This window comes from Microcebus murinus, chromosome 15 (assembly GCF_040939455.1).
Source record: "Microcebus murinus isolate Inina chromosome 15, M.murinus_Inina_mat1.0, whole genome shotgun sequence".
NCBI lineage: Eukaryota > Metazoa > Chordata > Mammalia > Primates > Cheirogaleidae > Microcebus > Microcebus murinus.
Window position 1 is genome coordinate 37311084 of NC_134118.1, and position 144179 is coordinate 37455262.

General features: G+C 42.2%; 1 protein-coding gene across 1 annotated transcript; it reads left to right on the top strand.

Annotated features, from left to right (window-relative positions):
- Window positions 1-38346: 38346 nt before the first annotated feature.
- Window positions 38347-109799, top strand: LOC142876351 (glutamyl-tRNA(Gln) amidotransferase subunit B, mitochondrial). The gene is made up of 13 exons (XM_076010584.1): window positions 38347-38546; window positions 40420-40570; window positions 67570-67683; window positions 70042-70240; window positions 70696-70818; window positions 78138-78251; window positions 79844-79928; window positions 80643-80687; window positions 83065-83254; window positions 94258-94391; window positions 100863-100941; window positions 107827-107961; window positions 109363-109799. The coding sequence occupies exons 1-13, from the start codon at window positions 38371-38373 to the stop codon at window positions 109510-109512; spliced, it is 1695 nt and encodes a 564-aa protein (XP_075866699.1). The 5' UTR covers window positions 38347-38370; the 3' UTR covers window positions 109513-109799.
- Window positions 109800-144179: the final 34380 nt, after the last annotated feature.

Genomic DNA, 144179 nt, shown 5'->3' on the forward strand with positions numbered 1-144179 from the left:
TGTACCTCAAAACAATGACTTGTGAGTATAAATGAGTAGGCAAATCCTCTAGCCAGTGTGACTCTCACAAGTGACCAACAGAAATGAAGAGAGGTGGCTGGGAAGAACCACCTTGTAACATCGTGCCACTAAAAACAAACACTATTTTTGAATGTTCCCCATTAATCCTCAAGATAACTTTAGGAGGTAGATTTTGTCATCCCCATTATTCAGAAGTGAACATTAGGCTTTGATTAAATAATGTGCCACTAGCAAGTGGCACAACTAAGATTCCAACCCAGTTTTGCTTGAATCTGAAACCAGAATTCTTTTCCTAAACTGTCGTTAACAATCTTTGCCAGGCTAGCCATGGTTTGCCAATCCTTCCTGTATGTTAAACAATACCTTGGCAACTTTTCTGGGTCAAGTTTTTGAAAAAATGAGTTTTATATTTTTAGTCACCTTTTCCTGATTGTGAAAGTAGTAATTCTCATTGAAAATTGGAAATATTAAGACAAAATTTAAAATTGCTCATATAAGCACTCAGAGAGGACCTCTCTCAGCATTTTGGTATATGTCCTTGTAATCTCTTTTCCATACATATATCGTATATATTTTACAAAACTTAGATTAAAATCACTATCTCTTAAAACCTAGCTTTCTAAACCACCAATATCTTGTGAGCATTTTACCATGTCATTAAATATTCTCCAAAGATAAGAATTTTAATGGCTAACTTTTAGTTTCCTGGTTTATAAATATTATAGCTATTTGCTAATTATCTGTTGTCATCATGTGGATTATTCCTGTTATTTTGTCATTAAAAGTGCTCTGGTGAACATTATTATATGTCCTTATATGTAACTCTCTGTGAGCATCTCTGATTAATACTTTAGGATAAATTCCTAGACGTAGAATTGCTGAGTCAAAGGATATGCACATTTTTAAGACTTTTGATGCACATTTTTAAGACTTTTGCCAAATTTCCCTCCAAATATGTTGTACCTATTTCCACTTATCCCAGAGTCCTTTGTTTTTAACATAAAATGACTTCCTACTATAGCTTGCTCCAGATGTGTATGTGCATGTGTGTGCATATGTTAATAAAACACACACAGGGTCCTTTCCATGATAAGTACAAGCAGAGCTTAGTCTCTGATTAGTATCTATAATTGGTAAATAGAGAAACTCCTTAGATTTAAAATCTTTATTCCAAAAGAACAACTACGTTTCTCAAAAAGGCTTGCCAGCCTGAGAGCGGAGTAACCATTGTTTTTCAGTCATGTAGAACCAGACATATGACTACCTATATTGCTTAAATGACAGTTTTATGTGCACTCCTCAAAGTATATTCAGATTGTGAGGAACTCGTGTACACTAACCCAGAGAGAAGGCCAGCAAGCAGTGCATGCTACTTCAACAAAGGAGGGGTGCGTAGAAGAGGTGTCATTTTATCTGACTCTAAAGAACTAGAGAGAGCCAGAGTCCTGGAATGCAAATAGAAGGCTGCATCACTCTCCTGTGTGTGTAGGCAAAGAGATATACTACCTACCTGCTGTGATCCAAAGTGTCCCCCAAGCAGACTCATTCCCCCAAATGTCACCCCATATGCACCAGCCTTTTTGTGTGTGCCCTACCTTGGCCTTCGAGCTGAAAGGTCCCTGTGAAGATGCAAATAAATAAGCCGGAAGGGTTAATACCTGCCATCATCAGCAACTTCAACAACTTAACTCAAATGAGCTTATCAAATCGCTGGTGTCACCCACAGAGGCCCCAAGGAAATTAGACCAGACTACATGATATTGCTCACGGGCCAAAGTCAGGGTAGCGTGGCAAAGAAGTGTCCTGAATGACTGGGGACAGAAGGACAGCTCTGGCAACAGAGGGACAACTTAGGGTGTTTTTGAGGACCCTGAGGTGAGAGGCTTCAAGGGAAGTGTTCAGTGGGGTTCAGGCAATTAATTGGATTTGTTGGACTGAAACCTTGAGTTCTGCTTCCCGCTGGTCTCTCCACGGCACCGGTTTGTAGCTTCTACTTCCTGCCAACAACAGAACTCCCAGCAAACAAATTACTCCAGGTGGCCACGCCTCGTACCTCTCCTCCACAGGTGTGTATTGGTAAGAATCTGAGGTGGACCCTGCACAGACCCGGTCACGGCCATCAACGAGGCACTGGCTGTATCAATGGCAATGCTGAGGAGATTTCTCTCTGCTCAAGTAAGGCCCTGAATATAATAGCCTCTTAACTGGCACATTGTTATCAGTATTATTATGGCTTTCTCTTCATGCCTGTCACTGGATTATGGTAATTTTTTTAGTCATGGGTTTTAATCGGAGTTGAAGTCTCTGAGTTGCTGACAGCTGGGGAGAGCTGTAAATGCTCTAAGATTGACTTCCCACTGTCACCAAATCATAACACAAGCGGAAAGCTAGAGGTTCTCTCAAGCCTCCTCCGGCCAATTAAAAACGAAGCAACTTTCTAAACAGCAGGCTCCTTTTCCAGGCTCCCCACAAATGGGGAGGGAAGCAGAGGGCACCTACTTCTGCCCCTGTCCTTCCCCCAAGGTTCAAAGAGAGGAATAGTGATCCTGGCAAAGGCAGTACAAGAAGCAGATATTGCAATTTAGCTAATGGTATCTACAGGAAGCTAGAAATCATTCCTTTGACACGTTGGGGCACTGAAACAGCATCAGGCCTTGCTGAGTTCTCCTGACCTTGCAGCAGCTCGTCACAGACATTGTCTATGGTCACTCATTTGAATAACCACAACAGACCCGGGAAAATGAGTCATGTGAGCTCGCCTCTGTGGAGGTTGTGAGGCAGAGGCAGCAGCTCCTCTGGTCTCACCTTTTGACCGCCGTGTGTCATGCGAGTTCCAACCTGACCAAAAGGGACCCCAGCTATGAGGCATCTAGGATGAGGCAGACAGAGATCATTAAATCTCTTTCCTGTCCGCATGGAGAAGCCACAGGAAACCACAGTACCAACCTTGGACAGATCCCAGCTATTTCTGCATTTTGCCTTCAGGGTGTTTCTACTTCCTCCATTTGCAACCCTTTCACCTTCCTAGCACCATCATCCTTGGAAGCCCATGACCAGACCATTCTGGTGTCTAACTCAGGTTAGTCCTTTGCAGCCATCCAACCCCTCTTTTGCCTGAGGTCCTGTTCTCAAGTAACTATCACTATAAGAGTTGGCCTGAATGTATCAGTCAGGATAGACAAGGTCATGCCATGATGATAAACAATCCTAAAATTTCAGTAGCCAAAACAAGGGCTTCTCACTCATGCTGTACACCCAACCCAGCCAAGGGGCTCTGAGTTACTCAGTGACCCAGGCTACCATTTGTGACTCAGGCCACCATCTTAGAAGTCGCAGTCATCATCCACAAGGGAAAAAAGAGCACTAGAGTCTTGTTCTGGCAACTAAATGCCCTGGCTTAGAAATTATATCCACTCTCAAGTCATTGGCCAGAATTAGTCACATGGCCTCATGCAACCAAAAAGGAGCCAGGAAGTACCATCTTTTTTTGTGCATCGGAAGGGACAGAGCCAGAAATACTTGGTGAATTGCATATATGACTGACACAATAATTAATTATTTTGCACTAAGGAAAAAAACACAAAGATTTTCAGAGTAAAGAATGACTCCTCCCCACCCCTACATGGTATGTTCTAGTACAGTGGAGCTTACTTATTAAGCTCAGTTCTTTAGCACCAAGCAGGGATGGCTGGATAATGGAGAAAGAGAAAACCTCTTCCCAGTTCAGACCCTATATTTGCTTTATTTGCTCACATTTCTCAAAATGGTTTGCCGGAATCCAAAATTATATAAATAGGTGCTGGAGATGGAAAGAATGGAAAGAAGAATGTGTCCAAAGAATATGCTAAACCATTTAAGCTTGGTGGGGAGAAGGGAGGTGCAATGGAAGGAGAAAGAATTGGAAGCCCAGACAGGAATCTGAAAGGGACAATGAGATGATAAAAACAAAGACACACAATGATAATTTTTGCTGCTGGCTGCTAGCTTTCTCAAAGCCTGAAAATGAAAAAAGCCTGTATGATTATTGCATCAGGATAAACACAACAGTTAAGACTTGGAACAGAGTCTGAAGGAAAGAGACATCTGAGATCATGGTGGAGAAATAGTGGATGCGAAGAGGTGATGGTGTGTGAAAGGATGGAGACGTTTGCTGGTTTTGGATCCAGGAGAACTGCTGAGCTTTATCAGGAACACCTTGCAGTGGCAGCAAGAAGTTGCATTTCAGAAAACAGAATTGGCAGCAAAATCACATTCTTGTGCCCTAGAAAATGCTATAGATGTGCCCAGGGCAAAACCTAGCAAAGGAAGATGCAAACCCTAAATATGACCAATGGTGTAGTGTTGAGTGCCCATCGTCAGAGCCAAGGCAGGAAGGAGGAGGAATCTCAAAGCTCTTTGTGCATCTTGTAGCAGTTCCAGGGAAATGGGCCTATGAGGTGAACCACACGCAATCTGTCAGCAAATTCTGTTGGCTCTACCTTCAACATAAAACCAAAAGTAGAATCCATCTTAACACCTCCACCTGCCGCCTTCCTCCAAGCCACTAAGATCTCTTGCCTGGATTTTTATAGTAGCCTCCCGACTGCTCTTCTTAAACCCTTGCCTTCTAATTTTCTATGAAGTAGCCAGAATGATCCTCTTGAAATGTAACCATTTATCTGCTTGAAACTCTTCTCTGACTTCCCATTCCTCTCAGGGGACCCCAAGGCCTGCCCTTAACCTAGGAAGCCCTATAGGATCCAGCCCTGAAATCCTCTGAGACGTCCCCTTCTCTTTCACTCACCTGCTGCTCCCTCTGCCAAGCCTGCTGTCCCAGGACCTTTGCCCAGGCTGTCTCCTGAGCCTGGAGAGTCTGACCCCTAAGATCTGCACAAGGACTGTGCCCAGGCCTCCTTGGGCTCTCCACTCAAATTCCGTTTTATCAGTGAAGTCTTTCTGATCCATTCTATTTCAAAGAACAATACTTACCCCCAACCCCAAAGGCCCTACCCATCCTAAACTATCTTTCCTAAACTGATTTTGTGTGAACTGAGTTGTCACATGTAACATATTTTATGTTCTATATATCTGGTTGTAATATAAGTAAGCTCTAAAGGGCAGAAAGGGTTTTTGTCTGATTTGTTCACAGCTGGAACCCCAGCATCTAGAACAGGACCTGCCAACAGCATGAACTCAATACATATGTGTTGACTTAATACATTGAAGTTTACCCCAACCCTCCCGCTACATGGATCAAGTGTCAAAGAAATATTCAAGGAATGAGGCATGTGTTTTTCTTGAAATACCCCATGAGGACTCGGGGCTTCATCCTCCTCCTCCTCCTACCTGACATCAACTGCCATGGATACAGGCTTCTTAAAGGGGTCAAGGATGTGGCAGATGCTTTATATTAGCTTTTATGTCCTCCATAAAATTAACAACAAGCAGACCTTGAGTAACAAAGCTATAATTCTGTCTTGCAATTCTGATCCAATACAAACTGTAAGAGCTTGGCTCTTGAGGCTAAAAGCTGTTTCCAGAACATTCAATGCAATTGCACCTCTGTAATTCATTTACTATTATTCATCTTATATATGTTTATAGATAGAATGAAAAAAAAAATCACACAGCCAGCAGAACCAAAGAAGAAGAGATACCTAGCGGTTTCCATTTTTAAATTACAATCACTATGTAAGAGACAATATGTTGCCACACTACAGCACTTCTAGGCTAAATAAGAAATACACTTGACAGCAAGGTAAACTTAATACAATAGCTTTTTTAAAAAATGAATATTACCTTGATCTGTCTTTAGGGGCGTTATTTTCAATAACAATATCAATCCTGAAAGAAAAGAGAATAATCATGCATGTTTAACCGATAGGACTGACATATGTAAATAAGACCAGAAGAAGTCTTGGATAATACCCTTGAGAAGCCTCTAATGCTACCGTCCACCGCAGCTATTCTCAGCTATATGTCCCAAAACAATCCAATAAGCTTTTATCATTTATGTCAAAGTTTCTAATGAAATAAACCTCATGAAAAATAAACAAATATACAGATGCACTTGGAGAGATCTGGCATCAAATCTCCCTTTTATGTTTCTTTATTCCATTTCATATTTAAATAAATTAGGGTATTCAAAAGTGATTTGTTAGAAAGCTTCGAGGGGGAAATAGCATTTCCTTGCACCAGACGTAACCTAGATAATGACAAGACGCATATGCTTTCCTCAACCAACAAGCTACAATGTCACTTGAGAGGGAACATCAAGGACCTAGAAGATTCTCTCATTGGATTTCTATCCACAGGATACTTGGCTGTCGCGTACAGCCTATTTCATATCATAGGCAGCTGAACAGCCTCTGGATAGTGTGTGTAAGTTTTTACAAATGTTTTTCTTGTTGCAATCAGGCATGACCAAACAAATACCATGTTTCAAATAAGACCCACCCATAAAATAAGCCCTAGCAGGATTTCTAAGCATTTGTGCAATATAAGCCCTACCTGAAAATAAGACCTAGTGATGGGCGTGGCTACGCAGCGCATCTGCACAACCCATGCATTTCCTTGCGGAGCGGTAAAGAAGACGAGCAGCCCTTGTCATCTGCCCCATCGTGACAGCTACTATCCCAGAGGTGACCGGAAAGGTGCGGGCAGCCCCACCAACGAGGTCAGCTCCCCCTGTCAGGTCCCGGCCATCCTGTGCGTGCTGCAAGCTGAGGCTTTGAGGGGAAAATAACACATCCCCTGAAAATAAGCCCTAGGATGTCTTCTTGAGGAAAAATAAATATAAGACCTTGTCTTATTTTCAGGGAAACATGGTACATAAAATATAAGAAAACTTCCCACAAGATTTCTAAAAACAATAAGCAAATTCAATTGAGAAATACTTTTTGAGCACCTACTAAGTGTAAAGCACCATTCTAGGTACTGAGGAGACCATTGTGAACAATGCAGTTTAAAAATCCTTGGCATGGACAGTAAGCAAAATAAGTAAATTTCATATTTCCCAAGTAACAACTGCCATGTGCTATAGAGAAAACTCAAATGGAGAAATGTCTGAGAAGGTGGGTCAGGGTGCAATTCTAAAGAGAATCAGAGGAGACCTCTCTGGCAAGGAGATGTTTAAACCAAGACTTGATGGGTGCCAATATCTAGGAGAAGAACTTTCCAAGCCAAGAGAACTGCAAGTGCAAAGGTCCTGAGGTAGAAGCACGCCTGACACGCAACTGGGCACAGAGCAAGTGAGGGGGAGCAGTGGATAAGGCCAGAGAGGTTATGGGGTCACAGCCTACACTGGCTCTGGCTCTGCTCTCAGTGAGGGGGTGCTATGGAGAGGGCACAGGTGACATGACATGACCAATGTTTTCAAAGCATCACTGGCTGCTTTGTCAGGAAGAGCTGGGCTGGGGTGAGAGGCAAAAGGAGAAGCAGGAAGTCTAGTTGGAAGGCTCTAGCGCCAGTGCCGGCAGGGGAAGATGGCCACCACCCTCAGACCAAGGTGGTAGCCTGGGTGAGGATGGTACGGCATGGTCAGATTCTGGATATGTTTGGTAGATATATAAAATAGGATGGGGACTATAGGATGGTGACACTTCTGAAGATTCTTATGGCCACTGTAAGCATGCATGGTCCTCTCCCAAATAGGACCTAGGCAGTGTTATTTACATCACCTACCCACCAAAACTTCACTGGCATCAATGGAAATCATGAAGGATAGTTTAGAAATGTGGATTGTTTGGGAAGACTAAGAACCCACATTAGACTGAAAGGGTTCCTGAGTCGACGGAAGGTGTAATGTGTCTGCTGCTCTATCTGTGCACGCCGGTAGGGAGGGTGCTCCCCGTCTCTCCTCTAATCACCTTTCTTCTTGCTGGATGTACCACCATGCCAGGAGCTGTGAGCAGAAGAGCCATGGAGTACGATTCCCTGGCTGGTTGGGGAGGCCTATGAAATTGCCTCCTCCTCTCTTCTTCTGATCTTCCTCCTCTCTGTCCTCCTCCTCCTCCTCCTCCTCTTCCACCACCACCAGGTTTCCCTGGGGGCCTTCAAGGCACCAAGGACAAAGAGATGCTGACTCATGCTCCTGACAGTGGTGACCTCCGTGGAGGCTGTGCTTGTGCGTTTGTTTTCCTGTCTTCTTGTCTGCTGCCTGATGCCCCTCTTCTTGTCTGTGTCCCTCTCACAAGTGGTGTGGCCCTGCCTTAGACTTCCCTGCATTCCTTCTGTTGGCCTTTATTTAAGGTAAAGCCCCAAAGCAAACAGTACCTGCAAACTTCAAAGTCATCAACCCAAGACTATTGACAGTGTGACCTTCCGTGGGGCCTTTAATATAGATGCTCAAAATGCCACGGGCCCACTCCTCCCAGGAAGGAAGGAGAGAGAAGCAAAACAAGCCACTGTGAGCAGCTGTGCTCCATCTTCCAGGTCGCTTGGACCTTTTAATGAATGAACTCTCCCATCACCAGAGACTCGCAGAAGGTCCTTATTATTTTGGCTCCTGATGCTTCGAAAATGCAGCAAAGATTTTATACTGGAGATCGTGTGGGCCAAGGAAACCTGGGTTTTATTGTCTCCTTAGTTTATAAACCGTGTCTTTGAAGCATATGCTGTGGCAGATGGTAGGTGATACCGTGGTGTGTTTAGTTAGATGGGATCCTTGCTAAAGCTCACCTGCCCAATATGTGTTCTCTAGGGACCAGGACAGAATGGTCCCTGAGCTAAGAAATCCGTCAAAACGGAGAAGACATTTTAAATGGTAAATAACAGTAATGGGTCTGCACTGGGTGTGTGCTAATAAAAATGCAAGAGCTTCTCCACCCAGAGTGGAAAAAACCAAGCTAAACCCGGCATCAGTGATTCTTCCAGAAAGGCTGTCATTGTGATCTGCGATGTACTATCAAGATGAAATTGGAACCAAGTGTACTTTATTCAGGACATCTTTGAGATAAAAAAATATAATGCTCCTTTTCTATCTTTGTGACATTGTTCGCAAAGATGTGATTTGGCTGTTAAAACCACTTGCACTGTATCTCAAGGCTAAGACTGACAATTCAAATAAAAGCCTCTCTCTCTCTCTTTGGTTCGTTATCTGAACCACAGCTAGCTGTCATGGCCATCTACACACCAGGGCACTGGGAAGGGGGAGAGGCATCTTACTGGCCTGCTCTCCCATCCCATCTGACTCCATGCCTCTGATCTCCATTTAATTCAATTTTCTGGAAAATTTCTGTTTTGTTTTGTTTAATGACCTCAAACCAGGTACAATGTTAAATGGCAAACAGTGATGTTTCATTTTTAATAATTTCATTTTATGTACCTTGTAGAAAATTTAGAATACATATTGGTACCAAAAAGAAAACAGGACTCCACTATTTTAGATTAGCCCTGTGAATATTTTAATGTATTTCTTTCTGATCTTTTTTCTGTACATATGTGTGCATGGTGTTTAATTTTGTTCTTTAAAAAGGGGATGGGGGAGTTTGAATGAACAATTTTGTGAATTCCTCATTAACAATTTATGACACACATTTTCCAACAACATTTAATTCTCAACAGATGTGGGCACGCTACTTTTTGCCATCCTCATTAATCTGCAAAGAATACCATTCCAGATGAGTATCTCTGAATTGTCATAAATCACTTTAGAGTCTTCATTAAAAGAAATGTCTCTATGAAATGTCTCTTCCTAAAAATGCAATGTCACAAATGCAGAATCTTACTTAAAATACTCAAACTCACTGGCCCTTCCGACTCTAACTCCAGCAAGCACCATATTCTCATTTTCTCAGTCTCTAGTTCCCCCCAAACGTGAGTCTGCCTGGTATGTAGGGCAATCATGGCCCGCAGAGGGTCCCCTCAAGGTGTCCTACCTCTTACCCCTTCTCCCCCAAGAGTGCCTCTGGCTTTCTGCAAAGTATGTCATTCCTACAACTAAATCCAAAAGAACTTTTGCCCTATTAAAAAAAAGAAGGCCACCTTCCAGATATATTTGTACATTTCGCTAGGTTATTGAATTGGTATTAAAATGTGTTGAAAGTTCGTTAAAGGATTATGGTGCTAAGAGGGTAGGAAAAGAAGAGCAGGTTAAAGCTGAGCAAGAAACACTATAAAGTTACTTGTTAGGACGTGGACTTGGCAAACAGCTATTAGGTCAGCCCCAATGTTTGATATTCATTGGATTGTGACATTGTCTTTTTTCATTAATAATACTATGGCATCCTCCCATGAAGGCACCCTCAGGGAACACTGTACTAGTTTGAAGAGAAGCAGTTTGGCCTCCTTGAAAACAATTTTACTCGTGGAACAAGAAGATGGTGTGCAGTGCACTCATTTGTCTTTCATCTCCTGAGCTGCCTGACATAAGATTCAAGCCACCTGGAGCATGGGGCACGCGACGTAGAGTGGTTAGGACCAGCCAAGGGCTGCCATGGGAGCTGCAGGTGTCTGAGACCAAGTTTCTTGTTGAAATTGTAGGCAGAGGGGTACTGGCCATTTTTTGCACAGTCAGCATAGACATCTGTTTCCAATTGCATACACATTTTTTTAATGTTTTAATAGGTAGAGGTAGAGAAATCAAGGTATCCACATTGGCAGGAGATGAAGAAACCTTTTGTATTAAGCTGTTTCCTTCTCTTTTTCTGGGTTGTGGAAGGGGAGGAGGAATAGAGGTGTTCAAACTGCATTGTGACATTTAGAAAAGTTCTGGCTAAGGTACGGCTCAATGATTGCTAATAGAAGAAGCTGCATGTGTTAAAATCTGTACTAGTTTTCTCATTTAAGGGCAATCAGGAGCTTTCTATGGCTATTCCACCTCTACCCCTGATTGTTTCCTACATTGATTTCATCATTGTCAGCTATTTATAATAACTACTGCCATCCAGTAGGTGAATCCCAGGCTTCTAAGCAATAAGAGTTAATGTATTACATTAGGACAGGCATCCTGAAGTAAACTCATTGATTGTGTAGTTAAAAATCCACAAGCACTAGTGGCAATCTCTTAGCCAATCAATTACATTTTGTTATTCTAGTTTTCATGCTAAAACTAATGGACAATCCAAGTAAAAACTGTCAATATGAGTGAGAGGAAAAAAAGCTAGAAAACAAAGCTCTCAAATATAAAAATATTGGGCTCATGGCCCAGCACAAAAAGGAGAGAAAATAAAACAAAATTTCATTTTTACAGAACAGGTCAGGATCAAGGGCACTTCCATTAAAAATAATATTCTATAAGGGAGGAAATAAGCTAGTTGTTCCCAGGAAATGTTGCAAGAGCTAGGAAAAAACTCACAGGTTTTGACATCTTCACTGGGTAACAAATTCTGACTGCCAAGGAAATACATCCACAAATGCCTAACCTAGAAATGAAGAAAAGGGAAATCTAGATGAGATTTATCTCCAGAGAGAAACCTGAACAGTTCTTGGAAACTGAGAAGGGGCAAGATGGTTGGGAAACTTAAGTAGAGAAGGAACTCTTCAGGTGAATCACAACCATTTAATGGTGTGACAACAGAAGAACTATACGAAATGGTTAAGCTCACAAGACAGAAATCCCAGCCAAGGCATGTCATCAACGGTGTTTAAAGGACAATTCATTGAAAGGAATTGCCCGAGACAATAATGCAAGTACGTCTGCCATCACCTGAGGCGGAAGACAGATTTTAAACTATGGAATGGGACAGTCATTTTCATTTCATAAAGCCTGCACATCTGAAATATTGGGCTCCATAAATTGATATTTTTCTGCAGTTTTAAAGGGGTAATTTATTTGAACCATTTGGAAATCTAGAATAAGCTTGCAAGATAAAAATGCATCAAAAGTGTTCAGATTAATTGAATAAATCAATTTGATAAGTAGTCAAACAATCAAACAATACTAGTTTTTTTTTCAGGAAATATAAATTGCTTCTCAGTTAATAAATTTGAGATTAAATGTGGTCAATTTTCAATTATCAGTCCTAATGAAGAAAAGGTGAGAATAAGAAACAAGATCCACAGAGAACCTGGAAACCTTGCTTCCATTTCAATCTTTTCATATTCCTACATTTTAATCCTTTTATTAAACTAATTTGAGTTTTAAAAGTCTCTCTGTTTCCTTTTTAGTCAATAAACATTTATCATCAGCAAAATGCATAGCATAAATTAGAATTAATAAAATGAAAAAAAGGCCTTAGTAAATAAGGGCATCTTTATCTCAATTCTTCTCTAAAATAGAGTTTTCACTAGCTTTCATTCTTAATCCTGATCTATGCATGAAGAAGAAAATAGCAGCTGAGGGAAAATGGAGATAGAACAGAAACTAGGCAAAAAGCAAAAGGAAAATACATAGAAAATTAAGAAAAAAATAGAAAAGTGGAGTATAATGCATTTATGAACAGCATTAAAGTTAGCCCCAATTTTTTCTAGTAGGTAAAAAGCTATAAAAAATGGATTTATACATGTGAATGTTATGATTGACAAGCCGGAGGTTAACATGGTGAAGATAGACGAATGAGACAGAAATGATGTCCATTCCAGTAGACAGCCAGGAAGAAAAGGTCACTAGAGAGATCACTAAGCAGGAGAATCTGATCCACATTTATTATAAAGGTAACCAGACAAGAAAGGCTAGGACTACTGCTGATCAATTATTGGACCAAGAATGAAATGAAGGTGGAAATCAAAAAAATCTTTGAACTGAACAACAAAGGTATTGCAAGCTTTCAAACTCTTTGGGACACAGAAAAAGCATTACTTACAGGAAAATTCATAGCCTTAAATGCCTATAACAAAAAGACAGAAAGATCACAAATTGATAACCTACTGTCACACCTTAAGAAACTAGGAAAGGAAGAACAAACCAAACCCAAAGCCATCAGAAGAAAAGAAATAACAAAGATCAGAGCAGAATTAAATGAATTGGAGAACAACAACAACAAAAAAATACAAAGGATTAATGAAACAAAAAGTTGGTTCTTTAAAAAGATAAGCAAAATCGACAGACTTTGCTAGCTTAACCAAAAACAGAAGAGAAAGCACTCAAATCAGTTCAATAAGAGAAGAAAAAGATGACATTACAACTGATACTGCAGAAATACAAAACATCATCCATGAATACTATGTAAATCTCTAAGTGCATAAATTAGAGGAAATGGACAAGTTTTTGGAAACACACAACCTGCCAAGATTCAACCAGTAAGATATAGAAGTTCTGAACAGACCAATAATAATCAGTGAGATTGAATCAGTAATAAAAAACCTCCCAACCAAAAAAAGCCCCGGACCAGATGGATTTATAGCCAAATTCTGTCAGACCTACAAAGAAGACCTGGTGTCCATAATACAAAAATTATTCCATAATATTGAGAAGGAGGGAATCCTCCCCAACTTATTCTATGAAACCAGCATCACCTTGATACAAAAGCCAGGAAAGGACACAACAAAAAAAGAAAACTACAGACCAATATCTCTTATGAATATAGATGCGAAAATCCTCAATAAAATACTAGCAAACCAAATTCAATGGCATATCAAAAAAATAATCCACCAGGACCAAGTGGGCTTCATTCCAGGGATGGAAGGATGGCTCAACATATGTAAATCAATAAATGTGATTCACCACATAAACAGAAACAAAGACCATATGAGCATCTCACTAGATGCAAAAAAAAGCATTCGACAAAATCAGCATGCTTTCATGATAAAAATCCTCAATGAACTAGGCATAGAAGGAATATGTCTCAGAATTATAAAAGCCATATATGACAAACCCATAACCAACATCATACTGAATGAGGAAAAGTAGAAAGCATACTCCCTAAGAGCTGGAATGCTCACTGTTGCTACTCCTATTCAACATAGTTAGTGCTGGAAGTCCTAGCCAGGACAATCAGGCAAGAGAAGAATATTAAGGGTATCCAAAATTAGGAAAGAAGACATTGAACTATCACTCTTTGCTGATGATATGATCTTGTATCTAGAAAAACCCAAAGGTTCCACTAAGATTGTCCTGGAATTGATACATAAATTCAGCAAAGTCTCAGGATACAATATCAATGTACATAAATCAGCAGCATTTCTATATACTAATAAAAGTCAATCCAAAAGTCAAATCAAAGGCTCAATACCATTCACAATAGCTACAAAAAATAAAAATAAAATAAAATACCTATGAATATACTTAACCAAGGAGGTGAAAGATCTCTACAAGGAGAACTACAAAACTCTGAGGAAAGAAATCACAGAGAATACAAACAAATGGAAAAACATATCATGCTCATGGATAGGTAGAGTCAACATTGATAAAATGCTTATGCTATCCAAAGTGATTTACAAATTCAACACAATCCCCATGAAGTTACCAAAGTCATACTTCACAGATCTAGAAAACAATTCAATGCTTCATTTGGAGCCAGAAGAGAGCCCCAATAGCCAAAGAAGTCTTAAGCAAAAAGAAAAAAACTAGAGCCATTGTATTACCAGACTTCAAGCTATACTACACGGCTATAGTAACCAGAGCAGCATGGTATTGGTGCAAAAATAGAGACATAGACCAATGAACAGAGCAGAGAACCCAGACATGAAACCATCCACCTACAACCAAATGATTTTTCACAAAGTAGACAACACCATAAAGGGGAAAAGAAGCCCTATTCAATAACTGGTGCTGGGAAAATTGGATAGCCACATGCAGAAGAATAAAACAGGACCCACTCAGAAAAATTAATTCAAGACAGATAAAAGACTTAGATCTAAGCATGAAACCATAAGAATTCTAGAGGAAAATGTAGGAAAAAGTCTTCTAGCTAACAGCATAGGCAAATAATTTATGAAAAAGACCCATTGGCAACCATGGCAACAACAAAAATTAATAAATGAGATTTGATTAAACTAAAAATCTGTGCACAGCTAAGGAAACAATCAGCAAAGCAAATAGACTACCTACAGAATGGGAGAAAATATTCTCAAGCTACACATCCAATAAAAGGCTTATAACCAGAATTTACAAAGAATGTAAGCAAATCAGTAAGAATAAAGCATAACAAAGTTTTACATGACACAGGAGACTTCAGAAACAAAAACCCAAAGTCCCAGGGAAAACTGTTTATTTCTATGTGAAGCCTGATGAAAGAAGTGGAGAGTTGTAGAGAAACATGATTGGATAAAAGGGGGTAGAGCTAATGGCAATAAACTGGGGGAAACTCAGCAAGGCCCATTTGTTCAGATTCCTTTCCGTGTCTCTGTAAGACATGGCTTCACCCCTGGGTATGGGACAGGACACCTCATCTGCTACATAAGGACCAGTGAGGGGAAGGGAGGTCAGAGACCTTTTTAGGTTTCATGGCTTGCTTTTAGAGAGAGGGACACTAGTTTCTATGATCTGCTTAGGGGAAGAAAGGGGGGGTGAGAGACAGGAGGATGGAAGACAGTCAGAGAAACTTCCTTGCTTCTGAGGCCTTCCTGTCTTCTTCAGCTCAAAAATACTCAGCATGCCAAGGCACCATACTTTGGGACATTGTGTTCTGTGCCCCAACAATAGTATCACAAGAGATTCTATTTTTTCCTCCTCCTTCCTCCAGGTTCCACCATGAAAATGACAGGTATTTAGAACATAAAACAATCACTAGATAAGGATCTGAGAGTGTCACAAGCTTTACCCAAGACTAAATCACTAAGAAGATGCTTGTTGATCTGAAATAACTAGGAAAAACTTTAGACTAAAATTAAGTGGTTGACTAGTCAAGGCAGTGGAATGTGGTCCAGAAGAAAACAAGGTGGGCTTTTGGGGCCCTTCCTGCACATTTTTTCCACGTTCAAGGCTGTTTTGATGGGTTAGAAAGCCCTGTGTAAACCCCCACCCAGTTACTCTTGCTATCTCATCACCCAGTTGATTTCTTCTTTGGCCCTTGTCACTGAGTAACTTGTAATTACTTAGTATATTAGAAGTGATATTTTGAAAACGACTTAATCATCCTTTCCTGTTTGTTTTTGTACTAGTAGGTCCAAGGTATCCTTCTGCCTTGGAAGAGATTGGAATTTATTGTAAAAGTAACAAAGAAAAAGAACCAGGGTATTCACTTCTGACATGCAAAATAGGATTATGCAGCAAAACAACAGCTTTACAAGGCAGTCATTTGTATTGGGAGGATTTTCTGAATTCCTCTGATAGCCAATTTATTGGGGCCAATAATGGAGCTCTTCTGTTGTGGTAAGAAGCTACCTTTTCCCCCTAGACAGGAAAGCCAGGGAGGCTTGTTGCTCAATAAAAGGAGGATATAATGCAGGGGAAGTTAAACAAACAAACAAACAAAACAAAAGCCTGGAGAAGAGTGAGAGAATAGGGAGGGAGAAGAGTTAAAGAGAGAGAGTGGGTTGACCAGCTTTGGACCAGAGAAGGGAAGTTGCTGTAAATAAATGAGGATAGTGAGAGCAATGCCAAGGGCACGTGTGGGCACTTGCACCCACCCTCTGCTTAGGACTCTGTAAGACACCACCCAGTTCAGGTCTTGGCTTCTTCAAATTGATCTTGTGTTGCCACCAGGCAGAGAAGGCTCTGAGCTGTAGCTTTTCTGAGCCACTCTCAATTCCCATCTAACATGAATTCTAAGTTAAGTGCAAAGAGACTTGACCTTTTGGTTAGCCTGTGCAGCCTTTCTCTGGATACACGTACCATTTCTGTCAGGTTTATAGAAATACTGAAACTAGTTTTAAGAAGTGAAACTATACTGTTTGTATCCACTGTAGTCAGCACTCCAAAGGATAATGAATTCTAGACACCCCAGCAGGAGTCTGGGTCCCTTGTTCTACCAAGTGCCAGCATTTTCCCCACCTGGCAATTATGAATATGTATAGTTTGCTTACTCATTAATCAGTCATTATTTATTGAGCACTGTGATGTACCAGGTGCTGGGATATATATAGTTGATAGAGAACTGTCCTCAAAGAACTCACAATGCAGTGGAAAATAGTGACAATGTAAACAAAAATTATAATACAGCTGTGGGTTGAATTGTGTCCCCAAAATGATGGATTGAAGTTCTAACCCCAGTACCTGTGAATGTGACCTTGTTAGGAGACAGAGTCTTTGTAGATGTAATCAAGTTAAGATAAGGTCATAGTGGATTAAAATGGGGCCCTGTCACCACTCAGCTAGGTTCTTTTGCTCACCGCACAGAAGGAAAGCCAATACATTGAGATAGCAGAGGTTGCAGGGGAGAAAGAGTTTAATTATTGCAGGGTAGTCAAACAAGGAGACAGGAGAAATTCCTCAAATCTGTTTCCTGGAGAATTTGGAGACTAGGGTTTTTTAAGAATAGTTTGGTGGGCGGGGGCTAAGGAATTGGTACTGCTGATTGGTTGAACTGGGGAGTAAAATTGTAGGGGTGTAGAAATTGCCTTCTTGCACTGAGTCACTCCCTGGGTGAGGGTGACAAGACCAGTTGAATTGGTTCCTCAGTGTGAGACACTGGTCTAGTTGGGTCAATTGGTCCGCCGGAATTCAGGATCTGGAAGGTATCTCAAAGACCAGCCTTAGGTTTCACAATGGTGATGTTATCTATCTATAAGAGCAATTAAGAAAGCTATGGATGTTATGACCATCAGTTATGTGACTCCTGAGTAGTAAGCAATTATAAAAAAGCAAGCTAGGGAACAATGTCTGGTAATTTTTTTTTTAACTATTCCTATACCTTTGCAGAGCTCAGGCCCCTACCACAGTTTCCACCTGTAGCCCTTCATTAATTTTATAAAGGATAATTTCAGTCCTGATCCAATATGACTGGTGTCTTTATGAGAAGAGGATCAGAGACACAGACACAAACAGGGAAGGGTGCCATGTGAAGACATAGGTAGAGCGGAGAGCCAAGGAATGCCAAGGATTGCCGGCAACGACGGGAAGCTAGGAGACAGACAAGGAATAGCTTCTCCCTGAGAACCTCCAGTAGGAACCAACCATGCCAACACCTTAATGTGTTTACTTGTAGCCTCCAGAACTATGCAAGAATAAGTTTCAGTTGTCTTAAGTTACTCAGTGTATGACCATTTTTTATGGTAACCCTACGAAACTAATACATGTACGATGTGAGGAATATTTCAAAGGGTATTCGTACAGGACCAGAAAGCACATGGGGAGCAAAGGCCCTCACCTAGAAGGTGGGATGCTCTCCATCTCTCTGGAGTGGCGCAGAAGTGGCTGAAGGGAGCAGCTGCATGGACGGCGGTAGCTCAGTCAGAACATGCAGGAGACCTAGAAAAGACCCTTCTCCATACTCAGAAACTGTACTTAGTGGCTCCACGAGAGAACCAAGCATGTCATGAACCAAGACGGAACTCAGCCATAAGGTACTAGACAAGAAGTTCTCCAACTGTACAGATAAAGGAGATGAGGGATCAATGACAAAGCTTGGAAACAGGAGATGGAACAATGTTCCTCCAAGAATGTGTGTGTCGCTTTTAGGGTCTTAAGTAAAGAAGCCCAAGGAAATGAGGCACTGGGGAGCAATGTAAACTCATAATCAAGATGCAGCACAGCCAGCCACTGGTGCTCTGCAGAACAAAGGGGATGAAATGTTGCTCAATCGGTTTTCCAAAGAGATATTATCATCTTTATTATTATTACTTTCACCAAGTTGACACTTTATCTACCAAGCTGATATTTCAAGAAAGGCTTTCTTAGTTGAAATGGATTCCTATCTTTTTCTACCAGGTTCCAGAAATAAATGCATACCCCAGAGAATGTGTATTTAGAATTCCAATGGATTTTTCTATGTAAAATCTACTCTGCCATCTTTTAAAACAAATGAGTTCAGTTGCACAAATACATTCACGCCAGACCATTTTGAAAAGAAATACACTTCCAGCTCCATAGATCATATTCGAGGGTTTTTTTTTTTCCCTCCAATATTGGATGTCATTGTAAATCACAGAAAAAGTAAGGGTGAGAAAGCTTGAGCAATCATTTCACATTTCAGGAAATGTCATTTTTTTCCTAATTCCAGTTTAATTGAAATTATTTAGCAAGGTAAATATATTTACTTTGCAGGAAAATGTTTTAAGACACAGGTAGGAGGAAACACATACTTTTTTTTTAATAAGGCCATTGAGCAGTGTCTTTTGTAAGTCTTCTGGAAAAAAACCAATTAACTCTTAAATTTTCAGAGACTGATGATGTACGTATGTCTTCTCTCCTACTATTGACCAAACTAAGTCAGAGAGATAAGGTGGCTGGATCAGGAGCTTAAGGGACTTCTCAGTCCTTGCCTTTGGTATATTTGCATTTTAAACTTTATCTTTATTAAAGGGATTTCCTTCAGAAGGAGCTATTTTACGTGCCATGGCCTAAAACCTGAGCACCCAGTAAGCAGCATTCTCCTCCTCTTCTGGGAAAGGCCGGTTCTGCAAAGGGAGGGATAAGTGATGTTGGAGAAAAAGAAGCAAAGCAGAAAATCTGCATGTAATTAAGGACCCCCAAGTCCAAATGGCTGGTTTTGATTAACACACACCCTTTTCCTAATGCTAATTCATTTGTTCATTTATTGAAATTTAAAATTGCACCCTGTGCCCTCCAGCCTCAGCAAACAAAGACATAATTTAAAATACCAAGACACAAATGTGCTATTTGTTCCTGTGTAAAAGACCCATTATTACAGTGACTTATTTTTTTCTTTTCGTCAGGAAACCAGCTCTTTTCAAGTTAGTTGCCATGTTGTCAATTATTACCATCATTAATAATGATAATGATAATCATTGAGAACTAGCAATGTGCTGAGGGATGAATGGAGCACTGAGCTAGGCATGGTCCCAATCCAGTGACACAATGGTGATTTTGTTTCACCCCAGATTTCACAAAGTGGGGATGGCAGATACCAGGAAAGTCCTTACCAATTATTCTACTTCGTCTTTTTCATTTCAAAGCTCCCTTTTTGCAATTCCTTGTGTATATGGCGGGTGTGAATTCACAGTCAGCCTCTTATGCAAGACCTGGCACGCGGGCACCCCAACCCTTGCAGTCCTTCAGGCTGGCACTAATTGCCACATTCCCCCCAGCTGAGAGGGACTGGATGTAAGTGCCACTGGATGCACTATTAATGGAATCTGTTATCAAGTCACAAGACAAGATGCCAGTCTGGCACTATTCTGCGAACTGGAAATGCATGGGGGAAACACAGACACCCTGTCTGACGATGAATAGCTAAGCTGTGAAAGCAATTGATTGACTGGGCACCTACTAGAAATTAGCCTGTCAAAAATGGCTGTACTGTACGAGGGAGCATCCAGTGTGTGTGTGTGTGTGTGTGTGTGTCTGTCTGTCTGTCTGTCTGTTTGTCTATCTATCTGCATGCATGTGCTTCCTTCAGCTTCATAGATGCATGTGCAAGAGTAATATATAAGGAGAGTAAATAATAACTGAAATTCTTGGGCAGTATCTTGCTTGGATTAATGTGTTCCTATAACATTATGCACATAAATCTAAGTGAAACATTAGGGGCAAGAGTAGAAATTGTATAATAGCTCTTTTCTGAGAAGTAATCTCTTTGGAATAATTTATTCTCACTATTTCCATGGATGCCTAGAATAAAATATGTAATTTATTTTTATCATTTTATGAAATTTGACTTAATACAAACTTAAAGTTACACCCCTATCCACCCAATGTCAATACATTTCATTCCAGGATTTTGAAGCTTAAACATGAGGAATGTGGTTATGGAAGAAAAGTAGTAGCCCTTCTTCTTTTTCTTCTGCCCTCTCCTTGGCTCAGGCATCTATAGAATAGACATCAGGGAAAAAAGCAAGCAGTGCTAGTGGATGGGGAGCACTGGTGGGGTGACGCTGCTTCTGTTCCATGGCTTCATTTGCTATTTGGCCATTTCCTGGTCTCCTACAGACTACTATTAATCACTAATCACAGGGGATCAGAAACTCCCACCACCACCATAGGAACCCATAAAATGTAAGTGTTTCTGAAAGCCATTGGTTGAGATTATTTAATAAGAAGGAAGGTGAGTACTCATCTTAATGAGTACTTAATTAGCCTTAATTCCTACCCAGCCAATTTCCACCAGTACGTTCAGTTCTCAGAACCTCTCTCTTCAGAGGCAGCGGGGAGAGACACAGAAACACTACACATACACACAAATATTATATGTAGATACAGAACACATGCCTACTTGCTAAAGATCAACTTCTGCCCTTGGAGAAACATACATTATTCTGAGATCTAAATACCACCTTTGCTTTTGTATACTTATCTCAGTGGGAGTTATCTATGTGTATCAAAGGGTGAAATTTGGTCTAGGCTAATTAAGTTTGTTTTCCTTTTATCATTTAGACATGCAGGGCAGTATTAACAAAATGTGTTTATCATGCTTTAAGAAAGAATTTTTCTTACGTACACTTACTTGTTAAAAGCGCCGTGGGTACCCTAGAGCAAGGACTTAGTTGTCAATAGCTCTCAATTTTTTCCTCTTTGGGAGTTACAGACCTGTATAGGATTATTTCTGACACAGATGTTTTCCTTCAATTTTTAGAAGAGAGAAAGAGTGGAAGGAGTATTGAGCTTTTTTTATTCAAATGACCTGAGATTTGTCCCTTTAAACTTCCAATTACAGGGCACAGATTTGCTATGAACCTTCTGTAAACCTATCAGTTAAAAGCCTGTGCAGTTTTATGGCATGTCACTTCAACCACTGATTAGCAAATTGCAGGCCAAGTTAAAACACTTCAGCCACGCTGCTGCTTGTCTCGTTCCAGAGGACTAGATCATTACAGTTTAGTGATTTAGATAAATCCTTGTGGTCTATCTTTCTTCCTTCTGTAGAGATCTGTAGCACAGGGAACGTGCTCAGAGCCAAATTATACACTACATTTTCCTTATAAGAAAATGTCAACAATTTTTGATAGAATCTATGGGAGGGTTTTTTGCACTCACTATCTGAAATTACCTTGTTCCTTTACTCACTCTGGGTTATCTCTCCTCTAAAATGTGAGCTCCATGAGCTCACAGACCTCATCTGTCTGGAGCACTGCTATATCTCCACATTATAGCTTGGAGCGCAACAAATATTTGTCGAGTGATAAATTCATTCATTCATCCATTCCTTAGATATTACACACAACAAAAATAAGTCCCTACCTTTCAGAGGTTCGCAGTTCTTTAGAGGAGACACAAACACTAAACTACTACGATGCAAATGCTATGAGCTGAGGGGAGCGAACACTACATATTACCTTTAAAACTATAAGCTAGATATTGTCTTTCTATAGCATATATATGATATGCTATCAACACAGACATATTCACTATATTACCTCCTCCCCCACTGATTAGTTGTTCATTCAACAAATATTCACTGAGCACTTGGGTAACACTACCATTCCTATCATTGGGAACCATGCAAGAATGTGGAGCTGGCAGTCCCAGTGCAGAGGCAGCTTAGAGTCCAAGGCAAGCCAGGTAAAGTTGGGGCTGCTGAGTAGCTTAGGAGGATTCTACAGTTAATGTAATCATTGGTCAGGGTAGGCAGCTAGGATTGGGACATCTAAAGTCAGGAGGGCAACATTCAATATGTTCTATGAGTTCTCAAAGTTTTGCAACAAATGGAAAGGCCATGGTGTCTAAAGCTATTTGGGGATGCCCATGAAGTCTGGAAGGCTGATTAGGAGATAATTCATCCTTTGTTGTTTTTCAATTTAGGGCTTTCTTTCGCAAGATCAGAATCAGAACTTGGCCCAGAGCACTGACATCAGAATGTCTTCAAATGTTCTCACTCCCTGGCTTAAGGATCTATGAGATCAGGGACACAGAACTAGAGGCCTTTAGATAATGAGCCACCTGTTGTCAGAACAAGTAATCTCTATTTATTTATTATGTGAAAAATTGCTTTAGCACATGCTGTGGTCTGACTGTGTGTGTCCTCCTAAAATTTATATGTTGAAACCTGACCGCCAAGTTGATGGTATTAAGATGTGGGGTCTTTGGGAGGTCATTAGGTCATGAGGGCTCTGACCTCATGAATGGGATTAGTGCCCTTACAAAAGAGGCCTGAGGGAACTTGTTCATCCCTCCTGCCATGTGAGAACACATAGAAGGGACTATCTAAGAGAAACAGTTTGTTACCAGACACTGAATCTGCTGGTGCCTTGTCCTTGGACTACCCAGCCTCCAGAATGGTGAGCAATAAATCTTTGTGTATCAATTGCCCAGTCTAGGATATTTTGTTATAGCAACCCCAACAGACTAAGATACCACACAAATTATCCTGCAACTTTATTTGGACTCTGAGTGACTCAATGCATAGTTGAAATAATTGCCTTGTTGTTTAGTACATAATAACAATAATAATAGCTAATATTTACTGAGTGTTGATTATGTGTCAAGGCTCCATTCTAGACATTTTCCATTGACTAACATATTTAATATTTACAACCACCCTATGAGGTGGCTGCAGTTACTATCCCATCTGTCGGATGAGGAAATAGGCCCAGAGAGGTTGAACCATTTGCCCCTAAATCACACAACTCATAAATATATTCAACTGGGCATTACAGGGAACTCCTTCCTGCCTGTTCTCTTTTTGGAGCTCCTATTATTTGGATACTGAGGCTCCTAGACTTATCTTCTCTCTCAAAATCTTTATTATTATGGGTTCATGCTCCATTTTCTGTCTCTTTTACATGATTTCAAAAAGTAGTGGTAAATACATGTGTGCGATTCTCTTTATTTAACTGGAATCCTCCGTTCTCTTTTCAGATTATCTTTCTTGCAGATAAAGAAAGATTATCTTTCTTGCAGGGTGAGACAGAACCCAGACAGCCTACTCCAGAGCCCGTGAACCTGATCACTGATAGTTGCTACTATTTGTTGAATGCCAGCTATGTGTCAGGGGGCTTTACATTTGTTTTTAATTCTGTAAGTCTGTTTCTTATGGCAACACTGTAAGGTAGGTCTCATTTTTCACATTTTTGCAGATAAGGACACTTACTGATAGTCCAAGAAGTCCTGAAATCAGGGTATGAATCCTGTCTGTCTGTCTCAAAGGCCTCTGCTTCATCCACTGTCCATAGCATCCTCTACGATCTTCCTTTCCACTGATCCTCCTTCCACTATCTTACCTGAGTCTTGCTTTATTTTGTTTTTGTTGGTCAAAAAAAGAAAAAAGAAAAAGCAACAATGAAATAAAAATAAAAAGAGCCAGCAACAACAAGTGCTGACAGAGCATTCATCAGAAGTTTCTATGTTCCTTCCTGAGAATTATAATCATTCACATTCATGTGCCACTACACATCTTTCCAATAGTGTTCATTCACACACCCTCATTTATTCATCACACTCTGAGCTATAAAAGGTGGATATTATGGCCCCTCATTTCTGAAATGTGTAAACCTTACAACAGAGTAGGTGAATAACATGCCCCGTGGGCTTGCACCTGGTCCTGCTCTACTTTCATTTACTTGTCTTTGTTTCTTCTACTTTGTGTAAACATCCTGAAGAAAAGTGTGATTGGTGGGAGAATCAGACCAACATAAGAAAATCTGGCATTCATCTCAGAGACATCATTTGGGTTTCTACAGTAGCTTCTTTACCTGCAAGAAAGATAATCTGAAAAGAGAACGGAGGATTCCAGTTAAATACAGAGAACTGCACACATGTATTTACCACTACTTTTTGAAATCATGTAAAAGAGACAGAAAATGGAGCATGAACCCATAATAATAAAGATTTTGAGAGAGAAGATCAGTCTAGGAGCTTCGGTATCCAAATAATAGGAGCTCCAAAAAGAGAACAGGCAGGAAGGCGTTCCTTGGAATGCCCAGCTGAATATATTTAAAAAGATCCACCTGAAGAGACATTGTTATGAAATTTCAGAACACTAGAAATAAAGAGAAGATCCGAAAAACATCCAGAGAGAGAGAGAGAGAGAGAGAGAAAAGACACCCACGTGACATAAAAGGACTGGGAAGCAGGATGGCATAGCACTTGGAACAAAGCCTTAAAAAGTCTAGGAAAAAACATATATTCTTAAAGTCTACGGGAAATTATTTCCAATCTAGAATTCTAAACTCATCTAAACTATCAATCAAGTATGAGTCAAGATGTTTTCAGATATACACTTCAAAAATTGTTACCACCAAAGAGCCCTTTCTCAGGAAGATACTGGAGAATGTGCCTTAAACAAAGCAAGAAAATAATCCAGGAGAGAAGACATAAGATGGGAACAAGGAAGTAGAAGACCCAACACATGCAAAGAGGGAAGGGAAGGCCTGGGGTGGAGGTGATAGGACTGCTCAGAAAGAAGTTGTACTTCAGAACCAGGGAGCAACCAGCCTAGATTGGAACTACAGGAAAAAGCATGCCTCTAAAACAAAGATAACATTGATAGACAAAAATATGTTTGAAGCAATATACACTTGAATGAAAAGCTCAGGGATAAATTAGAGACATATACAGCTGAGCAGATAGAATAATAATTCAGTGACTTTTTAAAAGAAATTTAAAGGCCATGTAATTATAATATGCTATATGATTCAGCTTTGAATAATATTAACATGGTCATAACAATATAAGCATTGAGGAAACACAATTATGACATAATTATATTGCAAGAACCAGTGGAGGGAAGTGGGAGTGGTTTGGGCATAAGTATACAAGGGAGGCAAAATCCTCATTTTATCATATTTAAAATAAGGAAATAATGAATTAGCAGCACAATATTGGTGCTGTCTCAATATGAAAATAAATCCCGCGAGTAACAGTAAAAAGAGTTGAAAATAGTCTCTAGGGAGTGAGAATCAGAGTGAGAAGGAAGATGGTTCAGGAGTTCTTCAAAGAACTATACCTAGCATTCTTACCTTTGACCTTGGTAGGAACATCCCAATTTTACTGAGAACAGGAGTATGCCCAGATTAAAAGCCCAGCTTCTCAGTCACTCTTGCAGCTGGATGTGGCAATGTGACATCATTCTGGCCAGTGAGATGTGAGCAGAAGTTATAGGATACATATGTTTCTTTGTCCTTCCTTTTTTTCTTCCTGCTTCCTGCAATGCAAACATGAGTGGCTGGAGCTTATTGTGACTAAGGACAGACAAGCAGGAAGGTAGAAAGAAGGAGACTTTTATCCCATCACCCTAAAAATGGGAGAGTGAAACGTGAGGAATAAGATGGTCATAATAAGTCTGCTTCTGATCCAGAAAATTCATGTTTGCTCTCAGGACAAAATAAGTAGCTATATATACTAAAAAACTTTAAATCATACTATACACACCCACCCTCCCATCCTGGGTAACTCCATCACTACTGTGGTCTTGAGCGCCACTTATCTCCCGATGACCCCCAAATTTATATTTGCAGTCCAGACTTCTTGATTTTCAGACTGGTATTTTCCACTATCCCTGCGCACATCTGCTTAAATGTCTCACTGACACTTCACACTCGATGCGCCCCAAATTACGCTAGTATCCTCCCTCACACTCCTGCTTATTTTTCTACGGAGGCATCATCTCCACTCAGTCACCCATGCTAGAAACCCTGTGATCACCAAACACATGTGACAGTGCAGGCAAGTAATCAGATATGATTTCAATGTTTGTAGCTGGAAGGACTGAAAGAGTGAGATTGTCACGAACAGAAGAAAAATCAGCCCAAGGCAGGAACATTACGTTCGGGAGGGAAGATGCTGCGATTGTGGACGTGTCAGTTTCCAGGTGCTGGCAGGGCATCCAGGTGGAGATTTCTAGCAGTCAGTTGGAAATGCCACTGTACATGACAGATCGCTGGTCTTGGTTACAGGAATGAAAGCTCGAGAGCTTTTCTGAAAAGTTTAAACTGTGGTTTGACAGGAATCACACTGTTTCTAAGAGTGAAAACACTTAGAAGCACTCGGCTGTGGAGGACAGACCATAGGGAGGAAGAGAAAGAGGCCCACTGAGAGGACGGAGGAGTGGCATTTGGAGCCTGTTTTCCTGGCCAGTTAAGAGACAGAAGCACAAGGCACTACTAGAGGGTTCTTGGATAGATGAATTCTTTCTTCTTCGTTGCCTGGCAAAATCTCTTCCTTCTGTTTTCTGTTCCTTCTTTTGCTCCTTAGTTTTTCTTTTCTCTTCCATGGAGGAAGGCAGTGTGAAGGACAAGGGCCTGGCTGTAGGCTTTTCACTCCACTACATTAGGAAGGCAGACAGCAAGTGGCAGGCTAGCAGGAAAGATCTCCAGGCCCTGTCTGCCCTTTTATGATTTGTGCACTAATGCCATGAAGTCGACAGCCTGCCTGGGAGGGGCTGAAGGGCTGTGTGTTCTGCATGTCTGGAATTTATTCCTTTGGCTCTGTAAGATGTGACACTGCATAATGGCCCTGAAGAAGTCGTTTTGATTCTGTGTCTGTCTTGGCAAAAGTTCCAGAAAGACACATGGACGTAATCTTCCGGACATTTGTGGAAGAGCCTTCCCTTGGGGACTGTCCTTGCAGCTTTGCTCTCACTCCCAGGCCCGTGGCTCTCACCTTTGCTTCGTCCTGTTTTTACTTAGCAGATAAAGGGCTAAATGGTTTTCAACCGAATGAACTAAAAATATTAATGTAAGAGGAAGTCATCATTATGACACATATCAATTTCTCACCTCTCAGGCAATGCACGGAAACAGGTCTCTGGATATTAACCTAGCTAGGATTAGAGAAAAATACATCTGGATAGCTTTAGATACACGCTGGGAAAACACGAGTTTTCACCCTGCTAGGATACAGCATCTTCATCTATAAATTGACAGACAGGTGACACTTAAAAAAAAAAAAAACTTCGTAGGAACAATGACTTGCTTATGTATTATCCTGTAACAAGCTGCTCTGCATTTGTGACCCTAAATTTCAGATGTATTTGAATATTTGAGGAATTATTCATTTCTAATTGGAACAGATTTCAATCTATACACATTTTTATTTTAAAAAACTTGAGATAACACAATAAACCCAGCTAAGTTTCCCCTAAGTTTCTGTGTATGAGGTGGGAAGTAATCATTTGTTAAATTTCAGCTTCATCTAAAGCCTTCATTTTACCCTGATCCTTGTTTCTTTCCTTGAAGAGTCTAATAGGGTGATAGGAAAAAAATCACAAAATGCCAAAGCCGTGATCCTATTCCATGGAAATTCACTGTGCCGTGCCCTTGAAGTCGCCCTGGAAAACTAGCTCCCTGAAGAATGCCAGTCAAGAGGTTTGCCCAGGGCCAATCTTTCCTCATTTGCCAGTGTTTTGTAAATCCTCTTTGAGAAAAATCCATGGGAGTTGTGCTTTTGGGAAAAGGAGAAAGAGACCAAAACTGTCCAGATGGAGGTTCCCTGGGGTATGAGGTCTTCTTTGCCTAGACCTCAAGTGCTTTTCCCCTAAGGAAGCCCTCAGAATCATCTTGCAGTTCGAATGCTGAAAAAATTGCTTTGGCTGATGATCAGCCTTAGAGGGACAGGTTGTTTTGTTTTGTTTTGTTCTGATCTCAGTGATCATGACACTATCAAGGTCTAAGCAAATTACTCTCTGTAAACCTTGGCTGAGAAAGATGAGTAATCAAGCACTTTTCTGCATTTTTACACATGTATGGTTATGGATTAAGTCTGGCTTACAGAATCTGGTTATAGACTCAGACAATTATAGGAATGGAAAATGCTCAAGAGGTCACCTGTTCTGGCCTCCAGAGCCTCAAAGCTAGTAGGCAGTAAGTTGCAGGTCAGCAGGAAGACTAGCAAGCTGTCAGTATGTTGGGTGATATTTAGGGCATGTACCAAATCCCCCTGCACATATCTTAGGTAGGATGAAAGGATGTGTGTTCAGCACATTAACAGCTTTCTTCACACAGCTGGAAACAAGATTGCTAATTGATCCTTAGTCTTACCCAATTGTGACCTTTTTTATTCCGCTTAGTTCCTGTACAAATAATCAAATAAACCAGAAAAGAACTCTGATTGGTCTTACCTGCGTTAGATATTCCCTTCCCCCAGAACCCAATAAACCATGGCTGGGTGGTGGTGGGGCAGCACAGTAGGGCACACAGCCTGTGCAGTTGCACAGGAACCTGTGCTTAGGAGGGTCTCATGTTTGGCTTAATGTGCTGTAGCCATCTAGAAATTCTTAATGATTTTTGAACATGTGATTTAAATTGGCATTGAACTCCAAAAATTAAGTAGCCATCCCTGGCATGGAGTATTAGCTTAATCTGGCAATCCCTAGCATGGCCATGTGGATGGGGATTGGTGGGAATAAGAAAGTAGTTCCCAGGAGCAGTGGGTAAATGGTGGCCAGTACAGCTAGCATGGTTCTAAGTACTGAAAGGACACCGAAACACAAAAGGTATGATTCTTGTCCTCAAAAAAATCTCACAGTATAAGAGGACAAATTTTCTTTATGAAAGATTGTTTCTCCAATCCCCACATATCCAAATGAATATATTCATCTCGAGTATGAATGGGAACCTCCAACTGTGGTAAGAAAGTAATAAATAGGAAAAAATATATATAGGGAGAATGTCCATCTTTGCTTTAAACATCACAAAGACTAGTTTTATAAAGTATAAGCTAGTCTATGATTACAGATAGAACTAAGTATCTCTGGTACAGCAAGAGTGACACCATTCTAGTACCAGGACGTACTTGTATGAACTGTTACAAATATTCTTTTTACCAAGGTCCATAAAGAATAGGATAATGTAAGCCTTGGAACAGTGTCTGTAGCCTTGTAAGGACTCAATGAATAGATAGAATATAAATAGGAGAAGGAAGATGAGTGAAAAAGAAACAGAAGAAATGGTAGGGAAGGAAGGAGAAAAAGGAAGGAGAAAAGTGGACCATGTAAGTTTGTCAAGGTACAGGCAGGTTGTCCAGGAAGATGGTGGGTAGAAACTATAAAATAAAAGGTAAGCCATATTTAGAGTAATAAATTTTATGAAATGTTAATTGGGTTTACTCTCAGAACTCCCCTTTTCATTGTTATGTTTAATACCAAACACTAAAAAATTAATCAGAAAATTCCATCTGGCCAAGAATTTCAATTTATGAAATTTCTTTTGCTTCAGAAGATTAAAAGCAATCCTCAGAGTGAATTGAGTATTTTCAAGACGGCCCCAAACAGCCCCGAACAAAGACTCTAGAGTATCATTTTCTTTTATATTGAAACATCTTTGAGTCACTGGCGATCTATAAATAAACTTACATTTTATAGAAATCCCTCTACAAAATTAGTACCATGCTGGAAGTCAACACACAAGACTATTTTTAAATGTGTTTTGATTTAAAAAAAAATTAATTATAGGCCCTAAACAGCACAGGAGTTATAACTTGGCTTACTACAAGTTTTATGATGCTTAACAACTATTTAAAACAATTTTTCTACATCCATGCTTTATTTTAAGCACAATTTAAGTACAAGTAAAATCTTTAATATTAATTGAAGATTTTGTTGATTATGGCTGCCTTGTGCTATAGTGGGGAAAATGAAATCAATAACATTCTAAAATCAGTAATCAATTTTGTTTGTCTTAAAATATATATATATTATATGTTATATAATATATATATTCGTTGCTCCTATTTTTAGATTTCTTGGGTTTCCCTAGTTGTAATTTAAGAAGTTATCTCACATCAGAAGGAATCTTGGAAACAAAAGCCTCCCCTTAAAAGCATATACAAGAGAAAAGTAAGAGAAATTTGGGGGCAATGTTTTCTTGACAGAAAGGTATGAGCCATAGTAAGTCTATAAAATAGTAACATTATGAATACTGAAAACTTTGGACTGAGGCATATTTGTTCAGTTGAATTTGTTAGTTGATTTATATCAAGGGATAACAGAGAAGAGTTCTTGACATAGATCAGACTTCTGTGAAACCACATGCTTGAGAAGAATTATGGTCTTTACCTTATTTAAAAAGGCATAGATAGTATAATACAGAAGTTGTAGCATTTGAAAACTTTAGGCCTCAGAAAGTAAATGTTAACTGCTGTTTCAAGAGTATATGGTTTAGAAGTACAGGAAGCGAGGAAGTGATTCAAAGAAATTTATTTCTACCTACATTTTAACTGACAAGGATTAAATGCCTAGGTCCTATCAGGTTTTTGCTCTAGACAAAAACAATCTTTGGCTGCTTTTCTCCTAAGAATTCCTTTGGAGAGGAGCAGACACTAGCTGTAGTAACCAGAGACAAAACAAGACCTCAGATTCATGACTCTTAAAATAGAAACTAATTGCTTTTCCATAATTTGGCCTGTCTTGCCACATTATATTTCAGACAGAGTGAAAATTACCACTTACAAGCTTGCTGTTTCTTGACAATTGAAAATGAATAACAGCATTTTTTTTTTTAAAGAAGAAAGAGTAAACATAACATTTGATTCAATGGTGCCATAGAAATCCAACCCAAAACACATACTCAATTTTATTTTTCAACTTCATGGATGACTTCTATTAACCAAAACAATGAGAAACATAGTTCCTTTGATCCACTGCACAATGGAACCAACGCAAAAAGGTATTATCACTTTGAAATAAGTGATACCTTAGATCTCTGTTAGGTGAAGAGAACACGAGGGCATAAGGATAAGCCTGTTAGAAGTTTCTAGAAAGAGATAATAAACAATGTAGGTCAATAGCAAAATACTCTTTGTCTTCCTTGGGGAAGTGAGCTACTGTTCTAATAAGGAGAATTGCTATAAGAGGGATGGTTACTCAGCAGCTAATGTCCTCTGGTCATAGATTCCAAGAGGCCTCAGGCACCTAAAGGCTTCAGGCACTAAACTAGTGGCTGGCCTAGAGAAATAAGCAAGGCAAATATTTTCTTTCCTAAACTGAAGATTCTTCACTTTGACATTTACTAAGGACACTAAACTCTGAGAGATTGTGAAATGTCAAACTGACCCTCATAAACTATGAGAACATTTCATGAGATTGTGTGAGTTTCAGTGTGGTAAGTAGAAGATAATGTATTTATTTAATAAATCTATATAAAATGTTAAAAATCATGGGCCCTGAATCACTGCAAAATGTTTCCCAAAGATACCATACCAATCAATATACTATGGCAGCCGAAATAAAGATAAGAGCTTTAGCGAATGAACACAGAGTATTAGGCTAGATGGGCTCTCGTTTGCTAGAGTGGCATTTTATATATTCTTACTTTCTTTTGCCTTTTGAAAAACACGGTATCCAGTCCCATTCTTAACGCCATTTATTTTCATTTTTACTGTATGTGAGGGGGTGAAAAATGCCTCTTAGTGGCCAAGCTGGTCTAAGTGTGGAATCCACATCAACTTGAAATCACTGTTGGGCCAAGTCATCAAATCTCATTGTTGAGTTAGAATCTAAAGTCAGACTCCAAGAAGACATGAATAATGTCTGCAAAGGTCTTTCCCTCTCTAATTGGTATTCATGAATCCCTGGGAATTTTTTCCTGGCGCGCTCTCTCTCTCTCTTTCTCTCTGTCTTTTTCACTTTTATCTCAGTGGTTGTTTCATTTGATTGCTGCTTGATTTTAATTCGATCAGGCACCTCTTCATGGAGCACTAAATTTCCTCTTCAATGGCTATACATTAAACTGTGGTGAGCCCTGAAAGCTCTGCCACCAACAAGATTTCAGTCTTTACTGCTTTGTACAGCCCATTCATTCTTGGTTCAAGGACAGCCTAGATACAGAGATACCAATTCAGATACACACAGATAATGACTCTGATTACCCAGCAGGATGTGTAAGATAGTCCTTTCTGTTCTCTTCCATACCACCCTAGTGGACTCTGATACATTTTCCTCCAATTACCAAGTAAGAGTTCATTCACTGAGAGAAAGTTCTCATCAAAGTCTATGTGTCATAGTGATGTAGCTCTTTAACACCATACTTTTCTCCTCAACATCTTCAGCCTTAAAATCAGGAGGCTTAAAAAAATCATTAGGGTCTGGGAGCAGTGGCTCACGCCTGTAATCCTAGCACTCTGGGAGGCCGAGGCGGGCGGATTGCTCGAGGTCAGGAGTTCAAAACCAGCCTGAGCAAGAGCGAGACCCCGTCTCTACTATAAATAGAAAGAAATTAATTGGCCGACTAATATATAGAGAAAAAATTAGCCGTGCAGGGTGGCACATGCCTGTAGTCCCAGCTACTTGGGAGGCTGAGGCAGAAGGATCACTTGAGCCCAGGAGTTTGAGGTTGCTGTGAGCTAGGCTGACACCACGGCACTCACTCTAGCCTGGGCAACAAAGCAAGACTCTGTCTCAAAAAAAACCCAAAAATCATCAGGCTTAAAATCATGTTTTTATTTGACATATAAAAACATAATCTGTTTTGCAACCTAAAAGCTCCTGATTATTATTGGTGCATTATACTGAATCAAGATACTGCTTAGAAGTGTGTGTGTGTGTGTGTGTGTGTGTGTGTGTGTGTGTGTGTGAGCTCTGTAACTTGGAAGGCTAAATACCCAATCTCAAAGCACAAAAGCAAGAACTTCTTAGTGCATAGTGGGGATCTGACCACATGCAAAACAGAGTTTACAAGAACACAGAGTTTAACCTGTTTTACCATCCATTACTTACAATTCAGGAGTATCTTCTTTCAGGCAAGTGGTGAATCAAAGAGATGTGTGGAGGTGGAGCTTCTTTCTTATACATAATTTCTATTGGCTCCCAGGGATTAGCCAGATTTCTAGAACAGAACATGCCTGGGGAAACTGCAAACCATACCCTGAGACCAGATAAAAGAGGGAAGACTGTGGAGAGATTACAGTTTATGGGCCAGGCCTAATAGCAGCAATGTGCTGGCTTCATCGTCCCCACATGGCACTTCATCTCTACAAAGACATTGGACAGGGTGCTCTATTTCCTTGCATTGGAAAGCAAAAAGGAGTTATAGATTTGTTTAGCTCAAAGCAATCTTCTAGAGAAAGCAATCGTTCCCTCCACATCAGTATTTTATCAGAATCAAGACTTTACTGGTAAAATAAAAGGAAATGAATCCTGTTCTCCCAATTGCTCAGTGTACATGTATTCCCAGTCTTTCTTTTCCCCCTAATGATACCTAACTGGATCTTAAAATGTGGTTTTTCTAAGAAGTAACTTGTGTTTTCAGAATGCTTTTTCAAAAATGGGACCTCCTCTAGTTCCAACGTTCTTCCTACATGAAAATAATGTTGTCAATTTTTGTCATACGTACATCACCTTAAGTGGGTTTTTTGTTGTTGTTTTTTTTTTTTAGAGAATTTATACTGATCTAACCACCTTCCCTCTGTACCCACATGGCATAAAATTTCAAAATAGCAGGCTGAGTTCTATAGCCACAGAACAGATAGAAACCCACAGCCAACAAAGAGGTCAAACTCATAACTGTGCTAAGAAATACTAAGATAACCATCCACATCCAGTTCTGTTAGACTACAGGGGGTATTTTTACTAGCCTGCCAATTGTTTTTAAAGCATTGCCTTTGTTTCCACAGGACAAAAAGTTAATTAAAGAATAAGTTAGTTGACACAATTTTAAGAATCAAAAATGTATACAGATAGATTTTGAGATATATTGCCATGATAGTGGAAACTATATCCTTTTAATTTTACTTGAAATTTTAATGTTTCTATTAGAATTGTTTACTTCATTTTAAAAAATGGAAACTTAGAACCACTTGTATTATTCCTCACATTGTGCCCACATTATAAATTCTATAAATCCTATAAACACCATGTTTTCATATTATTTCCCCCATCACAAACTAGTGAAAGGTAATGATTACAATTAAACACAACTTGGATTTGAGGAAACAAAATATTTTTGTGTTCAGAAATCATTCTGTTTTTATACCATGTTACCACCCAACCAAGTTTATTGCCTGCCATTCAGGAGGAAGCCAATATGCTGAGACAGCAGGGGTTATAGCAGAGAAAGAGTTTAATATTGTAGGCGCCATGCAATGAGATGGGAGAAATTTCTCAAATCCATCTCCTCAAGAATTTGGGGGCCAAGGTGTTAAAAGGTAGCTTGGTGGGCAAAGGGTTAGGGAATTGGGTCTGCTGATTGGCTGTGGATGAACTCATAGGGTCAGGAAGCAGAAATAATCTTCTTGCGTTGAGTCAGTTCCCAGGTCAGAAGACCAGTTAAGTTGGTTCCTCAGTAAGGGCCACTGGTCTGGTTGGGTCAGCTGGTCCACCAGAATGCAGAGACTGGAAGATATCTCAAAGACCAGTCTTACGTTTCACATGGGTGATGATATCTATGGGAGCAATGAAGAAAGCTAAGAATCTTTCTGACCATCAGTTATGTGACTCCTGAGGAGTAAGCAATTATAGGAAAGCAAGCTAGGGAATAATGGCTGGCTTTATATATACATTTTTTATTATTTTTTTTAACTATACCTATATCTTTGCAGAGTTCAGGCCCCTACTACAGTTCCCACCTTATGGCCCTCTATTAATATTACAAAGGGTGGTTTCAGATACCTGGGAATTTTGAGTCAAATATAGAGATGAGTCAGTTCATTCCAACTCTCACATTCAAAGGCCTATTGAAGAATACTAAAGAAAACCAAGTGTCATTTTGCACATACTTTCTAACAATTGCCACTTATAAGTAAAAACTCAAAATTCTGCTCCTGCTTACATGTCTTTTAAAAACCTTGTTCTAAATCTATTTGTACTATGTCAATTATGTGGATAAAATAATAGCTCTCCCTAAGATGATGGGAGATTAGAGATTCTCCCTAAGATGATGTTGTTTTTTCTAGAAACTGTCCTGCTACCTGTGAGCTTCTTGAAAATGAAAATCTCTGTGTCTTCCAGATGACAGCCACCTTGTCAGTGGAACCAAAATAGCTCTCTCAGCTAGAGAGCTGTCTGTCAGTAAGAGTTCTGACAGATATCATATTTGGCATGCAGGAAGAAGGCAAGAAATGGTCCCACAGAGTGAGTTTTGCTGGGAGCACCTGACTAGCTAAGGAGCAAGGCAGGAAGAGTGCTTGGAAAATAGTGCCCTCCTAGACAACAGACCAAGCACAAGGAAACCAACAGGAATTTCTGGAAATGACAGATAGTCTGAGGGGAGAGGGGATCCAGAGAGATGGTTGACAAGTCCCTATTTTCACCATTAGCTCTTGTGGTTTTTTGAAAGGGCAATGATTCAACGCAAGATGTACCAGACTGGAAAGTTTCCATTTGTGACAGGAAGCAAATATACTTACATGCAAAGGATTTTTATCTCCCTCTAGTGGTGGGGTGAGGGCCTTTGATGGGATAGCCTCTCACTGCATAATATATTTCATAAACAAAGATGAATTTCCATTATAGTGCATTTTGCCCATAAAATTAGGATTTCCACTAGGTGTGCTGCTCTCCCTTATCCAACCCTACACTTGAGAGAGTGAATTGCTTAAGTATTGTATGTCTCACCACTAATAAGTGGTAAGAGAGCAAGAGTCTCCCTCTTTTTGGCTAGAGATTCAAGATTCCTCTTTCCTCCATAGTCCTAACAAAGATGAAACCATGCTTTGCTCAGAGGCAACTCTTCAGACCTCTAGTCTGGGCCAGAAAAACCTGAGGAGCTAAATGAGAAAGAGAAAGCAAGCTTATCAAGAGTGAAGGTGGAAAATATGGAAACTCTAAGGAGAAACACTAGTAAAGGATCTAAAGAGTGAACCAAACCTGATTGATATAAAGGGCAATAATTAGAGATAGATTTTGGAGCAAGTCTCCACCTCTACCTTCCATCACTGTCATTTCTGTCATTTTCATTCTTGGTTGTGTGAAAACACTTCTGGTGTAGCAGTTTGGATCAGCAATAGTGGGTAAAAAAGTAGAGAAGATAGACCAAGTAAATGATGACAATTTTGAAGATAGAGTAACTGAAAATTTTTCCATATAAAGGGATTATATTGCATAATAATATAGTGTGCAAGAATTAATGGAAATAGAGCAAACCTTATAGCCATCTAATCAATAGGTTATTGACCAATAACTGAAAACATATCAGTGTGAAGTATGCAGAGTATGCAGCTTTTCCCCTGCTCTATACTCAGAGTCAGGCATCAAGATCCCCACATGACTTCTCCTTTTGCGTGTCTCCAAAGCAACCAAACTCATAAATTGTCCCTGCAAAGCTGTTCCTTTTCTGGTTTTCTTATCTCAGCGAATAACTTCATCAGCCAAACAGTTGTTCAAGCCAGAAATCTAGAAGTTACTAGACAGACAAACACCCCAGTCTTCCGCCATCCTATCCAATAAATCACTCGGTCCTCCAATATCACCTCCTAAATCTATCTCAAATAGATCAATTTCTCTTTGCCTTCACCACCATCTTAATTCATCATCTCTCTCCTAATAGATTACTACTCCAAAGGGCATCCACTCTATCGTTTGTCAAATGCATTCTCCACACTGGACTACTTCATTCAATAAATATATTTGCAAGACCTACTTTGTACTCTGGACAAATACTGTAGTGCATAAGACAGACAAGGAGCTTGTGGAGACAGAAGATAAGTCTTATAATAGTCATGAGCACTACGTGGAGAATTAAGATAGGGTGATAAAACAGAGAATGGCTGAATGGTTATTCTAGACTACATGTTCAAATACAAGAAATCAGTAGGAGTTTTAACAAAGGTTATGAGTTTTGGCGCTGGAAAATGAAAGAAGTCCGCTGGGATGATGGTATCTGCCATCAAGGTCTTCCTAGCATATAATGAGAGTGTTTCAGATACCAGCCAAGAACAAAAGAGAATAAATGAAAATGCATATGAATATTCAATGTAGATCTGTTTGTTTTTTTTTTCCAGGCATCTCTGCTTAAATACAGTTCTTATTATCTACATGTAAGTATCTTGTTCTTGTTAACTTCTTTTCTGTATGTCTCGTTTCTCTAGAATGTAACCTCCATGAACATAAGGGGCGATAACTGTGTTGGTCTCTGCAGTATCTCCAGGGCCTAAGAACTGTACCTGGCATGCCGGAGGCACACAACTAAGTACCTGTTGCATTTATGCACATATTGCTGTGCGAAGTGGAAGAGTAGACAGAGAAAATAACTTGAGTGGGTTTGGGGGTTTAGGAAGTCTTCGCGGAGATGTCAAGGTCATTTACTTCAGCTCGAAAGGTTAACCGAGCTATAAAATTCAGGCCAGGCTTCTCAGCTTCGGATCTGTCACAGCCACGAACCTTTCCTACTCCCCGCTAGGAGGAGTCACACCTCCCGACCCAGAAACCCTCCCACCTTCTCCTCTACTCCTCCTTCCCTCCCCTCCCCGCGAGGGTTCCGGCAACCTTTGAGTCGCATTGCTCTCCGGGAATAGTAGTCTTCCGGTCGGAGCCCATAGAGTTTTTACACATTTTTCAGAACTACGCTTCCCAGGGAGCTTCGCGGCAGAGGGTGGCTGAGTCACCTGACCATGATTCTGGCGGTGCAATGGCGGCGCCCGTGCTACGCTGGGGCTGTTCTGGAACATGTTCGGCTTTAGCCTGGGTTTACGGCGTTTCTCGCCGTCGAAGAGGGGCTCCGACTGGGTCCACATCTAACTGGATTAGGGGGCAGAGTTCATTGGCTCAACAGCCCCTCCACACGGCCCGGAAGCCGAGGAAAGGGTATACTATTTCACACCATTTCTGCCTACTCAAGTGTGAGGTGGAACTGTGGGACTGGGGAGATGATGGCCATTACAGCCTAGTTTTAGATGTGGTGGACGGGAGGGTGTGGGTTATAACCTGGAGTCCTGAAACCTAAATGAAAACACAAAACAGGCCCTCTAGCCCCACCAACACATATAAACTACTGTCTTAAAATAGACATATTGGGGGAACTCGCGAGTGTAAAATAGCAAGCGTTTTCTCAAATCGAAGGCTGCATAGACAGAAGTGGATTCAGTCACCTTACTAATAGCATCAGCAGTAGGGGTGGCGACCCCAGGAGCAGGACTGTATTTAGCTGACATTTATTTAGCTCTACTATGGGCCTGCATTGTTCTAAAGGTAAAAAAGGAGCTTTTACCTACAAGTTCTGGGTAGTGGTGGCTTAATGTCATTAGTTAGGAAACACCAGCTATCTGTGGAGGCGTTTTATGTTGAACATGTGTGTCTAGACCTAGGAGGATACAGCCAATAGAAGAAATATCCCCTCTGGTTATATAGTTTTGCTTATTTTTCTAGCTATTCCCTGAACAGCTGTTTATGCTTCACTATATAAGATTTAAATTGTTTCTTCTTAAATACAGAAACATAAGACATGTTTCTAATTTTTTTTTAATTCTTTGAGATAGATTGGCATTATTTTTGCTTCTCGGGCGAACAGAGGGAAAATGTCCAGATGCATTCACTTTGTATTACTTTCATAAGTTAGATCATCTCCCTGTGAATGGAAAGTATATTTTTCTCTCATGTAATGGAACTGCAAAAACACTGAATAATGCTTTGGTGAATGCAGAACTTATGTTGACTTGTTAGTTTAATGCCTCTCTCTTAGGGGCTGTGTTTCCAAGCTTTACAAGGAAGGAATTGATCTTCTTGCAATACTTTAGTTATAGAATTTTGTGTGTTGAAATGATTGAAACAAAACAAAACGAAGTAAACAAGAATCTATGTAATGACAGAGACTGCTTGGGAGAAGATCAGGGTAGGAACATAAATTAGTTTCATATGGAATAAGAACACTTATAAGAACCTGGAGAGACCTGTGTATAGACCTAACAGAGTAGGAATGGTTGGATATTAGAGATTATTATAGCATTTAACAACTGTTTAGATTTGATAGCAATGAAGCATAAACAAGCAAAGTAACCTGAAATTAGATCACTGGAATTGGAAGTGATTTTGGGGACCAAAAATAAATGTCACATGTGATGATTTAATGTTTTCCTTTGCACACAATTTTCAGGACTGTCATTTAGTAGTAGTCTATTAATTCTGTTCCACCTTTGTCATTATACTTGCAAACCATTGTTAATGAAATTAATTCATGGTTGAGAATTTCCTATTATAATAGTGAGATGTAGAACTGTTTATTTGCCATTATTTCTCTATTAGTAGAATCCTGCCATTTATGTCCATTTTAAATAATGTGTGAAAGATCAGATTTCTTCATTACTGAGTGCTTGTGAAGTACAGTTAATTTTAAAAATGCTGCTTGTCATTGAAGTTAGCCAAGCAGTTATCACCTGATATCCATTTCTAAATTGTATTAAGACGATACATTCTTCCTTTCTATCACCTTTCTCTTTGTATGGTGAATGTCCTAGTGCCATGCTATAAGTGAATTTGAGTTTGCCAATCTCATTTTAGGTGTTCATTATGAATTTTTTATTTAGTCACCAATAAAGTATTGACACATTTTTACATGTAAAGATATCAAATTTTAATAAGTTAAAAACAAAATAGCATGTTAATGTTTGTGGTTTAAGCTCACAGAAATTCATGCATGGTAACTGACATAACTACTACTTAACCATTATCCTTTTCTCTTTAGTGAACACGAATGGGCTGCTGTTGTAGGTTTGGAAATTCATGCTCAGATTTCCTCCAACTCTAAACTCTTCTCTGGATCTCAAGTCTGCTTTGCAGCACCTCCAAATTCTTTGGTTTCTTTTTTTGATGCTTCTCTGCCTGGAACTTTGCCGGTAAGGTTTTTATTGAATTCTATTTCCATTAGAAAATGTTTATCTTATATTGAACATAGAAAATTATTTCCTTGTTTTAATATCTTGACATAACTCTTAGGAAATACTTATTTAGGGCACTTTGAATGAAATGGAATGTACTAAATATTTTCTAATTCTGTTCCTAAGTCTGAACATATTCATATGTGTATTTACTCATTTCACAAATGTTTATGAATGCCTACTGAATACCAGATACTGTGTTATGAACTGGCTCATAAAGATAAGCAGAGAACAGTAATGTTGAGGAGTTCAAAGACTAATGGGGAGATGTGTCTTATAAACAAATAGCGTACAATGTGATTCCTCCTGTGAAGGTTGCAGAGAATGGTTTTGGAAGCCAGAGGAGGGGCACCTAATTCAGTAAAAGGAAAGACTGTTGTGAAAAATTGGGGTAAGGGTATGTTTCGTTAAGGAAGGGTTGCTGGAAGAGGTGGTGTCTGAGCTATTTGAGAACCCAAGTAGGAGTTAGTTAGGCAGATAAACAAAGGAGGAGGAGTCTAGACAGACAAAGGAAAAGCATATATCACGATATTACAGCATAAGGCAAATAATGATTGTGGTTATTGCAAATTAAGAAATGATCAATAATGGAGAAAAGAGTGAACCACAAGATGCAGTGGGTTAACTACTGTACTCATTTAACTTCTCTTTTTACTTGAGCCCAAGGAATGACTGGGGCCCAGTATACCTATCAGCAAGATTTTTAACACATATTTTATATAATTGGCTGAATTTTGAAGAAAAGGTTGGAAGGAGCAGTGTAAATATTTGAGCTAATAAATAGCTTATGGTCTGTTCAGGACCTATAGTATCAACTGGGTATAGGATTTCCTGCCCTCTTTAGAGGGAATGTGTACACATGGTGGTGATTGGGGCATGGGGTGATTGTTATGTGTGAATTCCATACTCTCAAACACTTAAACACAGGTGAAAACTGGTTGAACTGAGTATTGGAAGGCTTGCAGGTGCAGAGGTATATAATTTTTTTAGTCACTGCCCAGAGTAGATGATTATGGGCAGTGTCTCCAATGTGCCTCCCTTACCCAGGGCTTTGGTTGTATTGAGACAGCATCTCTGTCTTGGGACTTTTTCTTTACTTGCGCTTTTTTGTCATGGAGGACTCCTATCCCTGCAAACCATATCCAAAGTCACCTTTGATTTGCTGTTGGGTCTCTCTGGAGAAAGACAGGTATAGAAATCTCTCTTTCTCTCTCGAATATTAGAGTGAGTATCTTTCTATGGAGAAATGTATTGTTTGAGAAGAGACAATTTTTCATTTATAAACATGAGTTCTTTTTTGGACAGAGACTCATATAATAGAAATAAAATAATATCTATTCAGACAGATAAAATGGAAAGCAATTTATCACAACACCTACGTTTTTTTTTTCCTGAGTTCAAAACATTTTCCCCCCATATTTTGGTTAATTATCAAGAGAGTAGGCATAATCTCTAAGTTCTTCCTAGGTTTTTCCAGCTGAGAATGTGATATCTAGTAGGGTACTTATTATAGTTAGCATTTAGAAACAGATCCATTTGCAGATAGGCACGTTTTCTATAAATAGACTCTTCAGTTGTGCCTAAATGTGGTCAGATATTAGAAACAATTCAAAATAACTAAAATGCCAATGTGCTTTAAAAGACTTCTTGTCATACACCAAAGAAGAAGATGCTCGTCCAGTGATAAGCACACCAATCAAACCAAAAAGTGAGGTGTTTTCAATACGCATTGAGAGCTTGGTTTACATTACTTAAATGGCAGACTGAGGCTAGAAAGATAGTTTTGCATGAGCTAGGATTTCTTTTTCCCTCTTCAAAGCCTACAGGACTCATGGTTTGAGGAGCCTGAATGGGTTATTCTCTCAACCGAGCTGATCTACCTCTTTTTCAGAAATGTTTCTGTCTTTAAAGGACCTCTGAATATATGAGCAAAATTATACCAAAACTCCTAGAATAAAACATTGTCACTCAAAACATTTCAAAATCCTGTGATTTACCCCCAAATAGATTTAAAGTGTGCTAGAACATTTGGACAGTTGTCCTTCCCTAAGTGCTGTGGAGATGGTATAATGATGCTTCAGTAGCCTGACTCTGCATCTGGTAGCTACTTTTCACAAACCAAGAGTTTGTGAGTATGTTTCTGCTTCTGAGGATTTGAGTAGAACATTATGTTTTTGTTTTGATCAGTTAAGCCAAGAAGTATGTGTGATTCATGATGATGCTTGATGCTCTCTCTGCCCAAGGCTCACACTGGTCCCTTCTCTCCTGCTGCTTCTCCTCCCTCTAACTGGCTGACTGCTCTGTCTCTCATGGCTGTTTTCCTCCACTCAGCTCTGTAATGTTAGTTTCCCATGTGCCATGCCTTGGTTCTCACTTCTCCTGTTCCCTGTGTTCCCTTGAGTAATCTTTTCACCCTCAAATAAAGCTCCTCTCTCTCTTCTAGGTAACAAATCTCTATTACTAGCGCCGTACTATACACTTCTATCTGAATGATTCATCTACATCTTAAATTCAGCAGTTACAGTATTGGACCTATTATCTTTTCTCCCCAAAATTTCACTGTCTCCTTACAAAAGAACAAACCAACAAGAGGAAAAAATAATCTACTCAGAAATGGATGTTAAGGGGAGAAAAATGTGTGTGTGTAAGATACACACATGTATATCAAAGAAGGAGCAAATATCAGTGGGAGAAAGATGATTTATTCAATTGATGGTTTTGGAAAAATTGGTTAGCTATTTGGAGAAAAAAATATATTTATAGCTCATTTCATATAGCAAAATAAAATTCAAATATGTGTACAATAAAAGGTAAATGTAAAATTAAACCTTAAAAAATACAGAAGAATATTTGTCCTTGGGATGCAGAGAAACTCTGTAAGCTTAAAAACATGGGAAAAAATTCATCAGGCAAAGTGATGGAGATTTGAGTATTTTGTTCATCCAACAAATATTTGATAGTGGAAATACAGGATGCTTGAGGAACAGATAGGAGAGCGTTCAACACAGATATAAAGAATTTGCTAAGTTGGCCAAGTAAAAAATGGATAGAATGTACAAAGACCAGGAGAAAAACAAGAAATATGTTCCATGTGTCATAGCATAGAACTTGAATATGGACATTGCAAGAGGTGAGGCTAGAGCAGGAAACATAGTATGTACCATATAAGTCCTGCTAAGGAGTGGAGATCCCACTTTCAAAGAGTTAAGAAGACAGAAGGAGAGTACAGAGTTAGAGACTCCAAGGAGGAGAGAGTTTTGAGAAAGAGAAGGAGGGTGTTTTGAGGACGAGGGAGCACAAGAAAGTTATATGCTACTGAAAGGTCAAGTGAGGTGAGGACTAGGTAGTGTCCATTGGACTTATTGACAAAGATACCCTTTGCCAGGACAGTTTCATTGGGCTGATGGGCATAGAAGGTAGGTGGCAATAGATTGAGAAATGTGGGAGACATGGAGGAAGAAGTGAGAGAGTATGAGCAACTGTCTCAAGAAATGTGACTTTGAAGGACAAGAGAATACAGCAGGTGAAAGGAGATGTGGAATCAAGGGGGAAAATGTATTGGTCATGTTTGTCTTAATATTGGAGAGACCTGAGAATGTTTAAATGCTGATGAGTTATAGTCTCCAATAATGTACATTTAAAATTTTGTTTCAGAGGATAGATCTCATGTTAAGTGTTCTTTCTGCAATAAAATAAATTAAAAGAAAAATGCTGATGAGAAGGAGCTAATGAAGAAGGGAGAGGCTTTTGATTCATATAGCAGACCAAACACATGCATTTTAATCCATCTCTCTCCCCATCCCAAAGAAACCCCTCTGAAATGATAGTGAAAGAATTTAAAAGTTATAAGCCCACAAAAGAATGAGAGAGGAGACAAGAACATGGGAAAGATAGTAGGTGGAGGAGACCCTGACTTAGCAGAGCACCTAAGTGCCTGCAGAAAGAGACACCAGGAGAATGAAGATGATGTGCCCTACACAACCTCAGAAACACACAGGATGTGGGAATGTCGGGTACTGTGGAAGGCAGGCTGAGGTGAAAAGAAAGGGACTGAGACAGAGTGTGAATACACAGCACGTAGACCTGACGTCCTCTCCCTGGCCCTGTGCAGCTGCCCCACACCCACAGGAATTTGTAGTCTTTGGAGAAATTTGGCTGGTGACACATTCCTCCTAGGGACACCCAGCAGAGCAAAAGGCACTGATGAGGTGTCAGACAGTGTCTGCACTGAACTCCAGGACCTGCCCAGTCATTTTCCATGCCTGGTTTCAGGAACTCAGGTGACCAGGTATGTCCATCTGTCCTCTTCTCCTCCTCTCCCAATCAAGAATCTGCAGGAACTTCTTTGGAAATTATATGTCCCTAGTGGGAAGAACTTCAGATATTGACATTTGGGGATCTCTCAATGAAAAAAGCTACCTGGTTACCTAATCTTGCTGGAGTGAAGGCCACTGATCAACAAGCCCTAGGCATTTACATAGAACTTTACTCAGCATTTTAGTACCTCACTTTAAAATAGAAATAGACAGCCAAAAATCACCAGACATCTGAGGAACTTCTCCAGCATTGTGGACAGAGCCCAAAATAAAAAAGAAAGTTAAAGGAAATAGGAGGCAATATATAATGCACAGAGTAAAAAAATACTTACAAAATTAAAAGCTTTTATAAATATCCTCATAGAGATAAGAGAAGGTAGCTGCATCCTTGAAAACAACATAATACTACTTTTAAAAACCAAGCAGTCAGAATGAAAATGAGCTCATAGAAATTAGCGTTATGGTGGATCTCCCCTACTTGCCCCTCCCCACAAGAAATCTCAGGAGAATTAGAGGAGAAAGTCAAGAAATCTTCCAGGCAGCAAAACAAATGTGCAATGAACTGGACAATAGAAGTAAAAAAATAAGAAAGAGGATCAATGCAGGAAGTTCATCATATGATCAGTAAGATTTTCATAAAGAGAGAAGAGAGAAAACAGACAAAAGGAAACTATTAAGATACACAGATTAATTTCCTAGAATTGAAGGACATTATATCTCCAAATGGAAAGGGCCTGCCAATTAGCCAGCACTAGGAATAAAAATAGTCTCACATGCAGGCATGTCATGAAATTTATGAACAAGCAGGGATAAAGATAAGATTCTAAAGCTTCTAGAGAAGAAAAAAATGTCAGGTCACATGCAAAGGACAGGGAGTCAAAGAGATCAGACTTCTTAGCAGCAGTGCTTAAAGCTAGATGAGAATGAAACAGTGTCTTAAAAAATCATTCTAATCTAGAATTCTGTACGTAGCACTGTCAATCAAATGTGACAGTAGAACAATGATATTTTTGGACAGGCAGACTCAAAAAATTTGCTTTTCATTATCCCAAGAACCTACTGGAGTGTGGAGTTTTTCCAGGTTTCCGGGTTTGCAATAGGCCGAGAGGCCTGCTGGGAGAGGAGAAAGGATGGCTCCAGAATACAGGATTCTAGAAACAGATGAAGAGTTGGGAATAGCAGGTATCTAACGTTTTCTGGAAAAGAGATTTCCATATAATCTGAAGTCTTTTTTTTTCCTTTATTTTATTTTTTCTATTTTTAGTTGGCCAATTAACTTTTTTTCATTTTTAGTAGAGATGGGGTCTCGCTCTTGCTCAGGCTGTTCTCGAACTCCTAAGCTCAAACGATCCACCCGCCTCCGCCTCCCAGAGTGCTAGGATTACAGGCATGAGCCACCACACCCGGCCAATCTGAAGTCTTTGAGAAGAATGAACAATAAGTAACCGAAAAATGAAGCAAATGAAAAAAATGCAAGATATCAATTCCAGGAAAAACAAATGTTTATGAAAGGAAATGTAATCATAGTATACTTGATAGCTTAGGAGAGAAATATATTTAAGTAATAATAATAGAAGTGCCAACTACTGAGTTAACAAAAACTGTGATATTACTTGGATATTGGGAAACTAAAAACCTAAATTATCTATCATAATTGAAAATCATATTCTAAATTGACAAGGCAAGAAAAAGTAACATAAGTACATGCTTGAGGAACATTTTTGGCCACTGATTAGAGGAGGCCTCTTTCTCCTTTTTAGGCCTTAAGCTAATACATTGGTTTTATTTTGTTTTGTTTTACTGGAGGAAGGGTAGGAGATGGGTTGTTACTGGGTTTTGTTTTGTTTTAATTAGGCAGTGAGTAAAAGATTTAGAGCTCCTAAGAGACAGATTATTAGTCAAAAGGGGTTTTTAACAAGGTTTGCTTTTATTTTATGTATAAGATAATATCAAGCTACACTAAGAACAGCATCCTTTGTTTTTATTAGTAGGGATAATCAGATGTTATCTGTACTGGTTTCTTAGTATTCTGTAGTGAAATTTTTTCTTTTTTGTTCTCAAAGTCCAAATAATGAAGCTTCCACCACCTGCCCCATCCTTGCAACTTTCAACCTTACCCTGATTTTAGAAAGAATAGACTCATCTGCATTCTAGATTCATCCATACTCAAGCTCATGCATGTGTTGGGTGACTCTGCTTCCCTGAGGATGTAGTGACCTACCATCCTTTCTTCTACCTGACTTTATGGACTTTAATGTTGCCCAGCTAATCATGGAAGGGCACTTAGGGCATATTTTATTTTTGAATAGAAATAAAGTAGCAAGCATGGGTCAACTATTATGATAGAGTAAGATATAAACATATTACAAAAAGTCTCATTATTCTCACACTGTACAACTTATGTCATTTATCTCTTGGGAATGAAATGGACCAAGTCTTATGGCTCCAAGTTCTGAAAACAAGTACAGAGTGTTATTGTGACAGTTTGTCAAGTCTGTATTTTTCCTAGATTAAGGAAGGCTTGTCACATGGAAAATGGCCAACAGCCTTGGCCAGCAGGTGATGGATTTTCCAAAGGTCCCCTGGTACAGCATATTATATAAAAATAGGAAGATAAACATCAGGGAAGACAGCACAAAGATCTGAAGGTGGCTGCTGCCCTGGAACAGGACTGGACGTGGGAAGGGGTGGGAGGGGAGCTGCTGCTTTGCTGCTTTTCTAATACATGCCTATAATATTTTGTTAAAAATTAAAAGTTAGGCTTAAAGAAATAAATATATTAGGGAGAGAGTATTACTGATAGAGTAAGGTCTCTGAGAAAGCAAAAGATGTCTGTTGAGAGCACATGGAGAAAAATCTCCCTCCCGCTGTAACCCGAAGGGAAGAGGTGTCCCTCCTCCCCGGGGTGCGGGTGAGTTTTGAGGTTTTATCATGGAAGGTTGAGGAAGCTCCTGTCTGATTTCCTTTTCTAGCAAACATTATTGCTCACATCTCACTGTCCTTTTTGGTGCTGTTGCCTTCCTGTGTTAGTGTGTTTTACATTCTGGGTCTGTGGATGATGCACTCCCTTAGTTTGTGTGTGCCTCCAACTGTTTCTGTTTCTCCCTCACTGGAGTGATAGTGTAGAATTCTAAGTTGACATTTATTTCCCCTCAGCACTTTGAAGACATCATTTCATTGTCCTTAGGCATCTATTATGGCTGATGAGAAGACTGCATCCTTTGCAGGTAATCTGTTTTCTCTCTCTGATAGCTTTCTCCAGGATGTGTCCAGGTATAGATTTGTTTTTATTCATTCTGCTCAGTACTCAGTGTGATTTTTAACTTAAGGGCCGTACCCTGGATGATGGAGGCATCTCTATGGGATGAATTCTTGGTGGCCTCTCCCAGGGCCCATTGGGCTTTACTGATTGAACCAGTTTCTATGTTAATTACTCAGTCCCCAGCTGCCACATAACTTAGATAGCGCCAATGTCAAGTCCCACACCGAAGCCAGGTACAGGGTTGTGGCTCTGATTTCTCAAGACTCTTTTTCACCAGTGGCCTGAGGCATCTTCCATATCCACTTCTCCAGTTGGTGGCAGATTTTCTAACTGGACCAGGATTTTTTGGCTCACAGCTCATGCAAGGAGCCATTCTAGCTCCCTCCCCATATAAGCTCACAGCCTTGACTTCTGCTCCTGAGGAGCTTTAAATCAGTGACATGTGGTGTCTCTTTAGTGCATTTAACAATAATGACAGTAGTAAAATCAGCTCACGCCAGCCATTGTTCTAGGTGCTTTTTGTGTGTCCGCTTATTTTAACCTCATGACAACTCTGTGAGGCAGTTGCTATCATTGTCACAATTAGAAAGTAAGTGGAGAGGCCAGATTCAGACCCAGTAGTGTGTCTTCAGAGCTCAGGCTGTTAACCCCTTTGATGTCCTCTCTGTTCTGGTTACCCCTGAGTGTCACATGGCAGTAGCTTCCTAGCACTGCTGTAGCCCCATGGGCTTTTTTTTCTTGCTTTGAGCTTGGCCCTGTGTGCACGTGCCTGCGTGTATCTATAAATGCATATGCACATGTAAATGCATGTGTATAGAAACAGAAGACTTTGTTTCCATACCCTGTCTGCACCTCCCTTCCCCAGCATGTCTGCACCACGTCTGCCTCTGCTTAGGCTGCTGCCTTGACCAGTGGTTACACAGCTCCCTCCTCATTCTGCTTAGTGACACTTCTTCTGAATAGTTTTAGGACCACAAGTATTTTATCTTCTTCTTTTACCTTAGTTTTAGGATTTCATGGAATCCCATCATAAATCTTCAGACTGAAAAGGTCATTCAGCTCATTTTGCTGCTTACAGGCAGGATTACAGCTACACTAAGAACAGCATCCTTTGTTTTTATTAGCAGGGATGCAGCCACGCTCATTATTTTGATCTAGTAAAACCTGTTACTGTGGTGCAAGATCGTCCTTAATTTATTAAGTCATTTTTCGCCTATAGAACAGGATCCTAGGGTTGTTTGCCTGAAGTTAGTTATTTCCTATTGATCGATGTCATTCTGTTTCTCTGCTTGTAATACTTTGTATATGGATGTGAGATGGGAAGAAAAATAGGAAAGAAAATAATTTTTTTGATAAAATGTCATAGGATTTATAAGTCTGTGTGTTTCATAATTGGCCAAATGTTTCTAGTAATGGTGAGGTTTCAGCAAAGCATCAAGTTTGTTTGGAATCTATGCATGTGCAGGCCTGTGTGTTCACACACACACAAACTCACACAGGCATTCACTCTTTGTGACTGGAAATAAATGCTTGCCCCCTCCTGGTGTTAGTTCCTGTGCAAGAGAAAGGGGACAGAGGACATTTGCCTCTGTTGTTGCTGTCTGGTAGGAATGCTCAGTGTGGCCCAGTAGATAACATCTCCTGATAATCAGGCTGCACTGCAATTAGATTAATAAGAAACGAGTGACTCTGCTCATGTTTTCTTCTTATCTGTATGTAACACAGAACTCCCTAGCAACTGTGAATGCCTCTTGTTTCTAGAACTGGTGAGATTATAGAAGCTGTTGTTCACACATGTACGCAAGAACATTCTCTTCTTTTCTCAGGATCAGCCTGTCTAAAAAAAGTATTTGGGGCTTTCCATATCAAAGGTGTTTAGAATTGGCCCTGGCAGCTATGGAATGAAAACTGGAACGTTGTTTACCACATTTTACAAAACTTTTTTTTTTAATTCACAACGGTATGCACTATTATTAGGAAGAAGAAGGGGAACAAAGATGGGAATAAATAGGATATGAATAAATATGATGTGATGCCTGCCCTCTGGGAACTAACAAGCAGTGCAGTTTCTGTGCTGTGGTGGAGATGCAGTCTTGAACACATGGATACAGATTGCACCAGAAGGGGTCTTGCCTCCCTGAAGAAATGATAATGTGAATGCTTTTGTAAAGTACTTTGGGATTAATTTATTTTTTAAATTTCTTATGACAGATTTATTTAAAGCTAGATAAATCTGCAGTATTGTAGCTCTCCGAATACAGCAGATATTGGTAATAACTTTTGTTCTGAAGGACCTAATAGGCTTAGAAATACTTGTCTAGAGAGCATCAGACTGAAATGCTTTCCTGACCCTTAATTCTAAACATAATTATAAAGCTGCCTTTAACTCAAAACATAAAAATGAAATTCAAGAAAACGTCATTAGAGGGAAGCGTTTAAATGCATGCATTTATAATCAGATCTATATTCATCCCTCTGTCCATTCACACTTAGATGATGTTTAGTTGACTAAGAAGACAAAATGCGACAGTTTTCTATTAATTTTTTTTCCATTTCAATGATTTGCTTTAATGTAATCTGCAGGATTTATAATTACATTGTGTTCTCAGACTTTATTCTTGCCTGTCACTCTCCTAGTCACTTTTATAGTTTTCCTTCTTTGTTCTTCAAAGAGTGGGGTCTTCCAGGGATGAGGTGTTTTTCCCTGTGACCCTTGCCCCTCTAAAAGAGGTGTGCCTGTGAGCTCATACCCACAAACGTGGAAAGGTTCCTTTTCAGCTCCTAGACTCTCCTGATGGTCCAAACTTGCCTTATAATGTTAACAGGACACGTCCTGGAAACTCAGATGGCTCATGACGACTATGGGAGTTCACGTTCAGCAGGCAGCATGGTTGCACCTCCCTTCTTCGTGTGGGAAGCATTTGATTCCTTCCCTGCCATGAGTCTTTTTATAACTTTCAGTGGATTCGTAAAAGCCTCTCTTTTTACAACCATTTTCACGTCCCCCATCTTTCTGCCAGTTTTGCATGAAATCTAATTGCATTAATAATAATGCTTCTGCTTTCTGTCAATATCTGTTGGTTTCATCCAGTTGACTGACTATTTTTTAATGCATGTTGTTTATAGGGATTTCTGTGTTTTATTAAGATTGTAAAAAGCAGTTCATGGATCTTTCTTGGGCCACTTGCCAGTATCTTGCATAGAACGTGTGGATAACACACTTAAAAATATTTCACCATATACGTGTATGTGCTGCGCATATCAAGGAATCTATATGCAAGAATTTTCTAGGTGTCTAAAATCCTTTTGATGTTTTTTAACCTCTTTATGGGGATCTTTTTTTCTGGCTTTTGAATAGAGTATGTTGAACATAAAGTAACCTTTTCTTGTTTATTCAGGGTTATCAGCAATATCAGTTGTTGCTCAGTATTATAATAGGGCCTTCAAGGGCTATGGAGGTGTGTAAAGCTATCTGATCCTGCAGTAAATGGTTAAACATAGCCATTGTTTTTAGGTTTCATATTACAGTCTTTTTATTTAATGCTTGCTTTTACAGACATCTACTCCTCACCCTCTTTTTTAAGCTACTGTTAGTATATTTGACTCTAGGAACCCCTTCTTGCTCATTTTCCATTTCTCAATTATTATTTCTGATCTGCTCTAGCCCAGAAAGTCAGATTATCACATTTGTTAATATAAATAAGAGCAAAGCTCTGAGTAGAGAGCTGTCCTACAAAATAAAATACATGGATGGTATAAAAGCTATTTAGCATCTCAAAGCTATAAACCATATGAGACTAGAGTAGAAAGAGATCCTGAAAATCACTCAATTCAGTTCTTTAATTTAGAGATGAGAGAACTGCTGTTGTGACTTGCCCATGGTCACAGAATTTCTTAATGTCCTACTCAGAGCGCAAGTTTCTCACTTCCAATTTAATGATCAACTTCCAGTCTGTGTTACTATAGTTAGAGTTGCTAGAAGTCTGATTTATGTAGGTGGCTATTCTTTTGCAGGTAGTATGTCTGTGAGTATATATCTCAAAACATTAATGCCATCAACAGATGTGTATGCAATATGTTTATAGATGTATGCCCACATGCTTATATACATACAGAGGCATTGACTTCACAGAATTGATGACAATTGTATGCACTATGTAGTATGATATTCTCTAGGCATGAGATCTGAACCTAGTGAGACAGAAAAGAGGAAAACAGTGCTAAGTCAGAAGAAGAAATGGTTAAAAGAGATCTAACTTAATTAGCCACCAATTCAGTACCCCATGCACTGGACTTCTCCAGACCCACCATTAAGAGAATAGCCCTGACTATGGGGAGCTCTAAACTGTACATATCCCCAGGCAAATAGTGGTCACAAGGGAAAATTCTTTTAGGATCTTTTCTCCATGCTTCATTCTGGGTAATTTTCTTACATTCTCTTCTGGGTCACTAATTCTCCCTTTACTGTATCTGCTGTTTAACATATCCATTGAGTTTTTTATTTCACTGAGAGTGTCTTTCATATATAGAAATTCTATTTTTGTCTGTTAAATCTCTCTTGTCTTTTTAAAAGTATCTTGTTCCTTTTTCATGTATTCAGTTCTTTATTTCTTTAATAATTTTGTCTACTTATTGTATAGTCTATGTTCAGTAATTCTATTACCTAAAGTTCTTGGGTAATCTTATTCAGCTTTTTGTGTGTCTGAAGATTCTGGCTAATGATTTTCTTGTATGTTTTGTAATTTTGGATCATAAAGTCATGTTTGACAGAGCTTCATTAGTGAGAATCTTGTTGAGAGAGAGTCCCTCCAGAGAGCTTTTGCACTGGCTTTTGCCTGATGCCCTAGGCCTAAGCCAGAGCCATTTTCTTGTTTATCTCTTAGCTTAAGGGTTCCTGGATCACAGAAGTAGTAAATTTGATCCCAAACCTGTCTGAGAGCAGACTATCAATTCTAGGGCAGACTCTCCCCACCCCCACCCAACCTATAGTCTGGGTTGAAACTTTACTATGGTTGAAACCTTACAGGGGGGACCAGAGAGCGTGACCATATAGCTGGGACTGTGGCCAAGGCTGTGAATATAGGTGACTCAGAGACTCAGAATGGGATAGGAAAGGCATCTTTAAAGCACTCTCTGACTTTCCCTCTGTCACCAAGATAGCCCTCCCTTCTCCTTGGGGTTCTTCTGTGTGGTTTTGTGTGTACTGCTGTTCTTCATGCTGTTGACACTGAGATTGGTGTGCATCCCAGCTCATCTGTCCTTTTGTGACAGACATGGATCAAGGGGCTGAGCTCCTTCCGAATTCCCCCAGATGTACAAGGACACACTCACTCACCTATTGCCTTTAAAGATTATCATTTTTTTTAAAAGCCTTATTCTTAATAAATCATTCCGTTGACCTTTGTGTAGAAACAATGATGCCATCTCATTCCTCTCAAGGAACAACACGAGCAATATGGTAGAATTGGGAGGAGCAGCCAGCTCTAATGGGAGGAATTAGTGAGGAGGAAATGGGGAGTTCGTTTTCCCCTCCACCCTAGCCTTGGGGAACCTGGGGACTTCATCTGGTCTTCTCCCCAGGCGAATCTCCTAGGTCTGCAGAGCATCTCTCAGACATAGTGATGTTTCTTAGGAACTTTGTGGTCCTTTCTTAGTAATGGGATGTCTCCAGGCAGCGTGTTCATCTCCCCAGAGCTGCATTCCTGAACAAAAAGCCTTCAGTGTTGTGTTTGGGAAGGGCTGTACTCCCCTTCCACATCCCTTTATTGGTTTGACTTTGCCTCAAAAATATGCACTTGGATGAGAAATTGGATACAATAAGAAGCCTTCATTAGGGGAGCTAGTGCTATCCTTAGAACTCTTAACTGTTCAAAGTGAATTTTATGTACTACTATACCAAAATATCTGTGATACAGTAACACTCCCTTATCTGAGGTTTTACCTTCTATGGTTTCAGTTACCCACTGTACAGTACGGTAATATATTTTGAGAGAGAAAGACCATATTCACATAACTTATATAGTATATTATTACAATTGTTCTATTTATTATTGGTTATTATTGTTACTCTCTTATTTTGCCTAATTCATAAAGTAAACTGTCATAAATGTATATGTATAGGAAAAAACAGTATGTATAGGGTTTGGTACTGTGCATGGTTTCAGGCATCCACCATGTGTCTTGGAACACATCCTCCATGGGTAAAGGGGGATTACTATACTAGAAAGGGAGGTGGGAATGTGTAGAAAATAAAATATAAACGCGCATTACCAAAGACACCTGGGAGTACAAAAGCTGAGGGGCCTTTTGGTGTTATAAATATGTAGTAGTTAAAAAAAAAAACTAATAGTGTTCCGTGACACTATTTTTGTCTCTGCCATTCGGGTAGCTCCTACAGGTTTTGTTCTGGTGATTTATATTAGAGGGCTATGATAAAAACGCAGCCTGAAATCATGCAGCTGGGTCGCATTCATTTTTCTTCCATGGACGGTTCCAGAACTTAAAAAAATTACAGCTGACCTGGAAAAGCTCTTCCCTCACAAGAAATGCATGTCTGGCCATGGAAGCTGCCCTGTTGAGTTTTTTCTGCTCTATGGCATCATTGGTGATGTTGTGGGGATTTCTAGATGGGTGTTACGAGTATAGTTGTGCACTGTGTAACGTTTTGGTGACAATGGACTGCAAATACAGTGGTGGCCCCATAAGATTCTAATGGAGCTGAAAAATTCTTGTGACCCATTGACATCGTAGACATCATGTCATCATAGCACAGCACATTACCTTTCCTATGTTTAGATACACAATACCTACCACTGTGTTCCACTTGCCTGCGGTATTCAGTACAGTAGCATGCTGTACAGGTTTGTAGCCTAGAAGCAATAGGCTACACCATAGGGCCCAGGTGTGTAGTAGGCCATACCTTGTAGGTTTGTGTAAGTACCCTCTGTGACATTCACACAATGGCAAAATGGCCTAACGACACATTTCTGAGAATATATGCCTATCATTAGGTGACGCATGACTATATTAGAAAAGAGTTTCCAGGAAGATATTCTGCAGTTTTAGGGGGTCAATAAAAATAATAACTCCCTTCCCCTCTTGAGTCAGAACCAATTGAAATCAGAATAGAAGTCAGACAGATGGCAATGAACATACCAGCTTTATTACTGATAATATCAAGTTGAAAAATGCTACTTGATATGTAGCCAAATGGCTTTTAGTACTTTCTGCCTACATTGAACTCAGCTCTCCAAAACTGCAGGCTTTCCACTTGTAGGAGAAGAGCCTGCTTCTGCAGAAAGCTTATCATGTGGCCAAAGAAGACCAGACTGTCGCATCTTTGCAGGCATGCTGATCAGAAAGAGCTCATGTGGGCTTTGTGCCAACGATTTATGCTGGAAACTTCTAATAGAAATGCTCAGCCACAAGGGGCCAACCCACGTGTGCTTGGTTCCTTTTCCCAAATTGCTTGTCAGAAAAGTCATTCCTTTTGGGGGGACAAGAAAATATGGAGTAGAAAGCAAAGTCCCGTCCCATGGAAGCGTGGAGGCAAGGGCATGAACATTGCCTGAATTCTGCCCTCAAAAGCGTGAAGCCAGTTTTACATCCTGTTTGGGAGTAGATGTGAAACGCTCTTTCCGGTTGGGTCCTGTGGAATTCTTTGTCCACACCACAAGTATATGCACTTGTCATCTGAGGCCATTGGGATGGGCCTTTCTTACTTGGTCATTTTTATATGTGTTTTCAGCTTCACATTTAGTATTGAAGGGGTAGGAGGAGAGTTGGCTATCTTCTACACTGTAGCATCTTGGGGAATTTTTTTCCTTAGCTCCTTTTAAAATCTTGGCAAAGTTAGGAAGTCATTTTGCCATTGGCATCCCAGAGATGACAAGTGTAGACTTGGTGATTCTGGCATAGTTAGGTGATCAGGCTGGGCTTCTCTGAAGAGCATTCTGTTCCTCATGGCACAGGGTTCTTGCTAGTGAGCCTGTGTGTTTCCTAGCCTTCCTCCACTGGGTGCATCATTAGAATAAGGACTGGAGCTGGGGCAGGGACAATAAGTGGGAATCAAAATACATTAGTGTTCCCAGGAGCCTTAAAATATTCTATTCCAAATTTTGATTCATGAATCTCCTTTCACAAGTTTAGAAGCAAGTGAAGCATAATCAATCAAGGGTCTTTGTCATGCTCTGCAGCTTTCTTAGGAGATGCAGACAGGCAATAATATGTGAATGTCAATAGTGTTTTGAATCTCCAGTGATATTTGCCAACTCATAGGCCACCCTGGTGAGCAAGGCCATAGGCTCCAACCCCAGTTGATAGGAGAGGAAACTGATGGCCTTATTAACCTCTCCAAGGACACAGGGAGGTCAGGAGCCCAGCTAAAAATAGAAGTGAGAATTGTCTCATTCCCATTCTTAGCATAAAGCACCAGACTAAGATCTCTTCTGCTGTATTTGCTAATTGTTCATGTCTGACAAAACTTAGCAGGGAATTTTTCTTTTATAGCTGGTTGTAAACATTTAAGATGCCTGTAGTCACTCATAACCTTTGTGTACTTAACTAGCTAGCTATCTTATTTATTTCTTATTCTCTTCCATTTTTACATCTATGCAGAGAAGTTATATATGAAAGCACTTCATATATATGAAAGCACTTCATAAACTCTCAAGTGGCACATAAATTTTATTTGGTATTATTATAATACTCATGTTTTTAACTTTGCATCATTAAAATGTAAGCACAGATACTTCCGTTTCATAGTGGTCAGTAGAATTGGGCTGGGGGGTTGTGGGTAAACATGTAACACTTTCCTGAAATAACTTAAGATGGCATGTATTCATGATAGCACGAGTAAAAATTAATAAGAAGTTTTCAGTCTTAGATGTCTCCCACAGAAGCACAAATTGAGAAATGCATGTGTACATTTACATAGTGAGGCAACAGAAAGGAAGCATTAATAGAAAATAAGATACACATACAACTTTGTGGGAAGCTAAAAGTGTTTTCAACCAGAAAAGATATAATTGGGGAAAATTATTTTCTTACCAGGTAAAAGAACAAATTTTCCTTTCATATTCTTGGAGATATAGATATATATATGTATATGTATGTGTGTGTGTATATATATATATAGTGTCTATTGCAGAATTTATATGCTTCTATATAGATATTGCAGAATTCCCTATTAACAGATTTTGCTTGCACCATACTTCATTACATATACAATGGCTTTACTCTGTCACATAACTTAATTGGATCCATGGCATAGGAAAGTTTAGACGGATTTAATATACAAAGTTTTCTCTCTACAACTGATTTTCAGCAACAGTAAATGGAAGCTTCAGGTACAGGTGTGGTTTTCAGGTTAGCATCAGCTTAAATAGCTCCTGTCCCCTTTAGCCTCTCCACCCCCTCCCCATCTCTTCATAGTTAATATATTCCTTGAGTTTTGTGTGGGAGGCTTGTAGCATCTCACCCAGGTAGGAGAATTAGCTAAGCCTTCCCCCTTCCCCACATTTTTTATTTTGAAAAATTCTAACTTACAGAAAAGCTGAAAGAATAACACAAGAATATCCATCCTGCATCTAGATTATTTTTTTTCTTCTTTGGATGAGCCAGTTGAGAGTAAGTTGCAAACAGCATGGTACTTCATCTCTAAATATTTCAGCATCTATCTCCTAAGAACAAAAACATTCTCTTACATGATCACGGTATAATTATCACACTCAGGAAAACTAACATTGATACAATACTGTTATCTAAGGCAACAGTTCGTATACACATTTCCACAGTTGTCTCAGTATTATTATCCTTTATTTTCCTCCAATCCAACATAATTAAAGATTACACATTGCATGGAACTGTCATGCCACTTTCTTTTTTTTTTCTTTTTCCTTCCCTTCCCTCCCCTTCTTCCTTCCCTTCCCTCCCCTCCCTTCCTTCTTTCCCTCCCTCCCTTCCTTCCCTCCCTTTCTTTCCTTTCTTTCATGATACTGACATTTTTGAAATGTCCAGGCCAATTATTTTATCTTACTATCCACTTTTGAAGCAAACATATTGAAGGAAATAGGGGATTTGTACTATGAAAATTTGGCCTTTCTTTCTTTTTCCTTTTAACCTCCATGATTTCATGGCTTAGCAGGAAGCCTCTAACAAGATGCTATATTCCTGTTGGATGCATAAAATTAAAGATAGCTTTTTCTACCTAAAAATCTATGTCCTGATAGACTGTTCCAAAGACTCATTTCTCAGGACATTCATGGGACTGATGGACATAGCAGGTGCATTTTTGACAGAATGGCATGTGTCTCTAGGAATTTGTTTGTGATATTCGCAGGCCTTGTTCCACCCTGTCCTGTATTCACACCAATGGCAAGTACTTGGTTGCATTTCTTTACTTAGAGTTTGGTTGACTCAAGCTAGTTGTTTTGTTTTACAGCAATAGTCAAATCTTTCAATTTAATACTCATCTTTCACATAGAGAAGAAAGTACATCTCACTCTGATCATTAGAGCTTTTCAGTCTTGAAATTGTTTTTAATCACTGATTACTCTTGAGGTTTCAGTGATGTGAAATAGTTTGCTATTCCATCAAATCTCTCCAGATGTAGAGTCTCATGAGTAAATTTTAGGACAGGTCAGAAAAGATTTGTCAGTTTCAGTATGGGAGCAAATCTCAAATGAATGGGTTTGTATGTTTTATACCCTTTTCAGTATTTTTCTCCTGAATGTGACCTTGTTTGAAAACTGTTTTAATATTAATATACTTTTTTTTTTAAGTTATAAGCAGGAGGAAGACAAATATTCAGAGTTACAGTAGGGAAACTCTTTCTTCATTAAAGATCTTTTCTTTAAAAAGAACAATGTTTTTTTTTTTTTTTTTTTTTTTTTTTGAGACAGAGTCTCACTTTTGTTGCCCAGGCTAGAGTGAGTGCCGTGGCGTCAGCCTAGCTCACAGCAACCTCAAACTCCTGGGCTCAAGCAATCCTCCTGCCTCAGCCTCCCGAGTAGCTGGGACTACAGGCATGCACCACCATGCCCGGCTATTTTTTTGCATATATACCTTTAGTTGGTCAATTAATTTCTTTCTCTTTTTAGTAGAGACGGGGTCTCGCTCAGGCTGGTTTCGAACTCCCGACCTTGAACAATCCGCCCGCCTCGGCCTCCCAGAGTGCTAGGATTACAGGCGTGAGCCACCGCGCCTGGCCAGAACAATGTTTTTGATTGTTTGTTTGGTTTTGTTTTTCACTGGATTCCTATGTCCACTCCATGGCTTTATGCATCTTTTCTTCTTCAACTGTCACTGAATTTTAAAAGTAGCTACTACCTTGGAAGACAGAAAGTGACAGACATGTGGCAGGTGACAGTGAGATGGGTGTAAAAATTGGCTCAATTAACTGGTTTATAACTGCAGCTTGTTAGAAACTAGTTTCCCTTGTGAATGGGACCTTTTTCCAGCCACAAGCAAGCATACAGTGTTATCCAGGGAAATTTTACTTCACTATAAAACAGAAAATGAAGTAATATAAACTTCCTGAGACATTAAGAAATATGATCTCTGTTCCACTGGAGATAACACAGTAATTACCACAAAAGGTGTCGGTTATCGTTTAAGGGGGAAATATTATGTTGACATAATACATAACTTCAGCATCTGTTGTGCCTTACTATAGATTATAAATCCAGACTAATGGATCTGTGGAGCTGTATAGCCCTTTTCTCATTAGATTCCATTGCTTGCTAGAAAAGTTTACATGTGAAAGATTCGATTGAGATGGACACTTTACATTTAATAACACTTCCATTCTGAAACTAGAATCACTAAATGTCTACCATGTGTGAAGTTTTTTTAATTCAGGGAACAATCCTGTAAAATAACTATGCTTCCCTTAACAGATAAGAGAACAAAGGCCTAGAGAGGTTAGATAATTTGTACAAGATCACACAGCTGATAAATGGTAGGAGCGAGATTCAGATTCAGGTCTTTCTGACTCAGGTTTGCCCTAGTGCATCAATTAATAAAAGTCTTCTCAGGGATCAAGTGAATCACCAGTTAGTAACGCCAGATTACTAACTGTTGGGAATGTAGGAAAGAAGAATGTAGACCAGTAAACCTGTACATTGAATCTTGTCTTTTACTGACTGCCAACTGCTCTTCTAACCTCCCTAACTGGCTAACTATGAGACTCCACAGATGAATGCTATAGTGGTTAGGCCATTGACCCCAAACCCAAAGTGAAACCCAAGCCAGCCAGGCTGAATCATGGGAGAACTCTTTGTACCTAGGTTAGAGGTGGGCCTAGGGCTGACATAGGCCAAAGGCTTTTTTGTCCTGTCCTACCCCAGAGGTAAATATCAGATCTTAGTATTCCAGTGGTCCGTGGAAAAGCAAGATAGATTGCTACCATGCCAAAAGCCAAGCTGGTATAAGCTGCCCATCTCATGGTGACTGTGGGCCACCTGAGCTTGCCAGGTAGGGAGGAGGATGGAATCCCAGATGAAAAAAAAAAAAAAATGGGGCTTCTGACACTTTGGACCAAGTAAATGTTCCTGCCCTTAACCCTGACCACTCCTGGGTGTTGGAATTTCCCATAAGAGCTGGGAGTAGAGGCTTTGGAGCTAAGGACAGCTGAACCTGCCGGACCACACCTCTCTTCTTTGGAACAGGAGTTGCTTCCCATTCAATAGATGTTTGATCCCCCCCACCTTTGTGAAAAAGGGATTTAAACAAAAGATGGAATGTAGCATTCACTTTCTCCTTTTCCCTAGGCAATCCCCATGTTTAAGCATAGAGAACATATATGTGTGGGTCTATCCATATAAATATTAATATCTGCATAAAATGAGTACCTTCTGATGGTAAAATTCCACTTTACAAAACTATCTTAACTGACCAGCTTCAGCAAGCTTAATTATTATAGCACAAGAGGTTTTGTATTTGCTTTGTATGATGATAACAGGGCTGAATGGTGGGAAGGGGTGTGGGGTGAGGAAATGGGGAACACTTTTCTCCCCTGTAAGGACAACTTACTCTGTGTGGCAACTTTTGCTTTGAATATGAATAAAAGGGAGTTCATGCTTTGAGACTAATTTATGGTTAGCAGTAAGATAAAAGCCCGTTTTACTGCCTTCTTTTTACTTAATAAATCTTAATTGCTTTCTCTCCATAAATTAAACCATTTACCATGCTATATCCTAATTATCAGATTTGTCATATATAGCATCAGTTTCACAGAGTAATTGCCACTTGGACTGTTGGGGAAACATCACCTAGTCTTTGTTTTAATGCTCCAGAGGAATCGTCAGCCATGTCACCTCAATTTTTCAAGGAAGTCCTGATACTCTGCACTAACTTCAGGTACTATAGCATTATGGACTCACCAGCTGAGGGCAGAGTAGAAAGGGGAGAGAAATGGTATGAAATGCAGACTATTTTGAAAGATACTCATTTTTATTCCTTTGAAGTACATCACAAGATATTTCCCAGTATAGATCCCAGAGACTGGTTTTCATGAATAGATTTATTTGTAATTAGCAGAATTTCACTTGAAAGTGCTAAAATCCTAGAGAATATTTTATGGCCTTAAGTAGGTTATGTAATCTTCTTTAGTCTGTTAATTTGCTTAGCAAATCCTTTCCTAGTATTTAATGTAGCTTTAGAGTTCAGTTCAACCCAGGTTGAGTTATCACAAATGTTCCTTATAAATTAGAAGCATTTCATAATCCTCAGTGCCCAGTATGTAAAAAAGGACTCCACAAAATTTTCAGTTTTATGTTGATTAGACAGACTTGAGAATGGCATCGTTTTGTTGATTAGCTATTTATTTATCAAAAGACAAAGTGACAGAAGCGAACACAAGAACATATGTATTTGTGGTGCCAGTCCAACAGACTTGGGTCCCAGTGCCCTGGGGCAGCTGGCTTCTGGCTGGGTTAGGCCAACCAGAGATGCTGATGAAAGCCTAGAGGTGACAGGAAAGGAGCGACAGGGTATTTCTCCTTCCTCTCTGCCTCCAGCAACGTCTCTGGCAGTGCCAGGATCTTATCCAGCGCTCCAGCTTCTAGGAACTGGGTCCACCTTGTTTCCACCATCCTTTGATGGCCTCACACCATGACTCCAGGCACACAGCTTCTGTCCTGTCCCTCATAAGAGTGGCTTCCTGCTGTTGAAAGACTCTTGAGTTGCCTCACTGTGTCCTCCTTGATGTCTCTGCGTTAAATTTGTTCTATTTCACTTACATACCAAGAGTGGTTTCCTTTTATGACTGATACATTTTTTAGAACAATTTTGCTTTTATTTCATAGCTTATAGTCTTTTTGATATTGATAAGGGAAATGTTAACTTACTCATTATCTCAGTTAATGTTTAATCAGCATGGTATTACATTTAGGTGATGCAGCAAAACAGAGTAAGGCAGAATGACTTGACTGCCCTGCAGGAGCTCAGTGTGGTGGTGGGACAGTACTCTCCCTGAGTGCCAGGGGAGCCAAGAGGAAAGAACACCTTGATGGGCGTACTGGGGAGACAGACTTCATAAAATGGGTGACATCTGAGAGCCATGCCAGATGCCAAGATCTTACTCAGGCAGACGAGGAGGAAGGACACTACCAGCAGAAGCAACAGTTTGTACAAAAACCTGGCTCGAATTTGGCCACGTGGGTGTGTTGGTTAGGGGTGGTGGAGGGAAGAGGAAGCTGGAAAGGCCATCGAGCTGGATCACAAAGGCATTGAAGACTCTACCAAGCACTTGGACTTTATCCTGTTGGTGATGGGGGCAGTGAAGAAGGGTTTTAAGCAGAGGAATTCCATGAACAGACTTACCTTTTAGAAAGGTCACTCTTGAAGGGTTCTGGAAGAGAGACTAGACGGGAGGCTAGAAATAGAGGCAGAGAAGCCTTCTGGCCAGGGGGTTAGTTGCAGAAGGCCTGGCTGGAGGGGTGCCATTTAAATAGAGTCCTGAATTAATCCAGAGGATATGGGTAGGAAGGAAAAGAAATCAAGTTATATTAAGAAAGTAGAATGTGTAGAACCTGGCAATTGTGTTTTTAATGTGTTGGGAGTTATCATTAAATGATGGTCTATTGTGCTCAGAGATCAGGGAATGCTTGTTTGGTTAGGCTAAATAAATCTCAAAACTTGAAGACTTTCTCAAATTGAGGTCACAATGTCTCCTTGAAGGTCTCATGCACATTTCTGGGTTGTTTATGCTGCCTTATGCACTGTATGTATTTTAGATTCCAAACCAGCTATGGCTGTTGCACTGCTACTCATGCTTTACAAATAAGCCAGACAAGTGACTCTTTTTAAAAACCACTCACTACTCCCCCCTCCACCACTCCTAAGATCCTTTTCCTGGCAGTGATCTGCCTAGTCTCTCTACTAGTTACGCAGTTTCTCTGCCATCCACTGTGTAGTCATCTCATCTTCTACCCTACATATCACAACTTTCTTCTTGTTGAATATAAGAATCAACTTCTTATTTGATAAATCATTTTATGGGTTAATTGATTGTATCTAAGAGTTTCCGAAGTCCAGCAATAGGACGTCTTCTGCTAATTGAGAAAAATCTATAGGCCCACACGTTACCCAGCCCTCACATGCCAGAGACTGAGTATTGAGTGTTCACAAACTTAAAAGAACACAGTGTTTGCCCTCTGGGAGCTCATCATCTGGAAACAAACCTCTAGACATAGAAACTGGCAAGAAAAAAATAAAACATTAGAACCAGTATCTGCCTTCAGTTATTTGCAGTGGGATTTGGGTTGAGGTGCTGCTCTGGAGTTACGGCTTGACGTTAGTAGTCTCGATAGCTAACACTATCACACTTTATTCTTTGAAGATTTAAGATAAAGCATAGTAGTTGAGAGCCTGCATTCTGGGGTATGATTTTCTGGCTCTGCCACTTACATGTGTCACCTTGGCCAAATAGCTTCATCTCTCTGGTTCCCTTCGTTATCTGTAAGATGAGGATAATAGTATCTACCCTAGGACTGCTAAGAGGATTGACGAGTGTATGTGACGTGCCTAGCTCGCCTTCTGACGCAGTGCCAGTGCACAATAAATTCTCACTGTTGACCATTCCTGAAGCCAGAGGGAAGCCTCCAAAGGCTCGGCTGAGACAGACGTGCTATGTGGGTGCCAAGGACTGTTGCTTTCCTTCCACATGACAGCTGTTAAAGCTGACCCAGAGAGCCTTTGTAGTCACTTAAGTTAATTACAACGGAAATTCTGGGACATGCTTTCTTCAGGACGAGGTAGTCTTCTGAGTTTTCAAGTTATCTACGTTTGATCACATCACACATGCTCAGTTGTCACTTCAGCACACTTTCAGAAACAAGTTGGAAGGCCAGCATTTGGCAGGTAGTGCCATAGAGGAGACCCAGGCATCATGGCTTCTCTGAAACCTTCCCCCACTACCCATCATCTCTTTCCTCCTTTGAGTTTAACACACATTAATTAAGCAGGACTATTGTTCAGGTTCTTTATTAGCCTCCAGGGATACAGGGATGAACAGACAGTTCCCATCCACATGAATTTTACAATTGCATGGAAATATATGTGAACAAATTCAATCCAATATGATACAAGCCCAAATGTAAGGGTGTAGAAGGTCAGAAGAGGTACACAAAAAGGATAATAAGGAAGGCTTCACAGAGGTGGCCACATCTCACTGCAGTTTTGAAGGGATTAAGAATAGGGAGAGTCAGAAGGTCAGCATGGTTGTGCAGGAGAGCTGGACCATAGGTGCATGGGGATGTTGTAGGAGATGAAATTGATGTAAGCAGGAGCTAGATCCTGTAAGAGCTTGGCCTTTATCATGGAAACATTGGGGGCCATTGTAGGACTTTAGGCAACAAAATGTCACAAGATTTGCATTTTTACAGGATCACCCTAGTATGGAAGACAAACTTGGAAAGGATGTTGGAGATGCTGGCAGGTTCATGTCACCACTGCAGATTAGTTGAGGGCAGGGACAGAGTCCTATTTATTTCTGTATCCCTAGGTTTAGTATATCATAGACATTAAGAAATGTTTTGAAAGGGAAACGGCCCAAGCTGAATTTTCCAGTTCTGCATCCTATCCTCAGAACATGCTGACCGGGACCTCCATCTGTCACAAGCAGCTTGACTAAGATCCTAATAAATTCTTTTTTCTTGGCATTCTTTTAACTGGCACTCTCTGTTTACTAGCCCCTCTGTGCAACTGTAGTGTGTGATGATTGATGCTTATAATTCTGACCCTGAAGTACTTCATGCCTTCTAAATCATCAAAAAAAGATTAAAGTATTCGGTATCGCAGTAATGTTTGTGTGTTTTACTGCATTCTTATCCTCTGGGTACTGATGGTTTATCAAGTGCCTGAGCACTTGTGTGCACACAGGCACAGCAAGAGTCTGTGGTCACCCGCAGCTCTCCTGCCCTCACGGTACAGGCACAGGGAAGTTATGCATCCTCAAAAACAGGATAACCTGGGTTCTCTTCGTGCCTAGGAGGAGGCAGGTTGGCCCCAAAGGCCCAGACTGGACCAAAATGAGAACAAAAACCATGGCTAGCGGAGGGAGTGAGAAAAGCAGAGGGAGAAAGCAGAACCATGCAGACAGGCTGAGCCCGTACTGCAGCCCAGCCCCAGGAGGAGCAAAGCTCAGGGCCAGGATTCCAGCTTCACATTCTGTGTGCCTTGACCCAAGTCACTGGGCTTGGATTTGGCAGGATTCTCCACCAGCTATATTTGTATTGCAGTAACAACTGTTCAGTAAGATGCCAAACATTAGCAAGTGAAAACATCAATAATTAGAGCATCCTGTTCCCCTCACACGTCTTTTCTTGAAAACCTTTATTGCTGCAGAACTGACAACATTATTAGGCGCAAAATGAAGAACTCCAAATAGAAACCGAGATGGCTCCATCTTGTAACCTGAGTTACAAGGAAGAGGGATGTGATAGGAGGGAGATTTGTTTGGGTTTTCTTTCAGGGGTTGTATATGTCAGTAAATAGAGATGTCCCTTACATTTTGTCACACAAATTTGTTCTTAAAATCTGTGTGTTTGGTCAGTACTCATCATCCTAGCCCAGAGAGCTAGTCCCTGAACCACAGAAATTCTATTTGCCACCCTCTGGGCAGGGGTACATGTGGGCTCTGCATCTGGCTTTACCACTTGCCAACTCTGTGGATTTGGGCAAGTCTCTCAGTCTCTTTAGGTCTTAATTTTTGTTTTCTGTTTTCTTTTTTGTTAACCTGACATTGGAATAATTCAGATTCCTTCTTTACATGATTGCCTGCTGCGAGGCTGAAATAAAATGGTGGACGTGAAAATGCTTAACTAGAAAGCCTTATCTGTATAAGTAATAGTATACTAAATACACCAAAGAATATAAATATTCTAATAAAATATATCTCCTCAGCAAACACAACATCCTCAAAAAATTCCCCAAAATAGAGTAGGGAAATGAACCACTGAGCCCTGCTGTTGGGCAGGTGTTCTAGCTATTGCGTTATCCACTCTGCAAGGTAGATATCAAATCCCTATTTCAGACAGGAAGAAGCTGAGGCTCCTAGTCACGCATATAGCAGAGGTGGGATTTGGTCCTGACTTGAGATCTTATGCTTTCTCCTGTACCATGTTACCTCTAGTTGTCTATGAGGTTTCAAACTCCCATAGTTCTTAAAAGCCATTCACGTCCTTTGGGGCTGGGAAGTTTGCTAGCCTTTTCTTAGTCCTTTACTCTGGCAAGTGGGTCAGGGTGGGGTCCGGAAGGAGCCCAAGTTCTGGACGCCCCTGGAGAGGCCAGCAGCATGGGACGGTCTGTGTGTGGAGTCGACATTGAGTCCGGGCCCCACTTCTAGGGAGCTGGCCAGGTGTGGACTGAAAGCTGGGAGACAGCTATGCCACATGTCCCAGCCCTTTAGGAAATGGCTGCAGCCCTGTCGTTTTCAGACATTCATTCTTTTTCTGTTAGAGTGAAGCAACCCCTCCTCAAGACTCCCCTCTCAGGAATCGGTGCCTCTCATATATCCTGACCAGCTCCTTGTGCTGTTTGAGATTAGGTTTATTCCGTGTAGTAACCATTCTACTAAGCTTTTCTGTGACTCTTCCTATTAACTTTGATGCCAGATATTGGAGGAGAGGGTCCCTTGTATGGCAGTTCATTAAGTGCCCAGTGGGACCCAGTGCTTGCTGCAGGCATTTTCTTTTTTATGGCATGTCCTTGATTCACAGACAGACAGAGTCTGCTTGTGAGCTGGAGCTGCCCACCCAGAGAAGCGGAGATAATGCCTGATGAAGGGCCAAATTGAATATTCAGTGAGGATGTCTGTGTGGGAGAAGCATTTGTTCAGCCTGCGGTTCTGAGAGGAACTGTGTGCCGTGTTCCCATAGGTTCTCAACAGGAGGTGTGTAGAAGCGGCTGTGATGACAGGCCTGGCTCTGAACTGCCACATAAACAAGAAGTCCTTGTTTGACAGGAAGCACTACTTCTATGCAGACCTCCCTGTAAGTATGCTTTGTGATCCACCCTGGTAAGTTCTCGGAGCTGGGCCAGCCATGCTGTGGGGGGTTGAGGCGGGGAAGCGGGGCTGTGCCCCTGGTGTTTCCCGTCAGCACTGTGTCCGTCTCAGCAGGGAGCGCTGCCTGGCCTTGATGAAGGCAGGTGCCCCCCAATGTTCACTAGATTGGATGCAATTGTCCTGATTGCTGACTCCTTGCTTAGCCTCATGCTTCTGGTGGCTGGCTCATAATTGCACAGGGAGTAGAAGCCAGTGTTCTCAGGCTCGGGCTAGCCGTGGTATTTGCTGCTAATTGCCTGTTAGCACAAAAGCTAGCTCTGTGGCCAATGCAACGGTAAATGCATACTGTAGCTCTGTAGGCATGGTGAGAGTTCTTGCTTTTAAGTTGAAGTTCCCATCATAGGGCTGTCTCCATTGGAGACATTTCTGTCGTCTCACAAGGAACAATTAAGTGGACAACAGTAAGCAGAAACATGAACTGGAAACCTGGACTAACAATAGTAATTGAACAGTGGACTCAATCTTTACCTACTTTTTTCTTAAAATTAAAAAGTTTCTTTGGGTCAGGCTAGTATGGATGAGACCCAATTTTTCATACTTTTGAACTGGAACAAAACTGAAATGTTGACTGGGTTTCCCAAAATAATGTTGTGTTTAATCTGAGCCTCTAGTGTGTGACTCTCCTTTAGGTTTAAAGGAACAATAGTGAGAATATTGTTTCACCTCATTCCTCTTGAACCGAAGATTGGGGTTGAGCTGTTTTTTAGTGGGTGAAGGCAGCAACAGAATTAAAATATGTATGTGTAAGTAGGACCCAAGTTCTCCAGTTGCTGCTGCTTTTTGCCCCTGGCTGCCAGCCTTTCAGCAAGTCTACTGCTTGGTAGGGTGGAAAGACTTAAACTGCATTTCTTCATCTTTTAACAGTGACAGACACTTTGGTTAAGGCGGGTGACTTAGCAATATGTGACTAAAATGAGATGTTTTGGTTATTTCTGGCTTTCTATCCTTTCTGGCCCAGACAGTTCAGATAAGCCAGAGTTGTTATTATGAGAAGTACTTACACTAAAGTATGTGTTGATTATCTGAAATTCAAATTTAGCTGGACATCCTGTATTTTATCTGGCAACCCTACCCAGACTTTAGTTTTGCAAATTGAGACTTCCTGTCTCTGCATAGAAAATGAGTTAGCCTCATGCAGGGTTCTCAAAGTGTGGTCCCCGGGGCACTAGCATCTCCTGGGAACTGAAAATATGAATTCTCAGCCTCCCCCCACTCCCAACCCTAGACCTACTGAATCAGAAACCCTAGCGGTAGATCCAAGCTGTCTTGTGTTTTGACAGGCACACTGGTATTTCTGATGCAGCTAAAGTTTAAAAACTGCTGGCTGGCCTAGGGGCTAGGAGCAGACTCTGAAGCCAGACCATCTGAGTTCAAGTGCTGACATTGATACTTACTAGCTCTGTGGCTTTGGGCAAGGATCTTAACCCCTCTGTGCCTGGTACCTCCTTCATAGGTTGCAGTGGGACTCACTGTGAATGTAAGACACTGAGAATAGCATCTGGGACTTAGTGAGTGCTGCAGGTGCCTTAGCCACCACTCTCTGTCCTTCTCTAGCTGTCCTCATTGACTTGCCGTCTCTTCAGTGTGTGTTGATGCACGTGTGCACCTGAAACTAACTCCTCCCTTCCACTTAGAGGATGTGAGGGAGTCTTTGTGAGATCCATCAGTATTTTAGTGCTATGTGCTTTCCATTAGCTGCATACGAGGACCACAGCATTTTCTGGCTAGAAGAGCCAGGTAAGTTGGGTCAGGGAGAGCATCTGGCATGATTGGTTCACTTAAAGAGCAGAAACAAAACAAGCTCAAACACACCAGCAACTGCTGTTGACTGTGTCGAGAGAAGATGGCAAAGTGCTTAGCCAGCGTTTCCTAATAAGGAGGATCTGTCAGGAGCCCAGTAATGAGATGCAGGGTTTAGGCTAATGAGCTAAATGGAAACAATACATTCTTTTCTTAGGGGCCCCTGACAATGAGATTATTGTCATTCCCCAAAACAACATTTCGGTAAGGATGAGGGGATTCGTGGTAGTTGCTGCATTGTAATTGGGAGCGGGGGCTCGGGGAGGGCCAGGGTGTGACAGCCAGAGCAGAAACAACCGGGCTGAATTGATGTGATGCCTCAGTTGCATGAACTGATTGTTCTCCTCCTTTTCCTTTTTTCTTTTATACTTTATGTTGTTTTGTTTAAAGTTAGCCTGTAGTTGTGTGACATTAAGGGGAATAGGTAACTGGATCCTGCTTTTATTCATGGACTGGTGACTGTGTGGCCCACGTTTGTGTGCAGGCAGGCTACCAAATCACCCAGCAGAGGCTGCCGATCGCTGTGAATGGGAGCCTGACGTATGGCATCTGCGTGGGGAAGACGCGGAGGCAGGTGACCGCCAGGACAGTGAGGGTCAAGCAGATCCAGCTGGAGCAAGACAGTGGCAAAAGCCTCCACGACGACCTGAGGTCGCAGACGCTCGTTGATTTGAACAGGGCGGGTAGGCTTGGAGTATTCTCATCACTTCTCCTTCCAGCCACCTCAGTTCTTGGGTTTTAGGCAACTTTCCTCCCTTCTAGAGTTTTCCCAAACTAAGTGAGAAGAGAAAGCAGGCCCAGGAGCCTGACAGATGGAGATCAAAATATCAGCATTGGTATTGGCAGTGAGCACGGCTTGAACTGTGATTACTGTGGGGCTTGCAAATAATTCTCCCCTAAAATTACAGACTCATCCACCCAGTCACGGGCCCAACAGCTGGGTAAGTTAAGCAGACATTAAAAGAAATGAACTAAAGTTAGAAATCAAAAAGTGGGAGGAAAGAGAGAAGTGATTGAGAGGCTGGAACCACTTTGAGAGTCTTTCAGCATTGCAGGGTTTTCCTAAGACTTCAGCCTAATGTATCTGCTGGTGTGATTAGAGAGCTCCAGTCGGTCTGACTATGCTTCTCTTTGGTAGGCATTGGCCTTCTGGAATTGGTCCTGGAGCCCGACCTGTCCTGTGGAGAAGAGGCAGCAACAGCTGTCAGGGAGCTGCAGCTGATACTTCAAGCCCTGGGGACCAGCCAGGCAAACATGGCAGGTAGAAGTCACAGAAGCAAGGTCCTTCTCTCCCTTCTCCCTTCCTGATTCCTGCTGCTCTCTGACTTGAGTTTTGTTTTTCGCTATCACTTATATTGATATTGTTCATGTCTTTTTTTTCACCCTAGCCTTTTGCACTCCTGTTTTGCTTTTTTTTGTTAGAATTTTCCTTGGATTCTTTTCTGGGCCCCAAATCAAATATAAACACACAAACAACAGCAGTGCAGAGACACTGAGGCCATAATGAAATTATGGGTTTGAACAGTTTAATCTTTCTCAGGAAGAAGACATGTGCTTATTGAGAATAATTCTGAGTTTGTGAGTTCTGTATAGGTAGCACTGAGTTGCTAGTTGCTGCTTTTCCTTTTGGTTTGTTTCTTTTCCTTCTTCTATAGAATTTTCATCCATGTACAGCTGAAGCCAAATTATATTGACTGTAAGCCAAGATTATGATTGCACAAAACTTTAACCTGAGATAAAATCTTAAATTCAGTAAAAATATAGTAGGAAACTAAACCAAGCAAAAGAAACACTTGCACCTTGGGACCAAGAAAACAGATGTAAAGATCACAAGTGTTGGTCAAGTACAATTTCTTCTTGACTCTCGCCTAGTGCTGCATCACCCTCCCGTAAGTCCCTAAAGGCTGGTCTTGTCCAGGGTTTTCCCCTATTTTCTGTTCCCAGGGACTTTTTAAAAATTTGTACCCTCCTCAGAGCACTCCCTGATGGAGTGGGGACAGAATTCAGGTTCTTAATATACAATTGTATTTTTCCCTAGCACAGAACAGTGGTTACAGGGGGTGCCTGGGAAATGCCGTCAGTGGTGATGTTCATTTCCTTGCTAGTACATAATATTATTTACCAACCTTAGCATGTCACATAATGTATTTGCATGTTACAGAGGGACTTCTGGATCTGTAATGCCACATTTGTCACATAGGACATTTCACAAGCAACAAATTGTAATATCAGAACCCTGGTACAAGTTGAATCTGAAGACAGAACTTGCTTATTTGCTCTCTGCTTTGGGCTAAAGACTGGAAAAGCACAGGCACATGAGTTTGAATGGCGTAAAGGTTAGCTGCCTACAAGTTTGCTTTATAGAGATGCTTCTCTGTTTTAGAGTAAGAGAATTCTCCATTTTAGATTTATCACTCATGCTGCCTTTTTTACCCACCAAACATAAATGAAATATGGGCAGGTTGGATGGTTATCCACTTATGCTCCAAGTGTTGATTCTCTGTTGCTTTAAGAAAGTTTTTATTATCCCATTCTTCTTCAAAATAACTGTGATTCCTACCAACCCTATGGGGTAATAAATAGGCCACCTGTTAGCGAGAAATACTCCCATCTGGTTCCTTGCCAAGAGATAAACCATAATGGCAAGAACTCATCAGTCAGTGACAGCTGAGAGTGTTCATTAAATCTCATTTGTTGTGACATTTTTTTGTTCCTTTTAAATACAAATCCAACAGCTTTGCTTCTAGCACAGCAGCCAAGTGCCTTTGGTTGTTCTAAAGTGCTATGGAGAGCTAAGGTCTGCCATGAGTCTGCAGGGGGCCAGCTTCTTGGTGCTGGTAGCATTTTATCAGCCCCATCTCTTTTGCCTGTTCTTCTGTCCCATCCCCATAGGACCACTGTGTTGGCATTGGAGCCTACAGCTGGGGAGCTGGGGGCCACCCTGAAAAGGTGGCATTGAAGACTAGTGGACACCCAGGGTGCTTTTGGAATGAGGCCTAAATTGTTCTGGGCTGTGACTCAGTGAGTTCCTGATAGTTTTGCTAATGAGCATGGACCAGCTCAGCCCAGGTTCCAAGTCATTTCCTTCTCAGTGGACAGCATTTTGCCACCGTTGAGGAAAACCTCAGAGCAGCTCATGGAGTTGAATGTACAGATGTAGACATAATAAGCGTTTCAACACTAATAATATCTACCAGTTGGAACGTTCAGTATGTGCTCATCAGTTCACTAAGCATTTTCAAATTAATTTATTATCTCATTTAAACTTTACGACATTTCTGAGAAATAGGTGGTATTGTGCCTGTTTGCAGATGAGGAAACTGAAGCTTAGAGAGGTTGGGTTATTTGCCCAGGGCTCACAAGAAGTGACAGAGCTGGATAGCTGGGATTTGAGCCCAGATGCATCTAACTCCAAAAGCCCTTTAAGCACAGCACCATACTGCTTCCTAGTGGCAGCCATGGCAGTGCCATGACAGCCACAGTGTCAATTTAGGCAATCTGGCAGAATGTAGATGCTGAGGACTCTGAGGTCCCAGGCCCGTGTTGGAATCCTGTCCTGCAACTTGTAACTGCAGGAGCCTGGGCAAGTTATTTGATTTCTCTGAGCTTTACTCTCTACACTTATAAAAGCAAGCTCCCAAATAATTGTGTCTGGAAAGAGTCAAGAAGAAACCAAAGAGGTCGTCAGATAGAATTAGGGGAGCTGCATGAGAGGAATGATTTAAGGAGCAAACAGGGAATTCCATTTTGAGTATGTTAAGTTTGAAATGCCTCAGGAATGTCTAAGTGGCTTTGTCATTAAGCTATATTGCAGGGGATGAATGTGATAATGAATATGAAACTTAGCACAGGGTCTGGCAAAGAGCCCCTGCTGGGTAAATGTGATGTGCTTTCATTAACAATAATAAGTAGTAGTACTTTTATGGAATCACCACTCATGTGGATGAATGACCTTTGTGATATATAGGCAATAAAATTTGGTCACGTTATTTTCTTGTCAAAACTTGTTATTTTAGTTTTGGAGAGCGTTCAGCGATCAGAACAAGATAGCTTAGTAGACCTTCCCACCGTATCCTCAGGACCCTGCTGTCTGCAGAAACAGTTTTCTGTCCTGCTATTCTGTTACTGTTGTGTAAATGTGTTTTAGGGAAAAATATGAAACTGCTCTGTATCACTGTGCTCAGTGGTATAGTTTTTTAGTTTTGCTGTTTCAAATCTCTACTTCTAGAAGACAGAAATTGAGCTTGATAACATTCTCATGATGTGTGAATGAAGGTTCTCCCTCAGTGGTACAGAATGCACTGAAGCAAACCTAACTGGTAAGGCTTTTGTGCACTTGAGGCAATTTAACTTAATTTGTTTAAAAGGTATTTTGTCCTCACTGGATAGCACGTCTTTTGTTAATGTGCGATACTGCATTTGAATCCAGGTTAGCGAACTCTCTTTCAACACTGCGGGACACTAAACGATTCCTCTCAGATATTTATGTAGTATGGTCTCTTCTCTGGGAGAGACTGAAATTCATACTTTCATTCCTCTTCCAAATTAGAATTCTAAGTTGTGAAAGATAGTTTCATTTTTAAAAGCAGGTAAGGTCCAATTCATGGTTCCCTGAGTTCAAAAACAGTTGTCTCCCAAGTATTGAGATCTGATCGAGCAGAGCTCAGGATACTTTGGAAGTTTTCCTTTGAGCTTAATGGGCCTTTCAGATGATTCCAACTGTAGATTAGTCCTATTCACACAGAATTTTAGAACTTATCAGGAACCTACAGTGGCATAGAAACCCGTCTGCTTACTCATTGTTCGGGAAAATGCCAGTTTGGGCATTCATCATTCAGTAAGGTTTAATTTATTGAACAATCACCATGTGCCAGATCCAGCCCTGGGTTCTGAAAAAGACACTGTTGCTGCCACAGAGAGCTTATATTCATGAAGGAGCCAAATATATAAACAAATAAAATAATTATAGTGACAGGTGCTTCAAGGAAATAAATGGGGTGCTGTAGTAATACAGAGTAACGCTGGGAGGTGATGATGTTGTTTTTTAACGCCTCTCAGAGGAGGTGACTTTATATAAGATCTGAAAGATGACTCACGGCCCCAGGTAGCATAGAACCAGGGGATGAGCATTCCAGGGAACTGCTGAGGGAAAGGCCCTGAGCTGAGAGAGTTTAGAATGAGAGATGAGCAAGGTGACACAAGGCCACTGCGGGGAAGCCTAAGAAGCAGTGGCATCAGATGACACTGTAAAGGTAGGCAAGGGGTAGATTACAGATAAGAGCAAGAAGTTTAGATTTCAACCCAAGCCCAATGGGAAATCATTGAAAAGTTTTTTAAGTAAGGGAATGACGTAGTCTGATTAACGTTTTAGAAAACCACTCTGGCTGCTCTGTGGGAGGTGGATTTTAGAAGGGTAAGAATAGAAGCCAGGAAACCATTTGAGAAGCTTTTGCAGTAGTTTAGATGGAAGATGATGCTGTTTTGGATGGTGCTGGTGGCAGTGAAGATGGAGAGATGTGTAGATTCAAGATGGTTTTTAGAAGTAACAGGATTTGTAACAGGCTGATATGGGGGTAAGAGACAGGAAAAAGCAAGGATGCTTTCAAGGAAGTTTGGAGAGCTATGGGGGTGCTGTTTCCTGAAATTGGAAGATAAGGACAAGATTGTTTTTGTGAAGGCAAATAAAGATTTAGTTTTGGAAATTGAGATGCCTGTGAGGCCTCCAAGTGGAGGCATCAAGTGGATATTGGAGGTGTAAGTGTGGAGCTCAGAGAGGTCTGGGCAGAGGAGAGAGATTGTAGCATCATCAGCACTTGGGTGGGGTTTAAAACCACATACCCCTGCACAGAGAGTGTAAGCAAGGAAGAGGGCCCTGAGTTTGGATGGGAAAGAAGGCACTAGCAAGGGAAACAGAAATAGCATCCAGGAAGGTAGGAGGAAAACCAAGAGAGTGGATTAGAGGCCAAGTGGGGAGGATCACTTGGGGCCAGGAGCTCAAGACCAACCTGGGCAACTTAGCAAGATCCCATCTCTATAAAATAATTTTTTAAAAATTAGCCAAGCATGGTGGCGCATGCCTGTAGTCCCAGCTATTTGGGAGGCTAAGGCAGGAGGAACTCTCAAGCCCAGAAGTTCGTGGTTACAGCAAGGTATGATTACACCACTCCACTCCAGCCTGAGTGACAGCGAGACCCTGTCTCTAAAAAGATAAAAATAAAAAAGAAGGCAATTCTGACAAGGGCATTTTCAGAGAGGTGGGGCAGAAGCCAGGCTGAGGTGGGTTTAGGAGTAAATGGGAGATGAGACAGTAGAGCCAATATATGCAAACAAAACTTGTTTGAGAAACTTTGCCAAAAAGGAAGCCAGAGAAACCATAGCGGAATGACTAATGGATTGAGAATTGGGTTCAAGGGAGTAGGTTTTGGGATTTGGATTTCTTTTCAAAATGAGACATATTATTGCATGTGTCTATATCCGAGGGAATTCTGAGGAAGAGGTTAATGCCTGGTGTGGGGAAGGAGGTAACTGAAAGAGTGATATCCCTGAGAAGGCAAGAGGGGATGAAAACCTGACCAGTCCTCAGGGGCCTTCCATTCTGGTCTGAGAGAAAAGGCTAATGCACAGTAGACTCGAGTCACAGACTAAGTTCTGTGGTGTAGACTGTGTATCTTCTGGGAGTTCCGAGGACCCATCAGTGGAGGCTAGCTTATTGGTGAAGGTTTCAGGAGAAGGAGCTAACAAACCTTGAAGGATGAGCAGAGGTTGAAGAGAGGGACAGTAACACTGATGGGAGTAGACAGGGAGTTGCGTGCAGAAGGCTGCCCTGCCTGGAGGAGAGCTTTCTCTCGGAATGAGCATTGGGAAAATATACATCATATCACCTGAGACCAGATGAGCGCTCTTGTATACCAAGCAGAGGGGATGAAGTAATCCAGTGGAAACTGCCTGTGTGCTTGAGTGAGCAACAGGAATGATGAAAACTGTGTCGCGGTGGGGTGCAAGTCGCAGCCATGTCGCGGGTGACAGGACAAGGAGGCATTGCCACGTCGAGTCAGGATGTGATCCTGTAACCTAGGCCTGCAGTTCCGAGACCTCGGGTGAGGGCGGCAGCAGGGGACATGGAAAGGAAGTGACAAATATGAGGGATGTTTGGAGGGAAGACAGGATAGGTTGTAATTGTCAGTTTGGATTTAAGGGGCAAAGAGAACAGAGAAGTGGAGGATGACTTCGGGGTTCCCAGACCGAGAGTCTGATGGTATGAGGAATAGTTGAGACTTCTTGAGATTCAGATAAGCACAACTTGTCCACAAGGTGATTAAAAATAAGGGGCTATAGAACTTTTGTAAAAATGTTGAGAAGTCAGTGCTGGAGATAGAGTGCTAGAGTAATTTCTGAGCTGAAAGGCGTCTTTTCCCTGACTGTCCAGAGTGGCAGTTGGAGCCATGTAGCGTGTGAGCTGGGTAAAGGGCAGGCGGAAGGCAGTGCAGGCTTGAGCGCCAAGCTCACGCTGGGAGAACGACAGAGAACCAGTTCCAAAGGGCTCCTTTTCCTGGCATGGAATTGTTTTATACTATTTTATTATTTTAATATGTTTTTACTGTGAAATCTTAGAAAATGAATTTATTCACCCCATCAAGACACTCAGGTTTGGCAGATTACTTCTTAATTTAAAAACTTACCTAGGAAAATAAAATTCAGCATTTTAATGTAATGAAATTAGAGAATAGAGCATTTGAGCGTTACTTTGTAAGGTGCAAAATGTGGATTATTTCTTATCTTCATCTCTCTCGTCCTCAAGAGCCTTTTAGTCCTCTCCACATGTTACCTGCTTCTTTAGGAGTCGTTGCTGCTAATCCAAAGGGGCTTTGGGTTCAGAGAAGGTGTTCCAGGATAGGGTCTGCCCTCTCGGCGTCCCACCATAGTCCCACTTCCTAGCAGCGCTGTCTTTCTGCTGCGGCAGATCCTTGCGGCCATCAGAAAGGATTCAGAGTCTAGTTTGCGGAAGGAAGAGATTATTACAGTACCTGGGAGAAGGAGGAGGGGAAAAGCCAGGTTTCAGCTCTTGCCCTTGAGCTGTAAATTCTCAAGGACTCTCTTATAAATCTCCTGGAATCACTGTTAGAAATCCACATTCCTTTGGAGAGCAGGGTAAGGTTATCAGATAATCATTTTTGAGGCCTTCCTCCCAACTCAGCTTTGACAGTTTCAAAAAAACTTCAAAATAAAACTGCAGAGTAAATCTCCATTTTAATAGTGCTGTTTTTCTTATTTCACACAAAAGAAATTAGATCCTCCTAACTGGTATATCCAGAAATTTTCTTCTCTTCTGTGTGTGCTTATCAATATACACACACGTTCAGGCACACCCCTCAGATGCCTTGGGACTGTAACTCCTCTCAGGTGTACAGAAGTACCAGCCATGGACTTCAGAACCAGCCGCACCTTTTCTAAAGCTAGGTTGTTCTGATGACATAGCACGTAGAGTGAGATATTGCTTCCTTTCACACTCTCCCACTTTATAAAAGACCAGGTTGCCTCATATAATTTCTAAAGAGCCGTTTTTTTTCCCTCTGCTTCCAGAAGGCCAGTTGAGAGTGGATGCCAACGTATCCGTGCATCACCCTGGGGAGCCTTTGGGTGTTCGAACCGAGGTGAAGAATCTCAATAGCATCAGGTTCTTGGCCAAAGCCATAGGTGAGTGTCAGCTCTTACCTCCTGCTGTACCTGTCTCTTGCTGGATAACAAGCCACCCCAAAACCTTGTGGCTCACACAGTAGCCATTTTCAATTTCACAGTTCTCTGGATTGGGTGGTTCTTCTGCTGGTCCTGCCTCGCCTCACTCCTGCGGCTGTGGGAAAGTGGCAGGCAGCTGACACAAAGGGTGTGAGGCAGCTTGTCACACGGGGGACCTTGGTGCCAGGTGTCGGCCAGGCATCTTTACCCACATAGTCTTCCTTCATTCACTTGCCTAGCTGGGGCTTTCTTGTGTGGCTGTGGGAGCCTTTCAGGAGGACCAAGGCCTTAAGGCCTCTTGAGTCCTAAGCTGTAGAACTCACAGCTACCATTCCAACACATTCTGTTCAAAGCAACTTGAATTCAAAGCCACTTCCAGGGGAGGGGAATAGACTTCCAGGGAGAAAGGAAGGAGAAGGTCCCCATAGGAAGACAGATTACAGACAGTGAACTCTTCTGGCTCTAAAAGGGGACACAATCTGTGTTTCTGAAGCCGTAAAAGGTTTGAGTCAGGGAAAACCCTTATAACCCAAGTTTGTGAGGGACGGCTTGGAACAGATGGAAGAAAGCTCCACTTCACCTTGAAGGTGGTAGTGTTCTGGGACCCATTATTTTAAGAGACAGTGAAGGTAACATAAGAAAACAAGCAAACAGGTTTTGGATAGATGAATGTATAATGAGTTACAAAGAAGACCCCGGCATGTTTTTGGCCGTCCCCAACCTTCTCTTGTCCTCTGAAGTACTCTTAGGAGGAACAGCCTAAGAGAGAATTCTGCCTGTGGTCTGACTCAGACTGGAAGAACTGAAGCTTTACTATCATGGGCTGAATCCTCCAAGCCTGTGATTTTTCCACCACCTTTTTCTCCCTAGTTGGGCCTTTCAGCCTTCATCTCGGGTCAACCAAGGACAGCATTGGAGTCAGGAGATGAGGAGCAAAAACTGACACATTTTGGCATAGCTGCTGCTTAGCAGCTGAGATAAAAGGGTTTGGATTTGGGCGAGGGAGTGTGGTGCATGGTGGGATGGGGAATTAAGGGAAGACTCAAGCTGTTTTCACAAAGCAGCTTAGCAAGTATGGCTGTGTTTTGATGACCACAGCCTGCATTGTTCAGTGGTGCAGGAGCGTGGCATGGAGCTGTGGTTCTTAATCATTTCAGCTTACAGGTCCCTTTGAAAATAGAGTGGAAATTCTGGACTCTCTCCAGAAGATGTCCATATGCACACCCTTTCATTCTGTATACAATCTCAGGGGGTAACCAGAACCTTTTGAAGCCCACCCATGGATCCCAGGGTAGGAACCCTTGGTGTTAGGCAGCATTCCTAAATCTGAACCTGACCTGTCTCAAAAAACTGAACAGGTGGCCCAAGGCCCTTCCCAACACCAATATTCTGTGATGGCAGTGAGAAGAAAGTACAGCATCTAAAGGAAGAATTATTGTAAATAATCCTCTTCCTGATTATTTTTTAACCTAAAGATTGAGAAAGGTAATTATTGCTTAACTGGATAAAAGGTATAATCAAAATATGTTACTAAATTATTATGTTTATCTTAGACTATGAAATTCAGAGGCAAATCAAAGAACTTGAGGATGGAGGTGAAATTCTGAATGAAACACGCTCATTTGATTACAAGTTGGGGTGAGTTTGTGTTGAGAGCACCTTGACCACAGCCAGGTGGGGCACCAGAGATCTGGGCTCAGCCACAGACCAGCCATGGGACCTTGAAGAAGGTATTTAGCTTTTCTGCACGGTGGTTTCCTCACTAGTAAAATTAGAAAAATACTGTATCCTACAGGGATATAAAACGCCCTTTGGGGTTGTTAGGAGATTTGAACTGACCCACACAGGACACAAGCACTTAGTCTGAGGGCCTGTCCCTTCCTTTACTTCCAGCTTGCCTGCTCTGTGTCGAGAATTTTTACTTCCTTTAAATAATGTATCAGACATCTACTAGTGTAAGCTAGAGGTAGGAGAGAGTGAAGGCCTGGTTGTAGAGATGCCTTTTTTTGGTTTAGATAACTTTGACCCTAATTTTCCAACTCAGAATTTTGAGGATGTTATACTTTAAACAGAATGCTGGAAGAAAGCTCAAAAGCCTAGAGTTTGAGCTGGCTAAAAGCTGCAGATATTAGCTGCAACTCCTTTTTTTTTTTTTTTTCTAATTATTGTCCTCAACATTTCTCTTTCCTTTGTTATTATTTTTTCATGTATTCATATACACGACTCCTGTAGAAAGCTGAAGAGCTTGAATTTGCCTGTGTCCCTTATTGGTAGGGGAAACCCCTCTCTGCATGTAGGTGAGCCAATGCTGCGTACAGTGTGTGTTTGATGTGTTCTTGCTTAACATCGTAGGTGCACCGTGCCAATGAGAGACAAAGAAGGAAAACAGGACTACAGGTGGGTTACTCTTCATGGCAAAATACCATTTACATGTTTGGGACTAGAGGCAAATTTCAAATCCATTTAAAGATCACTATAATAATCCTGAATAGTTTTTAGGAACCACTTTTTATTACGGTTACAAGAGAGAATTATCTAGACTTCTTCTGTTATGTGTATACTGGGAGAAGTACTGTTTTCATGATCTGGTAGCCTCGTAGTGTCTTGACCAGATTCAACTGTTAGAATATACTTGTTCACACATTTCTGTGTCAAAGGTGTGTAGTTGAGCTAAGGGGATGGCATTTGAGGTTGAACTTAGGCTGTTCTTATTCTTACATTCAATGACAAGTACAGATTAATATACTTAAATTTCTCAATAAGAAATTAAAAAAAGAGATGTATGTGTTAATGGCAATTCCCTTCAAACCTTAGATAATGCTACTTCATTGATAAACAAGTTGGACTTAATATGAGACCCACAAATAATATAGCAAGTAACAATAGGCTTAAGATAAATTGAACCTTTTATTTCTTCTGAGTTTAGCAGATTGCAAAGATGGAGGTTTTATGCAACAAAGTTGTTGAGATTAGCCCACCTTTCCTATGTGCAGTGCAGAAAGATGTAAGTGTAGCTGTTGCTGTCGATGAGGATCAAATGTAGCATCATTATGTAGGAAAGAAGAAACCCACAAACCCTTGGAGTGAACCTCACCCCAAGGACTCCTATCATGTGTCTGTCAAACTCAAAATTATTTTCATTACTGTGATCTTCCAGTTTTAGTCTGTTCTTCCTGAGAACCTTCTTTGTTCTTTAACGTTGCTCCCTACTCTTTGTGCTGCTTTCTTACCAAGCGTGGAATTTGGCTTTTAACTCAGCCAGTGGCTTCAGTTCATTCCCTCGAGTTAATAGACAGTGAGTTTTGGGAAGCCTCCCTTTCGCTTCCTCTTGCCTTCAGAAGTCAGACTGATCCGTAGCAGAGATTGGGCATTGAGGTGATGATTTGCTTGCACTTCTTATCTATTTCCTTTGAGCCACCATTTACTCTGCATTACCTGCTTTGACATAAGCCCTTCGACAAATAGGAGCAAAGAGAAAATGTTAGTACTGGCATAGAACAGAGGGAGAGACATCTTTGTTTCTTAAGATTATATGCAGTGGTGCAGCCTCCACATTTTAATAAAATTAATTGACTTTATTTTTTAGAATAGTTTTAGGTTTACAGCAAAACTGAGTGGAAAGTACCGAGAGTTCTCACATACTCACTCCCCCTTCCGCACATACACACAGATTCTCCCATTATTAACATCTTGCTTTACTGTGGTACATTTGTTACAAGGATGAACCAGTACTGATACCTTATTATTGACTAAAGTCCATAGTTTACATTAGAGTTCGCCCTTTGCCTTATACATTTGATGGGTTTTGATATGTGTGTAAATGACATGTATCCACCATCACAGTGTCATACAGAGTAGTTCCACTGCCCTAAAAATGCCATGTGCCCCACCTGTTCCCCCTCCCTCCCTCCTTTCTAGCTTACACACTGTATTTAGGCAAAATCCATTCATTTCTTCTACCTCTTAAGAAAGTAAGTTTTTTTCTTTGACTTTTCATTTATTATATTAATACAAATGATGGTAAAAATAGTAGAAATTTTAAAATGGGAGAAGTCATCTTTTTTCCTAATAAGTAAATTGTTCTTATTTGGTCCTATTTTTTTCTAGCCCATGTCTTTATGACTATTTAGTCATGCATGGTATAATGATATTTCTGTCAGTGACAGGCTTACTTACATATGAGATGGCTTTCCCATAAGATTATAACATTGTATTTTTACTATACCTTTTCTATGTTTAGATACGCAGATATTTACCATTGTGTTACAATTGCCTATAGTATCAGTACGGTAACATGCCGTACAGGTTTGTAGCCTAGGAGGAATGGACTATACCATATAGCCTAGGTGTGTGGTAGTCTATACTGTCTAGGTTTGTGTAAGTACATCCTAGGATGTTCGCACAACAAAATTGCCTGATACATATTTCAGGATGCATCCCTGTCATTAAGTGACACATGACTATATACCTGATTCTTTGTGAATTGTGGAATGGATTATCCACAGTTGTAAGTCATAGTGGGGCTTCAACCCTGTGTTATGCTTATTTCACTCCTCATTACTATTACCGTATAAGCATGGAGAGTGGTGGGTTTGGTGGTTTTGACACTGTGCAGAGACTTTCCTGGGAAACAGAATTAATATAATAGGACACTAGAAAATGTTTGCAAATAACATGGCATCTAAGCATAGAAACATTCATAATTAATGGTAGAGTTTATTCTTCTCATTAATCCACATACTCCAGATTCATATCCCGTCCCCTCTCTGTCTAGGTTCATGCCAGAACCCAACCTGCCTCCCCTGCTGCTCTACGACGCCACGTCTCTGCCTGCAGGTGCAGACTCACAGCAAGTGATCAATATTGACCAGATTCGGGAGAGGCTCCCTGAGCTCCCCAGTGTGACACGAGAGAGACTCGTTCAACAGTATGGGATGTTGCCAGAACACAGCTTCACTCTGCTGGTAGGTATTGATTGGGGGCAGCAGACTGGGTGGTGCTCTGCAGAGGCCCCTCCATGCACAGTGGGCAGCTGCGGGCTGTGAGCAGAGCGGGCAGGTTTCTTCAGTTGTACTGTTGATGCTGCTGAGAAGAATGGACACACTACCTGTGCCCACTACCCTTTATGGTAAATGCTTCTCATGAAACTCACTGTCATATTAGTCGTTTCTTTTTTGTAGAAACAAACACCTGTTCCCAGTAGCCATGGAGACTTCTTAAAGACAGTCCAAATGTTATGGACGAGTGTGTCGGAAGGACAAAGGAAATTCAATGTATAGGGTTTCTGGATGTCTAGCACTATTGAACCATGACAGGGTCTGGCAGGATGTAAGGGTCTCAGAAGCCAGCCAGTTGTTTTACCAATCATAGAAGAAAACATGTATTCCACAGGAGATGCTGAAAGCTCTAACTAAAGTGTCTGTCCTTTGAGGCTTGAGGATGCATCTGAAGGGGCCTGTAGAGCGTCTGACACTACTGAGATCTGCTTAGGGATTTTCCATCCTTTTCAAAGCTACTTGGGGCTTTGCAGTTTTCTTTGTCATGGCAACATTAAAGTGACACAGCATCAGTGAGCGTAGCATTTTGTCACAGTTGTCTTGTTCCTGTCTGTTAGGTAGGAAGTGGAAAGTTTTTTTGCTGCATGTTTGGGGGAGTAGGTATATGCCACACTCATCTTTTGGAGCAGCAGAATCTGGCCATTCTGGATTTTTTTGCTTTTTAAATGGCCACTGATAACTACATAGGGATGTTAGAACATACGTATTTATATGTATATTGATAAACTTCAATAACAGCAGCCTAGCAGTTTATAGTACAAAGTAGGCAACGAAATGTGTGTTGATTGAATGATTCTCTCTTTAGCATCCATAAATCCTTTACTTTGAGAAGCAGAGTTGCTCACTGCCTCCTGTGAGTTGCTATTGTATCTTACTCATACCTCTGTGATTATGTCACTATTTTAATTATTTATTAATTTATCTTGTTCAGCATCTTGAAGGCAAGGACTGTTTCATCTTCTCTGTTACTCAGCACAGATTAGCGCACACTAGCAGTGGTTAATGCCACGTGTTTTGACTATGAATCAGTCAGCATTCAGTACAGAACGCCTCATAGCATGAAGCCTCTTACAATTTGTATAGTTTTCCTAGGGTGAAGTAACAAAACTGAGTTTTAGTCTTACACATCTTTCCCACCATCTTGGCCACTTGAATTTCCAGCCTACTTGAGATACATGCTGAATTCCAGAGCAGCATTTTATTCCTGTTTGCCAGATTGCGCAGGGGATGAGAGGGCAGGGACCAAGCTACTCAACCTCAAAGACATCAGTCACCTCTCTCCACGTGGCATGAGGTAGTGTATGCTGAACCAACGTTCCTTGGCCGTTTCTTTGCTCAAGGCTATGATTTCAGAGAAGAATCCACTACATATGTTACATATTATATGAATTTTAACATATAACATGTATAACATACATGTTATATGTTTTTTTTTGTTTTGTGTATCCACTGTCTCAATAAGAAAAGTGCGAGGACTTTTTAGAATCTCCTCTCAAGGAAATGACTATTTGTGTTCAAGGCACTGTCTGAAAATATATGCCCCCTTCAGAGAGCATCTCCATTGGATTGTCACACTTGGTGTTAGAAGAATGTATGATGAGGACAGCGCACACCTCACTGAGCACTAGCTGTGTGAGGGCAGGGACATTTCTGCATTCGTGTTTATGTCCCAGTCTTCATTCATTTATCCTCTATGGTGCCAAAAGCTAGTGGGCCTTGGATAAATGTTTGCTAAGGGGTAGCAAATGAGTGAATCTATGTTTTAATAGTTTAAGGCCATGTATAGGGAAACTTACCTTTGATTATGGAGTTCAATACTATTATTACCATCTCCTGTATAGCAGGTACTGAGACAGGGACAGAGACAAAAAAAAAAAAAAAAAAAGCCCTAAGAGTTTATATATATATACATCACACTGTAGCTAGCCAACCCCTGGACAGATTGCAGTATGCAATAGACAGTTGCATAAGGTTAGGATCAGAGGCCAGAGGAGGTAGCAGTTAACTTGATTGGGATGAAAAAGGAAAACTCCAGGAAGAAGGTGGTTTTTTAACCATTTTTAAACTGACTTATTTTTTAATACCTTAAAGACATGCTTACTTTTATAGCTTGCAGATAATGTATTGGGTGATTAGTTGTTTTTTTTTTTTAAAGAGCTAGTACTTAAAATTTCCAAGATGAGTGAGAATGGAATGAGATGGAAATGGAAAGAGAACGGTTCAGACAAATTGTTTTCCTGAAATTAGGCAGCCTGAGTCCTTTATGACTTTGTAATCATTGGAAGCTGAGTTACTCATACCCGAAAATGATATATTCGTGTTTTTTCCTGCCTTCATCAGAAACACAACAGATTGCTGAGAAGGGCAGATGCACAAATCTAATGAACCATCTTTCAATTTAAAGAGTACCCAGGAGTATTCATTAAATAAATAGCAGTGGTGGAGGTGAGCTCTGCAGAGCTTCACTCCAGCTCCGTGCCTTCCGATTGCTTATTAAATTAAGCATTATGCACATTCCCACCCCCACACAACGCTCTACCCACAAATAATCAGAAAACTTCAGAATTTAACTCTAGTCTTTATCCCGTCATTTTATTGTGCCATAGGCACTGAATTACATATTATTAGCATTATCCTTCATATTTATAGAACTCCAACATCATACCTGAGCATCTGCCACAAGATCTGGCACACAGTAGGCACTTGGTGACCGGCTGGATGGATAAGTGAGTGAATGGGGCACTGTTCAGTGCATAGGAAAAATCCCAGGAGAAGTAGTGCTCCTGGTGAAAGCATCCCTGTTTCCAAAGGGCAGGTACATAAACACCCTTTCATAACCCAGAGAGTCAGGGAGTGTTACACGTGTCATTGAACTCTGGTGAGAAGGCCTGGATTGCTGCTTCAACCACACCAAGTACTGTGACCACATGTATCCCTTGGTCCCTCTTACTCTTACATTCCAAATTGGTTTCATTATGACATTAAATCAAATCAACATTCTGATTTTCTCACCTAGACCCTCCTGGTAATCCCTTCCCAACAAAAAACCTGTATTACTGATTTTTCCTCTGGCCACATAAATATCTTGCCTCACCTAAAACTTCAACCTATTTGGCCAACCTTGCTTCTGTATCTTACGTCAAATTGCCTTAAGTTCTGATCTCATATCTTAAGATTAAGGAATAGAAATGTGGAAGGTAAGATCCAGGTATTCGGATTCTGAAAAACAGGAGATTCTAATAGCATAACAAGTTTTTCTCTGAGTCAGTATTTCCAGGAATAATTATTAGAAGGATCGGGATTACGTGCAGGTGCATTTTTCTCAGCCACATCTTTCCAGGCTGGTTTTTGTGGGGGCCATGTCTTCCTAATGTCTGTGCCTTACGTCACTCAGAGAATACAAAGGAATTGCAGCCATTTGCCCAAGCAGCACATACAAAGGGCTTGCAGCATGGTTTATCTTATACCACTTTTTAACATGTCCTATGACAGCCATCTGAGGCAAGTATTGTTGCTCTCCTCACTGACAGGTGTGCAGATGTCACTGTTTTGGTCAAGTGAATTTCGCAACCATGTGTTGGAGCTGAGTTCAGACTAGGCCGACTTCAGGGCCCAGCTTGGCATCTCTAAGCTCTACCTCCTGTTTGCACATCTGACGTGCTACAGCGTCACATGGAGATAATGCTTTTAGTTAACTGCTGTTTGGGTTCGCTTTTGCTCTATTAGTAGAGAAAATAGAGTTTTTACTTTTTTTGCTATTTAGGCTTTATACAGTCCCACTGTTTCATAAAGCGCAATCACAGAACATAGATTCATTTAAAAATTTTTGCCACTCTTATTGGTTTTCAAGATGCCAGACTGGCCCTATAAATAAACGTAAAGTGCTGTCTACTAAATCTGGTGAAAATCAGTCAACACCAATGAAAAGCAGAAATCATGTCTATTTTGTAAGTGGAAAAATTAAGTCAGAAGAAAAGTAATGTATGCTGTCCTCTGCAGCTCGATTTATTTTGTTCTAAAAATTTTCTGCTGTAGGCACTTGGCTGCTTCTGTCAGAATCACAGAGAAGTGTCTCCACATACATAGGGTAGAGTTTGCTGGGTTTGGGGGATGCTTTTGCCTAGGGCCTCGTGTCCTTCAGCCCGGCACATAACAGACTCTTGGAGATGAGCTTGCAGGGCAGCTGGCTGTATATGAAGTGAACGGATGGAAAGCCCTGCAGCCCATCTCGTGTGGGAGATCTCCATGGAGGGAGGCAGAGTATTCCCAGTGGAGTGTTTCGTGAGGGCCTGACGCACTCGCCACAGTGCCCTGTGCTGTTTTCAGGTGTAAGTGCTTCAGCTTTTCCATGTTGCTTCTAACCATCCTGAGTAGGCCCGCAGGGCAGTGAGTTAAAACATTGACTCAGGGACAGATTCTCTTGTTCTAGATCTCGCCTCTGACGCTGAGGAGCAGCGAGGGCTCTGTAAAGGTAACCAGAGCTGTTTGTCTCCCCAGCGGAGAGAGGAGGGATGACTCACTCACCCCAATCATGGCAGACATGGCAGAATCTTCATCAAATCTAACAAAAATCTAAATACAGCCAAGCAGTACTCCCAAGAATATGCTCCCAGGGAGAAGAGTACTGACACCAAGTAATGCACTAAACAGTGCATCAGGAGACACGCAAGGCATAATTTTAGAAAAATCCAGCAAGGCCCCCATGAGGCTATCTATCGGAAAATGTGATTGTGAACCCTCAAGTTGTCACCTGTGCTGCTGCGTGTATGTATGTGTGTGTCTTTGTATTCAGCCTCGAGACGTGTGGTCTTATTTGAACAACTTCATTTTCTCCAGCTGGTTCTTACCCATTTAAAGTCATAATCGTTTGTTTCTGACATCGTGGAAAAGGTTAAGGTGTCTCCAAGGGACAAAGAAACAGAAAAGATACTATGACTATAGCTGGGTGTTAAATGGATTGTTTTTAAAGAATTTTACTCTACATCTCTAGTAAGCTGGAAATGGCCTGGTTTGCTGTCTAGATGAATTGCCTATAAAATATTTTCCCATGATAAATATCCATATATCCCACATGTAATGCTACTTTAAAGCTAATAGTTTGAAATAATATCTGAAACCATATTGACTGGTTTTAGACTGGCCAAACTGACTGAGGTACAAAGTACTCACCTTCTAACTGCTGTTGAAGGAAAATCCATTTGGTCAACATTGTTCTGCACCATATTTCAGCTCCATGCAATTTTCAAAATCGATTTTATTCATTTTATAAAAATTGCATCCAGTGCTTGCCAGCTTAAGGGTGCTTTAACACTTAGTCTTTACACTGGAAAAATAACCAATATTTTATCCTGGTAAAGTTGATTAAGAAGATGCATGTTCTGACTCTACTCCTGCAAAACCAGCAATGCACTTCTATCAGTGCAAGTGAGGAGCGGCTTCGGGAGGCGAGGCTGCTCTGTGCTCAGAGACATGTGGCCCCTCGGGAACCTGGCCACCAGGGACAAAGTGCAGGGAGGAGTTGAAGTCCTGTGTGCCCAGCCTTGGGGACCCAGAGGGGGTTCTTTCCCCAGCCCCTCCTGAATACTGATTTCCTGTGTATGGAATAATTACCTTTTCAGGGCAATAAAATGTATTGTTTCAAGTTTCAGGCAGATTTTGGGGAAAGGAGCAGATCCACACTGCCTTCATTGCTGTTTTTAAGCTCCAGCCAGAAAGCTGCTATTGAGCAACACAGTTCTCTCCATGTTGGGACTATCCGACAGACAATAGTGGTTTTAGGTACATTGAAATGCCATCAAAATTGGTTTCTTGACAGCTTACTTCTTGTGTCCCATTCTTGCAGATACCGTCTTTTAACTATGCCGGTCGTCTGTGAACTTTTATTACATGAATTATTTGGATTTTGATTATTCAAGGGGAATTCTTATTCCCAAATTGGTTTCCTTCACCATCTCTCCTAGAGTTAATACATGTCAGAGAATGTAAAGTCATTTTCACATTAGTCTAAACACACCCCGAACAGAACTGGTACCCCGAGTTGAACTCAAGATATGTCTACATACTTTCAGTATGTCTTTGCTGGGAACAAATGAAGTTGTTGGGACCAGAGTTTTTCTCAGATTTTAGGGGCTCCCAAGCACTGCTGGGAACATGACCCAGAAGTGGAAAGTGCGGGGACCACAGTGGGACCATAGACCTCTCATTGCACGTTCCCCAGGACAGCGCGGAGAGCACACTGTGTGCTAGTCTTGCAGGCGGCAGCGATGGTTCAGGTCCCCCTGGCTTTCTCCTGACATAGTCAGGTGGAAGGTTGTGTTTCCTGCGCCAGCCTCACACCACCAGTTAACTCCCTTTTGCTTTTCCCCACTGAAGAATCCTCTCTCGCTGAGTAATGTTTCTGCCTACAGGAGGACTGGCTGAAAGATTTTCACAGCCACTTCTTGTTTCTGTGAAAAGCAGAGGGAAGACTCGTTCACATCTCCCACCCGAGCCACCGCCCTACTGAATGGTCTGAGCCTTAATCCTGCCGCAACTTCTGCTTTCTGCCCTGTCGCTGTCCCTCTCGCCTCTGCTTCATTTCCATCCCCAACACTAGCATTTGGTGTTTCTTTCCAGGCCATTTTGTTAGATAGCTGTTGGGTTTGCATTTTGGTTTTCTTACTTTGTAAGAATGCCCAAACTCACAGGAATAGGAGGGAACCCAGAGCCCCACGGATGTGCCACTGACGGGCCTCTTCCAGGGTCTGCACAGATGCTCCGTGGCTGCTGTCCCCACACCCCTGCCGTGCAGCGGATGGGCACAGTTCCAGTTTGTGTCTCCGCAAAATGACACGTTATGGCGTGCATGAGCGTCACGCAGATGAAGCCACTGCCATTCAGTCTGCAGATGTGGGGCCTCTTTGGTCAGCTGCTCTCACCATAGGCATGATCTGCCCAATTAGGTGTGAGTTCCCCATGTTAGAGGAATTAGAATGCAATCGTAAATCAAATACAAGCTGCTTGACACCAAAACTGTATGAGAAGCAATGGGATTTGTCTTGTTCTGGGTCTGGGCATGCTCATACTGCCTTCTCTGGGGCAGGGGTAGAGGATACAGGAGCCAGGCATGAGGTGATGGGGGCTCTGGCCACCCTATGTCCCCTGGAACCAGTATGGAATGGGTGGTGCCACTGTCTTCCTCCCTGATCTGGGAACAGGTGTGTGCCATGCCACAGCTGAGTGCCTAGGTGTAGGCTGACAAAAGCAGAAAGTGAACTTGCCAATTTCTAATTTCTAAGCTAATTTCCTTGTAACATTTTTAATATGAGAAGAACCTTTGAACAGCTGGCAGCTATCAAATAAAATAATGAAATTGGCGGAAAGTGCTTTCTCTTGAGCTCCTTGTCTCACATTGTGCCTGGCACTGATAGGTGCTCAGTTTCAGTCCCCAGGAAGACAGGGACCATGACCTTTCCTTCATCAAAGGCAGTGCCACACAGAGGTGAAGAGCACAGACTGCAGAGGTTCGAATCCCAGCTCTGCTGTTTTCTGGCTGTGTGACCTCAAACAAGTTAGTGCCTCAGTGTCCTCATCTGTAAAAGAGAGGCCCAATAGGACTTAGCTCATAGGGCTGTTGTTGGATTTAAATGAGTTTATGTCAAGAAAGTGCTTAGACCAGAGCCTGGCCCCTGGCGCTATAGCTGCCGGAACTATGGTTTTTATTGTCAACGGCAGCCTCATGCAGCCGCCCACAGGGCTGGTTGCCAATCTCTGTGGCAAGTAGGTATCAGTAAATACTCATGAGAGCCTTTGAGTAGCCCAGGATTGCTCATGTAGGGTCCCTTGTAGCTGCCAGGACGCTCCCTGTCATGTGAACGACTGTTCCACAACTTCATTTTCTAGGCTGCTGTGTGCTGTCAGAGGCTGCCACCGGGCAGCTGTCGCTCTCAGGTTTCACCCTCCTTATAAATATAGTCCAGCCGCACTCTCTGGCCTTTCATCAGATTCACAGGGTATGAGCGTGACTTAGAACAAGAAATGCATTTGAGAAATCAGCCTTCATCCTATTCCAACTGGAGCATCTTCTGACATTTTGTCGTCTCTGAGGGTAGAATGCAGGAGGCAGCTTTGGGGCAGATGGCTTCCAGGGCCGGACGCAAGGGTGAACTGAGGCTCCTTCCCTGCATAGCTGTGGAGGCGAGGTGACCCCTCTGCCTTGCGTCTTGCCAGCATTGACCACTGACAGATGCATTAACAATTGAGGGCTCCTGTGAGCGTCTGCGAGACTGAGCTGGCTCAGGCTCCGGGTGTAATTGAATGTTTTGGGAAATGTGATTAAAATGTGAAAAAGCTGCTTCCGAATCCTAGAGCTGTAAAGACTGTGTGGTGTTATACAAAAGCCAGGACCAGTTGTCCCTGCCACTCGAGCCATCTCTGAAGGAACAATTAGAGTCACCATCAGCCAGGAGGCCTGACTCGCTGTGTAGCTGAAGTTGCAGTTCTGTCCGTGTAGGATGGATTAGTCCTGAGTTGAATGCCTGCTTATTGCTTTTGAGGAGGACATTAAAGGTCCCCTAATGCTGTGGCCTTTCTGCGTTGCTCTTAATATGATTTTTATGTAAGGGAATTACTGGCTCACTGTTTTTCTGAGAAAACCAGATGGCTGCACTGACATGTTCACCAGAGACTTCTGAGATTTGTGCCAAGCTTATTAGCATTTGCCAATCTCATGGAAAAACTAAGAAAACTAGAATGTGTGTGGGTTTTTGTTTTTTTTTTTCTTGAAAAGTGGGCTTCTGCTCGAAAGAGCCAGAGCTGGCAGCCCACGTGCAACTTTTATTGATCCGTCATTCCCCGGGCGGCGGCAGCTCAGCCTCCGCCAGCCCCGCTCCCTGCAGCTCGCCCCATCGCAGTCGCAGATATTCCTGTCTGCTTTAAATTGTGGACTGAAACCGTGTATCCCCCAGTGAAGTACAGTTCCAGCTCAGAGAGGCTCCATCACAGCACTGACGTGAGAAGACAAACAGAAATCTGACTTGCCGTGTAATCCATCCAATAAAAAAACCACCCAAGGGTAGAGGAATAGATATTCATCACGTCCCAGCAACTCAGCCAAGCCTGGGAGTTTAAGTGCAGTATTTCTAGGTGGATTTAGAAAACCTTTCCTTGGCAAAGCAAAGAGTTCTCCTCCTGACAGCTCATTTCACCAGTGGGCCAGCCTGTCTGGGTTAGAACAAAGGGAATTCTGCCCGTCTGATTTGGGCCAGATAGCAGTTTTCTGCTTCCCCAGTGACTTGTGTACCATTGTGGAAGTTTGGATACTTTTCCATAAGTTAAACAGAACTTTCTCTTCATGTTCCTGCATTTGCCTTTATCTGCAGTCAAGCTTTGTCTGCCGAGGTGGCCTTTGCCCTGGGTTAGCATGAGCAGAATAATAGCATTGGCTTGAAAAGAGATTCAAGAGATGATTATGGGATTATTCAGTAGGCTTGTCACTGGAGAGTTTATCTGTTACAAAGGGCATGTAGTTTTTTTTTATTGTTATGGAATTTCTGCTTTAGTGACTGCGTATGTGTATATTAAACAGCATTTACAATCACTAAACTTTGAGAGCACTTTTGTGAGTCTATCTTGCTTCTTCCCACTATCTTCTTATTCTAGAAAGTTCTTTTGGTTAATGAAGGGTCTCTGAAAGGAGCTGGGGTAGGAGCCTTCACTGCAGTGTGAACTTAAAAAGGAGCATTTCAAGGAAAATACGGTCTGATTGGAATTTCAGCAGGGAAGGGAAATCTACTTAAAATATCTACCCTCCGCATTAGGAAATTTCAGCATCCCCTACCTGGGTGGAACAGGTTTTTATTTTTCTTACTGAAATATTAGGTGTGGACTTAGCTAAATTTCTTGATTCTGCCAAATCTATCTAAGCCTGCAGCGAGCCATAGAGTGTAACTGGACGTGTGCCTCAGTGTCGGTTGTGCACATAACTGTGGCGATTCCAGTATTTAAAGGTGAACGTGGTATGATAAAGATCGGGCTCAGGTGTGATTCACCACAAACGCTCGCAGACGGGAGACCCTCGTTCTGTCTGGCGATACTTACCGAGCACTGACTTAGCCGAGGTTATAAAGTGAACAAGGGCAGCATGGCCCTGACCACCAGAGGTGACGGGCCAGTACAGTCTTGGTGAAACAGTCTCCTTGCGAGCAGCCACCCAACTGCTCGCTTCCCCGGAGCAAGCTGAGGGGCAGAGCCAGCTGTCCCCGGCTCCACACAGGAGGCCTGGAAGCCGCCCCCTCCGCCGGTTCTGTGGCCTACGTGGGGCTCCTGTGCCCATGTTCTCCCTCATTTTGGAAACATTCCAGAACCATCCCTGGCCACCTTTTGGGAAACTGGGAAGATGAATACAGTTATGATCCCCTTTTGATTTTTCAGAGGTAGAATATTCTGTTTGTTCTTTTTGGATTTGCTTTGGTTTCGTACCTTCTTTTCTAGTAATCAGTAGGACTTCCAGCAGAGAACAGGCCTGGAAAGAGAAAGGACACTAAACTCAGGCCAAACATTGTGGCCCAGTTTGCAGCTCAAGGATGAAGGTCGTGGGCCACACAAGGCTGACACAGGGAAGACCAGCAAGTTTGGGGCACGTTGCATTTCACCATCCTCTGGTCTGCTAAGCTGGGGCTCTCCAAAATGTGTTTATTCTTTTGAGAAAATGCTACACAAATGCTGCACAGTGTCAGTAGTAGAAGTAGAATACTTGCCGTCAACTGGAAGTGATCAGAATTTTCTGGTGACATCTCAGTGTTTAGCAAAGAAAAGTAGCTGTCTCAGAGGAGGCAAAGGGCGACAGTTTCAGATTTGCCTTCAGAATGCTGATCTTTCATTTTTTTGAGAGGCTTTATATAATTTTTCTTCTTTTTTTTTTTTTTTAACAGAATGAAGTTGGCCTACTGGAGTTCTTCCAAAATGTGATAAAAGAAACTAGGGCAGAGCCAAAAAAGGTGACTAGTTGGGTCCTCAACACTTTTCTGGGCTATTTAAAGCAACAGAACCTTGCTGTGAGGGAGAGGTGAGTGAGGTGGGGATTTCTTTCTTCCTCTATGGTGAGCTCTGTGTCAGTGGCGGAAACAGGGCAGGGCCAGCTTTTGGCTCTCCCTGTTCTCCCTCAGGATCTCCTGACAAGACACAAACGTGCCCTGTGAATTCCAGTTTCTAAATATGTTCTCTGTCCTGTGGGAAAATGCGTTTATTTGTTCAAATCCCTGTGCATGATGTCCTTTGTTCTGTGCTGGGGCCAGGGGTTTCGAGGTGAGTAAGACAAGGCGTGTACAAACTTGGGAAGGACACAGGCCTGTGAGAAAACAGTCCCCTCGGTCTGATCCTGTCACGCCAGAGGTGTGCACGGGGTGCTGTGAGTGCACAGAAGGGACCGGAAGGGAGGCGGGGAGATCGGCCAGGGTTTTGCTGAAGCGATGCTTGAGCCAAGCCCCAAAGAAGGAGAAGGGGTTGCCAGGGGTGAGGTAGGCAGTGCAGTGCCAAGAGACAAGCAGGCCTGCCAGCCCCAGGATGCCCAGAAACGGTGGGAGCTGAGGCAGGCAGGCAGGAAAGATGGGGACAAAGCTGCAGAGGTGATCCAGGGCCACCTAGAGGGCTGTGTATGCCGTTATCAACAGCTCTTGGAAGCTGTAGATGACAAGCTCATGCCAGTTTCACACTGGGGGAATGCAGTATGTCTTAGTCAGCTCAGACATAACCAAATACCCCAGACTGGGTGACTTAAGCAACAGACATTTATTCCCCATAGTTCTGGAGGCTGAGAAGTCCAAGATCAAGGTGCTAGCTGATCCGGTCCTTGGCGAGGGCCTCTTCCTGGCTTATAGGTGGCTGTCTTCGTGTTGTGTCCTCACATGGTGAGCGAGGGAGTGGGGAAGAAAGGGGAGCACAGAAAGGGGCAAGTGAAGGAGAGAAAGCCCTCTGGTCTCGTCTTACAACAGCACCTATCCCATCATGGGGACTCCACCCTCATGACCTCTTCTAAGCCTAATTTTTTCCCAAAGGCCCCATCTCCTGATACCATCACATTGGGGGTTAGGGCTTCAATGTATGAATTTGGGGTGGGGCGGGTGGGGTAGGCGCAAAGATTCCATCCTTAATAGGGTGGAAGAACAGACTAGAGGCAGAACCTCTAGTCTGCCTCTTTGGGGACCTCCTGCAGGAATGCCCCAGGCCTGGGCTGCGGTGGCAGTGGCCAGGCTCAAGTGAAGTAGGCCAAGTCTAGAGCAACTAGACTTGGAGTCGCGTGTGGGCACCACTCCAGATTGCTTGCTCGGGCGATGAGGTGAGATGGGGGACAGACCCTTCAGTCGAGTGAGAGGGAAAGGAAGAGGAATAAGGTTAGAGGGAAGGGGCAAGGAGGATGCCACATTCCACGTGGACGTGCTGAGTTCACTGGACCTGCTACAGGCTGATGTCCCCCAGGGGGCGATAACCGGTAGGCAGGAAACACAGATCTGCAGCTGACAGGAGATCTCCAGGAGGTGTAAATCTGAGAGTTCTTCTTTGTTCATTATTCAGGTCATGTTTATGGAGACTCTGCTGCGTGCTGAGCTCTGTGCTAAGCATGGGGAAGTACGGTCCATGCAGGCCCGGCTCACAGAGGGCAGGTGTCTAGAAGTGGCGATGACAGAGCAGTGACAGGTTCTCATAAAGGAGAAGGAAGGAGCAGCTAAGCTGAGACCTGAGCATAGGACAAGTAGGATTAGGCCGAGGCCAAGGGGGGAAAGTGTTCCGGCATGGGGACAGCACGTGTAAGAACCGTGAGGTGAGCTGTGCGTGACCGTGTGGGGATGCAGGTGCACAGGGCCGCAGAAGTGGAACAGGGACTTGACAGCGTACAACAGCACTCCAAGGTGCTGGATAGATGAGAACCATCCAGCATGCGAGGGCAGCCGAGGGAGGGACCCATGGCTGTCTGGCCTGTGCTGAGAAGCCTGTGCAGAGAAGCGGGAAACGGAGATGAGATGGCAGAGAAGTAGGAAGAAACCAGGACAGCATTGGTGTCACAGAAACCAAAGAAAAGACAAGTTTCAAGAAGAAAGTGTCAACTTCACGTTCGGCCTCTTGCTCTCCATGTGTTAGTGTGGCCAGGCGGGGTTAGGCCACCCCGACTTGGCTGATCACTGCAGTGACCTTGGACAAGTTCCCCTCTGTGACCCTCGGCTTCCTTGCTGGGAAACGACAATGACAGGGCCTGCTTCGGAGGGCTTTCGAGAGCAAGACGACAGTGCCTGGCACAGGGCGGGCCTCAGTGTCAGCACCTCCTTCTCTTTGCCATGTTGCTGTGTCAAGTCCAAAACAGCGGCCACCCTCAGTCTCCTGAACTCCTGTGGCGTCTGTAGCCTTTTTGTCTTTCACTCCTGCCCTCCCAGGTGGGACCTTTCCATTCAGAAATCCCACTGTTTACGCTGAAAACACCGTGGCCGTTGCACGAGGCCGGGAGCTGTCTGGAAGAGTTCATGAGGAGACACAGCTGTAGCAAAGCCTCAGCGGCTGGATGAGATTCGGTGCGGGAGAGCACCAGGTAGTACCCGGGGATGCCAAGGTGTGGGACCGGCGAAGGCCCGGCATGTTTGGAAAGGAGAGGGCACGGCTGGTGGGAGCAGAGGGCGGAGAACAGCCGAGAAGCGTGGCCGGTGCACACGGAGCTGGAGTATGGAGCCGCGGGATGTCGCATGGGGATGGAGCCGGGAGCCAGCGAACAGCTAGGAGCACCACTGCGCAGTGCACGTGGGGGCGAGCAGGGCGGGCCAGCCCCAGAGATGCTGTCGGTCAAGGTGAGAGTGAGGCACGTGGGAGGCAGTGGAGTTCTGCGTGTGCAGAGCAGCGGCAGCGCTGGGCACGCTTGCGCTCCCCTCTCACAAACAGGGGTGAAGGTGGAGAACTGAGGAAGGTGACACCAGAGCCACCCAGCATGACAGGCATGGAGTAGAAGAGGGACAGCCAAGGAGAAGGGGCTTTAATGGCACCCAGGAATCAGGGGCAGCAGGATTGGGCAAAGCTGTGTCTGGCAACAAGTGAGGGGGGTGGTTTTTAAGAGAGGAGCTCCTAAAGAGAGGTAGGCGAGGAATCTAAACATACGGACACAGGGCAGATCGTAACCACTAATGCTCGATTATTTGATAATATAAGGTAAGAAACCAGACAGAAGCGAGTAATTGCAAGATCAGCTGAAGGCATTTTAAAAAAAGGAGAGATCTGAGTGCTTGTGAAGGTGTAAGACCAAAGCTGTGGAACAAGCCAGGCCTGGGGGCGCACACCTGTAGTCCCAGCCACTTGGGAGGCTGAGGCACGAGAATTGCTTGAGCCCATTAGTTCGAGGCTGCAGTGAGCTATGATCACCAGGCACTCCAGCCTGGGTGACAGCAAGACCCTGTCTCTAATTTTTAAAAAAATGCAGAACAGAGGAAATAAGCATCTGAGGAAGGGTAGAGAAGTGGAAAGTGATGGGGTTCAGAGCGCAGGTGGAGGGGTTGTTTGATGAAGGAGGAGGAAGAGGTCACCCTAGAAAATTCTGGCCCTGGCCTCAGCCGATGTCACTGTGAAGTGGGAGGTGCGGGCATTTGCTGAGAAGGCAGGTGGGAAGGAAACCGCCCAGAGTGGTCACTCAGGTATGGGCACCAAGAGTCGATGAGATGAAGGAACACAAGGATTAGTGCACAGCGAGTGCCACCAGGAGGTCTAAGTCCAGGATCTCCCTCCTCCTTCTGTCCTGTTTTAACACAAGGTGGACTCTGGGCCCAAGACAAGCTTGGGGATTGAGACCGGCAGCACGTTTCACTGGAGCGAGGCTGGGCTGTAGCAGTGTCAGAGTGTCTGCTCTCCGAGTCCAAGCTGGAGATGGAGCTGTGGTCCTAAACGAGCTCTGAAGGACTGGACAACGTTGGAAGATTTGCAAGATCCCGTCTTCCCTCCCCTGTAGACACGCCGGCCTTGGGGAATCGGAGGGAAGAGAGACCAGCACACAGCACTGAGGCCTGCGACGTCACAGTCGTCTTCTCTGGAGACGCATTCGCTGTCCTGAAACCAGTGTTCTCTGACAGTGGCAAATTAGTAGCTTGTGCTGCTGCCACCATTGTTTCAAGTCTGTTGCTTTGTGTGCTTAGCTGATGAGTGGGGTCGGTCTTTCAGGGTTGGTGTGACAAGCACTGATCTTTGTCACCGTCTTGTTCAAGGTTAGCCCCGGCACATCTGGAACTAGCATGTGCAGTAGACCAGAGATCCCTGCCAGTGGGGGGAATCCTGTGACACAAATATGAATGGCCTACTATGTGTCGAGCACTGTGGGAACAAAAAGGTGATTGAGAAATCCCAGGTGCTGTTAGATCAGTGGAGAGATTTTATAGTGTAAATTTATGACCCAGCTGATAAATTACGGTCATTAGATGAATTTCCTTTATTTCGTTGCTTTGGTCTGATATGTCGGTCATAATTCATACGTTGAAATCCTACCTCCCAAGGTGATGGTATTAGGAGGCAGGGCCTTTGGGGGTGATTCCATCATGAGGGAGGGGAGGAGTCCTCACGGATGGGATTAGCTCCCTTATAAGAAAAACTTCAGAGAACTCCCTCACGCCTTCCACCATGTGAGGACACAGCAAGAGCCATCAGTGAGAAAGCAAGCCCTCGCTAGACACGGAGTCTGCCTACACCTTGGTCTTGGATTTCCCAGCCTCCAGAACTGTGAGAAATGAATTTCTGTTGTTTATAAGCCCCCTGGGCTGTGGTGTTCTGTTACAGCAGCACATATGGACCACACGAGCATTGGCTCCTATAAGGGAAGGGACCCTATCTTTTGTGTGCTCTAGAAATCCAGTTCAATCTCAGTGCCTATTTGGGTTCTACACAGTCTACACTCAAAGATAATTGGCCATTGAATTTTCTAAGATTGCAGAACATCCACACTTTCAGAAAAACCTGCCTTCCTATTACTTGTCAGTAAATGTAGGAGGTTGGAAAAGGATGGTAGTTTATTCCTCAGCCCTTTGCCCGTCTTTTTTCTAAGAATCAGGCAGGGTGGTTCACAGGTGTTCTGAATGCCAATTTAGTAACACCAGACACTCTCCAGACCTAATTTTCACTTGGAATTACCTTTTATCCATACTTTGGAATAAACAAACGCTTAGAGGATGATGGGCTGCCTCATGTGTCAGCTGTTTTAAATGAACAACCCTAATAATGTTTCACTGTACTTGAATTAGATATAATAAGTCATACCTGGTTAACTTGCACTCCATTGGTTTGAAGTTCATGGAAACTGGCATAGGACTAAGCTGTAGTTTCGTTTTTATTATCTAAGAGCATCCAAAGAAATTAGCAATGAGTGATAGGAACCAAGACTTAAACAGAAGGTGTTTTCAAGTGGCATTAAGCATTTTGGAAGCCTTCATTTACATAGACACACTGATGTCCTATTTATACATCATTCCTATCTATTGAAAACTCATCCCCTAATGATTCCAGGTAGATAGCATTTCATTAGCCTAGTTGTTGCATGTACAGGTTGAGTATCCCTAATCCAGAAATCCAGAATGTTCCAAAATCTGAACTTTTTGAATGCTGACATGACACTCAAAGGAAATGCCTTTTGTAGCATTTTGGATTTCAGATTTTCAGATAAGGGATGCTGAACAACTATAATACAAATATTTCAAAATCTGAAAATACCCAAAACTCAAAACACTCTGGTCCCAAGCAGTTCAGATAAGACATATTCAACCTGTATTTAGAAGTAGCAAAACCATATATTTTAAAATAAATAGTCCATAATTCAGTCTTTTACTATAATCTAGGCATGCACCCTAATGTGAGTTAATGACACTTTACTGCATCTGGTTGCCCTGTCCTTTTATATCATGAGATCTTGGCAGATAAGTCGCAGAAGTATGAATTAAATCGAATCTGGGCCCTTCTGTGTCCAGAAAGCTGTGGTGAGCCTGCTGAAGAGAGGGGAGTATGGAGAGGGGCCATGAGGCTGGATGAAGACATGGCTGGTAGTCAGTTGACTTCCCTTACAGAAAGTCTCTTCCAATTAAAAGGAATTTATATTAGCACAGAAACACTCAGAAAAGTGGCTTTGTTAGCTGTTTTGTTTGAAGTAATTTTTAGGCTGAGCTTTTAGACAAAAGTATTTAATTACTGGACTTTATTTTCCTTTTCTTGTCATGGTTCATGAGTTTTGCAGCCACCTCCTTTTTTTGACTAATTATACTGAGCAGTTGTCTGTTGCTCTCCAAATTCTGCCAAACAGCTGTTATTGTTGGGTGGTAAGAGAAAGAAAAGGCACTCCTCACAAAAACTTGTTACATCCTAAAATACAAAGTAAATAAAACAAAAAGAAAGCCCAGTTGGCCCGTTCTCTTCATCCCTACAAGGTTTAAATAATTAGACCACGAGGTCAAATGTCCCGATTCTGCATAACCACTCATGCATTCCCTGACTGTGCACGATGTAAACTTGTCTTCTTTCCTTTTGGGGCCACTAGTCCTGTCACAGCCTCTGCACTTGCTGAGCTTCTTGACCTGCTGGACAGCAAAGCGATTTCTTCATCAGCTGCTAAACAGGTATGTGCACAGCCCCCTGGAGCTTCTGACTCCCCCACTGTCCAGTAAATGTTTTCTGTGACACTGAAATGCCATCACTAAGTGACTTTCATCATGGAAGTATTAAATGCTTGCAGTGATATTTTTATGCTGAAAGGTAGAAACATTCCATGGAGCCAGGATGTAAAGCCAGGCAGGTAGTTTGCTTCTCGTCATTGCTGACCGGGGGAAGTAGTTACTGTTTGGCTTCCCCTGAGTGTCTCCCCCAAGCCTTTGACACGGGGGCTGCAGACCGTGAGCAGCTTCCCCAAGTCCAAGGCAGCCTCAGCTCGGCTCCCCCCAGCCTCCCAGCCAGCCCCAGGGCCTCCTCTGCCTCTACCACATGAAAACTCAGAGAAACAGCATTGTCCTAGGTGGTCTTTTGTCTCATTTGCACCTCCACCTAACAGTCCTGGGTGGGTGGAAAGATTCTGGGAATTTAGAAATTCTTACAAATAAGTATTCCTACAAATTTAGAAAGATAAAGAACACCTAGGCAGCTGCCTCATCTCAACTTCAGAGATCGCAGCTGTCAATGCTTCAGCCAGAAACTTAATGTTATTTTAATGGTGCCTTTGCATTTAATATTAATCTGCAGCGACAGTAGTGGCAGGTTACAAAGTGAGGCTTTGGGAAAGTGGCTGCTTTTGGCTAATTATGAGGCACTGTGGAGCATACACTGGGCTCTGCTGTGAAACTGGAGACAGGAACTCATAAAGGCTCTGTTTACCCACCTCAAGTGGGGCTGTCAACCACAGGGACTTTGCCACATTTAGGAAAGGCTTCTGGTTGTGTGGATGTCAGAGGAATACAAATGTTTATGACAATGCTCAGTGGTTGTAGAAAGAATAGATGTCCTGAAGGCAGGAAAAAAAAAACTATATACATAAGAACAGATGAATTATAGCATTTGAAATGAAAGAGGGGAAAAAATCTTCCCCTTCTATCTACCCATCCTGCCCCACAAAAAACAAAACAAAAAAACCCTCCTGCAGTGAATTAGATAGTTCCAGTGGGAAGAAATGGGAAACGCTGGAAGATGCTGACAGCTAGGTTCAGATATGGAGACACTTTCAGATTTTATCAACTTTCAACATGTTTAAAAGAGGTGGGTGAATCCTGGTTTCTGTGAGGCACTCAAACTAAAATAAAAGCCTGATTAGAAAGGTGTTTAGTGTGTGTGCTATGTAAGGGAATCTTACATATCATTGCCTTGGAGGGGGGGCTGCTTTTTCATTTTCTACTTTTTGTTTTCTGCTTTTAGGAAAATCATTGATTTTCTGGGGGAAACTAATATATGTTATAAAGAATCTACATACAAAAAAATACAAAGATTCTCAAATTCTACCATCTTGAAATAACTACCATTAATATTGGGTGAATATCATTCCAGGCATCTAGCCAAGCATATATGCAGAAGGAGGAAATGAAGGAAGATGGATGAGTAGACATGAGGTTAGAGAGACAATGACTTTAAAAAATACGATGTTTTCGTGTTCTTTTTTAAATTTTATTTTTAAGTATACAGTTCATTGGTTTTTATTTAGTATATTCACAAAGCTGTGCAACCATCACCACCATATATTCCAGAACATTTTTATCATCGCAGGAAAGAAACCCTGTGCTCATTACTCCCTATTGACCCCTTCCCCTAGGGAACCACTAACACACAAAATCTGTGTTCTGTTTCTGTGGATTTGCCTGTTCTAGACTCATAAATGGACTCATACGACATGTGGCCTTTTGTGTCTGGCTTCTTTCACTAACAATGTTTTCAGGATTCATCCATGTTGTAGCATGTAGAGTACTTCACTCCTTTCTTATGGCTAAATATATTCCATTGTATGGAATATACTGTTTTTTTGTTTGTTTTGGCGACAGGGTCTTGCTGTCACCCAGGCTGGAGTGTAGTGGTGTGATCATAGGTCACTGCAGCCTCCAACTTTTGGGCTCAAGCGATGCTCCTGCCTCAGCCACCTGAGTAGCTGGGACTACAGGTGTGCACTACCATACCCGGCTAATTTTTCTATTTTTTGGAGAGACAGGATCTCACCTGTGTTCCTCAGGCTGGTCTTGAACTTTTGACCTCAAGTCATCCTCCCACCTTGGCCTCCCAAAATGCTGGGATTACAGGTGTGAGCCACCGCACCTGGCCAGTATACCATATTTTGTCTATCCATTTATCAGTTGATGGACATTTGAGTGGCTTCTACAGTTTGGCTATTAGAAATAATGCAGCTTTGAACATTCATGTACAAGTTTGTGAGTATATGTTTTCAAAGTTCTTAGGTGAAGAATACCTGTAGTAATGGAACTTCTGGGTAATTTCACTTTGAGGAAATGCCAAACAATCTTCCAAGACAGCTGCACCATTTTACATTCCGACCTATAATGTACATGGGGTCCAGTTTCTCCATGCCCTCGCCAGCACTTGTTATCGTCCATCTTTTTGATTGTAGCCATTCTAGTGGGTGTGAGGTAGTATCTTACTGTGGATTTGATCTGCATTTCCATAATGACTAATTATATTGAAGGTATTTTTGTGTCTTGTTTTTTCTATATTGTGCTTTGTTAAAATAAGAAAAAATGTGTTGCCATTAATTTTTTCTGAGTTTAACAGAAGGGTCCAAGAATGCCTTAGATTTTAGAAACCTGTGAGCCAGAGCAGAGAGACTCTGATTCCACTGGTTATTGATGTTGCCTCTGACAAGATGGGAAGAGGCCCCATTAAGTGATTTGATGGCCAGGGGGTGAGAAAAGGTGACCGAGTGTCATCCTAGCGATGACAGACACACAGAAAGAATCATCGTTTCCTGAGAACATTCTGAAATCCAGAGACTCTCCCCTTTGTTTTCTAATTTGTTATTTGTCTGTCCCCGCCTGTCTGCCACTGCCCATCACTTTCATTCCTTACATGTTTCGCTGCACCCTCCTCCCGGGTGTCCCAGCAGTGTCTCTGAGATTTACAAACCTTGTCCCTTCAGCACGCCAGGGCCAGGGGAGTCAGGAGTTTGCTGCCATGAAGCAGCCCTATTTTTTCAGAAACAGAAATAGAAACTGGAAGGTTCTGTGTCATCATGAGCAACCTCCTGATAACCGTAGACAGAAGCATCCTGCGTTCCTCTCACCAGACTCGGGGCTGTGTACTGAAGTGGCGAGTGGCAGTGCCCACCCCCTCCCCTCACTGGAGGCAGGGCCAGCTTGGAACATCAGACTCTCACAGCTAACAGGACTCACAGCCTCCCGGGATTTCTGGTGACACTGAGGCCCGGATGTCCAGGCTGCTGGTCGGATCAGGGCTCGGGGAATGGTGCAGGGTGTACACGCGTCTCTGTGCACGCCTGGAAACAGATGTGGATGATCCCATCTCCGAGGACCGTCCAGCTGATGTCCCAGTGGCACTGGGCTGGATCGGGTTCTGTAGAGACGGAAATCACATTTAACACACAAGTGTGTCATTTACCCAATCTCCTCTTTAAAGAGAAATCGCCAAAAACCTTTTAACATAGAAAATGTTATATCAAGAGCTAAAGCTGCGTTGCAAATGACTGGATGTCTTTTCCTCTCTCAGTGCTTCGGTTCTTTGCACGTGTTACTGTGCCCTGCTCTGAGGGGCTCAGGTTGATGTTCGTGCTTTTTGAGAAGAGAATGACCTTTCTCAGTCCTTGCCTTTGACCACAGAGAGGGTCTCTGTGACCACAGAGGGGTCTCCTTTCTCTGTAATTGTCACAGCTCCCTCCCTGCCATCAGCAGGTCTGTCCTCCACACCCTCACCTTGGAAGTCTGGGGCAGGCAGGGGCCTGTGTACTTTCCTTCGAGATGCTTTAAAAATAGCTTTAGTTGGAGAGACAGTTGGGTAGCAGTGACGAAGAGGGTGTGTGAATCCGGTCCCCAGGGAACCAAAGACTGAGCCTGTCCCATCTGTCAGAGCTGGCCCCGAGTCTCTGCATGACTGGGGACTCCCAGCCTGCGTCACCCCATGCTTTTGGTGCCGCTTATTGACACCCAGGGCCAGCACTGCACTGGAAATCCTTGTTACGTGTGTTTGTCCTGAGTGAGCAGCAGCAGCGGCCGGGAGCTGCACTCCTGGCCAGAAACAATGGCACTTGGATAGCACTTCCCAGGGCGTGATTACGCACGGACAAAAGCCGAGGATTTATGCCGCAGCACAAGGCTCGGCAGCCACAGAGGCAATCATGGGAGTGTCAGGAGGGCCAGGGGAGCAGGAGAGTCTGGCCAGGAGACAGGGCCTGCCCAGCTCTGTGGCTCCCACCCTGCTGGCTCCAGCCAGGACTACACAGTCCTTGTTTTAAATAGGAATTCGCAGCGGATGGGACAGCTGGAGTCATCTGTGTCAGCCCAGGGAGCTGGGGGTCTGTGCTGTAGTGGCCGCTTCAGTAACTGCGAAGTTATTATGTCCTGACTCTGGGAGTAAAGAGCAACAAAGGGCTCCCCTTTGTTCCTGGAGGCTGCTGAATGACATTTCTGTGGTGTCACTGCTTTGTGCCCCAACCCACCTGCCCCACCCTCTCAGCGAGCAGCCAGCCTCACTGCGTTTAAAAGCATCTGTCTTGGCGGTGCACTGTGTTGCCTTCTGAACGGTGTGGGTTGGAAGTGCCCCAAGCACACCGCCACCAATCCGGTGGTTTGGGCCCAGGCAAATCCAACTAGCATTTGAGCCGTCAGGCCTCAGCGGTACCAGGGCCTGGCAGAGGTGGCTGCTCGGCTCTCGGTGTCCCCTGTGCTTCCAGCCCGCAGCAGGCTGGGAGACTCCCCCGTGTGGGCACAGACGCGGACCCAGGAGGGCCCGGCTGCCCTGCTTCCAGCCGCGGCTGTGTCTGCTGAGTGCCTCCGCCCCGCGTTCCTGGAAAGAGTCGCAGTGTAGCTTCTTTATGAGCAAGTCCTCACTGGTGGTTTCTGTTTTGAGACCTTTCTCTTCCTGAATGTTAGACATTTTCAACTAGGAGCTTTTTGGGGGATCTATGTAGATGAACAAAATGAACACTGGTCAAAGCCTAGCTACCTCCCAGTAGGGGAGGATTTAATTAAGTTATGATAATATATCTGATGAATATTGCATTGTTTAATATAAAAGTATTTCTGTAGTAAGTGGGGGGGAAAAGGACACAAATTGTACGCACTTTATGGTTACTGTGCTACAAAACAAAGAAAAAGATGGGAAGGAAAAACAAAAATATTAGCATTGGTTATCTTGAACAGGAATGCAGGTGATTTCTTTTTATCTTTTCTGTATTTCCTTATTTTCTGCAGTGAACATGTATTAACTTATAATTAGAAAAATGTTTTTAAAAATTTAAGTTTCAATTCAAGAAAAATAAACATGTAAGGGTAAGAGGGCAGAGAGTCTCTTAAGACTTGCTATGGGGCAGCTTCCAAGTATAAACTGTGTTAGAAAATGTTCTGGTCTACAGTCTCCGTGCTGCTGACACTCCGTGAACAGGCGTGTTGAGGACAGGGAAAATCCTTCCTGCTGTGTGCACCTCTCTCAACGCCTTCCTCATTGTCAGGCTTCGTGAATATTTGATGAACCGAGTTAGAGGCATGTCTGTCCTGCATTTTGTAAGCGTAGGGGCAGGCTTTCCCTGAGCAGGCAGGGCTGGGCAGCGGTGGCCAGAGGGGTGCCCATGGGGGCTTGCACAAGGACCCACCAAGTGCCCCTCCCTGCCACGGTTGCTGCACGCTCTAATGAGCCGGCTGAAGGTACGGTTCTGTTGTACCCGTGATAAATATTTGCAGTTTGTTTTGATTTTGACTGGGGGAAACTTTGAGCCCTGCTGAACCTCAGAGCATCTTCCCCTACATTGCTTTGCTGCACGTGCTAATTTTTGAAGAGGGCTGTTTTTCCAGGAGGGATGAATGGCTCCCGGTTGGGCCGTCTGGGTGGGGGCAAGGTAACAGGCAGGGCTCCGTGCTGCGTAGTGACTGCAGCCCTGGAGGGAGGCGGTGCCAGCAGGGGGCTGGCAGAGGACACCCCCACTCTGGCTGACACTAGAAAACATGAGGAAAATAAGCACCCTAGGAAATGCCTTCCTTAAAAATCTTTTCCTTTTCTTCCAGGTTTGATCAGTTGTGGGATTTGTTGTCATTTTTTAAGCAGAAAAATACACAGACTATTAACTGTGAATTATCCTAGTCAGATTTGGATCAGCCCTACCTGTAGGAGATTATGTGGTAGGCCAGGGCCCCCAGTGGATTATAGTGTAGGTTTTTAGTTACTCTCCATTTTGTATCTTCATTATGGGGCTACTTTCCTCTCCCCCCTCCCCCAGTCATGTTTCCCAGCAGGCCGAGCTTCTGGACTTTAAGTGCAGTGGTTACTTCCTGCATCCTGTAGAGCCCCATCCTTCACTACAATGTCACCTCAATTAATTCAGGGGACGTAGACAGATCCATCACGGGCCCTCTGACTGCCGTGAGCAGGAGTCTGTGAGTGATGGTCATGCCCACGCCTTCTGTGGCCCCTCTGCCTGCGGGGAGTAGCCGGGTCTGAGTCGGCAGCTGGGGGGGACTCACCATCTCTCTGGGCACAGTGGGCACCGGGCTGATGCAGAGGCCTCTCTTCTCTGTACCGAGGGAGAAGTTCAGCATCAGGAGGAAACTGGGGGTTTATCTCCATCTAGAGGGGCCTGGTTCCCTGGCCGTCTGTCAGGGATTTTCGGGCCAGATAGGGCGCCAGCGGGGCAGCCAGGCGCCCTTTCCCCCCTCGGGCCAGGCCCACGCAGCTGGGTCTTAATTAAATCTGCTCACCCCTGCCCCAGCCGCACATGCCACAGCAGCAGCAAGCGGAGCTGGCAAAAGGGCTGACTCTGCTTCTCTTTCCTTCTCTCTCTCTCCTCCGGCCTGTAGGTGTTTGAGGAGTTGTGGAAGAATGAAGGGAAGACTCCATCGCAGATCGTGTCAGAAAAGAAGCTTGAACTCATGCAGGACCAAGAGGCACTGGAACAGCTCTGCCACTCCGTGATGCAGGGACATCCTCAAGTGGTGACTATCACAGGCTGGGGGTGGGGGGCGGGGCCAGGGCAGCCTGCAGGGCCAGCCCAGAGACACAGCCAAGAGCCTTTCCGCCACTCGCAGTTGCAGCCCAGAGGCTCTTCCTAATAATGGGGGGCCCAGTTTCATCAATAATTCCCTAATTACTATTGTCAGCTCTTTAGTTAAGGTCAAAATAGATGAAATTAGGTGAATAATGGAAAAATACAACTTCTTTTCCTATAAGAAGTCCTCCCACTCTGGAGTTTACTCTCCACCGAGGGGTGGTTTAAAGGGGCATGAGCCACGCTCATGAAATCCAGGTTTCTGCCCTCCCAGCCTGCTGCCCTCTCCCAGGGTTGGCACTTCGAATCTGGTGTGGCTAGTTCTACTTCGTAAGGATGACCTCTCGATAAACCCACAGGCATTGCTGCAGGGGACCAGGGAAGATACTTCCTGTCTTTAAGAAGTGGGAAGAAAGGTAGAAGGGAAAAGGATTTGTAAATTGTGGAGAAAATCCTTGACAGGAGCATGGCTAAAATCCAGGTCGTTCTGTGTTCTTAGCACAGCACAAGGTAGGAAAGCTACAATGAGGCAACCCTCCCTCCTCAAGTCTAATCATATTGTCTGGTCGTATTTTTCATTGGGGGAAAAATAATTGTTAGTATCTCTTTCAGAATAATACCCACTCACCCATCAGCCTGCCAGGGACACTAACAGCTCTGTAAAAAGCTCTTGATAAGGAAAATGAGCCCGAGAGGGGTCTCGGCAATCTCCATCATCCTGCCTCATCTGTAGTGACTGATAAAGACACCGCATGTCCTGCGCCGTTATTGCCGCTGAGACGCGGCAGAGCAGGAGGTCGGAGCCCTCGGCCTGATAGTCAGGGCTGTTTGACAGGAACTCGGCGCCTCCTGCCCCGGCTCTGCACGAGCTGCCAATTCATAGATCTGCTTTCTAATAAAGGGATCTGGTCAGGCGGCGCGGGGGGGGGGAAGCAAGCTGTGCGCTTCTGCAGCTGCTGAACATCACTGGAGAATCAGAGCGGTGTCCTCACCGCCCGGGCCGGGACGCGTCTCCAGGGCATTGTGCACTTAGGAGTCTGTGTCCTCGTGTCATTGTGGCGCCCCAAAGGAGAGTGTGCTGGTTCCTGCACGCATGCTTCTCTAGCTGTTGGCGGTCACTTCTCATTCATTTTAATCAGAAGGCAGAGTGGCAGAAACCTCCTCTGAAAACAGGAGCCTGGAAACCTCCTCAGAAGTGCTCCCTCCCTTTGTCCTTTCCTCATTTTATATCTAATACTAACGGGAAGAAGAAACTGAATTTAATTTTCAGTAAACTTAAACCTTAGTTTGGGATTTCTAGGTATGAGTCTCTTCATTCTCTCCTCTTAAACAATGTCCATCTCTAAAGGTAATGGATGTGAAGAAGGGCAACCCCAGAGCCATAAATAAACTGATTGGGTTGGTCCGGAAGGCGACTCTCAGCCGAGCAGATCCAGCTGTGATAAAGGCGACTCTGGAGAAGCAGCTGTCCTGCCACGGGTCCTGTCCCCCGGCCTGAGGGAGAGCAGTGCAGCGGCCCCTGAGAAAGCTGACGTCCTGTGCCCTGGGAGCTGGCATCTCGCAGTCCCCAGCCCGAGCCACACCTTCCACGAGCTGTGTCCTGCCCGAGTCCTCGCCCTCTGGACCCCGGGCCTGGGGCTCGGCCTCCACAGAGAACACAGCTGCGCCCCCGTTTGCTTCACTGACAGCAAAGGCATCGTGATGGCAGAGCAGTGGTTAGGGAATAACACGTTCTTTTGTTTAGTAATTCTAAACTAAATAAAATGTGTGTTTCAAATACTGTTACCATTCTAAGACAACTTCATTCTGTGGTTCGTTCAACAAGTATTTTTGAGCACTTGCTAAGGGCTGGCCGTTGTTCTAGGTGCTGGGCATTAGCAGGTTAGCTGTGATCAAGGGACTATAATTTGGGTGCAGTATATTTAGACCTAAAAACAGGTAAATGGGCCGGGCGCGGTGGCTCAAGCCTGTAATCCTAGCACTCTGGGAGGCCGAGGCGGGCGGATTGCTCGAGGTCAGGAGTTCGAAACCAGCCTGAGCAAGAGCAAGACCCCGTCTCTACTATAAATAGAAAGAAATTAATTGGCCAACTAATATATATATATAAAATTAGCCAGGCATGGTGGCGCATGCCTGTAGTCCCAGCTACTTGGGAGGCTGAGGCAGAAGGTTTGCTTGAGCCCAGGAGTTTGAGGTTGCTGTGAGCTAGGCTGACGCCACGGCACTCACTCTAGCCTGTGCAACAAAGTGAGACTCTGTCTCAAAAAAAAAAAACAAAAAAAAAAAAAAACAGGTAAATGAAGATGAAAACACAATAAAATAAATTGGCACAGTGGAAACACATGTTTAGGGAGGTCTCAAGAGGGTGTGGGAGGAGAATGTTATCAGTATTAGTATCAGGTGTCTATTTGTGGTAACCAGCTGGTCCACTGAGTAAAGTGATATTGCCTCTTCAACTCCCTACCGATTTTAGAAGGCATAGATCAGAGAATAAATGAATTTTTTAAAAAAAATGCAACAGAAGTTTTCAAATAAATTTAATGAATAAAATATATGCTGAAATATCACATAAAAAATTAACTTACACTTCAAAGATTGTGCAGGTGACACAATTCCCCCCACAACTCCCTCCAATCCTCAGGCCACAAAAGATAAACAGAAAAAAAGCTGTAACATCAAACTGATTTGTTTTGCGTGGAAAGAATATTATAAACTAGTAAATCCAAATCATGACCTTTAACAATAATCACGGTGCAGCTGACAGCATCACAAGGCAGGCTGGGCCGCCTGCACTCCTGTCCTCACGACAGTACTGTTTCCACTGCACTGGAGCACTCGCTCCTTTGTTCATTATGTGCCTTCGTTACCTCTGACTCACGTGCTTGCTTTTAAAGACCGGTTTTGCAAATGCTGTTTTTAAAAAGCATACTTGTCAAACAGTGACACCAGCAAGAGAAGAAACTCTTTGGAGGCCCCGATTTTGAGCTGTGAATTCTCTGGCCAAGTAAGTGTAACTCAAAATTTGCATATAATTCCTTTAGCAATGCTCTAGAAACCTGCAAAATTTACAACTGCACAAGAGAGCTCCATATAAGAAAAAAAAAGGTGCAGAGAACACTATTTCTACTCAGAATAAAACATTGGAAACAACAAATTTAAATAAAGGCCTTTGGCATATAGATTTAAGATGGCTTCACAATAGCCATACATGTCTAAGCATTTTAGTTGGAAGCTAGTGGTTTCAGAGAGAGCTTTAAGGCAGGAATGGTAAAGCCAGACACACCTGGACTGTCCACTGCAGACATTATTAGTTGATCACAGCACTCTTTTTCACGGAATCTGTGTGCAGTCTCTGTATTCTTCTCAATACACTACTCTGGTTGATTAATGTGCCTAAACTACCAGAAAAAGATGAGGGAAAAGAAATATAAAGTAGTATTAAAGATATAACCATGAACAAAACAAAACCCATGCCCATGTGGAGCTAGTCTCTAGTGGGGGAAACACAAAATAAATAGATAAACAAATACATATCTAATATTTGAATCAAAGTTTGCTAATGGCCTTCCAAATACCTATTCTCTGCTTCTCCCTCAAATTAACAGAACAAAGATTTTTATCTGGGCACACAGCTTTCCAACTAAAAGATCATGTTTCCCAAACTCTCTCATCACTAGATGTGGCATAGAGGTACACTCGGATCAATGAGATGTAAACAGATATACTTTATGGAACTGCCTCCAGCAACTTCCCTTCAAAGAGAGGTAGCAAACCCTTCTTTTCTTCCATTCTTCTGCTAGGAAACTGGATTTTATGGTTAGAGAGACCCAGCAGCCTTCTTGAACCTAGAGGATTAAAGTCACATCCTGGGCTCTGTACTTTGAAAATCTGGAAGAAGGTTTAGTCCTCAATAAACATAGACACACTCTACGCATCCTAAACTGTCCATCTCCAAATATTTTTTATTAAGAAAGAAAAATGTTTCCACCTTATTTAAGCTACTACTTTTTCAAGTTTCTACTATGCATAACTTAACCTAATTCTAACTGATAATTTTAAAATATATATACCCACACTATACATAGTAATATTACAGAACCAGATAAGTAAAATATATGTCCAATAGTGAGTATCAATTAACTATAGAAGAGAGGTAAGCTTCAGTGTTTCAAGTGGAACAATTATAGATTTAAATTTTGACATTTGTCACAAGTGAAAGTACATATTTTCTTTTGTGACTTTATTTTGTGTGTGCGTGTGTGTGGATGTAGATGGTATTTACGGGTAGCATCATGTCTGAAAGTTGCAGTGTTTGCACTGAGTAAATTAACGAATGGTTAAACTGCTATATTAAATTGAGGTATTGTTTTATGTTTTAAAACAGTTTTATAGAGCCATAAATTTCCCATTTGCATTGGGTATTCCATGGGAACATGTTTCATCTGCATTCTAGCACCCTTTGTCTTCTTTCATCAAAGCATTAGCACCATTGAAATGCCAATGCTGCAATCCTATCCTCTTGTTAAAGCAGCAAAGCTATGCTGATTTACATATTAGTTGGCATAAATTTGAATATTAATTTCAATAGGCATTGTCTCTAAATCCAGAAAATAAATACAGCTTGCTGCAATTATACAGATAACCAGTATTTAGGGATCATGAGTGCCTAAAAGTTTTAAATCTTCTATATTTAATTATACTCAGATTTTACATATACTCAGACAAACTGACTCATACAGTGGTCAAATTACGGGTTATAAACTTCACAGTGAATTTATTCCCATGTATCCAGATGTCAGTTTCCAGTTTGGAAGAACTGACAATCCAGTTTGGGGAAAGTATTGATCAGGACCATTCTTTTAGCTACAAAAATGATAGAAAACCAACCTAAAACTGCCTTAAACTAAACGGAATTTGTTGGCTCACTGAACTTGGAAGTCCAAGGATTATCTGATTTTGTGTACAACTGAACTCAGGTGTTCCAATGATTTCTCTCTCACCATCTTTCCACTCTGCCTGACTCATGTGACTTTATTCTCAAGCAGATTCCCTCTACACATGGTAGCAAGATACCCTGGCCAGTCCCAAGCCTATACTGTTCTTGTACCTTATGATTTCAGAAGAATAAAGGCTCTCTTCCTCTATATCAACCTCCTCCTCCAAAAAATTTATTCCCAGTCAGCCTCAATCAGGTGCCCAGTCTTTATGGTTGACAGTCTTGCCAGACTCTCATGCAATTAGGAAGACATGGTTCCCAAAAGAAAGCAATGGGAGGAGTAAAAAAAAAAAAAAATTAAAAAGGAATGTATACTTTTGGAGAGAATCATAATGATCATTCATTGGCTTTTGCAGATATGAGGATGAGATCGTCTTTCTACTAAGCTAGAAAAGCTGTGTCTCTTCTTAGCAAGTCTAGGCTACTAAGCCTGGAAAAACCACCAGGAAGATGGTAGCAGATAATAATGCTTCTCACAGTTTCATGTGCAAATAAATCACCTGGCGTCTGGAAAAATACATAATCTGATTTGGTAGGTTTGAGGTAGGGCTCAAGATTCTGTAGGTATCACAAGTTCCCAAGTCATGCTGAAGGTGCTGGACAACCAACGGACCACACTTTGAGTAGCTAAAGTGGACCATCCATCACTTCTGAACAGCTGTTTTGCCTCAAGAGTGCAGCTCCCTGGACCCCTTTCTTCAGAACCATTTGACCACCTTCACTATGCCGCAGCCTTGGGTCCCACGGATAAAGCTGTCTTTGCTGCTGCCATCCAAGGGTTAACCTGGCTAAGGCCTCTGCCTTTTTTAATCTCCTGGAGCAGTTTTGCTGTCTTCTGCTGTGGGTATAAAACAGCCCCTGGTAGGCAAGTTCCTCCTCTGTGACTGGCACCTGTCGAAACTGATCCACTATGCTGAGCAGTTAGGTCTTGTCTCTGTCTGACTGCCTTTCAGTTTGCATTCTCCTAAATTATGGAGAGTTTAGAAAAACTGTACCACTGATAGCTCTACTTTCTGGACATACGAAATTACTTGTTTGCATAATTTACAACAAATTCATAAGTCTTACTCAGCACCTGGGTGTTCTTGCTCATTTAGCATGCAGGTGTATAAAAGATGTATAAGACTTCCCTGGGATACTCTCCAGACATAATACTCATCAGCTGCATCCTGAACAAACAAGAATTTCATCTGGGCTTCCGCACAGGGACCGGAGAGTGTGAACAACAAGTGGAACTACACATTAATTTGGCTGATTGCTACACTTCTGTGCCTCCCCTGTGGCCTTTTCCTAGACATGGCCTGATCCCCCCTCCTCCACCCCCCAACTTAGCCCACACCCAACTTTCTGCTCATTATCTCTGTGAAGAAGCAAGAGCTAAAGGAAGAACCTAGCAGGACTGAGAAAAAAATCACATCAGGCACTTTTCTCCAACATTTATAATAGGTGAAATCAGGTGAAAATGAACTTCAAGGATGGTGTCAAAGGGGAAGAGGATTCCTGAATGGTACCCATTGAAGCAGAGAGAGGCAATCCTATGCATGTGACCTGGGGGTTTATAGGCTGATTGTATGTGTAGACGATAACAGGTACATTTTATCTGGAGAAGCTATCTCCATCCCCTCTCCTTTTGTCCTGTCTCTGAGTCACTACCCAGAGAGCAGCCATGCTGGGAAAGAAAGTAGGAAAGGGAAGCAAAACAGAGAATGCTCAGAGTTTGGGCAACAGCAGCTGACTCCCTCGCCACACTCCGTCCCCAGCACTCCAGGTCAGAATTGCATCGGCCACCCTCTGGCAAGCGTGTGTTCTGGGGTCATAGCTCAGCACACACTGCCCAAGAAGACAGAAATGTCAGTCTAGTCAAGTGGTTTGATTGCAGGCACTTACTTGAGGTACAGGGCTCAATTTCCTGTACGGAAAATAAGCCATTCTTGGGAATCGAAGACTCCTACCACATTTTGTGCAAATCTGATGGGAAATTTTGTCTGGGGAAATTTGTGCAACTTAAGATATGCAAATTTACTATTTGACTGTAATGCCAATGCATGATTCAGTGCTCCTACCCTGCCTCTTGTAAGATGAGAGGCTATAAACTCCAGTATATTAAAAAATATATCCACCAAAGTAAAATTAGCTCTTGGCAAATGCTTATTTTTCTAGAATTTTATTTCTCAGATGAATTGGTATAATTTTTAGTGGTACATATTTCCAACCTATAATAAATATATAAGCCCATCAAAACCTGATAGAAAAGTGCATCAGATAATACACTGGAAACTAGGGATTAATTCTGTGCTAGCCTCTGGGGATGTACCTTGTGACCTAATAGAATGTTTCCAATTCTAATTTCTCTGGTTCTGTGAAATCAATTTTTCTATAAACTATAACCAGTACATGAGTGTTTTGCAAAAACTAATCGTATTGGCATAATAAGCGTGTCAAGTTACAGTGAAATGGACATTCTGTTGTTCTTTTATTGGAACTAATAGACTAACATTAAAAGGAGTAAAATACTGAAAAACGATAACAGTTTGTGGCTTTGATTTTTTTCTAGCCTTTTAAGTTTGATGGGAGAGCACTGCAGCCCCCAAACCCTGGGCCGTGGACCGGTACCCGTCCATGGCCTGTTAGAACAGCTGCTCCCCATCTCTCGCATCAACACATAAGCTCCACCTCCTGTCAGATCAGCGGTGCCATTAGATTCTCACAGGAACACAAACTCTACTGTAAACTCCAGATGCAAGGGATCTAGGTCCTTATGAGAATCTAATGCCTGATGATCTGAAGTGGAGCTGAGGTGGTGATGCTAGCGCTGAGGAACAGGTGCAAATACAGATTATCATTAGCAGATAGGTTTGCACAATAAATGCAGTGTGCTTGAATCATCCCAAAACTATCCTCCCTACCCCCGTTTCACGGAAATATTGTCTTCCATGAAACCGGTCCCCGGTGCCAAAAAGGCTGGGGGCTGCCGGTATAGCATATTGGCTCTCAATCTCCTTTTATGGATATTTGAGTTTGACCCTGTTAAAAACTGACAAAGAAATGGCTAAGAAGAAGCATTTTCCCACTATCTTACCCTCAGCAGTGCAATCAAGAAATAGCCATGCTACGGCATCTTCATCTGCAGGGTTCATATGTCACAGCTGCTGCTGGGAAGGTTCAATGAGGGAGAAGAGTAACGAGGATAAGGCTCCTGCTCTGTAATGTTGACAAATTAGCTGGTCTCAGCTCTTCATCTCAAAAATACTTCTACCCAAGGAGAATCAGATGAAATTGAAGTTGGTCATTCCAACCCAGGATGACCTTGAATGAAACAGATCTCTCTGTTTACCAGGCATGAAGATTACAGTGGACTCATCAATCAGGAGACCAACAGTATCATAAATTTGCCTTACTAATCTGAACTTTCCAGGCATTGGAAGCTAAAGCTTTATTGTTAATTGTTGTTGTTACTATTTAATGGCATTCAGAAGCCTCTCCCAACACAGATGGGCTTTCCTCTTTGATATTTATCACAATATGGCTGATAATTAATTTTGTGATATTATAGTCAATGTTCGACTCCCCCACTGGGCTCTAAGTGCTATGAGGACAGGAACTGTATGCATCTGTCTAACCTTATAGCCCCACTTGCTAGCCAGGTGCTCAGTAAGTAGAGGGACCAGTTTGCTCAGTAATAGTTTTCACCTGTTGTCCTGGCATAATAATTAAAATACACAGTCATTATATCACCAAAAATATATTAGATGGATGGATGGATGGATGGATGGATGGATGGATGGATGGATGGATGGATGGGCCAACACTTGGACATGTTTTAGAAATGGCACTGGGCTTGGAGTCAAGAGAAACCAGATTGAGCTCTGGCTCTGCTCTACATCAGTTACGGGACTCAAACAAGTGACTTAAGCACTCTAAGCTTCTTCACAGTGAAATGGGAAAAAGGAAGATCAAATATGATGCCTGTCACATTGTAACTTCTCAATAAACATTTCTTCTTTACGTAAATCAGCACTGTCCAATACAGGCATATCTCATTTTTATTGCACTTCGCTTTATCGTGCTTTGCAGACATTGCATTTTTTACAAATTGGAGGTTTGTGGCAACCTTGCCTTGCCCAAGTCTACTGGTGCCATGTTTCCAACAGGATGTGCTCACTTCATGTCTCTGTGTCACATTTTGGCAATTTTTGGAATATTTCAAACTTTTTCATTATTATTATATCTGTTATAATGATCTGTCATCAATGCACTTTGATGTTACCATTGTAACTGTTTTGGGGTGCCATGAACCATGCCCATATAAGACAGCAAACTTAACATTGTTGTATGTGTTCTGAATGTTCCACCCACCAACTGCTTCCACATCTCTCTTCCTCTCCTTGGGCCTCCCTATTCGCAGACACAACCATATTGAAATTAAGCCAGTTAATAACCCTACAATGGCTCCCAAGTATTCACGTGAAAGGAAGAGTTGTATGTCTCGCATTTTAAATCAAACGCTAGAAACAAGTAAGCTTAGTGAGAAAGGCATGTCGAAAGCCTAGGTAGGCCAAAATCTAGGCCTCTTACAACAGTTAGCCAAGTTGTGAGTGCAAAGGAAAAGTTCTTGAAGGAAATTAAAAGTGCTACTCCAGTGCAGGCACACAAGATAAGAAAGTGAGACAATCTTATTGCCAATACAGAGAAAGTTCTGGTCGTCTGGATAGGAGATCAAACCAGCTACAACATTCTCAGAAGCCAAAGCCTAATCCAGAGCAAGGTCCTAATTCTCTTCAATTCTACAAAGGCTGAGAGAGGTGATAAAGCTGCAGAAAAGAAATTGGAAACTAGCAGAGGTTGCTTCATGAGGTTTAAGGAAAGAGGTCATTTCCATAACACATTTAATAAAAGTACAAGGTGAAACAGCAATTGCTGATGGAAGAGCTGCAGCAAGTTATCCAGAAGATCTAGCTAAGATAATTGATGAATGTAGCTACATTAAACAACGGATTTTCAATGTAGACAAAACAGCCTTCTATTGGAAGAAGATGCCATCTAGGATTTTCCTAGCTAAACAGAAGTCAATGCCTGGCTTCAAAGCTTCAAAGGACAGGCTGACTCTCTTCTTAGGTGCTAATGTAGCTGGTGGTTTAAAGCTGAAACCAATACTCATTTACCATTCTGAAAATCCTAGGGCCCTTAAGAATTATGCTAAATCTACTCTGTCTGTGCTCTTTAAATGAAACAACAAAACCTGTATGACAGCACATCTGTTTACAGAACATTTTAAGCCAACTGTTGAGTCTCACTGCCCAGAAGAAAAAGATACCTTTCAAAATATTACTGCTCATCAACAATATACCTGGTCACCCAAGAGTTCTGATGGAGAGGTACAAAGAGAATAATGCTATCCTGTTAACACAGCATCCATCCTGCAGCCCATGAATCAAGGAGTCATTTTGACTTTCAAGTCTTATTATTTTAGAAATACATATTGTGAGGCTATCTCTGCCATAGTCGTTGTTGCTCTTGTGGATTTGGATAAAGTAAATTGAAAACCTTCTGGAAAGGATTAACCAATCTAGATGCCATTATGAACATTTGTGATTCATAGGAGGAGGTCAACATATCGACATTAACGGGAGTTTGGAAGAAGTTGATTCCAACACTAATGGATGATTTCTAGGGTTTCAAGACTTCAGTGAAGGAAGTAATTCCATATGGAGTGGAAATAGCAAGAGATCTAGAATTAGAAGTGGAGCCTGAAGATGGGGCTGAATTGCTGTAAGCTCATGATGAAACTTGAACAAATAGGGAGTTGCTTCTTTTGGATGAGCAAAGAAAGTTGTTTCTTGGGATAGAATCTACTACTGAAGATGCTACTATGGACATTGTTGAAGTGATAACAATGGATTTAGAATAGCACATAAACTTAGTTGATAAGGCAGTGGCAAGGTTTGAGAAGATTGAATTCGGTTTTGAAAAAAGTTCTACTGTGGGTAAAAATGCTATCAAATAGCATGGCATGTTATAGAGAGATCTTTCATGAATGAAAGAGTCAATTGATGCAGAACACATCATTGTTGCCTCATTTTAAGAAATTGCCACAACCACCCCAATCTTCAGCAACCATCACCCTGGTCAGTCAGCAGCCATCAACATTGAGGCAAGAACCAGAAAAATAAAATAAAATAAAATAAAATAATGACTCACTGAAGGCTCAGATGATCATTAGATATTTTGAGCAATAAAGTCTTTTTAAATTAAGATAAATTAAGACATATACATTGTTTATATATACTACCATTACACACTTAATAGGATACAAGATGGTATATGCATAACTTTTATATGCACTGAGAAACCAAAAAAAAATTTGGGTAACTTGGTTTATTGATATATTCATTTTATTGAGGTGGTGGAACCAAGCCTGTAGTATCTCCAAGTATGCCTGTCTGGCTGTCTGCAACAATGAAAATGTTCGGTGTCTGCGCTGCCCAATATGGTAGCCGCCAGCCATAGGTGGATATTGAACACTTGAAATGGACCTAGTGCAACTGATGAACTGAATTTTTAGTTTTATATAATTTTAGTTAAATTAAATTTAAATAGGCACGTGTTGCTAGTGCCTGCTATTTTGGACAGCACAGGTCTAAGGAGCTCCATAGGTTTTAGAAGACCCAAACTGGGGAATTATATGAATAGTGAGTTTTAATGGAGTTCCCAATAACTGTTCTGGAATCTTTGGCCTCTAGAATTAATGAGTGCGTTCCAGCTCCTTTTGTGAATCACATATTCTAGGGCTGCCCAGCATGCATTGTTTTAGTAAATTGTCACCATTTGGATGCTTGTTAACTTTTTTAGAATGTGGAACAGTTCTCAAAATAGTGCACATCTGATATAAAATGACTTTGCCTTTTCACACATGAGAGACAGACCTGCAGAGAACCCTGACCATGCTGGGAGAACCATAATTTTACAATACCACTTGGCTCCCATCAAAATTATGCAGCCACCAAATGTTTTTTGCTTATGACATAAATTACTCATCGTTACTTGAACTTTTTCCTAGCTTTGGTGAACAATATTTTCAGCAATTTTGAATGTCAGCCTTTTTTAATTTTGGTTTTAAATTTAAATTTGGGGAAGGAGAGAAATAGGTTTTATTCAATTAAGATTTCCGACTGTTGCATTAGACTTTGAGCAATGGTTAATTGTTCACTTGAGAGGGGAGGAAAATGGCATGATACATTTTCAGTGGTTTCCAGAAAAATTAAATGGAAAAATTATTTTTGACGCTTTAGCTGGAAAGAGGACATCATTTAAAAATTCTCCGTAGCTACCATTGAAACTTGCAGTCATAAGTCATTCACTCAAAACTGCAGCAGATTGCATTGTGAGCTGATTTTTAAGGAATTGTGATACATATTAATACCAGAGCTCGTGATCACTAGAGCAACCAAATATGTACTGGTTACAAAATACTCTGTATTAGAAACTTCAAAAAGCTGAAAGGAGATCAAATGTGTATTTTTATAATTTATTTGAATTAGTAGTAAAACCAAGTTTCTCTGAAGATAAAGCAGATTCTCTTTTCACTGCAATAGTGTGAGAAAGAACCAATAATACCTAATTGGGCAGTTTTGCAGACTGCTGCTCAAGACAGCAAAATTAGAGAAATTGCCATTTTGTCCCTTTTGGGTTATCTTACAAGTGTTTCTCTTTATGGATGCCCAGAACTGGCCTCTCAGAATGTGCCCAGATGAGAAATTCATTTCGAGTCATTGTCACCACAGCTTTAGCTAGAAAATCAGCTCTGTTCCAAATCAGGGCAAACTAAAAGCGTAGACTTTATATAGGCAAATGCAATTTCCTAACTGGCTCTCATCAGAAGCCATTGCGCCCAGTTGTTGGTTTCTTGCTGACGGAAAGCCAAGCCAGGAAACATTACCATTACTGGGTAGCTCAGCGCACACCAACAGTTAATTATGAACTTCAGCAGAGAGCGGGTCATGAGATTACTGTATATGCAGTTACAACATGATTAACTCTCTGCTCATCAATTCAATTTTTATTTTTATCAGAAATGTTGCTGCAAATAGAGTATAAATTTCCTGGGCACAGCATTCAGTTCCACCTTATTATGCAGCACAGCTTTCAGAGATACGAGGTGCTATAGCTAATCTTAATTTAATTTTAGAAGAAGTTAGCTCTCTGGCTTGCGACAAGCTGCATCCCATTTCTGATGTTATCCACAATTCTAACTGAGACGGGCTAGACATACCTGTGTGAATTGCAGTACCAAAGAATAACCCTGAATCTGGAATAAAAGTGCAGAGTCTCAGAAGAAATTTCTTGGCATGGCCCATTCTGTGCCTGCAACAAAGGCCGCTGGACTCCCCTGCACAGTTTATATGTGGTAATCAGAATTTGTACACCCTCAGAATCTACTATTAAGAGCATCACTCTGATCTGCTAGCATCTCACAATTCCCAGAACCAAGCCACTGGCCTTTCAGGAGAGAACTCGTTGTTCAAAGAAGTCCCTCTCTATTAGAGGAAATAAGTAAGTTGATGCCTTTCTAATCTGAGCAGATGCATGGAATTTCCAGTGGGGATTCTCACAAGGATGTTTATACTTGAATGTTTTTCTGCAAGAGGGAAGAAAGAGCCTGGTGTCCTCCTGGATCAAAAGCACTGGCTTTTCATTAATTTGCGATGAATATATATTAAATCCACATCCACTTTAAGAAGTGGAAATTACTCTCTTGGTTTATTGGACCAGGCAGGGACTGTGAGTCTCATCGGTTCTTAACAGAGCCTCAACAACTCCATAATTAAAGAAATTCTTCCAGGACCATGGATATCATTTAGCCTTTCTATTACCAAGCATCCACACCGGGAAAATGATGTGCAAACACAAATCAGATATTCTCCTGGGATTTATTTGTTAAGTGTTGCTTGGAGAGAACTCTCACAGCATCAAAATTATGCTTGGAGAAAAAATGGAAGACTCCAAGTGAATCATGCTGTTTTTTGCAAGAACAAAGCAATGTAAAAAATAAAGCCTGCAACGAACTTGTTTCCTCCCCATTGCTACTCTCTTTCAGTTTCTTGGCCAGCCTGCATGTAAAAGAGCTTCTCAGGCAAACACTGCTACAGTTTCTGCTTCTGAAGAACTTTAAAATATGTTGAAGCTAACAAACCAGAAGTCTTTCTATAAGTACCAAAAATCTTTATATAGGTATGTATTTGTGTGTGCATGAATGTGTGCACACATGCCCATGGGGGAGCTATGAATACTTTACACCTCAGGTAACCCTGTTAAATGAAAATAAAATTAAATCTCAAACACCTTAAATTAAAGCTGCTAATTTTTTTCTCCATGATTTGGGAAAAACTTGACAAAATCATCGAATTGCTTGTCTAGAAAAATAAACATTCAAGAAGAGGCAAGAAAAAGATTTAAAAGAATAAAGGAGAACTTGCAATACTGGATTTTAAAGCTTATTATAAAGGCACAATAAATAAAACAGTCTGGTGGCACCACAAGGCTAGACCAATGGAGCATAATGAAAGCATAGAAAAAAAACTACGTATGGTTTCTGCTGAGAGAGAGAGAAAGCATACACACACGTGTATATATTTGTGTGTGTATGATGCATTTCGTGATAATGTTGGCATTATGTGATAAATTAGGAAAAGTATGAACTTTAGAATTAGACAAATTCAAACTTGGACTGGAATTCCAGTTCTATCACTTCCTAGCTGTGTGCTCTTGAGCAAGTTAACACTCTTACTGAATATAAATTACCTAAAATCGAATGGTGATGATCGAATCGAATCGATGATGATGTGCATCTTTAAGGTGTGAGGATTTCAGAATCAAATAATACCCTGTAGTACCAATCAAGGTTTTTAGTCAGAGGCAGCAGAGACATACTCTGGCCTATAATCTGGGCAACAGAGGGATTTCTTCCAGGATGTTGTGCTGCTTACAAAATTTCAGAGAAGGGTGTGGAACCAGACTTGGGAAAAGGGAAGAGCAGTGAAGTGGGAGGGGGAGCAACCAGGACCATAGAAATTCATCCCACACAGGGCAAGTGAGGGCTGCCAGCCCCACCCTGTAATCTTGGACTCCATGGTGAGCATGGCCACATGTGCTCCTGGGCCACAGATGTTACTGGCACTGCCCACCAGAATGGCCTTGGTTTGGTCCACCATCTTTGGATCAATAGATCCAGTTGTAAAGTCCAGAGTGGGTCCATTGATTGGTTGCTCCTAATCCAACTGCAGAGGAAACTAGGAAAACAAGTTCTTGGCATTTTCAAGTTTAATAGTCAAGGCAAGTCCTCCTTCCCAGCAAGCTTCATAAGATAGAGAATTTTCCAAAAGAAGAGAAGAATTTAAGATTCTGGGTCACCTAGAAAATGCACAAATCCATTACAAAATATAGCAAAGCACCTAATACATAACAGGCATTCAGGAAATGGTAATTATGAATATTTTCACAAATCAGTGGGAGAAAAGAACAATCTATTATTCAACAAATGGTGCTGAGACCATTAGCCATTTGGGAGGAAAAAAAAATCTGTGTTTCACTAAAATCAATTCCAATTGGATCAAGGATTAAAAAGAGTATTTTAGCCAGGCATGGTGGCTCATGCCTATAATCCCAGCACTTGAGAGGCCAAGACAGGAGGCTCACTTGAGCCCAGGAGTTTGAGACCAGCCCCGGCAACATAATGAGGTACGATCTCTACAAAAAATAAAAAATTAGCCAGTGTGGTGGTACATGCCTATAGTCCCAGCTACTCAGGAGGCTCAGGTGGGAGGTTGGCTTGAGCCCAGGAATTTGAGGCTGCAACGAGCTATGAGTGCTCCATTATACTCCAGCCTGGGTGACAGAGTGAGAGGCTGTCTCAAAAAAAAAAAGTTTTTAATCAAAGATTTCAATCTGTAAAAAATAACTCATCCCACTCTGCTGCACATCAGTTCAGCCTCCTGATCCACCCTGAAAGGATGTTAACATAAGCTCAGTTTTCTGGTTTTCTAACAGTGTCTCCTCCATTTCTGGAAACACGGAAGAGGCCAATCACCTTATCACTTAGAACCAGACTCACGTGCTCCACTCTTAATATTGCATCTGCACCTTAATTGAAGCCCTCCTCTTTGGTTTACTGAAAATAAAATGTTAAAATAGCTTCTCATGTAAACTCTTTAAGAGACTTAACTTCTACAAGTCTCTCTTCGGGCCTCCCAACCAGTGTCGCTGATGATGTTACCAAGAGTGCTCTGGTGGCTTGGGTTCCATGTCTCCCCTGAATCGTAGGTTTCAAGTAGGCAAGAGCCTTGTCTTGCACATCGTTTTTCCTCCTATTATGTATGCCTGGCACAATGCTTTGAACACAGGGGGCTCTTGGTGCATGATTGAGGAAGAAACCTGAATTGCTGGTTAGCTGTTTCAAAGTGTCTGGTAATGGTTTCAGCTTTGGACACTAACTCAGATAAAGTACTAATCTCTCTGATCTCTCCTTTCCTCTAACAGAACAAGAACACTCCCACTGCCTTGACTCCCCAAAAACTTCACTTAACATTCATGACTGATCATTTTGGGCTTCATGAAATAATTCACAAGTGACAACTCTTAAGTTTGCAGATGGATAGCTTTCCAGAGGGTATGTTACTCTTTCTCTTCTCTTGTTAAAATCTATAATCTTTAGTCGTCCCAATGCCCATCTGCCCCTCCTATGTCAAGTTCCGAAAGGCTAGTCAAAGATAAGTGAGGCCGACCCCAAATTTTTCTTTCTTAGCTGTATTTCTTGGCGGTTACATTTTTTTCTCTTCATTTACTTCCTTTCACTACTGTTAGAGTAGATATGCAATCTGAAACATTAATTTCCCCCTGACTCAGGTGCATCTTGCTTTCCTTTGAGCTGTCTAAAAGACCCTGATATTACTTATTTGAGGGAGCACTTTGAATCTCTGAAATGCAAATAACTGCAAGTATATATATTATTATTGTATCTATTGCAGAGAAGGGGAAAACTCCATTTCTTACATATATACAATATTTTTAACTTAAAATTGTTAGAGCAAAAGAAGCTATTAGCCACGATACATCCCTAAATAACGCATGAGTGAGAATTCGCTGCCTCTGAAAAATTCTACTCAGCTCCAGACCTGAAAGAAGGCCATTTGTCTGGCCTCTCTGATTCATCTCTGAGAATGAAAAGGACCAAAAGTCAGCTCCCTTTGGTATAAACTCTCTTTCATATTTTATTTGCTAATGTACATCTCGTTTCTAAATTAAGAACATGCTTATAAGAAAGGTTAGGAAGTTATTCACTTCAATCCATTAGTAAGTCTGTTTTTGATTGAACTTTTAAATAACTTTTGATAATTAGTGCATCTTGGCTTTCAGATTTCAAAAAAGATGAAAGAATCCATTTTCTTTTCTATTTAAAATTATGCCAGATTTAGCCCAGCCAAAAGATTCCAGAATTTCTCCCAGTGAGACAAACATTTTGGAGAATTCTTTAATTCCCCAAATACATGTGAATCATGTACTCTCATCACCAAATTTTAAATGACCGAAATATTGAACTATATTTGTGATTAGGTCAAGGGTCAAGAAACTTACCCCATAAAGAGCCAGAAAGTAGGTATTTTCAGCTTTGCAGCCAATCAGTCTCTGTCACAACATCTCGACTCTGCCATGATAGTGCAAAAGCAGCCATCGATACACAAATGATGGAGTGTGGCTATGTTCCAATAAAACTTTATTTAAAATCACTGACATTTGAATTTCATTTTCATGTGACATGAAATACTATTCTTTCTTTGATTTTTTTCCAACATGTAAATGCCATAGCTCAGAGGGCATGTCAAAACAGGTGGCTGGTCGGCTTTAGCCAGTGGATAATAATTTGCTGTCCCCAGCTTTAGATGAATTGAGGATAGATTTTTTTTGAGAAGTTTCCACTAAATGGCATATAATATGGAATCACAAGCTTTACATATCTTCCATAATTCAAGCCCAATTTCCTTCCACTTATGTTATGCACTCATAAAAAGAATGTGGCTGTTTATGTACCGATACTGAATGTTCCCAAGGCCCACATGTGCAGTAGGTCCTCATTTGTGTCTAAAAAAAGAAAACTATATATACATGCATTCCTGCATATACAAAGATCTCAGGAAGGATATGTCCAGAAATTTGTAACAGTAGTTGCCAGCATAGGAGGGAATTAGAAGACAAAAGAGGACAAGAATGAACAAGTGACTTGATTTGCACTCCACACCATTTTGTACCTTTTGACTTTTGCACCACTTAAATGAACCTATTTTTTAAAATAACAAATTAATTTTTAAAAATGTTTTAAATACTGAAAGGAATGACTAGACCCCCCAAGGATCCTGAAATCAGTACTTAATATCCTTCGAATTGAAAGACAGGGGCCTGCATTGCCAGCCTAGGACACGTTTTATAAGACAGTGCTCTAGCTGATAAAAGGAGCTTGTACCAACCACAGAAAAACAGCCTGGGCTGAAAAGGTGAGCATCTTTATAGGTGCAGGAGATATATGGCATTTCCAAGACAAGAAACCTTTCTAAATGTAGAGGAGATATTGACCTTTTTACAACTTTAGCCTCAAATGAATTTTTTGAATCTCCTAACAACCTGAAGGAAAAATAAACACATAAACACACAAAAGCAGGTCCAGTGACACTTCCTAAATCTTGTCGTTAATTAGCATTTCTATCCCTGAGATCTATAAGAGTCAGCAGGACATAGCACTATCCACAGCTGTGCATACTTAGAATGGGTGTGTGGGAGGGTCATCCTAAACATTTGTGGGGCCCAGCAAGAGTACAAATGGAGACCTTGGCCTATGGTGCACCCACTTTTCTTCCCACTCCCACTCCCTGCAGCACTGTGGGAACTGGCAACTGACACACCTGCATGTGAGTGCCATCGCCTGTGGTTCCAAACTCCATCCACCCCTTCCCTGCCCCATAGGTAGAGCTGCCCCTGGGCCACCTCTCGAGGCCAGGATGTGCACACCATGGGAAGTTTGGGGCAAGGTATTCTGGATGCTCGAAGCCCAAGAATCTGGAGCTTGGTCTAGAGGACTCTAGGTTCCAGTTGGGCAATTATCTTTGGTGGCACAGTTTTCTCTAAACAAGAGGGTCCTATGGATAGTACCACTTGTCATAATGGGACTACTGGAACCAACACAGGGGGCAAAAAAGACTATACGAGTATAGTACCTATGCTTTTGCTTAAAAAAAAAAATTAAGTAAGTAAATGAAAGAAGGAAAGAAATGGAAAAAAAAAAAAAAGGAAGAAAATATTTCTCTAACTTTTCTAACAAAATTCCATAGTAGGAAAAAAGAGTTGAAGAGGTAGCAACAGGGGCTTGGGGATGGGTCCAAAGCTAAAAATTCAAAATATCTTTTCAGTGTCATTTTATCTTAAAACTGCATGTGATTTCCCCCATGCTTTTAATAATGCATTTTCATATTTTAAAACATTTGAAATTAGCTTATCATTTATATTTAATTAAACTTTTTTGTCAAAAATCTTCCACTAAAAGTGATGATACAGGAGGACACACTGTTTACCCTTTGTTGTCAAGCACCCAGTTTAAAGTTATAACATGACAAGCTCTATAGGTCAAACCAAAATTCAATAGATGCTTGGGCTGGGTGCCGTGGCTCATGCCTGTAATCCTAGCACTCTGGAAGGCCAAGGCAGGAGAACTACTTGAGGTCAGGAGTTCCAGACCAGCCTGAGCAAGAGCGAAACCCCTGTCTCTACAAAAAATAGAAAAATTATCTATTATGGCACACACCTGTAATCCCAGCTACTTGGGATACTGAGGCAGGAGGATTGCTTGAGCCCAGGAGTTTGAGGTTGCTGTGAGCCAGGATGACACCATAGTACTCTAACCCAGTTGACAGAGCAAGACTTTGTCTAAAAAAAAAAAAATATTCATCAGAGCCCTGACTCTGCCCCTGATTTCCAGGGTCAATCTCACCTATAAAATTAAGATACAAGTAATACCAAAGCGCAAGCATAAATTCTTTGTGGGTGGAGGGAATTAACTTGCTTTTGCAGTAATTTTATTTAAGCCCCTTGTGGTCATTTCCTTGACAGTAAAATAGTCTTCACACAACAGCATCAGGCAGTGGGTTTCAGAGAGCTCTTGGCTTGCAGGAGGCCCCCAAGTGGGTGGAACCCTGAGTTGAATGTGAAGTCTGAATAAAACCCTTACCAACGAATATGTTTCTGGTGGTTTAGAACAGGAGTGGACAAATTACCACTCATGGGCCAAATCCAAACCAAGTCCTGGGAAGAAGGAAAGAGAGGGAGAGGGAAAGGAAAAGGAAAAGGAAAAGGAAAAGGAAAAGGAAAGGGAAAAGGGGGAGAGAGAGGAGAGAAAAAGCAACAGAGACTGTGTGTGGCCCACGAAGCCTGGAGTATTTACTGTCTGAGCCTTTACAAAGTTTGCCAACCCCTGGTTTTGGAACAACTATGAGGGTAAATAATACCTTAGAGGTCCAGTCTTCTGAAGAAATCAGGTAGCAGCCTGAGAGGTACCAATTTTCACAACAACGCCGCCTAACAAACCATCCCAGCTCTCTGTGTCTTAAAATGACAGCGCCGAGTTTCACACATCTGCGGGGCTGCTGGGCTCGGCAGGAGCAGCTCTGCTGATCTTGGCTGACGAGCTCGCGCACCTGTGGGCCGGCTGAGTGAGGTGACAGGAGGGCCAGGCGGGGCTGGCGAGGTCTGCTCTACGCTGCCAGTCTGCCTCCCACCCTCCTTGCAACAACAGTGGGCTACAAGCCAAGACGTGCTCCTCTCGTGGCAGTGACAGAGGCCAAACAAGAGTGGGAAAATGTGTCTGCCCTTAGGGGCCTAGACTTGGGACTAACACGTTGTCACTTACTTACCCTGCGTGTCATTAGTCAGAGCAAGCCACACGGCAGAGCCCAAGTGAAGCAGCCTGGTCATATGGCAAGGGTTTGAATAAGGAAGGGTGGAGAACTTCAATGATGCCAATTGAAACTGGATTCAGTACTGACTGAGCACAACATGTGCCAGGCGTCTGGCGCTGGGGGTTATCAGCAAACAAGACTGATTATCATCCCCACCGCAGGAGCATAGTTCTAGTGGGACATGGAAGGGACTTAATATTTGAGGCCTCTTGCCCATTCGTGTCCCTGGAGGGCAGGCATCCCCAGGCCTTGGCCGGGTTTGCATCCCCAGTATTCAGCCCCGGGCCATGGGCAAGGCGAGTGCTCAATAACAAACGAGTGAGTGAGTGAGTGAGTGAGTGAGTGAGTGAGTGAGTGAGTGAGTGAGGCATCTTTTGCTCTCTCCTTTCTAGAAATCACTGAATCTCTGTCAATTCATCTACAGATGGAAAAGAGGAAGATGACAGAAATTCAGATCTCCAGATCAGCAGACAGTGCAAAGCTGGGACACAGAGCACATGACAAGTGACAGTGAAACTAGATTTAAGAGAGTTTGAAGCACGTGGGTGAGAGAGCCCACAGATGGCACATGCTGCTCGGGGGAGAAAAATGGGTAGTTGCTCCCGGACCAATTACTATACAGCCGAAAAGACCCACGAGAGGAGCAGGGCGTTTGTGCTGCAGGCCGGCGAGGGCCGCGTCTGTGCGGATTTGGAGAGACTCTGATGCTATCACGGCAGCACCTGGGTGGCGCAGGCCCACGTGGATGGTAAACCACGCTCTAGAGAGAGTGCTGTGCCCAGCGACGTTCCTGACTTGGGCCCTCCTTGGGTAAAACGAGGCCAGCCCCGCTGCACAGCAGAGATTTGGTGAGGCTGGCCCCTGAGCACAGTGCTCCTGCCACCATGCTGCCTGAAAGCTAGAGCCTTCAGAGAACTCACATCTGCCATGCGGAGGTGGTCGTGGGTGCCCACAACTGCTCTGGACAGAGAGCCGGTGGTGTTCATTCCAGCCCTGGCTCTGCTTCCTGAGAAAATTCCCCTGACCTTAGTTTCTTCATCTGTGAAATGGGCATTGAGATACTGGTGTATGTAGGTCACATGATTTCAGCAAGGATGGGAAGAATCAGCAAGTGCTAAAACAAACCCTCGGCCAAGATAAGGCTGACTCAGGGAAAACGAGGGTTTGGTCCCATCTTCCGCAAGCCAGTGATGCTCTGTGTTTGGGGAAGGAATGAAATGCACGAGGATAAAGAAATTCTCAGAATCATGAAAGAGATTGTTTTCAAAGTTGAGCGTAAGACATCCTGCATGTTAGGAAAAAAAATAAATAACTGAGGCATGATTTTTTCAAAGCTTGAAGAGTGAAAGTTTCAGAGGCCCAACTCCTCTCAGGAGGATAATAAATATGGAAAATAAGTTACTCTTGAAGGTAATTGATGTAGAGTGTGAATGAGTCTAAAATACAACTCCCTCCCTTTTGAATGAAAGTGAACCATGGAGAGATTAAGAAAAGGAGGGGCGGGGGGAAGAGAGCAAAGATGAATGTTAGAAAGGCAGACATGTTCTGGCCCTCAGATGACTGTGACCTCAGACATGGGGTCAGCACTGACAGGCATGTCCCCTGCCCGCCTGGCAGTGGTACCTGCACAGGCTCCTGCCACTGGAAAGCGCCCTGCGACCTGTCCTGTGGTTGCACCTCAGCTCATCATGAGCCGCCACCTGTCACTACTCTTATTTCCAGCTCACCTCTTCCTCTCCCTGACCTGTGAGACGCTAAGAGGAGGAGGGATGGGGTGTCATAGCGTATGGAAGCCACTTTAAACATCCGCTGGGCCGAAGGCGACAACAACCACAAAATTTATGTAATCCATGAAAGCACAGAATTGGGTAATAAAACCAGATAAATCATTTCTCTTCACAAAGCAAATTCTTGCCAACTGCCACCCAGATCATAACATATGAGGAGCGCCGCTCTTCACCTGGACGCACCTGCCCCCCCTAAAAATGAAGTGCCTTGACGCCCCTGAGAATTATGCAAATGAGGGCGCACACTCTGCGCGATTCATCAGGTATCAGGAGGTGTCCCCGGGCATGAGTTACAAGGCCTTTAAAAGCAATGACTCTTTTATAGGGTTTTAGATTATGGTGATTTTCCGTAAATCCTGCCCAAGTCGCATAACAGGCCAAGAGCAATTAACATTAATTAAATGATCCCCATACAGAGGTTGCCTTGCCGACACCTCGCTAACCTCTGAATGCACTTAGCCTGCTACGTTCTTCAGGGGGTTCGTTCAGCAGCACCGGGGTGCTGGGCAGGCTCCTGCTACCCCCAGCTGCTGCACACACATGGGGAAGGCCACTCAGCCCCCACACTGTCCTCTAAACCCCTCCTCACGCTGAAGTGTGTGCATAAGAGCCACCTGGAGAGCTCGTGTTGAAATGGGATTCGGATGCAGTGGGGCAGGGTGGGACTGAGAGTCTGCATTTCTAACAGGCCCCTTGGTGATGCCAAGGCTGCTCAGCCCCGGACCTCGCTTGGGAAGCAACATTGCACAAAAGCCCTGGCAGGCACGTGGCCTGGGGAAGGTGCAAGGGAAGCAACCCAAAACATCCAGTGCATTCCTAATGTGCCCGACTTTCCACCCTGCTTTTCCATCTCCAGAGAAGCAGCAGCGATGGGGAGTGAGCAAGCAGTATCTTACGCAGATGCCTACGTTAACCTCACGGCATCCCAGACTCTGGAAGCCCAGTTTTCTGTTGAAAGGAGAAAGGATAAAAAAAAAAAATGCTTCTGAGAAGGATGAGTTCAGAACTGCCCCACCCTCCGGTTCTCTATATTTTGCACCTGCTTTTTAGAGAAATCCCCTGGGGAAAGCCACATTTATGAGGGACTAGAAGGTAGGGTTGGGGACGAGGAGATGAACCCCTTTAGCAGAGCCGAGGACCCTGTTCCTAGGCAGGGACTGATGTCTGTGTTTGCAACGCGTGGCAGGAGGGAGGGACTGGACCGTGGCCGATGATGAGGGCCAGGGGCGGGGAGCCGGGGCCTGTCCAGGGCAGGCAGTTGGTGCGCCTGCAGAGAAGCCGCAGGAAGAAAGAGAGCAGCGGGTGCAACCAGGAATGGGCAAGGGTCAAGCATCTGAAAAGTATCCCTAGAAGTTTGGCAGGGACTTACTGACTGTGGAGGGGTGACGGCCGTGAGGAGGTGACCCGAGTGTGGCCACTGGCAGAAGGAAAGAGTGCTCTGCTTCTTCAGGGCTGGGACAGGGAATTTAGAGAAAATGGTGCAGAGAGAGAGCAGTTAGGAAGCTATCAGGGCCCATGTCGGAGAGCAGATGTGAGGTTTGTAGCAGCCCTATAAAATGGTGGGCCAGTCGGTCATAAAATTATATTATGATAATATAATGATGCGGCTACAGAAAGCATCAGTAGCGATGTGGTGCCTGTGGAAGGTTTCCATTTTAATTTAGTAATGGTGTGATTGAAATTAGAAATGTGCCGTGAGTCCACAGAAAGGGGTCTGGGTACTTTTCTTAAAGTAGCCTCGTAGCAACTTCCTAATTCAAAATAAATTCTAGCATGAAAATATCGGGGAAGAGAAAGGGGAATGTCCAAGTACTGGAGATCTTAGAAAAGGAAGTCACAAGAGAGGTGGGGGTGATGGCCCAGGGATTTTACACAGAGAATTTTGGGGATTCCTCGGGAGGCTGGAGTCTTCTGACCAAGAACCTTGCCCTTGAGCCTGTGGCCTTTCCTTTTTCTTCTCTCTGACACCCTTCCTCCAGAGCATTTTCAGGGCAACACAGGCCAAGCCAGCTATTTATAGAGGGAGGACGATTTTGCCACAGGGTGTGGTGTTTAATTTAAAGAGACGTCAAAGCGCGAGGGGCAGATGGCTGAACAGGCAGTGCCTCTAAGTGACCTTGGTGGGGGCGTCCAAACCCAGTGACTCATCCTGAATCTTACAGACCCAGACATGTGCTCTGACAAATGAACCCGGAGTTGATCAAGCTTCAGGGAAGAAAGGATGAACAGATGAGCCAGGGGCCTGCTTGTAAATTTCTAGTGGATCTATGGATCGCTTGTGAAGTGAGACCACTCATCTGTTCAGGGCATCCTTTCTGGAAAGTTGTTCAATTTATTGGACTCAATTATATATCGCAAGCTCACTTGATTGTGGAAGATCCCAATCCTTAAAGAGAAAGAAAGAGAGAAAGAGAGAGAGAGGGAGAGAGGAAGGAAGGAAGCAAGCAAGCAATTGAAAGCAATTCTCAAAACACTCCTTCAAACCATGCTGAAAGAATGACCAATTCCTGCCTATTGCACTCTATCTTCCTATAAATTTAATGCAGACCACTCTCCTGTTAACACATCTTTCTTTAGCTGGTTATTTGATTGGTTTCCTAGGGCTTCCATAACAAGGTACCACAAATTGAGTGGCTTAAAGACAGAAATTTATTATCTCACAGCTCCAGTGGCTGGAAGTCAGAAATCAGAGTACTGGCAGAACCATGCTGCCTCTGAAACCTGTAGGGAGTCCTCCCTTGCCTCTTCCTAGCTTCTGGTGGTTTGCTGGCAACCTTCAACATTCCTTGGCTTGTAGGTGCAAACTCCAGTCTCTGCTCTTGTTGGCATATGGCATTCTCCTGTGTGTCTGTCTCCAAGTTTATTCTGCTATAAGAGCACCAGTTGCAATGGATTAGGAGTCTACCCTATTCTTTTATGACTTTATCCTAAATAATTACGTCTACGACAACCCTATTTCCAGATAAGATCACTTTCAGAGGTACTAGAGGTTAGGACTTCAACTTTGGGCGGGGCATGGTAGACACAATTGAACCCTAACAGTACTGCCACAGTGTGGTTCAATTAAGCTTTAAGCATCCATTCAGCATTATTCAGACAGGTGTGGAGTTAACCATGGGAAGCCCAGTCCTTGGCTCTTCCCACTTGGCTTCAGGATAAAGTTTACAATGTACTGATGCTCGGGCTCTACCCTAGACCAATGAAACCAAAACCACAGGACAGGACCCAGAAAAGTCAGTATCTTTCAATAGCTCCCCAGGTGTGATGATTAATTTTATATGTCAACTTGACTTGGCCATTCAAGTATTTGGTTAAATATTATTCAGAGTGTTTCCATGAGGGAGGTTGTTGAACGAGCTTAACCTTTAAGTGGATAGACTGAGCAAAGCAGATTACTCTCCCTGTGTAGGTGGGCCTCATCCAACTAGTTGAAGGCCCGAATAGAACAAAAATGCTGATCCTCCCATGAATAACAGGGAATTCCTCCTGCCTGGCTTGCCTCCAAGCTGGGACATTGGTCTGTTTCCTGCCTTCAGACTTGAATGGAAACATCGATGTTTCCTAGGTCTCAAACCCGCTGGCCTTTGGATGGAAACTACACCATCAGCTGTCCTTGGTCTCCAGCTTGTCCACTGCAGATCCTGGGACTTGTCAACCTCCATAATCATGTGAGTCAATTGCTTATAACAATTTATATATTTCCTATATATCTCCTATTGGGTCTTCTTCTCTAGAGAACCCTGACTGATATACCACGTTATTCCAATATGCAACCAATGTTAAGAACCACTGACTTTTAAATCACAGATAAGAGAATGATTAATTCTGTCTGGGGAGAAGACTTCACAAAAGCCATCATATTTGAGGTGTTCCAGAAAAACAATTAGCAGTATTTGCCTTGCCTTGCCAAGCAGATGGGGACAGAAGAAAGAATATTAGCAAGAGAAAGAAAGAAGAGAGGGTGGGAAGAAGGAATGAGTAATTGTAGAAGAAGCTAAAATGGATGGGTTGGACCTTACTCTGCCCTGCTGCTAGTGCCATGGTTAAATAATGCAGGGAACTAATGAAAAATTTTATCCAAGGGAGTGATGTGCATTTCTACATTTTAGAAAGACAAATCCAAAGGCCATGCAGATGAGACAAGGAAAGACTGAAAGTGAGGGGGCTAATAAGGATGGAGTGAAAAAGCCTGTTTTTATCTTCCCAAAATTCACATATTGAAGCCCTACCCCGATTAGGATGTCTTTGGAAAACAAGTAGGTTTAGATGAGGTCAAAAGAGTGCATAGGTTGGATGATTGGATGGTGAAAAAAAAGAGCAAAAGAAAGAGAGTGGATGGGGCCCTTCTGGTGGGACCAATGCCCTCACAGGAAGAGTAAGAGCTACCAGAACATCCTGTCCCCATGTGAGGACACAGCAAGGAAGCAGCTGTCTGCAAGCCAGGTCTAGGGCCCTCCCCCAAAACGGAGCCTACCCACATCTTGGTCTTGGACTTCCCATCCTCCAGAACTATGAGAAATAAATGTCTATTGTCTAAACCACCCATTCTGTGGTATCTTATTACAGCAACACAAGCTAAGCAAAGCCCGAGCAAGAGATGGCATGATCCTAGACTAGAGAAAAACAGAAAGGTTTTTTTGGTCTTAGAGGTGGGTTCAACAGGTTTTTGGTGACTAGGCTTGGGAAACAAGGAAGAGGCCTTAATTATAAATAACCTCAAAGTTCCTAACTTAAGTGCCCAAGAGGACAGTGGCATTAAGATTGGAAACTCAGGAGAAAAGGATTTTTGTGGAGAACATAACGAGTGTAGTTTTGGGACATTTAAATTTGAGGTGCCACAGGGTATTTGCTTAGAGGTGTCCAGTGAGCTGGTAAAAAATAGATTTCTGGCCCTCAGTAAAGAGGTTGTGCTCTTTATAGATAAAAATTTAGGATAATCAGAATGTAAGTGATAACAGAATTCCACAGAAGTGGGTAGTGATCTAGGAAAAATACGAAGAGGGCTGAAAGCAGGAGCATAGGATATATAAGGCCCGAGTGAGGTGAGGGAAGTTATCAAAGAGATTAAGAATGAACAATCAGTGAAGTGAAAGAACAACAGGTGAGAATGGCATCGTGGAAGTTTTCTGAGTCCAATCAGCAGATAGAAGCCATACATTCACAAGAGGAACGATTTAATACAAATAATTGGTCAGCAGTGGCAGGAGAGTAACTATAAAGATAGAGATCTCTGAAGTTCATCCTAAAACTGAAGGAGAGTATCCCAGGAGGGAGAGGAATTCAGACTTCATCGAAAACTGTACAAGTAGGAAAATACAGTCACATGTCATTCAACAACAGGGATATATTCTGAGAAATGCGTCACTAGGCAATTTTGTTGTTGGGCAAACATCCTAGAGTGCACTTGCACAAACCTACATGGCACAGCCGACTACATACCTAGGCTCTATGGTGTAGCCCATTGCTCCTGGGCTACAAACCTGTACAGCGTGTTACTGTACTGAATACTGCAGGCAATTGAAACACAGCAGTAAGGATTTGTGTATTTAAACATATCTAAGCATAGAAAAGGTCCAGTAAAAATACAGTATAAAAGATAAAAAATGGTACACTTGTATAGGACACTCACCATGAATGGAGCTCGTAGGACTAGAAGTTTCTCTGGGTGAGTCAGTGAGCGAGTGGTGAGTGAATGTGAAGGCCTAGGACATTACTGTGCACTACCATACACTTTATAAACACTGTATACTTAGGCCACATTAAATTTATTGGAAAATTATTTTCTCTCTTCAATAATAAATTAGCCTTAGCTTACTGTAATTTTTTTACTTATAAATTTTTTATACTTTTTGACCTATAGTAATAATACTTAGCTTAGAACACATATTATACTCCTGTATAAAAATATTTTCTCTCTTTACATCCTATTCTATAAGCATTTTTCTATTTTTAAACTTTTTAATTTACTTTTTTACTTTTTAAGCTTTTTTGTGAAAACCTAAGACGCAAACACACACATTAGCCTAGGCCTACACAGGGTCAGGATCACCCATATCACTGTCTTCCACCTCCACATCTTGTCCCACTGTAAGGTGTTCAGGGGCAATAACATGCATGGAGCTGTCGTCTCCTGTGACAACAATGCCTTCTTCTGGGATACCTCCTCAAGGACCTGCCTGAGGCTGTTTTACAGTTCAATTTTTTTTTTTAATAAGTAGAAGAAGTACACTCTAAAATAATGATAGAAAGTATAGTAAGTACATAAACCAGTAACATATGCACAGTATTACACAATGTGCAGAATTGTATGTGCTAGACTTTTATATGACTGGTAGCACAGTAAGTTTTTTTTACATCCGCATCACCACAAACACATGAGTGATTCATTAAGCTACATTAAAATGGCTACAATGGTCACTAAACATAGGAATTTTTCATCTCCATTATAATTTTATGGGACCACTGCCGAATACATTGTCCATCACTGATTTAAACATCATTATGCAGTGTATGACTATGTACTCTTCCCATGGAGGTCAAAGGGAGAGATTTAATATTTTGCCAAACATAATAACAATATAATCTAAAATAAAAGGAGTAAGAAGAGAAGGGGAGGGGAGGAGATTTTTGTCTATCCCTGGGGTAAGTGATGAATAATCTAAAACATTATATTTTGTCTTAAAAATAACTATTAATGTATTATAGAACAGAATAAAGGATTAGCATAATTTGTAAAGATTAAAAAGAGAATGCAAGGAAAAGTGTTCTCAGGTACATTTAGAACTACACAGCCCAACTGCATGCATTCTTCCCCTCTGCCACTAGGGGCACTGTGATGGGAAAGTCTGAGCAGGATGCCATCTGCTGAGAAAGTGCTGGAAACCTCAGCTGCAGGAATTACCCAGAGAGCCTAAATACCAGCATAGGAATTTAGAGCAATAACAGTAGTCCAGTGACTTTTTCTATTTCTTTCTTTTTTGTTGTTGTTGTTGTTGTTTTGTAGTTTTTTTTGAGAAAAAGTAAAATTTGGGAGGAGATTTGGTGGAATTCACAAATCTTACCATTTCCCATGATTTCTTTTATTTCTTTAGAGGGAAATTAATTGGTTGTACAAAACCCTTCTTCCTACTGTAAGCCTATAAAGCAAAAGAAACATCCTCTCACTGGCTGATTGAGAATTCACATAAGTGGCACTCTGGCCCTCTCATCAAGCCAGGCCAGTGATTCCTTGATCAGGGGTGACCTGGGACTCTTTGTCTAAAAACACAGCAGATCCTCATTCTCTGCAGCCTGATTATTAACAATTGGCCCCTACTTTTCCAAGACCTTTTTTCTCTACAAAACAAGTATGGTTCCTTAACTTGTCATTTCTTTGAGAGAAAGCCCAGAGCGTTCACACAGCCCCTACAGATGGTAATTATCAGGACCCTAGTTTTCTCACTGGGTTGGGCTAGGTGACCTCTCAGTTTCCCTCTATCCCCACGGGTCTCAGAATCACTAAAAGAATTACTGGAATAAATGCTCTGCGTTGTCACAGTTCAGTCCATGGCTAGACTTTGAAGTGTTTCCCCAGTTCTTGGGCCCTGGGCTTGGAGAGAGATGGCCGGCGCGACGGAGAGAGAGGACAGACACTCAGCAAGTATGCGCGAAGAATTTATTGCGAGTAAAGTTTAAGGATGCAGAGCAAAAATACATTTCCTAAGGGAAAATGGGTCTGTCTCCGTGAGTGAGGAAGGCACTGTCTACTTCTATATTTTTCTTTTTATATGCTTTATGTTTATGTAAAGGTTAGTTATAATTATTCATAACTATACGTCACTGTTTTGGGGACTGAATTCTTTCCAGGTATGGATATGACTTACAGATTATGCTCCAGGCATTTCTTCTGGTATACGTGTGATGGGGAAAGTTCCATAACCATTCTCTGACTGATGGTCAGTGTTTCATGGCCTAGTTACACTGTTCTTTAAGACTGAAATAATCGTTCCTTTTCTTGTTTTTCTGTAACCATTTCCTCCTTATTGTTTTCCTGTAACTGTTTTCTCCTTTCTGTTTTTCTGGTTTCCATTACTTCTCACTCACGTTTCTGTCCCTAACATGCCTCACCTATTACGACAGCTCATTACACTGATGGCCTGGGTGGCACACCCTTCCTGGCACACACAGTTCCTGGCAGTCATGGCCCCACGCACTCCACTCTGGGTTAGGCCTCTGACTAGTTTAACCAAGAGAATGTAGTAGAAGCGATGCTGCACCTGTTTCAGGACTCGGCCTCAATAAGGCCTGGCAACTTCTGTATCTGCATTCTCAGGAGCCCTGAGGTGCTATGGAAGATGTCCAGCTTCTCTGCTGGAGAGATCATTTGGAGAAGGCAGGGCCCTGAGTCTTCAAGGAGAGGGAGGCACACACACAAAGAGAGACTGAGGCCCGGCCTTGCCAGCATTCCAACTGAGCCCAGGCCACAGCTGTCCAGCTAACTAAATGCAGTCATATGAGTGACCATTGGCAAGGCCAGCAAAAGAACCACCCAGTTGAGCTCAGCTCTAATTGCAGAATCATGAGCAAATAAAGTGGTTGTTGTTTCAGGTCACTGAGTTTGGGGATGGTTTGTTACACAAAAATAGATAGCCAAGTAAGAAATACGATTACGATCCTATAAAACAGAGGTCGTCAGCAAAGGTTGTATAATATGGCAAAGGTCTGACCCTTTTCCTTGTGGGGGTGACAAAAGGTGGTATTGCTGATTTGCCCCCACCTATAACTGTATGAATCATGTCTTTTTAAGCCACATTTGACTCTTTGACAGCTTGGGGCCTTGCTGGCCCTGGAGTGACTGCCCCTCCCCTTCCTGGAGACAGTAAACGCCAGGAGTTTGCTTTTCAAACGCAAAGCAACCAATCCAGAGCCCACACCCCAACCACCTCCTTCACTGAGCTCTCACACTCAGGGCCACTGTCCACCTGCCCTGATCACCAGGTACCAGACAATCAGAAACAGCCCCTATGCCTCACTGAAATCATTCAAACTGGCTAATCTTAAACCTGCTTATCCCCTCTCCTCACTTCACAGAAACCACAGAAAAGGCGCTGGCCGGTGTTCTCCCCTCTCCATTCTGCCTCCAGGCATCACCAGCCCCCCAGAGCCCCCCACGGTGTGGTGTGCCCCTCCTCTTGGGATCTATGAGTGTAACTACCTTTTTCATTGGCAGTTTTTCCCTTATAGGTTAGCTTTGCCATACCTGAATAATAATGAACTCTGTACCTCAAAACAATGACTTGTGAGTATAAATGAGTAGGCAAATCCTCTAGCCAGTGTGACTCTCACAAGTGACCAACAGAAATGAAGAGAGGTGGCTGGGAAGAACCACCTTGTAACATCGTGCCACTAAAAACAAACACTATTTTTGAATGTTCCCCATTAATCCTCAAGATAACTTTAGGAGGTAGATTTTGTCATCCCCATTATTCAGAAGTGAACATTAGGCTTTGATTAAATAATGTGCCACTAGCAAGTGGCACAACTAAGATTCCAACCCAGTTTTGCTTGAATCTGAAACCAGAATTCTTTTCCTAAACTGTCGTTAACAATCTTTGCCAGGCTAGCCATGGTTTGCCAATCCTTCCTGTATGTTAAACAATACCTTGGCAACTTTTCTGGGTCAAGTTTTTGAAAAAATGAGTTTTATATTTTTAGTCACCTTTTCCTGATTGTGAAAGTAGTAATTCTCATTGAAAATTGGAAATATTAAGACAAAATTTAAAATTGCTCATATAAGCACTCAGAGAGGACCTCTCTCAGCATTTTGGTATATGTCCTTGTAATCTCTTTTCCATACATATATCGTATATATTTTACAAAACTTAGATTAAAATCACTATCTCTTAAAACCTAGCTTTCTAAACCACCAATATCTTGTGAGCATTTTACCATGTCATTAAATATTCTCCAAAGATAAGAATTTTAATGGCTAACTTTTAGTTTCCTGGTTTATAAATATTATAGCTATTTGCTAATTATCTGTTGTCATCATGTGGATTATTCCTGTTATTTTGTCATTAAAAGTGCTCTGGTGAACATTATTATATGTCCTTATATGTAACTCTCTGTGAGCATCTCTGATTAATACTTTAGGATAAATTCCTAGACGTAGAATTGCTGAGTCAAAGGATATGCACATTTTTAAGACTTTTGATGCACATTTTTAAGACTTTTGCCAAATTTCCCTCCAAATATGTTGTACCTATTTCCACTTATCCCAGAGTCCTTTGTTTTTAACATAAAATGACTTCCTACTATAGCTTGCTCCAGATGTGTATGTGCATGTGTGTGCATATGTTAATAAAACACACACAGGGTCCTTTCCATGATAAGTACAAGCAGAGCTTAGTCTCTGATTAGTATCTATAATTGGTAAATAGAGAAACTCCTTAGATTTAAAATCTTTATTCCAAAAGAACAACTACGTTTCTCAAAAAGGCTTGCCAGCCTGAGAGCGGAGTAACCATTGTTTTTCAGTCATGTAGAACCAGACATATGACTACCTATATTGCTTAAATGACAGTTTTATGTGCACTCCTCAAAGTATATTCAGATTGTGAGGAACTCGTGTACACTAACCCAGAGAGAAGGCCAGCAAGCAGTGCATGCTACTTCAACAAAGGAGGGGTGCGTAGAAGAGGTGTCATTTTATCTGACTCTAAAGAACTAGAGAGAGCCAGAGTCCTGGAATGCAAATAGAAGGCTGCATCACTCTCCTGTGTGTGTAGGCAAAGAGATATACTACCTACCTGCTGTGATCCAAAGTGTCCCCCAAGCAGACTCATTCCCCCAAATGTCACCCCATATGCACCAGCCTTTTTGTGTGTGCCCTACCTTGGCCTTCGAGCTGAAAGGTCCCTGTGAAGATGCAAATAAATAAGCCGGAAGGGTTAATACCTGCCATCATCAGCAACTTCAACAACTTAACTCAAATGAGCTTATCAAATCGCTGGTGTCACCCACAGAGGCCCCAAGGAAATTAGACCAGACTACATGATATTGCTCACGGGCCAAAGTCAGGGTAGCGTGGCAAAGAAGTGTCCTGAATGACTGGGGACAGAAGGACAGCTCTGGCAACAGAGGGACAACTTAGGGTGTTTTTGAGGACCCTGAGGTGAGAGGCTTCAAGGGAAGTGTTCAGTGGGGTTCAGGCAATTAATTGGATTTGTTGGACTGAAACCTTGAGTTCTGCTTCCCGCTGGTCTCTCCACGGCACCGGTTTGTAGCTTCTACTTCCTGCCAACAACAGAACTCCCAGCAAACAAATTACTCCAGGTGGCCACGCCTCGTACCTCTCCTCCACAGGTGTGTATTGGTAAGAATCTGAGGTGGACCCTGCACAGACCCGGTCACGGCCATCAACGAGGCACTGGCTGTATCAATGGCAATGCTGAGGAGATTTCTCTCTGCTCAAGTAAGGCCCTGAATATAATAGCCTCTTAACTGGCACATTGTTATCAGTATTATTATGGCTTTCTCTTCATGCCTGTCACTGGATTATGGTAATTTTTTTAGTCATGGGTTTTAATCGGAGTTGAAGTCTCTGAGTTGCTGACAGCTGGGGAGAGCTGTAAATGCTCTAAGATTGACTTCCCACTGTCACCAAATCATAACACAAGCGGAAAGCTAGAGGTTCTCTCAAGCCTCCTCCGGCCAATTAAAAACGAAGCAACTTTCTAAACAGCAGGCTCCTTTTCCAGGCTCCCCACAAATGGGGAGGGAAGCAGAGGGCACCTACTTCTGCCCCTGTCCTTCCCCCAAGGTTCAAAGAGAGGAATAGTGATCCTGGCAAAGGCAGTACAAGAAGCAGATATTGCAATTTAGCTAATGGTATCTACAGGAAGCTGGAAATCATTCCTTTGACACGTTGGGGCACTGAAACAGCATCAGGCCTTGCTGAGTTCTCCTGACCTTGCAGCAGCTCGTCACAGACATTGTCTATGGTCACTCATTTGAATAACCACAACAGACCCGGGAAAATGAGTCATGTGAGCTCGCCTCTGTGGAGGTTGTGAGGCAGAGGCAGCAGCTCCTCTGGTCTCACCTTTTGACCGCCGTGTGTCATGCGAGTTCCAACCTGACCAAAAGGGACCCCAGCTATGAGGCATCTAGGATGAGGCAGACAGAGATCATTAAATCTCTTTCCTGTCCGCATGGAGAAGCCACAGGAAACCACAGTACCAACCTTGGACAGATCCCAGCTATTTCTGCATTTTGCCTTCAGGGTGTTTCTACTTCCTCCATTTGCAACCCTTTCACCTTCCTAGCACCATCATCCTTGGAAGCCCATGACCAGACCATTCTGGTGTCTAACTCAGGTTAGTCCTTTGCAGCCATCCAACCCCTCTTTTGCCTGAGGTCCTGTTCTCAAGTAACTATCACTATAAGAGTTGGCCTGAATGTATCAGTCAGGATAGACAAGGTCATGCCATGATGATAAACAATCCTAAAATTTCAGTAGCCAAAACAAGGGCTTCTCACTCATGCTGTACACCCAACCCAGCCAAGGGGCTCTGAGTTACTCAGTGACCCAGGCTACCATTTGTGACTCAGGCCACCATCTTAGAAGTCGCAGTCATCATCCACAAGGGAAAAAAGAGCACTAGAGTCTTGTTCTGGCAACTAAATGCCCTGGCTTAGAAATTATATCCACTCTCAAGTCATTGGCCAGAATTAGTCACATGGCCTCATGCAACCAAAAAGGAGCCAGGAAGTACCATCTTTTTTTGTGCATCGGAAGGGACAGAGCCAGAAATACTTGGTGAATTGCATATATGACTGACACAATAATTAATTATTTTGCACTAAGGAAAAAAACACAAAGATTTTCAGAGTAAAGAATGACTCCTCCCCACCCCTACATGGTATGTTCTAGTACAGTGGAGCTTACTTATTAAGCTCAGTTCTTTAGCACCAAGCAGGGATGGCTGGATAATGGAGAAAGAGAAAACCTCTTCCCAGTTCAGACCCTATATTTGCTTTATTTGCTCACATTTCTCAAAATGGTTTGCCGGAATCCAAAATTATATAAATAGGTGCTGGAGATGGAAAGAATGGAAAGAAGAATGTGTCCAAAGAATATGCTAAACCATTTAAGCTTGGTGGGGAGAAGGGAGGTGCAATGGAAGGAGAAAGAATTGGAAGCCCAGACAGGAATCTGAAAGGGACAATGAGATGATAAAAACAAAGACACACAATGATAATTTTTGCTGCTGGCTGCTAGCTTTCTCAAAGCCTGAAAATGAAAAAAGCCTGTATGATTATTGCATCAGGATAAACACAACAGTTAAGACTTGGAACAGAGTCTGAAGGAAAGAGACATCTGAGATCATGGTGGAGAAATAGTGGATGC

Bases quoted from the DNA above. Each gene is read 5' to 3' on its own strand.
- LOC142876351 (XM_076010584.1), top strand. From the start codon at position 38,371: ATGGCGGCGCCCGTGCTACGCTGGGGCTGTTCTGGAACATGTTCGGCT. The intron at 70,241-70,695 runs GTAGGCTTGGAG...TCTCTTTGGTAG, and splicing joins CGTTGATTTGAACAGGGCGG to GCATTGGCCTTCTGGAATTG. The intron at 78,252-79,843 runs GTGAGTGTCAGC...TGTTTATCTTAG, and splicing joins GTTCTTGGCCAAAGCCATAG to ACTATGAAATTCAGAGGCAA.